Here is a 144179-nt window from a genome sequence, read left to right on the forward strand (position 1 = left end):
TTGTGACACATATTAGCAAATTCAGTAAATGTAGCTTAAGCTGGGAAGCTGAGATAAGCTGTACTGCAAGTGTCTAAGATCATATTTTATTTATTACACTTTCCAAAGTTAGAGTAAAATGCTTTCCTTTTGAAAACGTTATCTATAAAATCATTCAGGGTATATAGTTATGGAGTTATCAACTTGAGAACCCAATCCTGGGGCTCTAAATTTTCAGATACATATGTTAAAATATCGATATATTGAACCATCTCTGGAAGGAATAAGAGAGAGCAAAGAATTGTGTTTCTGTTCTCACCATAGTAGCCCTACAGCTGTGAATAATCTTTGGATCACAGTTTCTTCATTAATAAATTAAGTACTGGAACTCAATAATTTCTAATATCTCTTCTAGGTCTAAAAGATAATTGGATTGATGTTGTGAGTTTATCACTTTATTTTTCAGTTTCTATAGAAGATGTTTTTGTTGTAAAGAATTAAATGAATATTTCCCAATAAAATAAGATTGTAATTTTACCCATACTTTCATATAAAATATAAATAAAAGACCTAATGATAATTAAACACTATGGATAAATGAATAAATTAATTGTTTTGACTGAAATGGCAGTTTAAAAAAAAAATCACTTGGGGCTTCCCTGGTGGTGCAGTGGTTGAGAATCTGCCTGCCAATGCAGGGGACATGGGTTCGAGCCCTGGTCTGGGAGGATCCCACATGCCGCGGAGCAACTGGGCCCGTGAGCCACAACTACTGAGCCTGCGCGTCTGGAGCCTGTGCTCCGCAACAAGAGAGGCCGCGATAGTGAGAGGCCCGCGCACCGCGATGAAGAGTGGCCCCCGCTTGCCACAACTGGAGAAAGCCCTCGCACAGAAATGAAGACCCAACACAGCCATAAATAAATAAATACATAAATAAAAATTTTTTAAAAAATCACTTAAGGTGTTATTCTTTTGTCATAACTGTATTTACATAGAAATTTTGGCTGAACTTAGTTTGAAAAACAAGAAGAAGAATGGCAGTCAATGTGTAATACATAAGATATTTTAATTTGCCACTGGCCACTCATGGATATAACTGATTTCCTAACCAATGGAAAATTTCAAAAATTCTTTTTGAAATATCTTTTGTGCTTTGGCTTACAGCTAACATTTGGCCTTGACTGTGGTATATATGTTTATAGTATGCTCCATTTTGTGCCTTATTTGACATGATATGAAAACATGATATAGAAGATGAATGGGTACAACACTAGAAATTAAGAGACTAGTACTGTTTATGCCAACCATGGACTATATAACCTTAAGAAAGTTACTTGATTTTTCTGAACTCTAATTTGTAAAATGAAGAAATTGGACTAGATGGCTGAGATTATTTCTGGCTTTGTGAAGCAGTGAGTATCTATTTCTGTTTTAATGTGACCACTTGGTATTTTATGTTATTTGTTCTTTTTTCTCTTTACTTGAATTTGTTCCATGATAACCTCTGACGGAGAATAATTTGTGAGATATATTTGGCATCAAAGTATTCTGTAAATGTGTCAAGGTTCTACTTAGATTCCATTTGTAGTAAAGACTCTATTCTTGACTCCATGTTGGAATTCATCATTGTTTTCTAAGTTATTTGTAATCTCAAATTAGGTTCTTAGTTCATTTTAATAATAATTTGTGAATGATAGCTTTATGTCACACACTAGTAAATAAACACTAATGTTAGTATTAGTTTAGAGTCTATACATTCCCCTCAAAGTCAACTTCTTCCAAATACTGGAAGCAACTGTTTTTGCTTAACACTATATTTCTAACAAAGGCAAATTTAATAATGTTGATAACCAAAATTTAAACTTCATAATGCAATGTAAAAACAATCGATATCCGTATTATAATGTTTAAAATAGCTAGTTAGCTCTGATAGGTTTGATTTACTGAGAAATTCATCTTTTGTCTACAGAAGTTAATGATAATAAATACATTACTCTGCTAATACTATAAACACATGTTCTCCAGGCAATCCTATTAGGTAATGCTCAACATTTTTACATTTACAAATGGAAAGGTTTAAGAAGCTTGTATGAAGTCTGCAAAAGGATCCATGGACTTATAATGCACTACATTATAGCATGTTCAGATAAATAATCTATTAGAAAAGCTGAAGTGATTTGAATGTGTATTTCTGTAATACAAACTAGGTTACAGGTGATTGGCTAACAGGGAAATATTGTCAATTTAAAAATAGACAAGTGATTTTTCCTAGTGTGCAAACATGTTTGAAGCATGTCGAAACAAGCATTCACACAAAGAGAAAATTTTAGCAATATGCAGAGGTAGTGGCTTCCAGAAGCACCAAGTTTTTCTTCAAAATTAAGCTATTTGGTGCCGCCACTATGAGTGCAGATGAAGAAACTGCAAAGACATTTCCCTCTTGTTAAGAGGAACAGAGGGAGAGAGACAGAAAAATGGAAAAAAACAAAACAAAACACCTGAATCCTGAGACTCATTTTTACTTTTAATCAAACAAGACTCTTTTGAAAGCAAACACATTCAAAGATCTACATCTCCGGAAGGACTAAATGATCAAGATGCTGGATGCAAATTTCTGTGGCTATTTAACTATGCAAAGATTTTTTTGTGTGGTTATTGTTTTTGTTACTTTTTTCATTAAGCCTTGTTATTTTTTATGCACAAGGCAGAATGCAACCAGCACAGCAGAAACTTCCTCAGTCATCATCTCTCTGTTGCATTCATATTCATGGCCACTTAGCTCAGTTGATAAATGTCAGGTTAATGAGATTATCATCTACTTCAGGGCTTCACACTGTTCCATGGCTGTAGTCTGTACTTAAGATCCCTGATGAAATTAGAAGAAAAAAATAATGTAGATGAATTAGTCCAAATTAGTCTCTTTAATAGAAAACTACTTCAAAGAATTAATAGTTTTAAAGAAAAAGAACCTAAATTGTAAGAAACATTTAGATCAACTGGAATGCCTTTTTCTATTAAAACAAATAACAGAGGCATTAAAAAATGTTAAATCACCAATATTATCCCCATCATAACAAAACTATTATTATTTTGACATGTTATATCCAGACTTTGTTGTCTTTCTCATTAATAAATATATATTTTAAAATACTTGTAATTATACCAAGCATAATATTGACATCTGTGTTTTCACTTGTTCTCTCATTTATTTATTTGTTTATTTTTTGACTTACAAGTAGTTTCATAATCTATCAGCAACATGATTTATAAAACCTCTCCTACTGTTTGGTATTTGAATGATTTCCATTTTTTCCTATTATACTTAATGAAGAAAACATCTTGGTCAAGGGAGCTTTATTGTTAAATCATTTTCTTAGAAGTCATGATAAAAACAAAGATTACTGAATACATGAATATTTCTTTATAGATAAATAAAACTATTTACAACAGCTGATGTATTTTACAGTATTGTTTTCCATAGTGGCTGAAAAGTTTAGAATTCCATCAGCTGTGCTTGTATCACCACAGCCTTGTCAAAATTTATTTGATTTTTTTATGTTCAAAATTGATGAGAGGTACAAAACTATATTTCAATATTGCTTTTATTTGCATTTTTTATTTAATGTTGGACATTTTCCTATGGAAATTCTCTGTTGCCTATTTATTGGGCACATAATTTTTTAGACCTTTTAAAAAGAGATTATTGAGATATAATTGACATACAATAAACTGCATATATTTACAGTGTAAAATTTTATAAGTTTTGATATATGTATACACCTGTGAAACCATCACTGCAATCAAGAAAAAGAACATATTCTCTTCAATTTCTGGAAGAATTTGTGTAGAATTGGCATTATTTCTTTCTTAAATGTTTGGTAGAATTTGCCAATAAGCCATGTTGCTCTGGAGATTTCTTTGTGGAAAAGTTTTTTTAAACTACAAATTTAATTTTTGAAAACGGATATGAGTTTATTCAGACTCTTTCTCTTTTTTTTTTGGAATGAACTCTGGTAGCTTGTGCGTTTAAAAGATGTGCACATTTTATCTAAGTTGTCAAATTTATTGGCATAGTGTTGCTCATAGTATTCCTTCATTAACCTTTTAGTGCCTCTAAAATTTGTAGTTATGTTACTTCTCTCATTTCCGATGTTGGTAATTTATATCTTCTCTCTTTTCCATAATCAGTCAAGCTAGAGATTTTTCAATTTTATTAATCATCTACAAGAACCAGTTTGGGTTTAGTTGATATTTTTCCATATTTTTCCTAATTTTCCATTTTCTATTTCTTTGATTTCTGAGCTATCTTATTATTACTTTCTTCTGCATAATTTGGATTTAATTTTTGGTTTGATGCTAGACATTGTATATTTTATCTTATTGTGGATCACAGGTATTTTTTATTCTTACAGATATTCTTGAGTTTTGTTTTGGACACATTTACTTGGGAATAGTTTGATTCTGTGGAGATTTGCTCTGAAGTTTTGTTAGGTGGAATCAGAGCAGCCTTTAGTCTAGGACTAATTTTTCCCTTTACTGAGGCACTACATTCCGAGTCTTTTATCCAAAAACCTGTGAACTTCAAAGTTTTTCTCTTCTCTCTGGTAGGAACACAAACTAATCCCAGCCTTATATTATTTCCAAGCATTTTCCCTCTAATCCTTTCAGGTTGTTTTTCCTCTGGTCTCAGGTAATTTCCTCACACACATGTTTCGATCAGCACTCGGCTGAATTCTTAACAGGGGGCCCCTCTGCAGATCTTTGAATCTCTCTGTCTCTATTGGTCTCTGTCTCTGTTTCTGTCTCTCTCTCTCTCCAGCTCTTTCCTGTTTGGTACTCTACCCTACAAATATGCCTCTCCTTGCCTCTCCATTCTACCAACTCTGTCTCTCTGTGTCCTCAACTCAGGGGTCCTTTGTATGTGTTTCTATTGATGTTTCAGAAGTGGTTTTGCTTGCTTGTCATCTATGATTGGTTTTCTCATTTGTCTGTTGATTTTTGAGTAATGGATAGTATATAAGGAAAATTATTGATAGAAATAATAGAGAACTGGGGATGATTTATCTTTCTTTAAAATCTTTCTAAAGATTTTTATTGCTACTGCTGGTTTCTGGGATCACTATTAGTCTGTATAACTTAACACTGAGATTTGGGTTTGAAGTTTTCTGGTCTACTCAGATGACCTGGCTGCTGGCTGTGCAAGGGTGGTTCCTTCTTTCCTCTTAATCCTGGGATGTGGCTTTTAAAAGCCAACCCAAAGCAGACAGTGAAGCTTAGTAGGATTATACATGTCATGTGTCCTGAAGGTTGATTTTTGTCACCCAAGACTTGTGATGATGTTAAAAATGTATAAAATAAGAAGTAGCTCAGCTTTTGGTGGTGATCAATTTATAATTGGATAATGCCCCAGGCAAAAAATGTTCCCAATTGCCCTGTTAAAAATCTCTGGATTCACAGCCTTTCCAGTGTCTCGGCATTTTAATTCCTTACCACCCAACTATTTGATAACTTTTGGATGATAATTTTTTATGTTTCCTCCATCTTTTTTTAGCTATGATCATCAGAAGAGTTTTTCTGAAATATTTAGCTCACTGACTAATGATATTTTTCCCTTTAAATGTCAATAAGCAGTGTGTTACAGCTATAATGTCACTGTCTTAAAAGCTAAATGTAGTATTACTTAAACATCTTTACATGATCACAATACTATATCCAACATTAAAATAATTGTGACAGCTAAAAACTTTTCCTCATTTTGCCAAATGACCCCTAGGGAGCACAGTTGCTCCTGGTGGGGAGCTATGGCTACTGAAATCTGGACAAGTCTTCAGGCTTCACAGCCCATGCTCATAATCATCATACTCCCCTGTCTGCTTGGTAGGTTCTGCCCTAGGGTAGGTAGGGTTCTACCCTGGTTTCCACAAAACCTACATATCTCACTGCTTATTCCTCCCCTCACAGACACAAAGCTATAATTAAGTTGAATTATGTTTTTCTTCTTCTCTGTACTTCTCCTTCTCTGTACATAAGTCACTCTGTTCCCTTTCCCATCATTCATGTCTTTCCCTTCCTAGTACCTGCTTGTCCAGTTTAAATGACATTCCTTTCTGTATCTTTCTTCATCTTCTCCTGTGCATTTCTCCCTCCTCTGAATGCGATTTCTCCCTTGAGGGTGTGAGTTATCTGAGGATTAAATTATGAAACATATGTGGGCAGAATTTGTGTCTTATTCATCTATTGTCTTCTAAAAGACAAAACAACAGTTTCCTGCATCCAGGAGGCACTAAGTTGAATGAATTTATCACTTTTTTTTGAGAAAAGATAGTGATTGTCTTTCATACAGTAATTCTAGAAAGAAACTGCTTCCTTAGCTTCCATTTTGAATTCATTATAAATTTATCACCAAAGAATTTAACTAAATTATATGCTTGCTAAGTACCTGTTTCTTTGAATATATTAATTCTTGAATCAGTATGACACATAGATGGACTACTTGCTAGTTAACATTTTGCTTTCATTTATTTATCTGAAAATGAGTCGTTCTCTTTCTTTACAACTGATTTTTAAAAAAATAATTTTAGGAGTTTGGTTGTATGACACAATTCAATTTTGTCTACCCAGGTTGACATATTCATTAATCTTAGAATCAATAGGAAAAGAATTCTATAACAAATTGATATTAAACTGAAAATAAATACACTTAATTTTTGCTCAATTTTCCTTATGGTTCAATTGTTTCTTATGTATTATTTTATTAACCCAGAACAAAAATCAAGTTATAGCAACATTCTCCAAAGAATGTTCTACTAGTGTTTTTAGGTACTCCATGAAAATAAAAAAGTTGGTGGTTATATAAGCTTTGGAAACTTTATGGTATATCCTGCTGTGGAAAATTCATAATTCACAGTAACACATTAAGGTTAGTACGGAATTCTATAACAGAAATCAATCAATCATTGGTTCAACCTTATTTAACCCAGTGTTTCCAACAAGTAGAACTTAGTGGTTTATCATTGAGACCCTGGGTTAATTGCCTGGCCTCAAATTCCAACTCTACCTCTTTCAAATTGTGTAAACTTGGGTGTGTGTCCCAACTTTTTGGCTGAGAAAAATAAAGGTAATGGTGGAAGTGTAGAGTGTTGTAAAGATTAAATGAAATAGCATATGTGAAGTATTTAGAATATAGCCTGGCTTATTGAAAGCCCTTGATCTATATTTACTGTTATTATCATTTATATTTGACCACAGAATTTATTTTGGAGTAAGAACTACTGGGATCACTGTGGGATCTGTTACAGAGATTTTGGGAGGATTGTTACAGACATATTTGATATAGTAGCCATTCCTGGGAAGTGTGCCAAGATGGATTAGTTTTTATCTCTGAGTACTTACCTGGAAAAGGGATAGCTAACTTAAGTAAGAAATGGCCAGTTAATACCTATATGTGGTTGGATCCAAGTTGTAAACTGGACTGAGGAGTTTTCATTTCCCTCCAGGTATGCTGAGATGTACTACCATCCTATCTGCCCAGAGAGAAGAAAGAAACATGAAGCCAAGAGAAAGAAAAGAACCTGCCCTTCTCCCCACAAACAACAGAGGTATACACACATAAACATGAGCACACAAAACAGACCCACACATCGAGACACATATGCAGGCATCCAAACTCACATAAGACATACTCTCATTGTAGAGCACTGCTGAGGTTCATGTCATTTTCTGACTTGGTATTTGTAATGAATGTATAATCTGTAAGATGTATTTATTTAGTTTTAAAATTTTAATTCAATGTATACAGGGAATCTAGATTTTCATATAAGTGGAAAGGAATTTCCTCGAATGAATGATTTTGAACATAAGCATTATAAATAACCAGCAGTAAGTATTGCACATTTAAATTGAATTTTTTATTTTAAATATTCACAGTACAGGAATTTATTAGGCCTGAATAGAACATCATTATTTACACATCCAAGGGATAATTCCAGCGGTAAATCAGTGAAATACTTACACTGAATATAGGAAATATGATTGAAGAGATTTCTTCTTACAGATACAGGCTCAAATCTTTTATACATTATTTCTGCCTGGGGATCTTAGCACAGATTGAAGTCACTATTAGTTGCTGAACAAAATTTCACAAAATTATAACTATAGCAATCACATCATATATTTATAAGCCCAGAAAGACATCAGTGGCAAGGAACCCACATTATAATAGTATTTTTAAGGGAAGGAAACTTCAAATGACAACTCCAGTTTAATTTGTGGAAAACACAAGTTCTCCAGATAGCTGAATATACAGATCTTCAATGGCATTTTGCCTCTCATGGCTTATTAAAATATTTGCTTAGCTGCCATAATATGTTATGTTATTTGCAGGTTGAATCAATGAAGGGAACAGTATGGTAGCAAACTAAGAGCCCAGATTGATGTTTGCTGACTGTCATAAACATACAACATCCTGGTCTGGGAAGTTGGCCTTCACATTGCTGGGAATGTCTACTAATCATTTGGATCAATGCTTGACTGCAGGATGTAGCAAGACTCAGTTGCATGATTTTCACTTGGAATAATAGCTGAAGTCAGCTTTTCTTACCAATATACTAACTTCACTGAAGCTGTTAAAATAACCTGAATGAACCAAACTTCTGCAAATAAATAAATAAATAAATGTATAAATAGGATCCCCACTGTTTTAATAACATAGCAATGAAATTAGCTTCCAACAGTGTAAATGCTATACTGGTGTTCAAGTCACCAAGTGCTATGTTCTAGCCTCACTATATCATGGTGAATGACTAATTTCATTCGTGGGTGGGGTGGGGTGGTTATTGGTCCACATATATTATCTGTTTGGAATTAAGCCCTTCCAAAAACACAAGTATATTTTCTGAAAAAAGAATGCAAAGGCAAAAATAAAGACAGGACTTTGCTGAACGGAGTAATTTCTGCTCACGTGGACTGCAAATTTTCAGCATGTAGAGGCTTGGTCTTGCAGCCAAAATTCACATTTTCTGTGCAATCATCTTTTTGTTTTTAAATTACTCAAGTTACTGAGAAAAAGATTGGGTTTATTTCTTTTCCTCCTACCAATTATACTGATTGGCTGTCCATACTGCCTGGGGTTTCTAAACGTTACGGCCCAATTTAGTGTTGTGCAGACCTGGCCTCAAGTTTTTTTTTCTTTTAATTAATTATTTTTTTTAACCCCACTGGCAGTAGTACTGATTTTGGCAAAAAAAGACATACCATTCTTGATTGTAGAAAAATCTGCCAGAATATTGTATTCATAGTACGGAATGGATTGAGATGATTTTTTTTTTTCACATCTTCATGCTTCCTTATAGGAAATTGCTATACAGTAAATTGTATTATTTGCCAACAAATGATTTTATTTGTTGTATTTTATTGCCGACAAGAAACGCCAAGAAGAAAATTGGGAGGAGTGGAATTTACCACAATATGCTGCAAAGTTAGAAAATAAGCAAAGTAGCATTGTCTATGGGCTCATTCACACTGAGAGTAACATTTTCACTACTAAAGTTTAAAAAGGACTTCTGAAAGAACGTGAATCATGTACATGGGATGCGATGAAGCCTGTGGATGAGGGGTGAGTTGGCAGTGTGAATCCCCCCAAAGTTGCACGATTCACTAATGGCATGCAGTTTTTCACCTAATATAACACAACCGTAATATCGTCATATAATTTCTAGCACAACTTATTTCAAACATGCACCGGCTACTAAAATAAGATTTTAAAGAAAAGCTGATGTTTGATATAAAATAATCATGTTTTTTCAAGTGTGGAAAAATACTCTACAAAAAAATAAGTAGAAAAGTGATTTCTGATCAATGTGTGGTTTTATCTATAAAAATTCAGATGACTAGTTAGTGTGCTTACGACAACCCTATCAGGTCTGCATGGCAATAATACACATACAGAAAGTTAAGAGCATTAAACAACTATTAGCACAATGCAAGTATCCTTATCAGAAATAACATGAAACTATAAACTGTACATTTGGCATTTAGGTTTCAGGGTGTTTTTGAGTCTGTTTAAATATGACAATACAATAGTGCAAAATCACATTACATGAATAAAACATACAATTACCATCCAAAGAGTTTATGGATTACTGACCCTTACAAGTCACACATTGGCTAGAATTGGCACATATTGTTTCAGCATGATAGTTTTGACCTTCCTTACTTGAGTGTATGTCATTTTATTCAAAGTTACACTTGAACTACACAAAAAAAAGGATAGGCATGGGTGAGTCTATATGTGTGTTCTTGAGGAAATGAGATAAGAGGAAGCATATGGCATCCCTACTCTTCGTCTGTAAACCTCCCTTGCAGCTTTCTTCATTAGCAGTGCTTTAGTTAGAGCTCCTAAAGAAATTGCCTGTTAACTTCTTTTCCCTCTTTCTTGTGGCTCACAGAGCATCCACATGACCACATGGAAGGGAGCAGGAAGAAAAGAAGAAAAATTCTAGACGAATATATGACAGCTCATGCCCTGTGCCAGGCTAATTAAACCAGGATGTCTAATCAACAAATCAAAATTTGTAAGAGTTTCTCAGGTGACGATAATGTAAAGTTCACTGCACTCTGTTGACAGATGAGAAATCTATGGCCCAGAAAACTAGTGAATTATACAATAGATTATGTAAGCTAGAACTGGAGTTCTGATCCTTAATTTAATGCTCCTTTCCTTGTTTCTTGTCACCATTTTTCTCCTTTCTGCAGCTTTGTGAACTTGTATCTACCTGCAGACTTGTTAGCTCTTTACCTTTTCCCTTTAAAAACATCTATTATACACACATGTTGTTTTGGATTTAGAATAGACCACAGTATTCCAATGAAGATGATAAATCTCAATAATTTCATTCAAATAATTTTGACCAGCTGCATTTCCTCCAGCAAACATTACTTCTTATCTTCATCTGACACAGGATTTATGGAAATGTTGTTTTTTACATTGTCACAATTACTCCGCTAACCCTGACTCTTACCAAACCCAACCGTAAATAAAAAGAGAGAAAAAGGTAAAAGAGGTGGGAAAAAGGCAAATGAATAGATATATTGTTTGTGAAGGTTGCCATCATACTGATAGCTCTAGAGATTTAAATTTTTATTTTAAGAGTAAAAAAGGGTGATGCTATTTTCACAGCTTTGTTTTTTTTTTTTTTTCCTATTCCTATTTCCACTGCCACATAACCTGTTAATCTTCCGGGGCAAGAGCCTTCATTGATTTGAATGTAGAGCATCTACAAGCTAAAAGGGATTTTTTTGTTTTGTTTTGTTTTCCTTTTAAGTAAACTCCTGGCCACAAGTCTTTGTCTTTTGATTCATTATTTTAAAATAATATATAAAATATTTGAGGTAGGTCACCTGTTATCTAAAAAGTGTGCTGCTCCCAGTTTTACACAGGTAACCAGATATTCTCGATTTGCTCGAGGGCTTTTAAAATCAGTATGTGAAAGGCCTGATCTCATTACAGTCCCTAGAGACACGCATCCTACCCAACAAGATAGTGAGCTCTCTTCTGGCAATCTTGCCTTGGATGAAGATGGCATCTTCAGGATTGTCTCATCCGAGGGACCAAGGTGGCTAATGAGGTCCGTCTGAGATCAAGGGATGCGCGTTGTACCCTGGCACATATTTCTTGCATAATGAGTAGTACTGGGTTGTTAATTTAGTGTGGGTCCTCTTTCTGCCGAGCCCCTTTTCTCTCTCTTGCACTCTCATTAATCAAAATGGAATGCAGTCATGTGTAGAAAGCCACAACAGTTAACATACCTCTCTGTAGAAATTGCTCTTAATATTTTTCTGATAAAATTTACATTTTTCACAATGAAATTCCAGCAAGCTCTAATTTAACATACTTTACATATATAATTAATTCAACAGTTTGGTTGCCAGAGAACTCAGAAAAATGACTTAATTCAGTTTTTGAAGTTTTCTAAGGTTGTATCTGAAACAATAAATGTTTCTAAAATTTTTTAAAGCAACACAACTAGGAACTACTTAAAAATACTATTTTGAATATCATTCCTTTTTTACACATTAAAAATAAAAATTGTCCTTAAGTCTACCTTTTTGTTTTATTACAGTACAACTTAGAAAGTGTGCACATGAACAGTTGAGAATATTCATATCAAAACTCTTTTTATTATGCATTTAGTAATTAGAGTAGTCAATTGCACTCTGGCTAAGAATTATTTTATTTCTACACCAGTAAACAAATACATCCCAACTCATTGAATGTATACTCTAACATTTTAAAAGTAAATTTTAGCATTCTTTTTAAACTTTACAAAAAGTAGAGACTTGATTCTGTTTCCTAACTTTTATCATTAACTAGTTCTGTGGCTAAACTACTAGACAGTTGAAATGAGGGATTAAGTCAAGTTGTTGAATATTTATTTCTAAGCTTCTTTCCTTACCAGAAAACGATTTCTGGGAATCTTCCTGCTCTTCCGTCTGTGACTTGAGCTATACCAACTGATAATATGCTAAATTGACTATTAATTTACTGATTGCTCATAACATGGAGGTAAAATTAGGTCTGCTTTGGGTTCCATGATTTTAAGAAATGATGTATGTGTTTAGTAATGCAAATAATGCCTATGCACTATGACTGTCAGCTCCCCACACCCCTTGCATTACTTAGTGATTACAGAAGACGTGAATGCACGCTTCCACGCTATATTTGTTTTTCCTCTCCTGAAGATTATTCCTTTGGCTTATTTAAAATTGCAGTGATTCTTATAAACTGTCTGCTTAACGCTTTCAGAGCCTCAGAACTGAAACTGTGGAAATAATTTTGGATTCCTCACAATGATCTTTCATTATAGTAAACCATACTAATTGGACACATTGTCTAGTCACTTAAACGTCATTATATTTGTCCTCACAAAAAACACATCAGGAATATGTTACCTCCATGTTACCTCCACATGCATGTTACCCCCATATGCAAAATCTGAGGCTAAGAGAAGTCACATAACTTGCACACAGTGAATGGGCAGAGCTGGGATTCAACTCTAAATCTGTGGTCATCAAAAATCCATGTGCTGGGACTTCCCTGGCGGTCCAGTGGTTGGCACTCTGCGCTTCCAATGCAGGGGGCGCGGGTTCAATCCCTGGTCGGGGAACTAGGATCCCACATGCTGCACGGGGCAGCAAAAAAAAAAAAAAAAAAAATTAGAAAAAAAAAAAATCCATGTGCTGTACACTATAACCTTGTTGCTTCTTGTACAGCACAGGGAAATATAGCCATTGTTTTGTAATAACTTTAAATGGAGTACAGTCTATAAAGATATTGAACCACTATGTTGTACACCTAATATAATATTGTAAATCAATTTGCTATACTTCAATTTAAAAAAAATCCATGTGCTACAGCTTGCTGGTATATCCCAATTGCAAATTACTTTTCCATCCATCAAGCAAGGACTTTGGAATCTGGGAAAGAGTTTTCTTAAACACTTACAGCAGATAAGCAGATCACAGAAGCCTAAGATTTTATGGCTGTAAAGGATTTTAGTAATTGGACAGTCTAGTCCTTCCATTGCAAAATATAAACATGAAGTTAGAACCCAGAAAGAGAATGAGAGATATTTTTTTCAAGGTATATAACCTTTTCTTGTTCTACTAATTCCTCCAGGCCAAGAATTGTTCATGTCTTTTGTGTAGACTGGTGGTTCCCAGAGGTGGCCCCATGTTAGTATCAGCTGTGGAGCCTTTGCATGAAATAATTAGGCATAGACATTGTTTTGGACCTTGAAGTAGAGGAATGAATACTTTACTGACATATTTGAAAGATTCCAGGTTAACTCAAGAAAGGTGATAGCTCGTTTCAACTGAGCGATAGAACACTTCCCATTTAACAGGTGGCTAAGACTCAGACCTCAAAACTAACAGCACATCAGAACTATCTGGGGAGATTTTAAAAATACAGATTCCAGTTCCCATCTCAGATCCAGAGAATCAGAAGCTGTGTATTATTAACACTTTTTCAAATGATTCTTATGTAGCTGACCCAGCAAGTTCCAAAGGCATGTGTTTGAGAACAATTGGCTTAGGATTGTTCACAAACTATAGCATGAAACAGAATAACTTAGGACATGCATTAAAAGCATGTTGTTTTGGACTCATGTGAAGAGATTCCAACTGCATGAGCCGGGCCCAGGAATCAGTATTGTTCATAAACACCTCTGATGATTCTAGGTCAGGTGACCCAGGAACCAGGATTTTCACTAACATTGACAAAAGGCAGCTGATGTTGGAGGGGTTCTTTTTAAATTCTTTTTAAAAATATTTTTAATTTAAATCAAATGAATAAATATATATTAGCTGTGAGTTTAAAAAATAACTGAATTGTCCAGATGTGTTCAATCTGGCTTACTCAAATTAGCCTCCCCATTTTACTGTCATCTGGGGATTGACTATGCACCTCCACTACCTCCCTGAAATTTTTGCATAAATAAAAATTTTCAGATAATTGTAATAGGAATGTGGATGGTGTAGAAAAATTTAAAATATTTTAAAATAATGCTCAATATATGCTTATTTTTCTGCAGGCAATTAAGATCTCAGTGAGTAGGTGAGTACATGAATTGCAAAGGAAGTAGGTAGAGAACTAAGGGGTGGAAGGAGTTAAAGGAGGAGGGTTAGTTAATTGAGCATTTGCTATATTCACTGGGTTAGGCTCTTTCCAAATATTAGATTAATAATCAGTTTTATACTTTACTTGTCTATTCAGAGAAATAAGAGGGAAATCTGTTGGAATATTTACTTCCAAAATATTATTTTGTGATGGTCATTGGAACTGCATTTGCAAATATGCGCATATATCAGTTTAGATCTTAGATGAGAGAGTAACAGTGCTAAAAGGAACATACAAAAAACAAGGTCCAGAGAGGTTAAGTGGCTTTCTCAAAATTACAGTTTTTTGAATAAATAAGCCAGCCTAGCATTACTCATATTTCTGGTTTAGCAGGCCATCTCTCATTTATGTTGTAAACTGCTCTATATAATGCTTACGGATATGGATGCATTCAATATGAATTACTAAGAGGAAGAACACTTTTGGTAGTAGTGGAGCTTATCCATTTGCAAAATGCTACAAAATCTCCAGATGAGAGATGTCCAGAAAAAAAAAATACCATCTTAATTGACTGATGTTTGCAATACAAAGAAGTGTAGTTCGAGAGGAAAGAAAAGATATTTCTCCCCATGCATAGTTTGGTAATAAATATATGTGCCCCCTACGGTGCTTGCACTTTATATTCTTCTTAAATACTAATTGTTTTTTCTATTAGAAACAGTTGGTATGTTAATATTTGAAGAGAATGTTAACATGTTCCAAATTCTTTTTAATCTTTCTAGAAATGTTACTTCTTTGGGGTCTTAGAATGCAGTAAGACTGGAAAGACATAAAATGCCTTCCTTTTGCATCCAGGCAGCAAACTGACCAATGAAATAAATACATCATGTCTAACGGGTACCAAGAAGCTGGAACTGTTATCACACTTTAAAAAATATTTTGCATGATCTCTAATGCAATCTGTTTATTCATTCAACAAGTATTTGTTGAGATCCTCCTCTGGGTTAAGCACTGGATTTATCTTTTAGATTCTAAAATTTATTTTGTTTAACAGCTTGATTACAATTAATTTATTAAGAAGTTCCCTTAAATGAGATCAGAGTTTAAGGGCACTCAAAGATATGATTAAGCACAAAGTCATAATGTAAGGATCTAAACCTTGTTTTGGTAACATTAATTCATGCAGAGACATTTTCTGGGTGATTGCCTTTAAGACTCGCAGAATCTAGTCTGAAAATAGGCAGGCAAAAAGGTCTCAGTAGTATAGTTTCCTATTCTTTCCATATTTAACCTCCAACTGGAGGCAAGAATATAAAGTCTCAGCAAATAATTTCTAAATAGTTGGTCAATTTATACCTCAGATGCTCTGAGCTTTCTAAGCCCTCACAACAGAAGATATTTCTGCACATTCTGGGATTATCAGAATTTGTATAGTAAATATACAATTTTGAAGCTGATAGTGGATTGCTATTTAGATAACTTTTTCAGTTTCTATTTCATATTGTCATATTTATGGCTGTCATAAACTATGACTGTCATGTCTTTCTTTTTCAGATATGACATACTGCTGGATATGGAGAATTTAGTATAAGTTCTTATTAATAAGGTCTATAATAATTATATTTATATATTCTTACTAGTAAGGCCTACAATAAATAATATTTAAATATTCAGACCATTGAAGGTAAAAGATTTTTGATATTTTTAAATAAAACTTGTTAAGTGGTCTGTTCTTTTTTTATATTCACAATCTACCTCCTGGCAAAATTTGTTTGTTTTTGTAACCAGCAGCGAGCCAATCTTGTCAAATCTTTATCTTTCACCACGTGATATCCTTAAAAAATTGCAATCCACAGGATTTATTAAAGAAGTGGCAGAGAAACAGAACCATCTTGAGGGTTGCATTTCACTTCAAATGTAGTGAAAGCCCATTTCCTTCTACTAAAGCTCAACTCCTAAAATATTTAAACCAGAAAGAATGCTAACAAGTTTCATGTTTTATTTACCTTATGTATACTTTTTCAAAAGTCAAAGTGCTTCCACAGAGAGTGTAACATTCTACAGGCCCTAATAACACCAATAAGGCATTCACATTTTTAGAATTGAGATGTACTTCAATGATAAGGTGAGAATACAATGAAGAAGAAAACAGGATCAAGAGAGATAGTACCCTTTAATTCTAATCTTGGCTATGTCAATATAGGTGTGGGGTGTACGAGTGTGTCTGCCTGTGTGTGTGTGTGTGTGTGTGTGTGAACATATGTCTTAAATAAATATTATCTCTGAATCTAGTTGCTTCATAGGTAGAACGAAGAGATTGGTTTGTAAACATTGCTATAATTTCTTCCAGCCCTAAAACTCACTAATCAATGGACCCAGAATTGAAGCTGACTCATTCATTTTTGGCACTTCATATTAAGAAAACTTATTCTTCTGGGACTTGGTAATGGGTTTTTAATATACAGATGTGCTAGTTAGTCACTTAGTATTATTGCCTTAGCTTCAGTCATATTATCAGCATATAATTATAGTCTCACATTGAGAAAGAGACCCAATTCATAGTTGACAATAAAGGCAATGCCCACAGGTTTCTCAGTTCTTTGAAATCATGAGCATCCACCACAGCAAAGGGTTTTTACTGAATGCTTTTCTGCTTTTGAAGAAAGCAGGTATTTCTAAATTGGTTAGTAACGCATCCTCTTTAGATCCTTATACTTTTTGTTGGCCAAAAAGACAATAAAGTAAACATAAATGTATGAATTTGACTATTTGAACGTAATGAAATAAATGTGGTGGAGATCTCTCCTTATCTAGGAGGGCATCTACACAGACATATCATTTCTGGATGCAGTGTGGTTAGAAGAGATAATATGGAGGTAATCTTCCATTAGGTCAAATGAGTAAACAAACTTCGTGGCTCAGAAACAGGTCTGTTCATCTTTATCTCTGGTTAGGGCATTGCCTGACACAGGGAGCCTGTTCAGTCATGGGTAAAAGAGTGAACCTGAAGATCAATCAATCCTTCATCCAATGTAGGAATCTTCCTCTGCTCAAATCCTTCTGGTGGTCCCAAGAGCTCATTCCCTCACAAGGCAGTCTGGATTGTTGGACATAGCTCCTGCTTTCTGAATTTAAATTTGCCTCTCTCTCTAACTTCCATGTGATGTAGAAAATTGTGGAGTTGAGTTCTACTGATGTTAACATGTAGAGGATTATTAGACTAAGTCACAAATAGACACAAATGGATGTCATCAGAACGTTCTAACACTTTTGATGGGTTTAGAATAAAGTCATTAAAGATTCTTTTGGTAAGTGCTTTCTTTGAAGAATCCTTATCTTCCCATCTTTTCTCACCCACTGTTCTCTGCTTATATCCAGCCCTTAACGTTATGGAGGGGAAACACTGTACAGCAACTGCAAGTTCAGGGGTGAATTCTCTAAAAACGTAGTGTAGTGAAAGTTTGTTTTGGTTCTGTAAAACCCTGAGGGCCATGGTCATATGTGCCACATATGAATAATTACAAAAATGGAATATAAAACATCATCTGCAGTTAGTACCTCTAGGCTAGAACTGTCACTTTTTTGGAACAAACAAAAATTTTCTGATGACTTTCAATGTCATTCATTTATTAATTCAACAAATATGCATTGAGATATCACTCTGTGTTAGCATTATGTGTTCCCTACAGATTGCCATTTTATTATGTTTAACATCTTATACTTAACACCTTGATAATAATTTTATTTAGGTTCTTTTAAATGATAGGACAAACATCTCACATATTATGTTCATATGGTGAAATGAAACAGTTTTAGACATTGGACCTTTGGAAAAAATATCTTAAATTGATATGTTATTAAAAATTATATTGACACATAAATGTACCAATTATACATATGACTTGTATCTATACATAACCTTTTCCCTTGTCACTTGATAAGATTATTTGTTTTATTATAAAAAGGAGTGTTAAGATCAGGAAGAAAACTATCTTAGATTTTCTTAAGTGTTACTAGGATTATTTCCCAGGTACTAAAAATCCCAACAAATTGGATATTTAAAAATACTTAAATAATTTAACTTAAGATCATGAGAACAAGTGGCTGCATGTGCAAGTCAGCTTAATGAAAATAAATGGAAAGCCTAATAGCTTCCTGAATAGAATAGTTCTGTTCCGCTATCTGGCTTATTCACTAAGTGAATAATTCACAAATGTGGCATTCACAAATGTGGTAAACAGGTAAAAAATAGATCAAATAGAGACAGTTATACACTGTTCAGCTTCGAAGTCAAAGAGGTTAGAATTCAATTACAAATGCTTTTCCTTTGTTACATTATGCCAACGTGGAACTAGAAGATCTTCATTTACCAAATGGATTAAACAACTGATCAGTGTAGGAACAACAATCGAATCACAAAGTTACATTACAGACAACTACAAAAATATGAAAAAAATGATGTTTACAAATGATAGAGAAGAATAAATTATTTTTCAGTGCACATAATTAGGTATATATAAGATAATTTAAAACAACTGGAGTGATTGCTGAGGCTGCACTCTCAAAAATCTCCATCAAAATATATATGTCACCCAAGAGAGAGTGATACAAATAAATTAAGACACAAAAGCTGAATGATGTCTCTTCTCATCTTCAAAACCTCAATAATATCTCATCAAAATAATTTGCCAAGTGTGCAAATGATGGAAAACTTTAATTCCAAAACCATTTCTCTAAATTACCAACGGATTTATATTCTTGATGTCTTTTCACATGGTCACAAGCCAAGCATGCATGTGATTCCCAAAATCGTGGAAGATTTACTGTGAAATCTTTCCTCCAGTTAAAGTAACTAAGGTATAATTTATTGTTTTTATCTACTTCCTTCAGATACTTTGCTAGCTCACTGGGAGAGTTATAATCTTCCACATGAATGAATGAATCTGCTGGAATATAATTCTCATAGTTTTCCCTAGATGGCCCCAAAACAACAGGCACAGAGCCAGCCAGAAAAGCATTGTAGAGCTTTTCTGTGATGTAATCTTTGTGGATTGAGTTTTCAAAGGAAAGATAAAATTTGCAAGTAGATATGGTAGGAATCAAATTTTTATCATTCACATACTCTCCAAATGCTTGCCCATAGGTATGGATTTCAATGTTTTTGCTTAGCTCATTGTAATACTTGACCCTGGCATGCTCAGGGTTCCAGTTACTTACAACCCAGCACACTAACTTCTCTTTGCTTGGCACTTCAAACACGAAGGGGTTCGTGCTCACCGTCAAGAAGCCATAAGGCACTTGGATATCTGAGTCGCGGCGATAAGTCAGAGTCAGGTTGAACAGGTGCTCAATGCCGCTCTTCTGGGGTGTGTGAGTTGGTGATTCCAAATTCATCCAAATCCATTTCTGGAAGGGTGGCCTCGCCTGCTGAGGTAAATTAGTCAGATCCCAACTGATGTCTCGGTGATGGATCAGAACCGCGTGTGATTTGTTGTACAGGGACCGGTCCGTCGTGAGATGGCATCCTTGGATGTTGAACATTGCTTGGCAAGATGTAAGGTCAAAGGTCTGCCCGAATGGCCACACCCAAATCAGAATCGTAGTTTCGTTAAAATAATCAGTTTTGGTGGAGAAGAAATTTTTCATTTTCAGCACAGAGCTGGCTGACTCCATCGGATTGAAGATCCAGCTGTTGGTGGGCTTGATGTAAATGAGCAGACATGCCATGAAGCAGCCCAGGATAATGCAGACGATTAAAAATGGCCGGAGAATTCCTTTGGATGCCGAGGTCATAATTTTTCCTGTGAAACAGAAAAGGAAAGATAGAGGGGTAGGCAGAGGTAGGGATGAAGAGTTAGTCATAAATACATTTTGAGATAAACAGGTGATACATCCTAAAATACACTTAATCACAAAATCAACTGCATTTTCCTTTCTGGTCTTAGCAAAAACTAAATATAGGATGTCAGTTCAATAAAATCAAGTTGTAACTTTAACAGTACCCATCTCCTAAATGCTCACTCTCAGCTAGGCTTTGTGCCAAGCACTTTGCATACTTCATTTCCTTTGCTCCTCACAGAACCCCTATCAAGGAGGTCTTTTATCACCTCTTCTCTGCAGAATGAGGAAGTTGAGGGCCAGAGATATGAGTAACTAGCTTACCCATTGAGTTATGCTCTTTCTTGCCTTCTACAATCTTCTTTGAACAAATAATACAAACATCAATAATCCATTGAGGTGCATTTGGCACCTCAGGTTCTATTGTCTTGATTTCTCTAGTCTCTGCCCTTTATGTAAGTGAGGACTATTTACCCAGGAGTTAAATTCAGATCAGTTTCCCATAACAAGAACAATATCTGACACTTATCTGGTGCTCATTAGTGCCAAGCATTAATCTGAGGACTTACATGAACATATATATACATATGTGCGTGTGTTAATGTATATACATATGTGTGGTGTGTGTGTCTGCGCAAGCATATGTATTAACTCATTATATTCCCATCTTAATCATGAAGAAACTAGAGCGCAAAATGGTTAAGAAACTCGCCCAAGGTGATATAGTAAGTGGCAGAACACACTTTTAAACTCAGGCTCTGGCTCCAGAGTCTGGGCACTTGAGGACTACATTTTTATAATCATTGATTCCCCTGGTTGCAGTCAGAGGATACAATCATCTTGATGATAACAGTATGTAAGCTCCATGAGGGGCTTTGTTTCTCACTGCTGTATCCTCATCACCAGGTTACAGTAGATGCTTAATAGATGCTGTGTATGTTGCATGAATGAATGGGTGGATTGCTGAGTACCAACTATGCCCAAGGTAAAATGCTTGGTAACTAGATAAACAAAAGTGAACCAAGTGTGAATGAATGAAATTATACTTAGTTGCTTTCTTGGTGTATTTAACACATATCCCTCTACAGAATAACTACCATTAAAATTGACTTACAGGTATTCCTACCAGTAGATGAGCAAAATCTCCTAGTTTTTATTCTCTTTGTAGCATCTCAAAGTTGGCATATTGTACATTTTAGTCCCACAACACTTTTTTGGCCAAACGGGAAGAACTGGTTGCTAGGCAGAAACAACATTCTTTCCACTGTGTGCCTCTCAGTTTTCCTGCTTCCTGGACATTTTGAGTTTCTTGAGGTTCTTCTTGTTAACTCTCTGCACACCTTCCCCCTTCAACTTTCCACTGCTGTCGGGGTCAATTACTAAACAACAGGGGCAGTTACTCAGTAACCCCTGCTTTGTACAGAAACTGTCAGAAAATTTCGTCTCTTGGACCCAAATTGACATTCCCTTGACAGGAACTTTTTCACCTACTCCTCGTTACTAAAATTCAGTTAGATACCCAACATGTCTTGAATTGTTCGTACAACCTATTTTTGAAGGACCCGCAGCTGTGTCACTATAGCTCTCAAGAGAGACAGCAATACATTTATAGCATAAAGCAAATCATAACCATAAACAGGATAAAGTTTTCGATATCATTTTTTAATAGTTTCAAGTAATATGAAGGAATATAATTTAAAGACTTTAGCATTAAAAATAACAGTCTTAATAAAAGATTTGTAAGAATTTGAATGTGTATAATTGTGTTTTCCATTAAGAGACCTTCAGTCATACTTTAAGAATGCTCTAAGTGTTAAAGAATGGAGGAGCTTGGAATAGAAACGGTTCAGGTGTGATTCTCAAACCATAAGTACACTTCAAGGTATTATGTAGAGAAATGTGAAACCAAGAAGAACAGGAGGCTTCTTCAAGGTGTGGTAATTCTAAGTGTGTGTGTGTGTGTGTGTGTGTGTTTTGAATCCTTATTTTAAATTGAAAGAAACAGGCATATATCTGGAAAAGATGAAAACTCTGACAATCTCTGTGTGGTACACTTACTCTCTATATGTTGTCCGGGTTCATAATCAAACCACTCCTGATAAAGCAAGCCTTTTTAATCCTCAGTAAAAAAAGCATAAAAATCAGAAACCCTTGAACAGAACTTTGTATCTACTTGGGGATCTTGAGATCAACTCAGATCAACCCCAAAGACCTGAAATGAATCACTGACAAATTAATAGGTGGATTAAAATTAGAAATGGTTTTAAAAAACAGAAGGATTGCCATATATAGTCACATTGTGATTTCTTTCCTGTTAAACAAAATAAAATTTGTAAAGTGCTTCCTACAGTGTCTGGACAATAGAAAGCACTATGTGTTTGCTATTATGTTACTATTTCTTGTTAAACAGTCAAGAATCAGAGCTCTCATCATAGCTGAAAGTCTTTTGGACTAATAGATTCTGATTTTATGCAAATTATTACCATTTCTAACCACACACACACCTACAATCTCCTCTAAGTACAAAACATAACTCATTATTAATAATGTCTGGATAAAATACATAAGAAAACAAATTATAATGAATATAAGCAGGTCTTTCAACAAGTCATGGTATCAGTCTTTTAACAAAACGTTGCTCTATAAGGATATTATACTTAGAGGATTCTGTAGCAGATATTTGCTAGTTTTTACTGCCTGGCAATTGCTCTCCCTTTTTCTGAAAATAGTGCCCTAATTTCCTATCGAGGTACCTCTCCTCTCCTGCGTGCAATCTTTGGGACTGCAGAGAACAATATCTCCCTTTTTCTTAACCAGTGTTGAGCAGGGGAGCCAGATCATTCAAACTCTCTCTCTCTCTGGGTGTTTAAAACTTGAGCGTAAGGGCTAAGAGAGAAAAAATATTGGAGCTGATTAATCACAGTGGGGTTTCCTGAGAAGACAATTACATGAACTCTGCTATCTGGGTCCAAGGAGGTCCGCACGATGCCGCCTTCTTGGGCTTGGTTCTTCAGATATTCCTTCAGTTCTAAGAGCTACTGCATAAACTTGCAATAATTTCTCTTTTTGTTTACATTAGTTATAATTGGTTTTATTGCTTGAAACAAACAAATCCAAACAAACAACAAAAACAAACAACAAAACCCTAATCAAGCCAAAAAAAAAACCCCAAAATGAAAAAACAAAAACCCAATTGGTTATCTCTCCTTTTTTTTTTTTTCTTCCTGCAGTATGTGAAGTATATAACTTATATCTTCCAAAAAATTATCTGGATTAAAAAAAGCTATATATAAATTCTCAAAACAGCAAACAAATCTCTTCACTTTACATTAAGCCATAGACTGCACCCAGAGTTTAACTATTTGGTGGTGTCTAACTTAACAGTTAGTAATCTGTTTAGGCTGGCTCAGAGAACAATTTTTCCCCATATAATCATTATGGTGTTTAGCATCATGATATTAGTATCTGGAATTCTGCAAAAGTCTTCTGAATACTCCACTGATGTTTGTAATTTAAATTGCCCCTTTAAAAAAATTTGGCGGGGGGGATTGGTATTGTTTTGTTTTGCTTCTACTCTTTCCTACAACTTTTATGCTAAAATCCTTTACAAGAATAAAAACATAAGCCTTCTACTTTCTACACTGTACACCGAATTATATTCTGCCTCAAAGCACTGTAAGACAATATATTCATGGCTTTACTTTCAAAGACTCCCTTGACACCTCACATTCCACTAAACCTTTCTTGTGGGCATTCCTGCTCTGAGTTCCCACAATTCTCCCCATTAGCTCCTGAGCCAAATGCCTCCTGCCTTTGGGAGAAATGCCATTTACTTTTTGGCAAGAAGACACTGGTTGATCTCCGGAATGCTATCAAATTTGTGTTTGTGAACATTTCTCCAAGACCTTTGGATGCAATCTCTGATATTTCCAGGCATAAGCCTCTGTTTTACTTCCTCCAAACACCAGAGAAGCTGCCACCAAAATATGCCAGCTTTGGTCAGCAATGCTTTTCCTGAATATTCCTCAGAATACATTCTGGCATAACTAACAATTTCCTGACTTATGAATACAGTGGTTTCATCTTTAGGGTTATTACCTCTAAATGCTCAAAAACCTCTCTTTTTTTTTTTTTTTCTGCTTTCACTTTTGTCTCAGACATTTGTTTCCTTTGGTGTGCAAGTTGCTAACTGCCACTCCTCTTGCCCTGCACACTTCTTTATCTTGGACAGTTTCTACATTCAGTCTCTGAAATTTTTTCAATTCAGGGATTAACCTTTTTTAGTCTGATCTTTTATCTGCTCTCTTCTCTCTACTCATAATCAATAGTTCTTAATCACTGTCTCAATTCACTTTAGAAGCTCTATTTACCAGCTCTGGCTGTAGCTAGAACAATCAGATCTGACACTGAGCCCAAGTGTAACGTGGCCCATGTGCCACCTAAACACAGGAACACCCCAGACAGGACAGGGGGTAGTTTCTGTCATTTTCCCAGAACATGCTTTCTAGATTCCCTTGAGGCAGTCTTTCATAATTTCATAGTGCTTTCTATGATTATTGTCAGGTGTTAGACCATAGCAGCCAGGTAATGAAGGTCAAGGATGCCTTTACAAAAAAAAAAACCTCTCATTTTTGGGCCAAAATATTACTATGTGTTTCTGACTCTGAGAGTTTCTTTCTTTCCGATGACAAAGTAGAGCAATTAACCCATTGAAGGAGCCTCGACATTTCCCTTTCCTTCAAATCCGCACTCAACACAGCACGAGACCTGCCAATTTTGCCTCCTCAATATTTCTTGGATTAGTTGACTTCTCCCCATTTCCCTAGGTTAAAATGTGTATCATCTCTTGTATGGACTACTAACATTGCTTTTTAAGTGGTCCACCTGGCACTCACTTTTGATCCTTTCAGTTCATTCACACTGCAGTAGACCAGTGATTCTCAAAGTGTGTTCCCAAGACTGCCTCAGCATCAGCATCTCCTGGGATCTTGTTAGAAATGCAAATTCCCCCACCCAAATCTTGACATATGGAATCAGAAACTCTGAGGTGAGGTCGAGCAATCCATTTTAAAAAGTCCTCCAAGTGATTCCGACATACACTTTTCAAACCACAGATCACATGTTACCCTTCTGTTTAAGGGTATGAATTCCAGTTGCTTTTAAGATAAAGTAAAAAAGTCTTAATGTGGCTTAAACAGTTTTGGATGATGGGGACCTTGCCTCTGTCTCCAGCCTCAGTGCGTTGACAAACTCTCTTTTGCATTCTCTGCAATGCTGTGCTTGGCCGTCTTGCATGGGGTCACTGCACCAGTTCTTCCCTCTCCCTGAACAGTTTCCTGCTCTTTCTTGATTTACTCCTTTTCACTTTTCTGGTCTCAGCTCCACTGGTGGTTGCTTATGGAAGGATCCCTGACCCCTCCCACTGTCCAACACACACACAGTAAATCAAAGGTCCTAAGTACGTGTCTCATAGAACCATTTTTGCATAGCACTTAGCACAGTAGCAAATTTACCTATACTTGTGTGGGTATTTGATTAATGTTGTTGCCTCTGTTACACCATAACTAGGCTCATATGGTAGATATTGGGTGTTTTTCCTCAGTATTTAATCCCTAGTGCCTAGTCAGACCTGGCATATCTTTGCTCTCAACAAATGTTTTTGGAGTGACCACATAACTAACAATTATTGAGCATTTGCAGTGTTCCGGACACCAGGCTAAAACTTTTATGTAGATTTTATCATTTAATCCTCAGGAAAAATAGATTTCCTTTTGTTCATTTAACAAATAAGTATGCATCACTTTCTCTGTGACATCATGGTTCTAAGCACTTAACAAATTTTAATTCCTTTAGATCTCATAATGCCCAGATGAACTATACTCTACAATTATATTCATTTTTACAGATGAGGAAACTGATGTCTATCTATCTGTCTCATGTCTTACAGCAAGTGGTCAGTCAAGATGTGGACACTAGTGGTTTGACTCCAAAGTGTGTTGCTTTAAAAACATATGTTAAGTATTGAGGTTCCAGCTTATAACTGCAGAGAATGCTATGAATTATAGGAATAAAGTTTTATTTTATGACATATATTACTCTGGAGCCACTGTTCATAAGAACAAACTAGATTCATCAACACTTCTCTCCTGGCTCTTATTCTAGAAACCAATGGCCGGAACAGTGGGTCCAGAGTACTAGAATTTTAAGTAACTCTCCTCCTGCCCCCCAGAGAGCAAGAAAGTTTGGAGAGGTAAATCAGAGCAGGGAGGAGTCGAGTTTTTTTTTTTTTTTTAATTATTTTGGTGTTTATAAAGCAATTCAAGGAATACCAAGGATATTGACACCTTTGTAATTGCTAATCCAAGGCCTCTCTGATAGTTACATTCCTGCTAGTCACATTCTCTTTCAGATGAATTCTTTATATGCTGCTTTGTTGAGTCAATTTTGAAACTCAACTAACCTCAAAGAGCTAAATTGCCTAAAAACTATAAAGGTGGAGAAAAGGAATCATTTAAATAAAATTTTCAGTTATATCCCAGAGTTTGTCCCCATAATGTCATCAGTTAGTGTTTTTAAAGGATTTACAAGTATTTATTTTTACCATTCCTTAAAACTTAATATGGAATTCCTTCTCTATAAATTTTTGTATTCTTAATTCCCTGGATCTCACCAGACTACTATTGAATATATAAGGCCATATGCTTTATATGGCCACAGTGTGAATCACCACAGTTTGCTAGTTGGATTTCCATCAGTCTTACTACAAGGAATGTCTCTTCTTTAAGGTGTCCCTCAATTGTTTCTGTGAAAGACCATGCAAGTTTCATTTGGACCCCAACCAGTCTGGCAGCAACAGTCCCCATCCACTGTTTGTCCTTCTTCATCATGTGGTTCCACTAGTCTGAGAATCCACTGAATGCAGTTGTCCTTCTCCTCCTAACCATTCAATGTGTGGACCTAGAAACACAAATGCGGCTTTTCCCTGACCTTTAACCTTCAGGGTGCCAGAGTTTCTGAGTCCACGTCACAGTTGAAAGACCAGCTCTCTGATCAAACTTGGTCACTGATTCCAGCATCTCTGAATACGCTTGGACACCCACAACATCTCTCCCAGAACTTTTCCTTCAATATCTGGTCCTCTATCTGCTAACAGTACAGGCTTTATTCTCGTTTATAGGGCAAGTGAGTGAATCCACAGGAAATAAACTACTTTACCTTCTCTGGCTCTTTCCTCTACCCTTATCCCCAACATTAAATTCTTGCTCTTCCAGCTACAAAAGCAAAAATGAAAACAAAAAAAACAAAACACCATCATGCATATCAAAGCATGTTAGCAGATACTAAGAAGGAGGCTGCCTGAATGAAAGAATATCTACCTACAGAGAGAAATACATTGTATTAGATGGGGCATTGCCATGACAACAGTTTCTGCATCAGACCAAATTCTGAAGGCTGATCATCTTTTGAACTCATGTGAAGCTAATTAGCACCAGCTTTACTGGGATTAAATAAAAACTGATTACTGTAGTTAATGAGGAGCTTCTGAAACTTCAACTTAAATCTATGATAAAATTGTCCAGTAAGAACTAAAATAGAAAGGATGAGCCACAAGAAGTCAAGAGCCTGAGACAATATGATAGAAGTGTGGCTAAGAAGATTGTAGGGAAAAAAAAGAAGTTGCAACTTTAATCAACTTGCAACTGAGTAATCTGAAAATGAACTGATTGAGTAACATACTTAACAGAAGATAATATTATTAGAAGAAAGGTGGAAAGGGAGAAATTAGGAGTAAAAATTCCAAGAGTAAGAAACTTTTAATCTTTTTTTTTAAAAATTTATTTATTTAATTTATTTATTTTTGGCTGCATTGGGTCTTCGTTGCTGCGTGTGGGCTATCTCTAGTTGCGGTGTGCGGACCTCTCATTGCAGTGGCCTCTCTTGTTGCGGAGCACGGGCTCTGGGCACGCAGGCCTCAGCAGTTGTAGCACGCAGGCTCAGTAGTTGTGGTGCACGGGCTTAGCTACTCCATGGCATGTGGAATCTTCCCGGACCAGGGCTCAAACCCATGTCCCCTGCATTGGCAGGTGGATCCTTAACCACTGCGCCACCAGAGAAGCCCAAAAACTTTTAATCTTGGAGATACAAGTGCTACAGTCCTTGGAGGGGAGGATTTCTATCATATCTTGGTGGGAATTCAATTGGCCCCTTTGGCTTCTTTATCTGTAGCCTGAATGGAACATCCTCAAGGGTCACCTAAGTGTCTTATTCTGATACCATTCCTAATAAATAATCTTTTGAATATTTATTGTACCAAGCAGTTGAATACTCAGAAGAAAACACCATATTTGATGAACACTGTTCTCTTATCTTCTATTAAAGAAACTTCACCCTTCCCCAAACCGCTCCTCTGTTCTATCCTTGCAGATAGTCACATCATCCATACACCTGCCTAAGTCTCCAGTTGGAAATCATGATTTACTGCCTCCACTCCCTAACCTGACTTCCACAGATTACCACGATTAGTCAACTGAAATGCCATAACATTTGTTAAATCTCACTCTCTTTCCCCATCTTTTTGCCACTTCATTGTTTAGGTCTGCATCACTTATTTCCTGGATTGTTGTAATGAACCATTAACTGTTATCACTGATACTGGTCTTGCTTTCCTTCGATTCCTAGTAAACACTGTGACTTGAGTGTCCTGTTTTTTTTCCCCCTTTCATTCTCTCTCTTTCAAAAAAGTTTTATTATAGAACTTGTGTTGGGGAAGAAGGTGTTAAAGCAGCTGGCCTGATATCCCCCCTATTACCAGGGAGATGATCCTGGGGAGTGGGAGGGAAGAATGCAGGTGACCTGGTCTAATGTCCTTGAAAACATGATAACTTGACCTCCGGGCCAACAGACTAATATTTGCTGGAAGGGAGAATTCTTATCTATGAAATACTTTAAGGAAGATGTTCTTGGTTTAGAATTGCTTACTGTAAACAAACGCATACCTGTATGGATTTATGAGGCACGGCTCGCTGGAGAATGTTACATAAGCTATACAACTCTCTTGAGTATAAAATGGAGATGTTTTCCTTATATGATGTCTTGTTTACCAAAACACTTTCAGGTATATGTCTGAATTTATTTCAAGGTTATCTATTCTATTCTACTGATCTATCTGTTGATTATAGCATGCTTTAAATTGTTTATATAATTTTCCTCCTCACAATTATTTTCTTTAATTGTATATAACCTGCTTATTTTTCCAAATAACAACAGAATAATTTTCATCAAGCCCATCCTTGAAAAAAAATCTTGTTAGTATTTTAGAGAAATATTTCATTATGTCTGTTTAAATTATTTGAAAAAATAACATACCCAAAGTATTTGTTCTTCTCAATGAAAACATGCTATGCCATTCTTTTAAAATTGTTCATATCCTGGGTAAAGATTGATAGTGTCTTATGTATAGAATATTTATTTTTCTGAGGCATTTCATGTTTTTGCTGGCCTTGTCACTGTTAACATATTTTTCTTCCCTCATATCTCCTGATTATTTCTGAACTAGAGAAACACTAATGATTTTGCATTTTTATATTTTATTGTAACACTTTACAGAACTCCTATCAATTTTAAGAATTTTTTGTTGATTTTATTGAGTTATTAAGATATATTTGCATAGCCCTTTTAAATAATAATATTTTCTTTACAATTTCAGTAGGTAAAATACATTGTTCATGGCTTAGAATTTTTGAAAAGACATTAAATAATAAGAGTGATAGTTGGCTTCTTTGGCACTTTCTATTTGTAAGGACTGTGTCACTTCTGACCATTTTATAAGATAGAGATACTGTTCTCATGTTAAGGAAGTTTCTTTCTATACCTTTAAATCAATTACTGATTCTATTTTTTCATTTGCTTGTTTTAATTAAGTACTTTTTCTTCTACTAATAGTATCCTATGATTTTGTATTAGGTCTTTGATTTGTTATGATATTAATATATTTCCTTATTTAAATCTTCCCTAAATTATTGGCATGACACTATTTTTCTATACAAATTAGTGCTGATATTTATTTAGGTATTTTTGCATACATATCCAGAAGTGAGTATGTATTTTTTGTTATGGGGCCCTCTTAATTAAGTTTTGATATTAAGGCTAGACTATCTACATAGAGGATTAGATGAGATTGCACTGTTCCTAACATATTCTAAGTACAAAATAAATGCCAACTATTGTTATTAATATTTATTTTGGGCATTAGGTAGTATTACTGAGAAGCTTTTGTAGCATGAGGATTATTTTTCCTTGAGAATTTGAAACCAATTGGTCCTGATCCCTCTCTTTTTTAGTTATCTGATAATATTTCCAATTTCTTTTATTTATATATTTAATTTTTTTTCTATTACTTGAGTTAATTTTGATCATTTGCATTATCCCAGAATTGTCCATGGCAACAAGATTTATAAATATATTAACATCTCACTGCATGTAGTACTTTAAAAAAAAAACAACAGCAGAGCAACAACAACAATAACCACCTCTGATTTTGTTCTTACGTCATTTCCCTTGTGTCTAATTCTGTTTATTTATCCTTAAAGAAATCAGATGCAGCATTACTTTCTGTTATGGACTGAATGTTTATGTCCTCCCAAAATTGATATGTTTAAGTCTTAATTCCCAATGTGGCTGTATTTGGAGATGGGTCCTTTAAGGAAGAAATTACAATTAAATGAGGTTGCAAGGGTGGGACCCTGGACCAAAAGGATTAGTGTTCTTATAAGAAGAGACACCAGAGAGCTTTTGCTCTTCTCCCTGCTGTTGCAAACTCACCAACAGGAGGTCATGTGAGCACATAGCTAGAAGGTGGCCATCTGCAGACCAAGGGGAGAGCTCTCACCAGGCACCTTAATCTTGAACTGCTAGCCTCCAGAATTGTGAGAAAATAAATATCTGTTACTTAAGCCTCCCAGTCTGTGTTATTTTATTATGGCAGCCCTAGCAAACTAATGTACCTCCTCATCTAAGTCTTTTATATTTTGACAATCCTTTTATCATGAATGTGTGTCACAGCACTTACTTTATTGTATTGCTCAATCAATATTTCTTACATGGATGAAATCAACAAAAAGTTATATCCCTCCTTTTGAATGAACAAACTCACCATTCAGTTACCTGTGTGTATATGTTATGTTGATGTGACCGATTATCTCTAGGTACACTGACAAAATCTTTTTTTCTGAGCTGGGAAGGAGAGAAACAAATCCTGAATGTTTTCCCTTTGGTGCTTGAGGGCCAGTAGGTACCAATGTTATCTATTTGTCTCTAACTTTAAAAGTAATAGTCCAAATGTAGTAGATACAAAGGTAACAAATGATTCACTCACTTTATGTTCATCCATGACTCAAACTTGTTTCTTACTTTTATGCTATGTGAAATAAGTGTTAGATTATATCTTTAAACAAAAGTGAAAAGGAAGACCATCCACTGGCTGTGGACTGTGTGGGGCATATGGCATGTTGTTTTGTGACTGAGAACACCTGCTCTGCACACAATATGCCCGGTTTCCAATCCTGAATCTACGTCTGGCTCGCTGTGAAGCTTTCCAGCAATATCCTCAACCTTTCCATGTGTCAGTTATTCATCTAAAAAATAAGAATACCTACTTGCCAGATTTGTGCATGTTAAATGAATTGACACATGTAAATTACCTGGATCCGCCCCTGGTGCATAGCAAGCACTCAGTAATTATGAACTGTAATATTTGCCACATATACACGTGTAGGGCTTAAGATGTATGCTTTTTTATTTCTGAATATGAAATTGCCACATATAGTAGTAGCAATAAGACACTTTGCACTTCTCTGAAAGACAGGGTTGCAGATTTTTCATGGGATAACCTAGTCACTTAACCACTAAGCAATCGGTCACCTCTCACAAAAAAGAAAGTGGTATTTTGCAGCATGAATGTGTCACTGGCCACAATGCAAAAGGCAATTTGCTCCATTTTAATTTGATTTTGTTCCATCTTTTAGAGTAATTACTGGACAATTATTTTGTCATAAGCTGAATGTTCAATAGGCAGATCTGGCTCCATGTGATTAAGAAACTCATTTTCTCTGATGTGCTTTGCCCCTCTTTGACCTTCAATTTCTAAAAACATATTTTTCAGGTGTTCTCTTTAGAAGTGATTTTTCACCCTTTTTCATTTTCTTACTTATTGTTTTTCTGTACTGAAATTTCATTTTTTCTTACAGCCAGCAGATTAACTGACCCCAAGCTTTGCATATAGCAAATGCTCATTTATGTGGCACAGTGTCATAAATGGGTGGTACAATGAATATAAGTAAACTGACTTAAAGAACTCATAAGCCAAAAAAAAGAAGTGGTAAAGTAAGATACAAATCTTGTTGAATAATATATACTTTAAAAGATTTTATCTTAATGAGACTTTCCTCCTCTGAGCCTTCATAGTCTCTCTGCGTCTCTCCAACATGGCACCACCAACCTAAAAGGGTGGTTGTGAAGAAACAGAAGGTAACATAAAACAGAGTAATAGTTTGAAAGCTACATACACATTTTTCTTTTTGAACTTTCTCAGTGCATGACCTTAATCCTAGCTGACCTGTCTATCTAACCTATCTTGGGGGTGAAGTGGGGTAGGTAAGTTAGGATTTATTCGAGAAGAAATAAAAAGAGAAAGGAGAATGTAATTTTCAGCTTCTGACATTTAGTACCCGATGCATGCTCAGTTACTATTTTGAGAGGAGATTTTTCAAACGCATTTATTCTCTTTTTAACGTATCAAGGTCTAAGACTGAAGGAAGCTCTCTGGGCTTTGGCCTAAGTCGGGGGTGTCAGCTAATTAAGGTTGATATTAAAAACAGAGAGGAGTGGGGAGGCCTCTTGAAAACCACAGGAAGTGTCAAAGTCAACGTGGCCAGGGTGGTCAGACACCTGAGATCTTGAGGGACAGCTTTCGCAAGCATCCCTTGGTATGGGTGGATGAGATATGGCTGGGAAGCTTGTGGGAGGGGGGTGCCATGATGTGGTGAGGTGGCCCTTTAGGGCTGCAGAGCTGACTGCCTGGCCTGAGACTGGGTGGCAGGCACAGCCAGATCCCTGAAAGGTCTTAGCACTCAAGAAGCTGAAGGGAACCCATGGCAACCAGGCTCCACTGTGTGTCATCACGGGTGATGAAATAAAAATTCATATTTTAAGACAAGAAAAATTTAAACATTTTTCTCTGCCCGTTTGTGCATCCTCCCTCCCCTCCAGTGTACTATGTGCATCTGCACTATGCATTAACCGGACCAGCCCAACTGGCAGAAATACCTGCTCAACCATAAAGATCAATTTTTCTTTTTCTGGTGCCAGACATGTAACTCCTTAGCAGACAACTTTGGTGAACCTTATGTAAGATGACCCTGTAAGTGGTCATAATGACCATCTTACGTGCAGACATCTTTGGTGAACTTTATGTACAATGTCAATATATCATTTCCCTTAAAGACAGCAATTGGTGCAGAATAGACTGGTCAGACGATCTGGGGAGATACTGGGGTGCACCTAATGGAAGTTCTTAGCTTAAATACTAATTTATGACCTTATTAATGTTACTAGCTATATTGTATTATAACTATTTTACAACATTATTGTTTCTTGCGTTACCAAATGTGTGACTGATCCTCTGATAAAATTAATGATCATTAGGCTACTTGAAATGATTGACCAAATATATAATCCTATAATATTAATGACTGAAATACTGTAACTCTAGATATTGGAAGAAGCAACAAGAGGGAACCATTTCTAGGACCATAACAGACTAGTAAGACAGGTGGTCCAGAGACTTTTTGGCTACTGTTAACAGGGCCTAGTCCAGTAACAGCACATTGAGTGGCTTAACAACAGAATTCTTGCCTGACCTGGGAGTGAGCATTCCTAGGACTGTCGGACAAATTGGTCACAAAACACCTCCCAAACCTTCATTGAAATCAACACCGAAAAGGAAAAGAATTATAAAATAAAGAATGTTGCTCACAATCCAATTCTATAAGAATCAAGTCATTAGCCACTGCAGTCATTGACTACAGTATACGCTGAAAAGAATTCAAGGCAAAGATCAGGAGGCGGCACTTTGCAATGCTCTAGGAAAACTGGCAGAACTGGCCCTCAGATAGTTAGATGTTTTCAGGAGACAATTTTAAGAACCCAGCTTCTTATGTCTTCCCATACTTAGAAAAGCACTAAAATCATTAACTAAGATATCTGTTCCTCAAGAATAGCAGCAATCTCCTGCCAGGATGTGTGCGTGATTGCACGTATCCCTTTGTCAAAATCACATATACACTGCCCTCCCCTGCCCTTACCTCTGCAGAGCAGTTCTCAGAGCTTTCTGAAAGACTGCCTCCCAGCTTATAATCTTCAGGTTGGCCCAAATAAAATTTTCCATTTCTTTTTTAGGTGATTATTGATTAATTTTTTTGTCAACACTGGAAAGTCTCAGGTCACAATTATCCCAGCCTGAAACTTAAACCATCAGGGCAAGCCAGAAGCAGGTAGACAAGAAGCATGGTCCTGAGGTTGGAAGGTGTCAGACAGAAAGATGCTTCCCCGTTTTTCTCTTGCAAGAAGGTTTTATCTGAGGTTTTGAGAAAAGCAGGGGAAAGGAGAGAATATCTGAGAGAAAAAAAAAAATTTAAATGATCAAAATGAACTGTTTCAATTAAGGGGCAGCCAACTACATGCCTGGTGGCCAAACCTAGTCATTGCCTGTTTCGTAAATAAAGTTTTGCTGAAAGTAACCACACCCATCCATTTATGTACTGTCTATGGCCACTTTTGTGCTATAATGACAGAGCTGAATAGCTGCCGCAGGGATCCTATGGCTCACAAAGCCTGAAATATTTAATATCTACTATCAGGTAGAACTTACTTTAAAATGTAATGTGAGTTATTTATCTTGATATTTGATGGCTCAAGTGGAATGCTAGAGTTCAGCAGTGAACTCTGTATTTTCTCTTTACTGCTAGTAAAATATACATTAAACGAAGTGCCCATGACATCTGTATATAAGTAATTATCATTGCTAGCCACAGAGTAGGTACAATATTTGATGACTGAATTTATATTAATTTTTCTCTCCTTTTTCAAAGTAAATACGTTTCTTATATATTTCTTAGCAGATACTGTAGTGTTGGAGATGTACTTAGTTGAGACAGAAGTTGAGAGTGGGGCAGGGAGAAAATGAAAATAGAGTTCCTTGTCTTTACTCAGTGAAGGCAGAGCTGAGTGTGCTGGCTGGGAAGGAGATGGGGCCATGGCCTCCTAGAGGCACTGTAGTTTTTCTCTTTGATGAGCTCTAAGATTTATCTCTGAAACCATAGCCTCAGGGAAGTGGGAGCCAAAAGGGCATTCCTTTAGCTTTAAATAGTCCCTGTAAGAGTCTTGATACCTTGTTGATACATTTTCTCAGTCCAGCTTCAAGGAAGAAGTCCTGAAACCTAGCTAACTCCTAACTCTTAAGGCAAAAGTCATGATTGGCATAACAACATAATTAGTGCACGGCAAAGTTTTGTGTAAGATCCTGAAACATTTTGGAGTCAAAAACTCCTCTGGATAAATGAAAACTTTAGACGTTTATCATTAAAAAAAGGAAGGAAAAAACTATGTGTATGAAATGCTTTGCTTTCCATTTCAAGGGACTTTTTTGTGGGATGATTTTATTGTGGGTTAATTTGTTCAGAACTGGGCATGTATAGAAGTAGTCTTTGGTTTACCTTACTCACAGATCACTTTCTGTGAGTTCTACTTATCTTCCCCATTTATTTTCATCTTCTTCAACCTCTCTAACCTACTCACAATTCCTGTGTTCACTTTACCACTTTTTTCCTGGTTCCACATAAAAGTACAATGATAAAAGGAGAAAAATAAGATTATAACGTGTATATCTTGGTATTGTGGCATTGATCAGCTTTTTTTTATTTGGGGACCCTTGTGTCTATTTCTAGCCAGGAGAAAAACCCTGGCAGATGCTGTTTAATCCCTGTCTCTAAGTAATTCTATACTTAACTGGTGAAAGATAACTGTTCTATTTCAAAAGACTTCTGCAGTGGAGAAGGTTTTTTTAGGTATAATTTACATCTTTCTTATTGTCATTTGAAACCACTTAATTTCATTATTTCTCTATGTAGATGGAAAACATTTGAGCAATCTTTTTACAGAATTTCTTATATTCTTGAAAATATTGGGTTGGCCAAAAAGTTCATTCAGTTTTTTCTGTAAGATGTTATGGAAAAACCCAGATGAACTTTTTGGCCAACCCAATAGTTATTAACAACCCTCAGCTATCCTTTCTTCAATAGTAATCTAACTTTCTTTAACATCTCTTCATAATGATGGGCTGCTCCTTAAGTACAAAGCTGTGATTTTTAGGACATGAATTTCAGTTTTTTACCAACTAAAGAATATCACTTGCCATCTGGTTCTACAAGAATGAAATCATTAGCCACTGCAGTCTGCTGACCTTTAACACACCCTGAAAGGAGTTCAGGGTGGAGCTCAGGAATGAGGCACTCTGTGCTCCGGGAAAAACGGGCAGAACAGGCCTTCAGATAGTTAGATATTTTCTGGAGAAAATTTTATGAACCCAATTTCTTGCATCTTCTCATACCTAGAAAAGCACTAAAGTCATTAATGGAGACATCTGTTCCTTGTGACTTAATAGCAAGCTTCTCGTGCCTAGTAGCAACCCTCTACCAAGATGTGTGCCTTGGAGGAAGGCATACCCCCTTTGCCAAAGCCATATATATACTGACCTCCCCTGCCACCTCTTCAAAGCGGTTCCTCAGAGCTATCTGAGAGGCTGTCCCCCAGGCTATAGTCCTCAGTAAACCCCAAACAAAACTGAACTCACAGCTCTCACGTTGTACGTTTTTTTTTCCAGTCAACAGTTTTGGCAACCACAAAGCGAACCAGAGCAGACGTCTCTCCTTTGCCTGAACTCTGTGAGGATCTGAGCCTTGGTATCAGCAGAGGCCTCTTGTGCCCATTCACCTCCTCGGAGAGTCCAGAAGAATTTGGGTGAGTCTTTCTTGGTTCTCCGATCTTCCGATTATCGGTTGATGATCCTGAGTTTTATTTGGCCATGTATAACAGTATCTGGCCCCCCAGCTGAAAGATACTACAGAATGCCCCTCCAGTTGAAAGATACTGGGGGAGTCCAGCTGAAAGACGCTGGGAAAAAGTGCACCTTTGCTCAGTTGAGAGACACTGAACAGTCTAGACTGGGTGATAGGTGAGAGGCTGGCCTAACATCTTTCCTAAATGAGGGGGTATCAGAAAGCCAGCCTCCACCTAACAGCCGAGTCAGGTTTATGTATTTGCAAAATTTATACTTACAAATACTTACTTAATTAAGAATTAAAAGAATTAAAATCTTACATTGAAAATGGCCAAAATGGGGCTCTTTTACTGCATATGCAGTTAAGTTAGAGAAAGCTGGCATTATAAAATATCTTTTTGGAATTCTGGAACAAGCCCTTCTAGGGTAAGCTTGCATTTCTCTCCCTGTGCCTTGAGATGTAAATGTTCTAACAGGGGTCTCAGAACACTTATCTAGACCATTTCTAATTCCTGAGATTGAGGGAAAAAAAAGAGAGAAAAGAGGTCTTTTTAAACTTGGCTTATTCCAACAGTTACTATAAACTAGTGAGTTTTATATTATAATACCTGATTCATGACTAAGTTTAAAAAAATGAAGCTATGAGATTTCTGATTGTGTCTGTCTATATGTCTATGTGTGCATTGTAAATATATGTCTTTACCTCCAACAGGTATTACCAAAATTAATTTGTAAATGAGCACTATTTAATTGGCTTAAAGAAAATTAAGCAATTATATAAACTCTCAGAAATATAAAAGAAACTAACCCAAATGAATTTCAGTTTCAAGTGAACTGGGAAATATTTAGTATTAAATTAATATTTGGCATTGAAGTCAGTTTAAGTTTGTTGGTTTAATTAACACAGCTATGCCTTTAGAGTCATCAGTAGTAAATATAATAATTTTATTGTATCTAGGTTTACTAGAAGTCAAATAAAATCTTATTATATCTGTTGCAAATATAAAATAAATTGGTATGATGAAAATTTTTATAAGTATATTAAGTGTAAATGAGAAAAAAGTTTTTAGGTAAGGTCCTTAGGAATAATTATGTTTTAGGAATGTCTATTTAAAAATATTTTCTCCAGGGGCTTCCCTGGTGGCGCAGTGGTTGAGAATCTGCCTGCCAATGCAGGGGACACAGGTTCAAGCCCTGGTCTGGGAAGATCCCACATGCCGCGGAGCAACTAGGCCCGTGAGCCACAATTACTGAGCCTGCGCGTCTGGAGCCTGTGCTCCGCAGCAAGAGAGGCCACGATAGTGAGAGGCCCGGGCCCCGCGATGAAGAGTGGCCCCCACTTGCCACAACTAGAGAAAGCCCTCACGCAGAAACAAGGACCCAACACAGCCATAAATAAGTAAAATAAATAAATAAATTTAAAAAAACAAAAAGAAAAAAAAATTCTCTCCAGATATTTGGCGACTTGAAACTTTAGAGTTTTGCTAAATTAAGTTAAATGATTGAAGTTTATCAAGTATCTAGGTCATTCCCAAATAAAATAAGATACTGAAATATTAATCACTGAACACTAGCTTCCTTTTACAGAGAGACTAAAGATATTTAGGACTATTAATAAATATGTTTGGTGCCACACAGATATTTTCTGTAAGAAAACATATTTTTAGAAATTATTGATATTTATAAGTTTGCTAATATACAGAATGCTAATGTAAAATTGCTTCTTAGTTTTCACTAGAAATTAAGGTTTTTAAGAGTTGAAGATTCTAATTTAAATATGTAATTAAAGCTACCAGAAACAATAAGGGAGACATTTCAGTATACAAGGAGTGTAGGATGTGTGTTTTCAGTAAAAGAAAGTATGAGAAATGAAAAAGCACTTTGTTAAGGGAAAAGAAAGTAATTTGTCTTAAAGCTGGTTATTTCTAAATAGGAAAGAACATAAGGGACAAATTAATATGGATATAGAAAGTTGTAGAAGGTTTGTGAGAGGAAAAAAAATCTTTAGAATGGTATTCTATGTGTAGTCAGAACTGACTAAGATTAAAATAAATTTAATTGAGTTTTAATGTTAAAGGTAAAGTGGTACAAACCTGAATTTGGTTTCTCTCTCTATCAAGAGGACAAAGTTTTCTTAAAATATTGATCTGCTTTTGATAACAGACTGTAAAATTTCTTTACCTTTAACTGGTAATCTAACTTTCTGTATTTGCCTTTGAAATCTTTTATTGTCACTTTGGTTAAGTGAATAAGCATTGTTTCACAGTGACCTATGATACTATTTGACTAGTGTTTCAAACCATTTTGATGTTTTTTGATGAATTTCCCCAAATCAAATTCTAAAGAATTTCCTTTGACCTCTAGCTAACTTCGGGATGCTTCAAAAAGCCCCTAAGGCATTCCAAAGAGAGATGTTAAACTAATTAGTTCATTTGGCATGTTAAATTACATGGGAAGAATTGTCAAATGAGTAATAAATCGTCTTAGTAAATAAACATTATTTATCTAGATATTCTAGAAATTATATGGCTTTCCTAAAAATCTGCTTTGTCCTGGAAAAATGTTTTGAGTCATAATTCTAGTTATTATCTTAAAATGCTGTAGGTAACAGGAGTAACCAAGTTTCTTTGCCAATTGCATTGTAATCAGTTCTTTAACTGTGCCTTCTTAAGTCTTTTGTTATTCATAGACAGTTACTGTTTTACTCTGGTGCCTTTGCAAAAATCCTTCCTCTTCAAGAAGATTCATAGCAAGGACTATTTTTTTTAAGTCCACGTTTCTGATACCATTCAAATCATACCACTGAACTGGGTAAGAAATTAAAGAATTCCAGTGGGAAACTTGAAGTCTTCATTAAACTGTTAACTAAAAAGGATTAGTTATATAGGACTGAGTGAACTGGTAAATATGGTTATCATTTTTATAGTTTCTGTCTGAAACATTACTGGCTTTTAATCTATATTTTCCAGATATAAGGAAATACTCCACCTCAAGCTAATAATGACTTAAATAGCAATTTGGTAAATTCTACCTTTGTAAGCAGAATTGAAATATATATCTTTTCTCTCTACCCAATCCCTCCAGAGATTGGAAACTCTTAGGTTTCCAACAGCCTTATCAAGTGAATAAAGAAGGCCACCTCCTGACAGGTGCAGGAATCTCAAGAGACTTGGGGAATCTGGAGAAGAGAGGAATTCATCCAAATCTATAGCTATCACAGGTGGACTCTGATGACAAGCCCTTGGCCTGGCTTTCCTGGCCTTGAGAGGCCTTTTAAAAATTCAATCTGAGATTCTTTATTAAAAGTTTCTGCAAAGCCAATTTTAAAACAGCCTATATGATTAATTACACTTATGTAAATAATCAGGCCAAGTTTATTGAAATGGCTTATTTTGCAAACAAACTAGTCTTTTTTTTCAAAATTTTATTTTATTTATTTTTTTATACAGCAGGTTCTTAATAGTTACCTATTTTATATATATTAGTGTATATATGTCAATCCCAATCTCCCAATTCATCCCACCACCACCATCCCCCCCACCACTTTCCCCCCTTGGTGTCCATACGTTTGTTCTCTACATCTGTGTCTCTATTTCTGCCCTGCAAACTGGTTCATCTGTACCATTTTTCTAGGTTCCACATACATGCGTTAATATACAATATTTGTTTTTCTCTTTCTGACTTACTTCACTCTGTATGACAATCTCGAGATCCATCCACATCTCTACAAATGACCAGTTCCATTCCTTTTCATGGCTGAGTAATATTCCATTGTATATATGTACCACATCTTCATCTTTTTTTTTTTTTAAACATCTTTATTGGAGTATAATTGCTTTACAATGGTGTGTTAATTTCTGCTTTATAACAAAGTGAGTCAGTTATACATATACATATGTCCCCATATCTCTTCCCTCTTGCATCTCCCTCCCTCCCACCCTCCCTATCCCACCCCTCTAGGTGGTCACAAAGCACCGAGCTGATCTCCCTGTGCTATGTGGCTGCTTCCCACTAGCTATCTATTTTACATTTGGTAGTGTATATATGTCCATGACACTCTCTCACCCTGTCACATCTCATCCTTCCCCCTCCCCATATCCTCAAGTCCATTCTCTAGTAGGTCTGTGTCTTTATTCCCGTTTTGCCACTATGTTCTTCATGACCTTTTTTTTTTTTCCTTAGATGCCATATATATGTGTTAGCATACTGTATTTGTTTTTTCTCTTTCTGACTTACTTCACTCTGTATGACAGACTCTAACTCCATCCACCTCATTACAAATACTTCCATTTCATTTCTTTTTATGGCTGAGTAATATTCCATTGTATATATGTGCCACATCTTCTTTATCCATTCATCTGATGATGGACACTTAGGTTGCTTCCATGTCCTGGCTATTGTAAATAGAGCTGCAATGAACATTTTGGTACACGACTCTTTTTGAATTATGGTTTTCTCAGGGTATATGCCCAGTAGTGGGATTGCTGGGTCATATGGTAGTTCTATTTTTAGTTTTTTAAGGAACCTCCATACTGTTCTCCATAGTGGCTGTATCAATTTACATTCCCACCAACAGTGCAAGAGTGTTCCCTTTTCTCCACACCCTCTCCAGCATTTATTGTTTCTAGATTTTTTGTTGATGGCCATTCTGACCGGTGTGAGATGATACCTCATTGTAGTTTTGATTTGCATTTCTCTAATGATTAATGATGTCGAACATTCTTTCATGTGTCTGTTGGCCATCTGTATATCTTCTTTGGAGAAATGTCTATTTAGGTCTTCTGCCCATTTTTGGATTGGGTTGTTTGTTTTTTTGTTATTGAGCTGCATGAGCGGCTTGTAAATCTTGGAGATTAATCCTTTGTCAGTTGCTTCATTTGCAAATATTTTCTCCCATTCTGAGGGTTGTCTTTTGGTCTTGTTTATGGTTTCCTTTGCTTTGCAAAAGCTTTTAAGTTTCATTATGTCCCATTTGTTTATTTTTGTTTTTATTTCCATTACTCTAGGAGGTGGATCAAAAAAGATCTTCCTGTGATTTATGTCATAGAGTGTTCTGCCTATGTTTTCCTCTAAGAGTTTGATAGTGTCTGGCCTTACACTTAGGTCTTTAATCCATTTTGAGTTTATTTTTGTGTACGGTGTTAGGGAGTGTTCTAATTTCATTCTTTTCATGTAGATGTCCAGTTTTCCCAGCACCACTTATTGAAGAGATTGTCCTTTCTTCATTGTATATCCTTCCCTCCTTTGTCATAGATTAGTTGACCATAGGTGCATGGGTTTATCTCTGGGCTTTCTATCTTGTTCCATTGATCTATGTTTCTGTTTTTGTGCCAGTACCATATTGTCTTCATTACTGTAGCTTTGTAGTATAGTCTGAAGTCAGGGAGCCTGATTCCTCCAGCTCTGTTTTTTTCCCTCAAGACGGCTTTGGCTATATGGGGTCTTTTGTGTCTCCATACAAATTTTAAGATTTTTTGTTCTAGTTCTGTAAAAAATTGCCACTGGTAATTTGATAGGGATTGCATTGAATCTGTAGATTGCTTTGGGTAGTTTAGTCATTTTCACAATATTGATTCTTCCAATACAAGAACATGGCATATCTCTCCATCTGTTTATATCATCTTTGATTTCTTTCATCAGTGTCTTATAAGTTTCTGAGTACAGGTCTTTACCTCCTTAGGTAGGTTTATTCCTAGGTATTTTATTCTTTTTGTTGCAATGGAGAATGGGATTGTTTCCTTAATTTCCTTTCTGATCTTTCATTGTTAGTGTATAAGAATGCAAGAGATTTCTGTGCATTAATTTTGTATCCTGCAACTTTACCAAATTCATTGATTAGCTCTAGTAGGTTTCTGATAGCATCTTTAGGATTCTCTATGTATAGTATCATGTCATCTGCAAACAGTGACAGTTTTACTTTTTCTTTTCTAATTTGGATTCCTTTTATTTCTTTTTCTTCTTTGATTGTTGTGGCAAAACTTCCAAAACTATATTGAATAATAGTGGTGAGAGTGGGCAACCTTGTCTTGTTTCTGATCTTAGAGGAAATGGTTTCAGTTTTTCACCATTAAGAATGATGTTGGCTGTGGGTTTGTCATATATGGCCATTATTATGTTGAGGTAGATTCCCTCTATGCCCACTTTCTGGAGAGTTTTTATCACAAATGGGTGTTGAATCTTGTCAAAAGCTTTTTCTGCATTGCATCTACTGAGTTTATCATATGGTTTTTATTCTTCAATTTGTTAATATGGTGTATCACATTGATTGATTTGCATATATTGAAGAATCCTTGCATCACTGGGATAAATCCCACTTGATCATGGTGTATAATCCTTTTAATGTGTTGTTGGATTCTGTTTGCTAGTATTTTGTTGAGGATTTTTGCATCTATATTCATCAGTGATATTGGTCTGTAATTTTCTTTTTTTGTAGTATCTTTTTCTTGTTTTGGTACAGGGTGATGGTGGCCTCATAGAATGAGTTTGGGAGTGTTCCTTCCTCTGCAATTTTTTGGAAGAGTTTGAGAAGGATGGGTGTTAGCTCTTCTCTAAATGTTTCATAGAATTCACCTGTGAAGCCATCTGGTCCTGGACTTCTGTTTGTTGGAAGATTTTTAATCACAGTTTCAATTTCATTACTTGTGATTGGTCTGTTCATATTTTCTCTTTCTTCCTGGTTCATTCTTGGAAGGTTATACCTTTCTAAGAACTTGTCCATTTCTTCCAAGTTGTCCATTTTATTGGCATAAAGTTGCTTGTAGTAGTCTCTTAGGATGTTTTGTATTTCTGCAGTGTCCATTGTAACTTCTCCTTTTTTGTTTCTAATTTTATTGATTTGAGTCCTCTCCCTCTTTTTTCTTGATGAGTCTGGTTAATGGTTTATCAATTTTGTCTATCTTCTCAAAGAAGCAGCTTTTAGTTTTATTGATCTTTGTTACTGTTTTCTTTGTTTCTATTTCATTTATTTCTGCTCTGATCTTTATGATTTCTTTCCTTCTACTAACTTCCGGGTTTTGTTTGTTCTTCTTTCTCTAGTCCCTTTAGGTGTAAGTTTAGGTTGTTTATTTGAGATTTTTCTTGTTTCTTGAGGTAGGCTTGTATTGCTATAAACTTTCCTCTTAGAACTGCTTTTGTTTCATCCCATATGTTTTGGATCATCGTGTTTTCATTTTAATTTGTCTCTAGATACTTTTTTTCCCCTTTGATTTCTTCAGTGATCTCTTGGTTATTTAGTAACGTATTGTTTAGCCTCCATGTGTTTGTGTTTTTTACGTTTTTTTCTCCATAGTTGATATCTAATCTCATAGCGTTGTGGTCGGAAAAGACACTTGATATGATTTCAATTGTCTTAAATTTACCAAGGCTTGATTTGTGACCCAAGATGTGATCTATCCTGGAGAATGTTCCATGTGTGAAGAAAGTGTAATCTGCTGTTTTTTGGATGGAATGTCCTATACATATCAATTAAATATATCTGGTCTCTTGTGTCATTTAAAGCTTGTGTTTCCTTATTAATTTTCTGTCTGGATGATCTGTCCATTGGTGTAAGTGAGGTGTTAAAGTCCCCCAATATTATTGGGTTACTGTCAATTTCCTCTTTTATAGCTGTTAGTGGTTGCCTTATGTATAAAGGTGTTCCTATGTTGGGTGCATATATATTTATAATTGTTATATCTTCTTCTTGGATTGATCCCTTGATCATTATGTAGTGTCTTTCCTTGTCTCTTGTAATATTCTTTATTTCAAAATCTATTTTATCTGATATGAGTATTGCTAGTCAAGCTTTCTTTTGATTTCCATTTGCATGGAATATCTTTTTCCGTCCCCTCACTTTCAGTTTGTATGTGTCCCTAGGTCAGAAGTGGGTCTCTTGTAGACAGCATATATATGGGTCTTGTTTTTGTATCCACTCAGCGAGCCTGTGTCTTTTGGTTGGAGCATTTAATCCATTCATGTTTAAGGTATTTATCGATATGTATGTTCCTATTACCATTTTCTTAATTGCTATGAGTTTGTTTTTTTTAGGTCCTTTTCTTCTGTTCTGTTTCCCACTTAGAGAAGTTCCTTTAGCATTTGTTGTACAGCTGGTTTGGTGGTGCTGAATTCTCTTAACTTCTGCTTGTCTGTAAAACTTTTGATTTCTCTGTCGAATATGAATGAGATCCTTGCCGCGTAGAGTAATCTTGGTTGTAGGTTCTTGACTTTCATCACTTTAAATATATCATGTCACTCCCTTCTGGCTTGTAGCGTTTCTGCTGAGAAATCAGCTGTTAACCTTATGGGAGTTCCCTTGTATGTTATTTGTCATTTTTCCCTTGTTGCTTTCAAAAAGTTTTCTTTGTCTTTAATTTTTGTCAATTTGATTACTATGTGTCTCGGCATGTTTCTCCTTGGGTTTATCCTGTATGGGACTCTGAGCTTCCTGGACTTGGGTGGCTATTTCCTTTCCCGTGTTATGGAAGTTTTCAACTATAATCTCTTCAAATATTTTCTTTCTCTCTCTCTTCTCCTTCTGGCACCCCTATAATGCGAATGTTGTTGCATTTAATGTTGTCCCAGAGGTCTCTTAGGCTGTCTTCATTTCTTTTCATTCTTTTTTCTTTATTCTGTTCTGCGGCAGTGAATTCCACCATTTTGTCTTCCAAGTCACTTATCCGTTCTTCTGCCTCAGTTATTCCTGCTATTTATTCCTTGTAGTGTATTTTTCATTTCAGTTATTGTATTGTTCATCTCTGTTTGTTTGTTCTTTAATCTTCTAGGTGTTTGTTCTTTAATTCTCCTAGGTCTTTGTTAAATTTTTCTTCCATCTTCTCGATATTTGCCTCCATTCTGTTTCCAAGGTCCTGGATCATCTTCACTATCATTATCCTGAATTTTTCTGGAAGGTTGCCTATCTCCACTTCATTTAGTTGTTTTTCTGGGGTTTTATCTTGTTCCTTCATCTGGTACAAAGTCCTCTGCCTTTTCATTTTGACTGTTTTTCTGTGAATGTGGTTTTCCTTCCACAGGCTGCAGAATTGTAGTTCTTCTTGCTTCTGTTGTCTGCCCTCTGGTCCAAATTAGTCTTAGTTTGGCTATATTTGGTAGACATTACGGTAATTTTAGAGAGAAAAAGATCGTTTCAATAGATATTAAATTCTAGTTTTGTTAATTGAGGTCTGTATTTACTAAGATTCACTTCCCAGATAGCTCCTTATTGCTATGTTATATTACTGTAAAGTTTAATTGAATTATTAAAAGAGCTCTACATTTGTTTCTGAAGGTTATCTCAGTAATCTATATTTGGATGAAGATCAAATGCTGCATGACCTGCAATGAGAAGATTATGCATACTGGAAAAAAACATAATTTAAAGGACTATCTCCAACCTAGATGGAAGGACCCTTATCAGGTACTGCTAACTAGCTCATGCATAGTGAAACTGAAGGGAATTGACTCTTGGATTAGTATTTCCCACTTAGAAAGGGTCCCTGCACTGGACTGGTCTATAGAGATGACTGCTGACCTCAAAATCACCTTTAAACAACACTCAAACAGACTAGTAACTACACCTACACCAGGATGAGAGGATCACAACATCAGAAGTAGGCATCTATCCCAAGATGCCAGACTTGACCCATATGATTATTTATAGTGTTTTCTTAATTTCTTGGACTTTTGTATATGAATCAAATGTTTTTTTTCTATCATGAGCACAATCTTGTGCAGAATTTAAAAAAAATTAATCCAGTTGTTGGGTTTATGGTCAATTATCTATATCCAGTACTTCTGGGTTACCTTGGTGGATTTCTCCACTCCAAAGTTCTAATTGGATGGCTCTTGGGAAATTATTCTAGAAGAAAGAAGTTATAGTTTGCTTGGGCCACTATTGATATTACTAGATGGAACTCCCTCACTTGGCCAATCAATCATACTTGCTTTGACCGTGGCCACAAATATGAATTTTCTTTAAAGTTACTCAAGCTCAATAAGAGCAAAGAGCTAGATTTTGGCCAAAGAATATAACCTCTCTCAGTTGTGGGGTGGATTTATATGGCTAACACCAGGCTACAGTCTTTTAAGTTTAAGGGCCTCCCTTATGTTGGGACAGTTAAACCATACTAAGTATAATCAGTCTAATATACTAGGAAATTGGGCTGGGTGCCTTATGAAGAATGCCAATATATCATTTCCCTTAAAGATAATGATTGGTACGGAACAGACTAAGTCAGACAATCTGGGGATACTGGGCTGCATTGAATGGAAGTTGGTGGCTTAAATATTTAGTTATAATCTTATTAATGCTACTAGCTATAATACTTGTATTCTTCCTATTTTACAGGATTTTGGTTTCTTGCATTACCAGATGATTAGCTGAGCCTCTGATAAAATGATACTAGGCAGCTGGAAACAATTGACCAAATGTATAGTTCTATATAAGATCAAAGATTGTGATAGTGTAACTCTAGAGATAGGAAGAAGCAACAAGGGAGAATCTCATCCTGGACCATAACAGACTAGTAAGACAGGTGGTCCAGAGACCTTTGGCTACTGTTAACAGGGCAAGTCCAGTAATAGCACATTGAGTGGTCTATCAATGAAATCCTCCCCTGACCTGGGAATGAGCATTCCTAGCACTGTGGGACAAATTGGTCATGAAATGCCTCCCAAACCATGGTCAAACTTATGACCATGAAGTGGCACTGCCAACTAAAGAATGTCACTTGCCATCTCGTTCTTCAGTTGCTAACCTTTAACACACCCTGAAAGGAGTTCAGGGTGGTAATCAAGAATGAGGCACTCTGTGCTCTGGGAAATACTGGCAGAACAGTTTATTGTTTCTTTATAAAAAAGAAACAATGATCAACAAACAAATTATTAACTACTTGGTTATGAAAGTAGATTTAAAAAATTTTAATGACAACAGTGTGGCAATCGTATTTATTTAAAAACTTAGGGCTTCCCTGGTGGCGCTGTGGTTGAGAGTCTGCCTGCCAATGCAGGGGACACGGGTTCGAGCCCTGGTCTGGGAAGATACCACATGCCGCGGAGCAGCTGGGCCCGTGAGCCACAATTACTGAGCCTGTGCGTCTGGAGCCTGTGCTCCACAACAAGAGAGGCCGCGACAGTGAAAGGCCCGCGCACCGCGATGAAGAGTGGCCCCCGCTTGCCACAACTAGAGAAAGCCCTCGCACAGAAACGAAGACCCAACACAGCCATAAATAAACAAATACTTTAAAAACAAACAAACAAACAAACAAACAAAAACTTAAAACTCTTAGCAATACTATAAGATGACAGTAGATCTCATGAAGTAGACAGTCATAGAAAAAAAAATCTGTAGGACTTTTAAATGTTTGTTAAATTAAGTCAAATTATCATATTGTAAACATAAAAGACCAGTTGTTCCATCTTGTCAAATGCATACTTTTATGAGACAGATGCAAAAATATTTTTATCTCATAAAATATTCATCAATTTTTTTGTTTTGTTTTTAATGAATACTTTAAATGAAGCAAGAACATAGTCAAGTAAACCTCTAGTGAACACAAAGACTTTGAGTAAAGGACACGCTCCAGTCCCACCTACTACCAAGAAAGAGGTAAGGTCGTGTGGTTATATGTGGTAGATTCATCAGCTAATTCAATTCATATGATTTGTTACCAAGTTCATACTGAGCACTGTTCAAGTTGCTGTTGATACAGCAGGTAAAGAAGATAAACAAGTTCTCTTCTCTCATTCTGCTAACACTTTAGTGGGGGAATGGCAGACAACACAATAAAGACAGGTAAACAAGACAATATCAGTTAAGGCAAGTTATTTGGAGAAAATAAAATATACCACTAGAGAGCGACTGGTGCCTACATAAATAAGATGACATAGCAATATTTAAGGGGAGACTTATATGACAAGTGGGAGCCAGCCCTTCAATGAGCTGAAGAAAAAGCAGCAGAGACGAACTAAAGGAAATAGAAAAATGCCATTGCAACTGGACAGAATGCTGTGTACCTTTTGGAACTGTATTATTCTTCACAAGGAATATGTTTCTGGCTCCTCTCCACCAGAACAAATTCAAACCTCCCATTTTCTACAAATCCATCCCCAAATTCATAAAACCATCTAAATATTTTGCCTCTAGCCCTTTAAAATGTTTTCCCTTAAATTTTTTGAATATATTTCAGTGGTACTGGGAAACTTCACACCTAATTATATATTATGTAAACATTTCTGCACAGCTCTCTTATGTCCTCAGAGTATATAATTATCTCTTCAAGAATGAGAATCATGTCTCTTTACATATTTTGTCCTCCATAGTGATAATCCTTATGGACATATGATATAAACAAAATAAGAATCTTGAGGCTTGTTTAAGATCTACCAGGACTTGCCATTTAACCCTGGAATTCTGACTTACTCATTCGATTTTCTACCGCTAAAACAGTTTTTAAAAAAAGAAAAGAGGAAAGCCTCTGGGGGGTAATAGTCATAGTACCTTGCACAATAGTGACAAAAGTAAGTTAAATAAGAGTAAAGGAGTTGAAGCTACTCAGATTGGTCATATTTACCAGTGTACCCTAGAGACTTAATCCTTGGTTTAAGGACTTAAACTTGTCTCTTAACTGCTAGTTGTCAGTTCTCAGCCTTAAACTTTCAATGATTTTCCAGTGTTTTTCAATAACAATTTCCTTTCTTTATTGTCTTGCTTTTTGGCAGCAATCTCTAAACATTGGTAGTATTATACAGAAACTTATACTGTAGAGAATCTAATCTTTAAAAAAGGGGACAAAAGATTACAGGGGTTTCGTAGTTAATAAACTGAACATGTCTCAGTGATGTAATGTTGTTTTCCAAGTACAGAGACAAAACAATTATTTGAAATTGTATTCAGACCCATACACAATCATGAACAAGCATTATTGGCAGGAACAAAATGCATATAAAATGCATATAGTGGCAAATGGCAGTGTCCCTAAGAGAAACATTAAAGGAAAACTTTCATTCCCATTAGTTCCCACTGATGATTTGAGGAGACATTTTTTACCTTTAGAATCATCAAATGATAGTCAACGAAAAATGGTCTTAAGTATTAAAAAAATATTTATTCTGCTAGGTGTTTCAGGAGAGGATCTCAGGATGGTGTTTCAGGTCACTTGCCTAATTTATGGGTTGGGATGAATAGGGGAAAACCAAGAATGGGCATTCATTGAGTTGATGGGAGCCCTTGACTAAGGCAGAGGGATTCAAAATTTTGCTGCATGGACCCTCTTTAAAGCTTCTATTTAGGTTTTTAAAGTCTTTAATGTTAAAAATATCTCTACTTTGTTTTTATCTGATTCCAGAAAAATAAGGGTCATGCATCTGAGCTAAAATCACAGTGAGATACAGAGAATAACAAGAATGAATTGTTTGCGAGCCCTTGATGTGGAGCTTAAAAGAGTCTAGATTGCATGGGGAAGAAGATGTGTGTTGCAGACAACTCTTGTACCCCACTTCACCGTGCTCGGAGCCCGACCTGGCACTCCAACCTCTGCAACAGTGGGGTGACCATCTCCACGCAGCCCTCTATCGGCTGTGCTAGATGCAACCCAACAGTGCCTTTCCTTGGGTCACGTAACTACCAATTACTGCCCAGAGACTTCTTTAACACATTGAGTGTGGGACATTCTTGGGACCCTGCAAAGCATTCAGAAGTGCTGGGCACTTAATGTCTGAGGAGTCAGCCTGTCCATACAGGGATGGGAACTGAGAGTTAAATGCTTTTGTCTTTCATCCCCTAAGCAAACAGCTCTGACACATTTCATAAGGCTTCTCAGAATGTGTCATAGGCTTGAGTAACAGTCACCTGTTTGTTGGCCAAGTTGATATACACCCTGGAATCAGCTTTTGCATCTTTCCTCTTTTACCTGTCCTGTTCTGTGCTCCTGTTCCTTAGGCTCAAATGCTCCTCACAATTTTTGGCAATCAGGTCTTTGTGTCAGGCTCTTTCAGAAGGACTGAAACTAAAACAGTGGGGATATAGGGGAAGAAAGAAAGGAAAGAAGCAGGAAGAGTAAACCATGTATTGTTCCAAAACAGTAGACAATTGATTATGTCCCAATTAAGGCTATGAGTAACTTAGAGAAAGTGAGAGGGCTTTATAGGTAACTGGGATTTTCTTTGAGTTTCTAATTGACTCGGAGCACAAGCCCCAAATGCCCCATTCTACAGGGTTTCAAATGTGTTGCTTGAATGGAGAGCTAGAAAAATACATTTCCTTCTAATCCTAAGACTCTTTGTCATTATTACACACTTTATGAATTTTATTAATTTACAATAGAAACCATAGGGAAACCATTATCTTCAACCTATAAGGCAATGATTCTAAGTGACAGTAATATTATTTTCTTATTTTATTCCTATTCAACAGTATATATGTGTGTGTGTGTGATTGTGTGTGTGTGAGAGAGACAGAAAGAAAGATCTTGTTCTAGTTTAACTGTTTTTAACTAGTTCTTTGGCTATTTTTTTTTTTAAGAAATAAAAGGGACAGTTTGATTTTGATATAATGTAGTTCATGACCCTAACATAATAATGTGGTTTGTTTTCAGTTTATGGTTGGTATAAACCCCTGCTATTAACATTAAATCTTATTTATAACCTATTTTAAACTTATGCAAGATGCAATCTTAGATTTCTGCATTTATCAAATAAAGCATTTAACTCTCATGGATTACAACATTAGTTCGACCTACTGTGCACATTGCCAACTACTTATACTTGATTCCCCGGAAATTTAGCATCTCCATGAGATTTGGGTGTAAACTCAATTTTCCTGCATTATTCCATGTCATTGACTTATAAATAAGATAAATCTTAAAATGGCAAGGTGAATTTGAGCTTCTTAGGATACTATCTGTGCACCTATGTTCTTTGAAATATTTTATTTGTAATTTCATTAGACATTTCAAAACACATCAAAATGAAAACATTTTTCAGTATCTAATTTAGTTGGAACTGCAAATGAGTCCTATTTTTTTTCAGCGTTGGTTTTATTTCATTAAGTCAGAATTACTTGTTTTTATAATTACATGTGGAAATAAATAGCGTTTTCACAGGCTAATGAAAAAAAATACTCACTCAAGTTTATTCTGAATTTATTTGGCTGGCAGAAAGAAGTAATCTTTCACTTACCTTTACCATAAGAAATTCATTTCTCTTTCTCAACACAGTGAAAAACTTTAATATGAATTTCCTCAAATGAGACAAAATCATAAACAATTTTGAAGAGCAAAAGAGAAAAATGTGGTAAATATACAGCATTAAGAAATTTGAACATGAAAAGAAAGTTTTATTTATAATGCCTACTTATTTTGGAATAGTTCTTCATTAAAAAACCTAAAGAGAGAAATAAAATGTCTAAATTTAAAATGATTGTGTACTTCATCAATAGTTTCTTCCTGAGAAATAGAAGTCTAATTCTAGTCTTGAATAGAAAAAAACAAACCAAAGCAAAATAAACCAAAGCAAAACAAAACCATAACCAACAAGAAAACCAAATTTCTCTCTCTTACATACACACATGCATGCACTCTTAGCAATAATAGAAAAAAGAAACTATGACTTCCTAAGAGCTATAATTTTGTTCCATTTATTTAACATAACTTGCATTTATCAAGTACTTACTATGTGGCTATACTATGCTGAGTATTTTATTTAAACAGTTTCATTGAATCCTCAGAGGACTATATCCTCCATGAAAATGGCATTATTTTACTATCCTTAATTAGGGGTGAATATAAAATGCAACTGAAACCATCAGCACAGCTTAATTTGAAATTAGAATTGACATGATTATACTTGCTACACGTTCATCAGAATTTCCATGGGCAATAATACTAAATTGCCCCTCAGCAGATCAGTTATTCACTAGCATAATACAGCAGTTTAAAATATCTTTATTCACTACTTGGTGGGTCACTGTAGTGAACACTGTGGGGCACCACTCAGCTCCCTCCTCCAGTGACCTTGGCATTCACTCATTTCCCCCCTTGCTGGGCCTGTTGGCTACTGGCAGCTCACTGCTGAGTCCCTCCATAGCTGAGTGCTTCTCCCAAATTTGCTCCTATATCTACTGTCTTATCAAGGCAAGAGTATGATGGCCTGGCCCCCTTGCAAGTGCAGGCCCTCTTTGAAGGGCTATCTCATTCCCAGAGCTACAGCTTACCACCATGCCAACAGGACTACAGTATAAAATCAGTGGATTGCAGCTGAAAGAGTTGCAGGATGCAGAATCCATGTAGTAAGAGTTCTAAGGGAACGTTAAGAGAAAACATTCAAGATAAAACAGAGCACAAAGACAACAGTGGAGGCAAAACAAGGACATTGCAGAATGTAAAGTCTCTGGAACCTACAGCTATAGCAATCATTAAGCAGTCCAACTCCAAGCCAGACTGACATGAAACTTCAGACTACAGGCCTATTTACCTCAGTTCCTATTCACTGATGCACCATTTCTAGTATTCAACAAAAAACTATAAAGTATGTTAAAAGGCAACAAAAAACACATTCTGAAGAGGAAAAACAAGCAACAAAACCAGATTCAAATATAGTTCAGATTTTGGAATTATCAGACAGGGAATTTAAAATGACAATGATTAATATGTTCAGGGCTCTATGGAAAAAACAGATAACCTGAAAACACAGATGGTTAATTTCAGCAAAAAACCAAAAGCTCTAAGAAGGATCAAAAGGATCCAAAACCACTAAACATAAATGAAATATGCCTTTGATGGGCTCATCAGTAGACTAAACATAGCCAAAGAAAGAATCAGTGAGTTTGAAGATCTGTCAATAGAAACTTCTCAAACTGAAATACAAAGAGAAAAAATAATGAAAAAAAAAGGACAGAATATTCAAGTACTACAGGACAAGACAATCTCAAAAGGAGTGAAACACACATAATTAGCATGTCAGATGAAGAACTAAGAGAAAACAGAGCTGCAAAATTAACTGAAATATTAAAGGTCAAGAATTTTACAAAATTAATGACAGAAACCAAAACACAGATCATGGAAGTTTGGAGAACACTAAGTAGGATAAATAACAAAAATTTTACACCCGGCATATCGTTTTCAAACTGCAGAAAACCAAAGACAGAGATAAAAATCTTGAGAGAAGCCAGAGGGGGTAAAAAAATATTTTACCTATAAAGAAACAGAGATAATAATTATAGTGGACTTTTTACCAAAAACCATATAAGCATGAAGAGAGTGAAGTGAAATATTTACTATTAAAAAAAAACCCACCATTCTAGAATTCTAAATCCTGAGAAATTATTTTTTAAAGTGATGGAGAAATAAAGACTTTCTCAGACAAACTAAAACTAAGGGAATTCTTTGCCAGCAGAACTGCCCTTCAAGTTATGTGAATAGAGTGCTTTCAAGGTTATGAAAAATGACTATGTTAGAAACTCCTATCTGCATAAGGAAAGGAAGAGTGTCGAAGAAGGAATAAATGAAGGTAAAATACAATCTTTTATTTTTATTATTCTTAAGCTAAAAGATAACTGTTTAAAGTAATAATAGTCTCCTGCTACTCAAAAAGTGGTCTTTGGACCAGCAGCATTGCTTTGCTTTGGGGCTTGTTAGATATCCAAAATCTCCAGACCTACTGAATCAGAATTTTCAACTTTTGCAAAACACCCAGGTGATTTGTATGCAGGTTAAAGTTTTAGAAGCACTGATTATGAGAAAACTGAAACATTCTCCAGGATTAGATGAGGACATCTATTACTATGTATCATTCTGATGATTATCGCTATCTACTGGTAAATATCATTGAATCATATTTAGAGATAACAAATAGTGACAACATGGCAGCATTGGCATCTTCTGGAAGTTTGAAGCAATACATCTTTATTTCTAAGGGCAATCATTTTTGCAAGCTTCTAAAAATACTTTCTACCCAAAACTGCCTATAGCTGTGCCTATAGTAGATTATGCACAAACATTATATACATTCTTCCTGCTCAAATCGTATTTTATACGTGGTAATACTTCAGATATATGGAGTGCATCTTCTGAATAATCACACATACGCAGAGTGGCATCAGAGTCAGAGGGAGAGTCACGTGGGTGGGGGAGTGATAAAAAACATTATAAATCACGAAATGTAGAAGAGCAGATGACCTACATAATACTCACAATATAATATCAGTGAACAATTTCCCAAATAAAAAGAAAAGGGATATTTTTAGTGAGTGGTTGTGACTGAAACGCCAAGCCACTCAGTGAACTAAGAGAGAATGGAGTCATAAGATAATAAGGAACAGGGAAAAATAAAGAAATTGCGGCATTTGGCCCTCACTAACAGGTACAACTACAAGAAAGAACTGGCAGCACACACTCTGAAGAGCTGGGAGGAGGCATGAGAAAAGTTGAAAACTTATGCAGTAGAGCAAACTGCCCTGAAAACCCCAGCATCGTCAGGGGAATTGCAGAATCTGAGACTCAAAGTTCTGCAGTACCTAAGTGATCCTGAAAATATTTGGTGAAGTAAGCAAACTACGTCCTAACACTTGACTTGCCTCAGAGAACATCACTGCCTTTGGAAGGGCATGCTGAAGGCGGCTCTGGTGACTGATTCTCAGGCTAAGTGAACCAGAGACACTGCCATTTATCAAGCACCCAGCCTGTTCCCCTGACACCCGGGAGCCTACACTGGCAGCAAAGCCCAGCCAACCCTCCAGAGATGCCACAGGTTTACAGCCCTTCTTTCCCGCTGAGCAGATCAAAAGGTACCCTCATTTTTGTATACTGTCACAATTTTTGCCCAAGATTTTAATAACCAAGTAACTCTGAGCCTATTCTGCTGGGTCTTAATGGCTTTTGTATTTTACATTGAGACTTCCTTTAGATTGTTGGGTGTACTTGCAAAGAAACCATCAGCAAATCATGATACTACAGAATGATATTAGGGCTTCTTAGATAGAATTCATTTCTAAATAGTGTCCCTGAAGAGTAGTATAATGCCAGATAATCCAGTCTGGAAAAAAAAAAATCTTTAAACATTCTACCCAGCAAAGATTTGCAAATCAGTTGTTGTAAGGTTAAGCAGAAGGACTTGGTTGATTTCTTGAACATGCTAATATTTTTATTTCCCTTCAAAAGATCCATTTATTGATTGAAAATATTTCCTCATCCTGGATTTTTGGCATATTTTACCAGAGGTGTAGTGGATACAAGCAAATGCTTTGAAAGATAAAGACATTGTTTTCTAATTGGTATTGCCGGCTATTTGTGTTCCAAATAAAAGATTCTGTCAGTAGAATGCTCTTACTATTTCAATCTGGCAAGTCCACTCTTGCTGCATCAACTGGTGAGCTTGCTTGGAGGAAACAGTGCTAGTACTTTGTGATATTTCCCTGTCTTGCTGTATGACCTCATTGTTCAGCCTGTAGATCTGGATGTTACTGAGAATATACAATTTTATTATAAAAGAGACTCAATGAGAAATGTAACACATTATGCAGACAACATATAAAAATATAGAACATTAAAGTGACAGTCTTCAAATGTTGCTTGTACCTGGGATTCTGTTTAAATTAAAGTGTTAAGAAAAGCTTGGCGAATCTCATTGTCTTCTTGGGTGTCAAAGGGATGGTCATTTTTATGGTTTAAAATGGACAAACTGGATTAAAAGATGCAGAATTTCAACAGTTGGAAGAAAACTAAATGAACATTCTAAAACTGAATACACACTGTCTGAAATTAAAAACTCATTTGATATGTTAAAGGGTACACTTTATTTGGAGAAAAGAACTAAAAAAAAACTGCTAGCACAAATTCTTGGAATGGTGAACACCTCTCCTTCATTTCCCATGATAAAAGGCATGGATGAGTAGAGGCACTTTCTTAGAGATATCTGGCATTCACTGTAATACAGAAGTTACAGGTACTGCTCTTGCTTTTTTTTTGTCTACACAATGTGGTTTTTATTTAACAGAAAATGTGAATTCATTGTATAGCTAAGGATGTGAAGTTGTCTCTAGATCCTACAAATACTTGTATGGTCCACAGTATTCATGTCCACATTAACGTACTCACCTCCAGTACTGAAACTATTTACTACTCTTTCCAAATAAGTTAAATCCAATCTGTCCATGTGTGTATCTATATCTTCTATATCTGTATCTATATCTGTATATTCATATCCATATCTATCTATATCTATATAGCTATAGCTATAAAACCTCTTCCTTGAGCTTGATCTTTCTCGTGCCAATTATGGTTTCTATTCTGGTGTCACAAAATTAAACTGATCCAGATTTTCCTTTACTGAAGGAATATATACATCTTAATTTACTCTGTAGAAGTAGATGGAAGTTATCCAGTGATTACAATTTCTACAAACCTAATTTGGAAACATTAATATTCAGTTTTTCTTTACTTCCTTTTCTTTCTTTCTTTTCCTTGCTTCCTCCCTTCCCTTTCCTTCCCTTTCTTTCTTCCCGTCCTTCCTTCCTTCCTTCCTTCCTTCCTTCCTTCCTTCCTTCCCTCTCTTTCTGTCCCTTTCTCACACACATACACACACACACACGATCATCATCACCTTATTATTATTATTTCTATCACATTAAGTAAATAATAAGCAATACTAGAGAAAAATCCAAATGTAGTCATTTTTGCCATGGAAAAGGATGATATTTGTAATACAAATGTATTTATAGATAGATCTGCATTTTCATTTTCCCATGCTACCACCAAAACCCATTTCCATAAATAATTAAGAGCTAACTATCTATGATGATAAAATTATTAAAAATCATCAACATACATTATTAGGTTGTCTTTCCCACATTTTTGACTGATTTGGGACAATTCAGTGAATCATCAAGTTGGACAAATTTTTACCATTACATATGAGTGATCTAATAAATAATGCCTTAAAAGTTTATAGCATTTTATACATTTTGAAAGCTTTCATATACATTATTCCAACTACAGTGACCAATTATTTCACTGGGTTGATCCAGTGACTATTACCCGAATCAGTGAACAACGTTTTTGTTATTCAACTAGAAAGTCAGTGATAGAAATTAAAGCTATTTATTCTGCACACCCAGATAGCATTACTGTATATCTTTCATTAGACAAATAATTAGCTGCTGCAAGGATTGCACAATCCATAATCTTATTCAAAGTTCCTTCCCCACTCCCAACACTTCGTAGAGACACAATCTCATCATCGACACAAATTTCAGAATTTCCAATTTTAATCCAATGTGCCAAAAACTAAATTAATGCTACCTGCATCATTTTAAGCTTGAACCATCTTTTAAGTTGGAAACACAGTATGCCATTATTTTTAAAAGATAAGTCAGAAAGCCTGTATGGATAAAAAACTAAACAGATCTTTTATCTCTGGGTAACTAAGAGTATCCCTATGATTCTTCTACCCTTCTCTAATGTTATATGATTTTCACCTAATTCAATTTTGTCTTTTTTAAAATCATATAAATTTAAACCAGTGAAAATATATATCCAAGGAATAATCAGTAATATCAAGTAGAACTGTAAAATGTAGCGAAGGCAGTAACAAAAAGTATACGTTTAACTTTATCATCAAGAAAGCATGAGTTAGTGATGCAATTCACCAAGACTATCCATTACTTCTAAAGCCAATAATAGATGTGTTTGGAATCCTGTTGATGCAAGACTCATTTATGAAATTGTAATGCTTGATTCACCCAGTCATTCATTCAACAGATAGTGGCCTCCTATTAAGCCCTAAATTAAAGTACTATGCTTGGGGACTGAGATGACAGAAAGATGACTGGAACTTGAATTCTGGTCCTGGTAGAAGACAGTTTAAAGCACAGAGTAATTTGAAATGTCACGGGAAGATTTTATATGAGTGAAAAAGAACAAGTCAAAAAGATTTAGTCAGTGTATTTAGCCTAGTTATAAAAGCCAATCTGGGGAGACATTTCTACAAATTATATATGTTTAAAACATCTTACAGACAAATAGTTCTACCAATGTATTAGGTCTGATAGAACCCATCTTAATAACTTATACCCTAATTGCTCATGTCCTATTCCATTCTATGATTTTTCGAAGGGGATTCTAGAGAAGAGTTGCTTTTATTTTTTTTTCCTTTTGGCTCAACTTAATGGTTAGTACATCATCACTCAGAGTGCAAAGCCAAGGATGCAGCAGATATTCTATGAACAAGTGCTTAAAAATAAATTTAACAAATGATGCTAAAGTACAAAGGATTCAAGCCTATGTAGGAAAAAGGAGTGAGAACCTGAAGTTTAGTTGTTAGTGGTAGAATAAAGTCAGGGACACTTAGGGTGATGAGCCAGCAAATATTGTCGTGGAAACACCAGACCTGGTTAGAGATACTTTAAATCTCCCCAGAATATTTGATAATCAAAGAACAGAGCAAATTCCTTGTCTGAGGGCCAGTTAATGCGTTTCTGGTCCTTAGAGTCACAGAAGGAGTCATTAAGGAATTTGAGAGCAATCTCTTTTGCCTTGTTGCAAATGGTTTCCACCTGAGAGATGTTAATAACTCTCTTGTCAGGTCATAAATTGATAATTAAAGACTGGATAGTATAATTGATATAAATGAAGTTTCAGATTTAGAGAGAAAAATAAATATCTGTGGAAATCATATTTGCTATAAATACAATCCCTTCATCTGCATCATACCATTATGGAAAAATCTCTATATTTCTTTAATGAGCTTGTCTCTAAAGAGAAGACAGTAGTAAATTTGAAGACAAGCAATCTTTGGATTATCAAAAGAGAAAAAATGCAAGGCAAGGCTGCTGTATATTAATATGGTATTGATTCAAGTTATAATTACAGGACTGAGTAGTTCTCACTAACAAGTGGATTCATTTCCTGTTTAGGAAAATATGTATATAAAAATAGTTTATGTAATATTTTGAAATCATTAGTTGAATTGGCTCTACAGTCATCATTGGCATTTATGAAGTCTAAATGTTTAAATCCTTCTACATCATTTTTGTTTCACTTAAAGAGTTATTAAAATCTTGAATGATTTTTAAATGTCATCATTTGTCTAGAACAAATTCTAAACTAGAATTTTTAAAAAACAACTAACATAAACCCACCCAAATCTAAGAATATTGTTCTGTCTGATTCAGGGCACAGTCCCCAAGTAGTTATTAAGTTATCCCTTCCAAGAAAAAAACACAAAAAGAAATTCATCAGAATAATAGAAAAATTATAAAAAAACCCAAACATCTTTTCATTTTACCTTATTTAACATCTATTTAACAAATTTTGAGGAGCTCAAGGCCCTCCTCTGAGATATTTTCAGTGATTTTGGTAATAGACTACTGAGTTACTATAGGCAGAAGAACTGTCACACACATTTCACAATTCCATAAGGAAATTAAGGTGAAGGTAATTGGTAATATTATATAGAATCAGAGAATGAATAGAAATAACCAGATCTTGCTTAGCCTTCATAGCTAGTCATGTTTTCTCTAGGGCTAGGTATAGTTACATCAGTTCCTTTGGGGACAAGGTTCTAGGCGGAAGCTTTGCCTTTAATTTTTCTCTCTCTTTTCTTTAACAACAAGCCAACCCAACTTAATGGAAACTGAAGGAAAAAAGAACATTTCAAACTAGCATTTCCTGCCCATAATTTTATGGAAACATATTATACTTCAGTTCTTTAGATATAGTCAGTCACAATTTAAGATCCAAATCGCAGTGCACTGTAAAAAGGAGATATTTCATTTCTATTGTATAAGAACTGAGCTTATGGTGAGATGAAATGAAAAGATATAGTACTTAAAAAAAAAACACAAAAAACAAAAATGTTTCTAAGGTTCCATGGAGAAAAGGTGAGCTAATAACAACAAAATTAGAAAGAGATCATAGTGGTAGGTATGCTAACTCATAGATCTGATTCTCAAAGTATTTGCAGGTTGGAAGGAAAATTACCAGTCCTGGACCAAGGCAAAACCTTAAAAACTTTCTGGCAGCATTATATACTCCATTGGTGAAGAGAAATACATCCACCTCACCAAGGATGAGAAGTATCTCTTGAACAGCAGCAAAGTAATTACTTCCTTCCGTGAAATTAGCTCCCCTGACTGCAACCACAAAACACTAAATTAAAAGGAGGGAAGAGACAGCTTGGTTTTATAGTCTCCAGCTGTATAAAAAAGGATAGCTAGCTTCAGGAGAAAGTCCTAGACCAGAAATGGTTAGACTGAACCTAACAAAGGCATATTAAGCAACAAAACTGGAAATTAATTGCTTTAACAATCAGATACGGAAAGCAAACAGCCCTCCTATATTAGTTTGCTAGAGTTGCCACAACAAAATGCCATAGACTTGGTGGCTTAACCAACAGAGTTTAATTTTCTCACAATTCTAGAGACTGGAAGTCCAAGAATAAGTGCCAGGAGGGTTGGGTTCTTCTGAGGCCCCTCTCCTTAGCTTGCAGACGTCCACCCTCTGCTGCCTCTTCACATGGTTGTTCCTTTGTGTGTGCCCCTGATGTTTCCTCCTATAAGGACACTAATCATATTGGATTAGAGCCCCACCCTAATGACCTCACTTTAACTTAATACCTCTTTAAAGACTTTAATTCCAAATAAGGTTCTATGTGAGGTACTGGGGGTTGGGACTTCAACATATGAATTTGGGGTGGACACAATACAGCCAGTAACACCTTCTCCCCCAGAAGAAAGAAAAACCTTTTACAGTAAATCATGTGATCCTAAGTCTTTTTCTCCCTCCTAACTTCTAATTAGTAACTTTCTAGATTTCAAAGAAATCTAGAAATAAGGTTTTAAAATCCTTTTAAGCTTGCTAAGAACATTCAAAAAAAGGCAGGTGCTATAGGAAAGTGAACCTCAACTGCTATAGAATTGAGAGATCCTTTGCTCTGCTGATTGTGGGCAATTTTTCTATACAATAGAGAGGACACTTTTGTGATTAAAAAAGAGCCTATAGGCATGTTAAGCAAGTGTGGGTAAGTACTGAGACTGTCATGGACTCCTCATTGCATTGCAGGCAAGCATTTTGGAGGACTGACCCCACCCCATGGGACAATTTCCATGAAGTCTAAACTAATGCCAACTCCTATTTTCTAAGCTGTGTACACATAACTAGTTCAGTTACAGTGATTGATTCAGAAATGGACACATGAACTAATTTGGTCCAAGCAGGATGAAGCCCAGCATTTTTGGCTACTGGGAAAAGAGACATTCTCTTTCTTTCTGAACAATATGGTGGGTGGAAGTAATGTTTGCAACTGCAGTATTCATTTTGCTACCATGAGAAAAGTTAGTCTAAGAATGAAGCTTATGGTAGAAGAAAAAAGAGCTGATAGAATTGTAAAAAAAAACTGTTAGACTTAATCAGATTGTACCCAAAGCCCCCCACCTCTTGATTCTTAAATTATGTAAACTAATACTTTTACTTTTTAAGAGAGCTTAAGATGCGCATTCTGTGATTTGCAACCAAAACCGTCTTTACTAATATACCTTATAATTTCCAACTAACAACCTAAGTGTTGTTCATTTTCTTTTTTATCCCTGTTGCAATCCAAGAAAAACTATAGTTTTTAAAAATAAAACTTGGCTAGATAATTGTGGCTATATGCACCAGTAAGAGAACCAGAACTAAAAATTCAGGATTAACAGTGGGTCATTATTTGGGAAAATTATTTCACTACTCTGTGCCCTTGTACTTCTTTTATTTTTGCCAATATCCAACTCCAGGATGGATGACTTGTAAAGTACTTTAAGCTATTTATAATTATGACTTACAGAGTAATATAAAGTACCTATTAGTATATGGAAGTAAATATCGTGTCAAACAAGATTAACCATTGGATTGAAAGCCTTTATTCCCCTTTCTCCCACTATTCATATTGACAACAAGTCCTGAAATAAGGTTAATGAGGTAGAAATATAGAGTTTGATAATCAAAGCCAGAAATGAAAGACAAATGTAGGAACTTCCCCTCCAGGAAAATTAAGAATTCAATCATTCCCTTTCCAGATAGAGCTTGGCTCCTGGTCATTACTAGCAAAAGGAAGTTTTCTAAAACGGGGAGGAAATAAATTCTATGGCACATAGACATAAAGACAGTATACATAATTTTAAAACGACAGCAGTGATTCTAGCATTCATAACTGAAAACTATAAAGAAACTGGAAAAATGAAATTCAAGACATGGCAATAAGTGAGAGACCTCAGGAGGCAGGCAGCATTTCCCATACTCTCATTTACAAGTTACTATTTTTGTCTTGTCTGAGTGAAGACCTTTGTAGAGACCTGCAATGTGCTGGTCATTATCAGGATAAGGACAACTTTCTAGTGAAAATCATATGACTCTGTATTTTCTTAGCTTAATTCAGTCTGACTTCTCTGACTTTTCAGGATATTTCTCAATTTCATACTTAGGAAGGTATTTGAAAAGTATTCATCACTCTCTCTCACATTATCTACTTATAGGGAATCCTACACACTTATAAAAAATAATACTACACCAGTTTTTTCTAGTATCCCCCAAATATGGATTAATGCAAGGCATCAGTCAACATTCAATGTCCTTTTGTGATTTTAGGGGGCAGGCAGGGAGAAATGAAGCAGTGGGCTCTGAGAGGGCACAAAGGACATGCCGGGTGAGTTGAGAGGAATCGAGATGGTCTGATTTGATGCTCTTCAAAAATTATTTACATGTATTTCTTTACAGAATTTGGATTCTTAAAAATTTATCCTACCAATTACTTGCCACAATTAAATACGTTCCCCCCAGCTTTACTGAGATTTAATTGACATATAACACTGTATACATTTAAGGTGTACAATGTAACGATTTGATATATACATGTATATTACAAAATGATTGCCAAATAAAGTTAGTTAACACATCCATCACCTCATATAGTTGCAATTCTTTTTGTATGGTGAGAACTTTTAAGATCTACTTTCTTAGCAACTTTTAAATATATAATATAGTTAAATACTTTTGTGAGTGCCCCCGTTGGATAACCAAGTAATAGATGGGAAAGAAATGATGGGCTTGTTTTAAGGCACTCTACTTTCTTTATAAATGAGAAGAATTAATGCCCTCTCTATTATATACAGATTTCTGTGTTCATTTAGCATTCTCCCTAACTAGATTTCTACAGTTTACCCAGAAGGTACCCACCTGCACTTTGCCTGTCCTCTGTGAGGCAAAGTTCAGCTTTCACTGAACCACACATGTGGGAATGAAAACACTTTTTATACTATTCTCTTCAGGTATGGCTTTGAATGCATTTTTAGCAACATTCTTCTGAAAGGCAATAATTCCCCATTTACAACTCTATCAACTGAATGGGCAGTAATATTAAATTATTCGTACTTGGCAGAATATTCATAGACAAAGTCACACAGCAAATCATAGTCTAAGAAGACCACACAGAGTGACTCACGGTGCTGTGACCTTAAGTAGACAGGCACATAGATAAGTCCTAATGCAGCCCCTGCATCTTCAATGGCAGTGGCTGGAGATCATATTGTCTCAGGACATTTAAAGATAAAAAATGAGATGTAGCTCCAGCCCTCCTAGGGCTCTGGTCCAGTGAGAGAGACGGGCAGTGAAATAAGCACTTAGAAATTAATGTGAGGAGTACCAGGAGTGGAGATGGAGTGTGTGGAAGACAAGGACATCCATGTGCATATCTAGGTCACTACTGTCGACTGAAAAAAATGCACAACCTAAAAGTTGAGAGTTATGTTTTATTCGGTGGACAAATCTGAGGACTCAAGCCCGGGACACAGCATCTCACATAATGCTGAGAAACTGTTCTGAAGAGGCAAGCGGGGGAGCCAGGATATATAGGAGTATTTGCAACAAAAGACCAGGTAGTTGGAACATCAAAAGATTATTGTTCACAAAAGAAAACCAGATATCTCAAGTTAAGGAATTTAGTGCTTTTCTATGTATGGGAAGATGCAAGAGTCTGGGCTCACTGAAATCATTCCTTTGATATGCACCTCAACTATCTGGGGACAGTATCCTGTGTTTTCCCATCCTGAGTCTCCTCAGGGTGCACCGTCAGGAGTGGCTGCAGCGCTGATTGCTAGATGGGTTTGGCAGTGGGCAGCCTGTTAGTCTAGTCTCCATCCCAAGTTCCCTCAGGGCTCACCCTCCAGGCAGCTGTAATGTGATGGCTTGACGGCTGCACCATCCTTTGGTTACTGATGTGGCAGGCAAATTTTTTAGTTCTCACTATTCAAATCTGAACTTCAGGGATCAGACCTGAGCTGAATGTATAGACTTGGGTGTCACCCGCATACACGGTGTGTAATTGTTAAAACCATGACAGAGGAAGAGGATGACCCATTGAAGGGCCAGTATCCAAACAGAGAATCCTGGGTGGCACCAGGCTTTAAAATACAGGCTCTTTCCCTGTGGTTTCTCAAAACATTATACTGATCTCACCGTAAGTCAAGATGGGAACGGTTTCAATGTCAATAAATATATCTAATAATTTTTCAACAGGCTTTGGCATAATGTGGACCTGTGAATAAGAGTGCCCTTTGATCTCTTTTTGAATGCTTCTCAACTTCCTCTCTCTAATTCGTTGCTTGTATTTTTCAAGATTGTCATTGTTTTCTATCTCCAATTATGAAGCTTGAGCAATCCTTTCCTTTTTTTTTTTTTATAAGAAGCTGGCTCTGGTGATTAAAAATAGTTTCAAAGCTCACAGTTATGTCTCAATTATGTAACTCCTTTTATATCTTTGGTTGCTTCCTGGAGAAAGCAAAAGGATAAATTACTCCCTAGGTCCAAAATCTCCTGGTTGGAACTCAAAGCTCATGATTGATGAAGATAGTGAATCTGTATATAACAAGACTCTGTTCATTGCTTTGTATAACAGGTCTCTTGAGAATTTAGGGGAGTTTTGTTCTGCATAACTTTGACAAGAGAACTAGCATATAGATGTGCTCTGAGGCCATTTTCAGTGCCCTGAAGCAAACAGGAAGGCAAGATTGATGCCTTTACCTGATAAAGTCTTTCAGAAGACTAGTCCCCTTAAAGTTTGTCTACATTTGATCTGATAACAGGCAAACAATTTCACTTCGCCTTAGGAAGCAAAGACAAGAAAGAAAAGTATAATTTCTCTCATTCTCTTTGATAGATTTTCTTTTCTCTCTGTTAAAATGAGATTATCTCCTTCAGACAGGGTAATATATTTGGGGGAAAAAGTCCCAAATTTCTATTATATCTACTCTATGACGAGACCCATGGAATGAGGCTCATCTGAAGTAGAAGTTACCCCAAGGATAACTATCAAGTTTATTCAAAGCAGTTAAGTCTCAAGGAAGCAGGGCTCTCCTCACTTTCCTTTAGAGTCTAAATTTAACAACAATTTCAGCCTTCAAATGACTTTAGGTTAAAACATTTTCTTGTTGTTACCAAGTCTGCTGACTTTGAAAGTCATATATCCAAAATATCAATTCGTGTTCTACGTGATATCTGCAAATCTAAATTATGGAATCAAACTTTTCCTTTCTGTAGCCACATTGATAAAGATAAGGTCATTAGAAAGCTGGTATCAGTGGCACAGGTCAAATCTCAAGATGAATTAAGTACCTTACTATTATAAAACTTCAAAATTTCAAACAGGAACAAAGTGGGAGCTGTTCAAGTGTTATCTTGCCTTTTACCCCAATCCTAGGGAATTACATGCTCCAACGTAATACAGAAAGTTATATTCTCAAGTACAGAAAGGTTTTAACTGATCATGTATCTGGAGTATTCTGGAAAGAGGTAGGTGGTCCTTCTTTTGTGTGCTGCAGGTGGAGTACAGGTCAATTTTCAGTGGCTCATGGATTAGGTGCTACTCTGAGCTGTTGAGCTAGTACCAACCCCTTCAATCCATCCTAGACACGGCTGCCAGAATAAATCCCCAAAGAACAGCTCTTGTGCTGTCATTCCCCTTCTCAAAATCCTCCATGCCTGTCCAAGGCCAATGATCACAGGCTATGACAGGTATCCAAAGAGCTCCATCATCTGGTGCATTATTGCCCACTGTTCTCTTTGATACACTTGGGTGAAACAAGCACTCTTCTCAGTAAGTGCCTCACACCTCCCCCACCCCAGGCTTTTCCTCACATTGCTGTCTCTACTTGGAATGCTGGATTCAACTCCCCACCCCCCAGTTCTCACACTTTGATAGTCCAGCCTATCAAAAATGCTACTTTCTATACAATGACTTCTTTTAATAAAGAACTGCAACATCTTTAATTCAGATTTTGTTTGGCATAAGGAAATACAGATTTTAATATATAACAATGAATATGCCCTCTAACAATGTATACATAAGTATATTAGGTGCATCGCTCTTTACTTGATTCAATGGTTTTTGTTTTTGCTTTTACAATGACTTCTTGATCCCTGATCACTTCTTTTGAATTCTCATGGTGCTTTATCTGAAAGTCTCTAGTTTACACCATTTTTTCTCCTATGTTGAGGTTATTACTGGATTATTTCTTATCCCTCCTAAAAGAATCAAGGTCTAGGTTGGCAGAGATTATCTTTTGCTCTAGAAATATAATTATCAAAAATTCAGGCAAAGAAAGGTTTGCTTTCTATGGAACTTACAGCTGCATTTTTGTCTAGCAATGTCTATATTTCAATAAGGTTTATTCTTGGCTCTGCTGAGGATTGTGAATAGTTGAGTTATGCTTGATGTTGATAACATAGACCTGATTTGAGGCAATCAAATTTCAGCAACTTAGTAAAATAAGAGTACTTTTTCAAGAAGGGTTATACTGAGAAGACATTTGTTTTAGGCATTAAAAAAATTTGCCCATTTTGGGTTGTAAGGCATGGTGGGATAAATTTTAAGTCAATATTTCCATTTTATACCCAAAATGTTCCACTGTGGTTTCCAATAGAGTCTTTTTTGTCTATCTTGAACTCGGTTGCATGTCATCTAAATTAGTAATCATGTTGCTCATTAAAACAAATGCACTCTGTCGGCGGTAGAAGAATTAAATTCAATTTAGCAAAAATGCATGGAGTACTGACTGTGTAAGATGATGTTAGGGAATTACATAATGAAAGCAGTCTATTCATTCAAGTGGTTCAAAATCTAACAGCCCAAGTTTTAAGCCAGTCACACAAAAGCAGTTGGAGAACATTTTGTCAGGATTTGTGGGATGTGTTGAGTTAGAATAAAGACATTTGATTTGTTTAAATTTTCATTTATTTATACCACTGTAGGAGTACTTATTTGACTTTTTTTCATATTTAAACGTCTTTTCAACCCTATTGCAAAATATGTACCTAGAGCAATCTAGATCTTAAGCAATACAAAATTGTTACAACCTGAGCTTCCCCAAGGCTACTCTGAGCTTTGAAATATTTCACTGTTCTCATAGGGTCAATGAAGGTATCAGGAACCCAGGAATAAATAGCCTTCATAGCACATTGCCATAGCTCAACTGATTATGCCATGTAATTTTTACTAAAGGCAAAATGGTAAAATTTGAAAAAGCTAGCATTCTGAGTCTGCTTTTTTATTTTATTTTTTCTGAGTCTGCTTTTGATGCACTACAGAGAACTCATACTTCATCCACCTCAATGATGGGACTTGTTTGATGATGGTTTATTTGTGTTTTGATTATTTGGATTTGGTGGGAGTTGTTGATTAGCGTCTATCCTACAAACTCCCAAGAATTCTATGGAGCTCTTAGAAGGAAATAATTTTGGAAATAGGAGGGAGTGGGTGCTCTATCTAGCCCGAATTTCTCTTTCTTCAGGTAAGATTCTGAGACCTACAGTGGTGAATTGCTCAAGGTCATTTGTAATTGTGACTAGAACTTACCTTCTCACATTTCTAGCTCAGTGATCGATTAGTCCACTAGGAGAAGCGGTTAGAAAGAATTCTAGTTATCATTAGCTTCGTGAGGTATGTGGTAGATTAAAAATGGTTTTTAATGAAGGACCGGCCTTCAGTTAATTTCACACGTGCTGCCCAGCTTCAACACTTTTTTTCCCAACATAAATGTTTCTTTTGAAGGCTTCTCTTTGTAGTTGTCTCTAAAACTAATTTTTCCTTCAGTGCTCTTTATCCCATGTTCAATGCTTCTTTTACCTTTATCTCATGTAAAACCATATCAAATGTACTTTTTTTTCCCCTAAAATATTAACTATATCTCAGCCACAGAATATCTGTTATCTAGCACGGCTGTGATATCTTCAAAGCATTCCTGCAGATGAGTTATGCAAGCCTGGATCCATCGTGACTAGCCATCTTCAAGTGATGCTTTAGCACTTTGTATGAGATGATTGTTTGACTAACACCCTGGTGTCTTCCATCATTTCAATTAGTACAGGAAGGCTGGAGAGAGAAGAAATCTTCACCTGGGGTACTACTAGTTGTAAATTTTCATATTGCTTTCAGATATAAGACGTCTTCTGTCTTTAGGTTTAAGATCTATAATTATATGCTTCCTGAAACTTAGTTTTTCTCAGAAGACACATCAATATCTTTAGTGTTTCTACATCCAAAGGTTGCTTATCCTCTTGTTTTGCTTTAGCATAAAGATAAGAATTGTAGGTACTTGAAAAAGTTTGGAGAAAAGATTGTGCTGCTCTGATATTGGATAAGAAGAAAAAAGGAGAGTTGATTTATCTCCTATGTGAGAAGGTAATTGTGTTTGTACTGATTGTTACTCTTTGGCCTGTGAATTCTTTCCTCTCTTCAATTTCTGGAAGAGAGGTGTTTGCTTGTAAGATATTTTATATTTCATTATGAAATAATAAGAGCGCTAAAGCAAGTTTGATTAAATTATAGCTATCCAAAGACAGAGAATTTTCAGTTCCAAATTCAGTGTTGTACAATAGGGCCTGTCAATTAACAGTAATAACACCATGGTTGGAGCAGACCCATGAGCATATTTAGCTGGCTCCTGGATGCATCCTTTGAAATAAATTTAAAATTCATTTTATCATTTTATAATAAAATAAAACTTTCATCAAGTAGTATTGCTGTTCTATGGTGACATGGAAAAGTATGAGAAGGTACATAAAATAGACATTTAGAGATATTCCTTTGGCTTCTTTCTGCAGCAAAGTGGCTCCAGAATTGATTTATTCCTCTTTAATGTAGATCCAAAGGAGAAAAAGCAAAGGATATTTACCATATTCATGCTGCATCAAGATAATTTTTGTTTTACTATCATCAAGTTAGTGTATTCTTAAGAAATATAGGCATTTAAACTGGATTATAAAGATAGGATCCCTCGTGTTTTCCTTTGCAGTTTCCAAATTTGTCATTTTGTGTTTAAATTAGAGCCACATTTTAGATTTGTTGTGTAAAAGTTAACCACCATCATTCATTAATAAATACTTTCCAGTGTTGATTGCATGCTAAATAATAAAGTAGATAAAAAAGCTCTTGAGTTGTCTAAACCAGTAGAGTGATGGGATACAAACAAAAAAGGAAATTGGAATTGTCTTTGGAACTATGATTTACTTAAAACATATTTCTGGATCCTAGGTAAGAGGGACCATATTAAGCTACTCAGAAAAAGGTACAAGCTGCATGGTCCACAGTAGCCCCTGCCATTTAGAAGCTCACATCTAATGAAATAGGCAGATCATTTCTCTTCTGCTCAAAATCAGCCAGTTTCGCATGTCACTATGATTAGAAATCAAATCCTTACTGTGACCTTCAGACCTACCAGGCTTAATAGAATAGGCACCCCTCCCTTACGCCCCACCCCATCCTTGCCATCTCTCTGATGTGCTCTTTCAGCATAAGCTTTCTCCCTGTACTGCAACCAGCCAGGGACATGCCTGCCTTAGGGCCTTTGCACGTTGCCTAAGGGCTTTCTTCAGATAGCCACAAGGGCAGCTCCTTCACTTTATTCAAATCTTCACTCAAAGCTCTCCTCAGTGAGGTCTTTTTTGCCCATTATCTTTAAAATAAAAACGCAACCCCACACTTCACATTTTCTACATATTTACCTTCCCTAGCATTTATTAACATACAACACACTATATATTGTACTTTATTACTTACATTGCCCTTTTTCAAATAGATTGCAAGATCCTTGATGGAAACTTTGCCTTTCACATTCTTTACTGTGTCCCCAGTGCCTGAAACACTGCCTGCCACACAGTAGGTGCTCAGTAAATATCTGTTTAATGGATGAATAGTAAGACAAAAAAAGTGTGTTCACTAATAGCTATGACAAAATAAAGAAATTATAAATGTATAAGCAGAGGATGGATTAGTCTGCAAGTTATGGGACTCTACAGATCTGTGTTTGGGGATGGCCTTCAGCAAGCGGAATCCTTTCAATCTCTGTTGCATTTTCTATGAAATGGGCTTATGTGGTTAATAAACTGCCTTCTCTCTCCCGTAAATACCAATGGCAGAGTGCTATTATTTCTTTAGATCTTTTTTTCATTTTAAAGAGAAGCTACGAATATATCTATTCTTTTCTGAGAGTAATTATGAAAATGCATATTCAATTGTTATAAATAATTCCACTTAAAAAATATGCAGTGTTTGATAATAGATCTTAAATATGAAATTAATTTCTTCTTTTCTTTTCTAATCCGTCTCCTCCTATTTGGAGTCTTAATAGCTGAAATAACAGATCCATCGTGTTTTTAATCAAATTAGCAAGCAGATTTCCTCCTTTATGGCTCTTCCATAAAAATCTATTTAGCATAAAATAAGGATGCTGTAACATTTCCAGGCAATATTTGATTATGTACAGACTTAAATGCTTCCAATTCTAACCAATTATTGGAGGGTGCATCTAATTATATCTTCACTTGTAATTCAGCGATCTGTTTTTCCAGTTGTTTCAATCTGGCATATCACTCTTTTCTCCTCTCAGCAGAAAAAACTTACAATAGCCCTGCATAGCATTGATCAAGCAATTTCCCTAAATGAATAACTGGTGTTCTTTATAGGCAACACTGGAAGCTGCAAACAAATATCATCATTCGTTCAACTAATTTGAAAAACAATCACTGAGGAAGAAAGAGGATTAGAAATTAACTTCCCACAAAAGTACAAGTCACAGATGATGTAATAAACAAGTTCCATTACTGTGTGTGTGTGTGTAGGTGGGCACACATGCATGTATGGCTAAAGGTCCCATGTTGTGAAAACATAGCCAGGTGAGGGTATGGAAGGAGAGAGGGGTAAACAGGAGACCCAGTTTGGAGGGGAAGAGCACACTGATTAAGAGGTACGTTTCACTGTTTATCTGGAAAGCCTCACCTCATCACTGGCTAAATCAAGGCTTTCTGAGACAGGTGCACAACCAGAGTTAGCTATCTCCAAGTGGCAAAAAGCAAAGCAGAGAAGGTGGGGAGGTGGAGAAGGAATCCGCTTAAGTTATTTAAATGATGTCCCTTCACTATCCTCTGTCATAAGGCTCCTTCCTGGCTTCTAACAGGGCAGTACGCTTCCCACTTACCTTCTTTGTTCAAAAAGACCCATGACTAGGCTAACCTGTCTACAGTTTCAATCCACCCACCAGGTTTATATCTTTATAGTTTAAAATAATCTTGTTAAAAAAATACTGGTGGTACAACAGCTGCTAATGGCCCTGTACTCAGCACTGACAAAGACTAAGGCTATGACATGCCTGAGGACTAAAAGTTGAGGCAAGGGAAAGAAAAGAGTGTACTAAAATGCAAGAAAGAATATAGGCAGAAAGCAAGGGCAAGAGGGAGAAAAAGATGGATGGAGAGGGAAGATGGGATGAATGAAAGAAAGGAATGAAGAAAGGGAGGGAGGGAGGAAGAAAAGAAGGGAAGAAGGAGCTACACGACTTACCTGCTTTTAAGAAATTATCTCCTTGTGTAACCATTAATTTCTATCTTATTGGGGCACTTTTCATCCTTGCACTCTAGCCATACTGAAATGCTTCGCGTTTTCTAAGCACATGGAAGCTGTTGCAGTTCCATTGCCTCTGCTCACTTTCCTCTCTCTGTCTGGAATGCCACGTTCCAGTGAACACTTCCTAAATCTCCAGCCCTTTCCTGCCCACTCCGTGCTTGATGCCTACACCATCCCCACTCCACGTCTCTATCTTAATGATTGAAATAAATTTGGCAAGTGTTAGTTTGCCTGTGTTCTTTCCTTCCTTAGGCAAGAACCCACTTGAGGCAAGAGGCTTATCTTTCTGTTCTTGATTCTCCAGTACCTAGCGCAGTGCCTGGCACATAATATACACTCAGTGAATGCTTATTGAATCACTGCCTGTGAAGGAATCCTTGACTTTTCTGTTTTATAGGTTAAATAATAGCATAGGTAGCATTTGTGAGGGCTCCTGTGCTCCTTGGCACTGAGCTGAGCAGTTACATTCAACACATCATTTCATCCTCATAACCAATTTACAAGGAAATGTCATTTAGGACCTGCATTTTCCAGGTAGGGACCTCAGGTTTAGAGACGTGAAGTAATTTGTCCAAGGTCATGCAACTACAAACAATGCATGAAATTAAGTCAGGAGGCAATGTAGCATGTAAGAGCACATTCTATGGGGTTAAACTGGTCTTGGCATCATTACTAGCTGTGACATTGACTACTTATGCCAATGCCAACTAAAAATTGGCACTTGCCATCTGCTTCTACAAGAATGAAGTCACTAGTAGCCACTGCAGACGCTGACCTTCAACGCACCCTGAAAGGAGTTCAGGGTGGAGATCAGAAATGAGGCACTCTGTGCTCTGGGGAGAACTGGCTGAACAGGCTTTCGGACAGACATTTTCAGGAGGAGATTTTACAAGCCCAAATTCTTGAGTCTTCTCATAAGAGAGAAGATAAGAGAGTGGTGATATTTACATGCTATTCCCTACACATGATATGTGTATTTTAATACGTTTTTTGAGGATTCATATACAAAATAATTTATCATGATCCTTCTGGAAGCTAGTCCTTTCTGTAAAATTTTCTGAATAACCTGCAATATTTATCCCATAATAGACACAGATACAGAGAAAATAAACCACTCAAGTGGGGGTGGGACAAACACAAAGGAGTAAAAGGACAAACAGCCTCTGATCTTGGATAAGATTCATTTAATTGTGCTATGCTTATTAATGATGAACCTTTAAGTAGCTCCTAATCCAAGTCTGTTTTGAGTCTGATCATTTTTCCTCCCTTGCAGATCTTCTGGAATTTGATCTCTTGTTCACTTTTGGCAAAGTGCAGCCAGATTTTTCTCTCAGATTCTGACTTTGGATAGGACACTGACATAGCTCAGCCCTTTTCTGGTTGTTGACCTTATTTACAACATCATTTTTTTTTCCTATTTATGGTGGGAAAGAAGATAATTTGATTACTTTTACAAGCACAGATCAGTATTGCCTTTAGTATCATTTTTTAATATAAGAGGAAGCTGTACAGATGAATTCAGGAACTAGAAATTTGCCTTAGAAATAGAAAATTCTAATGGGATTGATTATCTTTGCCATCTTCCAACACCTGGCTCCATCCCTGAAATTTCTAGTTTTTAAAAGGATTGTACAGCTTTGTAGGCAAGTTTATGAGCTATTTGTACAAACTGTTGGCCTTACCCCGACACTGCCATTAAAATATCCTTTCTCAGATATACATATATTGTTTAGATATGTTTGGACTACTCAATCCCTACAGAAGAGTTGGGATGTAAAGTGGAGGAGGGATAAGATTAGAACTTGGAGAGGGGAAGCTAGCAGACAGGGAGAGGGATGTTATGAATTGTAATAAACAAAAGTAGTCAAATCATAACCAGCTAGATCTTAGAGAGGACAATGGGGATCTGGAGAAGTAATATTGATAGTATGCCATGAGTTGGATTCCAGCAAGAACTGGTCTACCACTGTCAAATTCCCCAGATTTCCTGGGTTCTCAGCTTGTCACATAGTCCTAGAGCTCTCTCTGAAATTTGGGGTGAGTTAATTCACCATGCTTCCTATCCCTGCCATCTGCATTGCCACATAAAATGCAAGCCCCTGTGAAAATCCACCCTTTCTTTTCCTTTTACCCTTGCACTGCTCTGCTACTCCCTTCCTGTCTTTTGACCCAAACCCCTACTTCTCTTCTGTGCCCTCTGGAACCCTTGCCTTAAGTTCCAGGTTTGTACTTTAGGCTCCTCATTTTCCTATACCCTACCAGCCTTAGAATCCTTTCTCCTTAATACCCCTCTACTTTTTATCCTCTATCTTTGGGTAAAATTTTATGTATTTGATGCTCTGGCTATCCAGGTAGATAACTTTCTATTTTTTCCCCTCTACCATCTACTTTCCCACTTCCTGCTTTTTTTTTCTAACAACCTCTGAATTCTTTGGCATGTGACTCTCAGCTCTGATTAATTATGTAATTATTGAAGTATAGTTGATTTACAATACAGTGTTAGTTTCAGGTGTACAGCAAAGTAATTCAGTTATATATATATATATAATATATATATATGTATGTTTTCCAGATTATTTTCCATTATAGTTTATTACAAGATATTTAATATAGTTCCCTGTGCTATACAGCACTATTTACAATAGCCAAGACATAGAAACAACCCAAGTGCCCATCAACAGATGACTGGTTTAAGAAGATATGGTATATATATGTATATATATAATGGAATATTACTCAGCCATAAAAAAGAATGAAATATTACTATTTGCAGCAACATGGATGGACCTAGAGAATATTATACTAAGTGAAGTAAGTCAGACAGAGAAAGATAAATGTCATTTGATATCACTTATATGTGGAATCTAAGAAATAATACAAATGAATCTATATGCAAAACAGAAACAGACTCACAGACATAGAAAACAAACTTATGGTTACCAAAGGGGAAAGGAAGGGGGAGGGATAAATTAGGAGTATAGGATTAACAGATACACACTACTACACATAAAATAGATAAGCATCAGGTTTCCTTGTTTAAACTAATCCTGCCCTAATTGAGGGCAACCACAGTGTTCATACAGATAACACATCCAACCTGATGGCCAATTGGTTGCTTAACCATGTCACCTCCAATGACCTCCATCTGCAAGCTCCTTCAAGCATCATCCTTATGGCCAGTTACCATGACCTACAGCTTTACTTCTGAAATCTTAACACTCAAATATCCTATAACTTCTTAGACTCCCACTTTTCTCACTTCCTTGCTTCCACTGCATGTGCTATTGAATTTGCTTGAGCTGTAAACCTTCTGATTTCTTTGTCATCCTCTTCTTATCTATTCCATTCCTTACTTAGACATTATCTCACCAAAACTCTCAACTCCTTGGCACCTTGATCCTGGGTCAATCCAACTGTTTTCTCATTTTCTGCACTCAGACCGCTGATCACTTATAGAGAAAATCATGCAACCAAATAGTGTGGTGTCAATACAGATCCATTGTTCCTAACTCAACTGGGTCCTCAATAGTCTGACAAAAAAGTCCCTAGTCACTCATCCATTCCTCAGAACGGCTCCTTCATAATCCTCAGAACTTTCCTAAAGCCTCTGTGGTTTAAACTTCTTTTCATTCTAAGCAGAAGAAATTGCCTTCTACTCCAAAGAGAATATAAAATCTGACAAATGGGAAATCCCTCAATATTATGCATTTAAACTTAACAAGTTACCTGCATGTGTATTTATCATTACCATTTTTCCTTTAGTCATTGTGAAAGACAGATCCCTCTAGATCCCGTCCCTCCCTGCTTCTTCATGAATCTGAGTTAATCAAAGATCACTTTACCTGTATTTTCTGTGTTTTTCCTCTTTACTGGCCCTCTCCCACCTTAAATATAAAATAAAGGAGGAACAAAATCATATTCTCTACCTAAGTATCTGTTATTTACTATCTTGTTGGCACTGTCCTTCCTAAGTAAAAAATTGCTCGCATTTGTTATCTCCACTTCTGCATCTCCCACCTAATCTTTTATCTGGTTTTTGCCTCGAGGGCACCTGTAGTGTTCATACAGGTAACACAGCTATGATCACTAACAAGTGATTCATTACTAAATCCAATGGATATTTTTTATATATCTCCTACTGAACCTTTCTGTCCTATTGATAATTACTCCCTCTTTCTCGATACTCTCTCTACACTTGGGTTCTATGACTCTGCTCACTTATGTTTTTCCACCTGAAGAGTCTGCTTAGTTATCTAATACTAACTTGTTGCTGTTGTGTTCCCTATAGTTCACATTCTGACTGCTGTCTCTGAGTGTCTTCATCCATTCCCATCATTTTACCATCCATTTGCTAGTATATATCTGTAGCTTAGGTCTTTTTCTGGAATTCCATGGTTCTATATCCAACTACACACTGTGAATATTTTTCTTGATTTTCTGCAGGTAACTCAAACTCAACACACATGAAAACAGATTTTCCATTTTATTCTGTCTGTTTCTGATGCTCCTTTTTATGTGCCTGGTCTTAGTAAGTGGCTCCAATATCCACTAAGTACCAAAACCGTAAACTTGACTCAGTCTTGAATTTTAATCCCTAACATTCAGCCAGGCTTCAAATCCTGTCACTCCTTTCTAATATACTTTTAATCTTTCTGTATCTTTTCAGTATGATTAAAACTACTTTTGCTCAGTTTTTTTCTTTTCTTTTGATTACTGAAAAAATTCCCTGAGTAGGTCTTGAATCCATCCTTCACATTGCTGCCAAAGCGGTCATTCTAAAAAGAAATTTTGGAAAAGTTCCAAACTTTTCAGAGAAGCATAAAAGGACCCTTCATAATTTGGATGCTGTTTGCTTCTGCAGTCTTACTCCTACTGCTCTCATAACATTTTTGGCAGACATTCTTTCTATAGAATTTACTAGAACTTTTCATATGCTAATGGAAAGAAACTTAGAGGAGACTATGGTGGGCAACGTTTCTGAAATTTATTTGATCATGGAACACTTTTTATTTTTTTCCATAGAAATGTAATTAAAAATCTCTTATAACTAGTAGTTTTCCAATATTTGGTAAAATGATCCACTAGCCTATATATTTTGTCTAGACTTTATCATCAGTATAAAGATTGTTAAAACATGGAAACAAATAAGAAAAAACACATTTCAGAAGAAATTGATTAAAGAATTTCTTCCATATTGTGTTATAGATAACCTGTCATAAATATAGTAACTTTGGGATACTTAGAAAGTCTCTTTAATTCTAATTAAATAAACAAACAAAAAAATCTGTGTTTGTCTAGATTTAACAAAAAAAAGGTATATTCCAGAAAAACTCTTTATTGCTCAGAGATTGAAGTTTTGATTTAATTATTACCTGATAGGACATAAAACATATTTCTTTAATCATTCAAATGTAACTGCATTTCTGTCAAGATTTTAGGTATATAATGCATAGCATACCTTAGATATTTGAGCAGTAAAATGAAGAATGTGAACATTCTCAGTGGTGAAGGTAACTCGTAAGGCAAAGTCTTGCTGTCTAGCATGTATAATGTTAATTTCTAGACACTGGACAATTTTTTTTAAACATGGAGATTAAATTGAGATTTGCATTTTCCACACTGAAGGCAATCAATAACTGATGGATGAATTTTTCTGACAGGATGCCCTCTGCTTTAATGGTGTCTAATTTATGCTACACTTTTTCTCTGAAATTTTATCTGAATGCTTCAAACTAAGATTAAATATTCCTGAAAGAGAAACTTCCACTTCAAAGGAGATAACACATGTTGCATAAAGGACAGGCTTTCTTGATTAGTAGAATTCATTTGCAGATACCTAAAAATGTCTATATATTACAGGGATAAGTGATATAAGAGGTAGACAGAAAGGAAGTGAAAGGATAACTTATTAATGAAGCCAACTCAGTCTTGACTGCTGTTGCCAGAGCTTCTGTATTGCTGAGATACTATACACTGACATAATTTCAGCCTGTTAATTGTGTCCTCAACCTTGTTGCTAACCATCTGTGCTAACAGTTTCTCTCTCTCTCTCTCTCTCTCTCTCTTTGCCTTAGGAAATGCCATTTCAATTTCACTTTTTTTTTTTTTTTTGGTAACATTAAAGTGTTAAAAAAGAACACGTAGGTGCTTGGACTCTGTTACCCAAGAATATTCCTTCACATATCTTTCTTTGGAAGCTATCATTTTTCATTGTCAGCATTGAGATCTATTTTTATAATGCAATGAAGGGAAAAAATAGAAGTGCATAAATGAAAGAGGAAAGAATAAAAATCAAGCAAAACTCTACCTTTGCTAAGATTATCCTGCCTCTTTTATCTAAAGACTTTAAATACCTCTTTCCTTCTCTGCAAAGTCATTTTCCCCAAAGATACAGTAATACCCAGTTCTGTATTGGAAAACTATTGCTGCCCTATTGTTTAATCAAGAGAGGGCTGAACTAATTCAAAATTGGTAAGGTCTGTGTCTTTTAGTAGCTTATCACTGAAAGAGACAATAAGAATGTAGACAACTATGTAGAATCTCCATTAACAGAATGAAGTGAGAGAACAGTCCAGCAGTTATAAGCACACAGAGACACATTTTCCTTCTTTTAGTTGTCTCTGGGATACTCCATAGATCTTAGATTATAGCTTCCGTTAGCCCATTATGTATAACTTTTTAAATAAACTTTTAAATTCAGGATGGTTTTACATTTACAGAAACGTTGCAAAGATAGTACAGAGAACTTTTGTATACTCCAAATCCAGTTTCCCCCATTACTATGGTTCATTTGTCACAATTATTGAACCAATACTGATACATTGTTATTCACTAAATTCTATATTTTATTCAGATTTCCTTAGTTTTTACCTAATGTTCTTTTTCTGTTCCAAGATCCCATCCAGGATACCACATTACATTTAATCATCATTTTACTTTAGGCAATTCTTTACTGTGACAATTTCTTCAAACTTTCCTTATTTTTAATGATCTTGAAAGTATTGAGGAGTACTGGTCAGATTAGAAGGACTCTCAATTTGGATTGTTTGATATTATTCTCCTGGTTAGACTGAGGTTATGGGGTTTGGGGAGGACGACCAAAGAGGTAAAGTGCCATTCTTATCACATCGTTCCAAGGATACAGTCTATCAACTTGACTTACCACTATTTTTGTTAACCTTTATCAGCTGGAAGTAGGGCTTACCAGGTTTCAACACTGTTAAGTTCCTTTTCCCCATCTCCATACTGTACTGCTTGGGAGGAAGTCATTACATGCAGCTCACACTTGAGGAGTTGGGAGTTATGCATTCCCTCCTTGAGGGTGAAGCATCTACATAAATTATTTGGAATTCTTCTGAACAGGAGATGTCTTTTTTCTCCCATTTATTTAATCATTTATTCATATAAGTATATACTCATGGGTATTCATTTTATACATTGGGTTATACTGTGGTACTACAGTATTTCTTTTATTGATAAAATTGCTCCATTATATGCTACTCAGAATTGGCCATGAGGAGGTCTTTCGGTTGGCTCCTTTGTACCCTTGATAGGTCCCTCAATCTTTTTTTTTTTTTTTTAAACATGTCCTTGCTTTTATTGGAGAATGATATTAGAATGTCTTTACATTTTGAATGAAGAGGCTTTTTTTTTTAATTTATTTTATTTTTGGCTGTGTTGGGTCTTCATTGAGATGTGTGGGCTTCTCACTGTGGGTGGCTTCTCTTGTTGCAGAGCATGGGCTCTAGAGCGCAGGCTCAGTAGTTGTGGCGCACGGGCTTAGTTGCTCCGCGGCATGTGGGATCTTCCCGGACCAGGGCTCGAACCCGTGTCCCCTGCATTGGCAGGAGGATTCTTAACCACTGTGCCACCAGGGAAGTCCCTTTTTTTTTTTGGCTGTGCTGGGCCTTCATTGCGGCGTGCGGGCTTCTCTCTAGTTGCGGCGCGCGGGCCCCAGAGCATGCGGGCTCAGTAGTTGTGGTGTGTAGGCTTAGTTGCCCCACAGCATGTGGGATCTTAGTTCCCCGACCAGGGATCGAACCCGCATCCCCTGCATTGGAAGGTGGATTCTTAACCACTGGACCATCAGGGAAGCCCCTGAACAGGCATTTGATAAGATGTTTCAGTATGAAAAGGAAGCTGGGATTGATAATTGATAATTGACAAAAAAACACGTCCCTTGACAAATGATCTGTTTGTCAGGGAAACAGACTACCATGGGACACTTTAAGATAACTGTACTCTCCCAAATGAAAACTTATGTGAAAGGAGGACTATAGGACACAAATAAAAGGCAAATAAAACTACCAAGGCTTTGAGGAAAGAAGTCACGTCTCATGGTTTCTATTTCTACAGAGCCTCAGAATGTGCCTTGAATTAATAAGTTTTTGGTAGATATTCGCTGATCGATCTAAGAGGACCATGAATCTAAATATTGTCTTGATGCATATAGAAAACAAGAAAAGGTAAATGTCAAGGATTTATAAACTGTCTTAAATTTCCATGTTCCTGTACTCTCTTCTATTTTTTTATTATGTAGTCTGTATGCTGTAAAGATCAAATCTGGTTCATAAGTCATATGAAAAGTTTATACTCATGAGTCATATGAAAAGTCATACTAAATTTTTTACATTGATTGATTGTAAACTGATTATTTGTGAAATGTGAGAATAGCTTTTGGTTTGAGGGTCATAATCATCATAATTATTTCTTTTCTCCTATAGCTTTAAAACCCCCAAATGTTCCCAAACTCCTATACACAACTTTGCCACATTTAAGTGATTCTTTACACTTCTTTGGAATAAAATTTGCTCTCTTCTGAATGTAAAAAGCATTGGGATAGCATCCGAGGGCTGTGAAGAAGATATTTCTAAGCATGACATCAATCTTTCAGCATCTGCAGACCACTTAATGGATACTTAGCAAGCAAAAAATATTGCCAATTTTAGATACATTAAAATGCTTATCACAGTTAAAATACAAAGATAAAATATAATAAAACATAATACAATTATAACTGCAATAATAGCGATACTATAATAGGTGATACTGTTTATTTCTGACTCAATGATAAATAGGCTCTAATACATTTCATTTCTTAGTATTAAATCTAAACTTTCAATTATATGTATTAAGATTTACAACAAGCATTCAGAGGCTCTCTTAGATTGTTCTGAATACTGAGATCCAGCCTCCTGTGCTTCATCAGATATTAAGTCAACATATCATGCTCAAAGCTAAAAGGTTAAATGATTCAACTCACTCAGCTATTAGGAAGTCAAGGGTAAATTACTTTCTAATTTACTCTTTGATGGTACTTTACTCTGAAATAATTTCTTTATGATCTAATGCAGCATATGGATGTGGTTTTTAAATATGCCCAGTGATATACCATCAATATATTTCTCAGGTGATACAGAGATAAAGAAAAAAGATAGGAGACAAAATCATCAAGTTTTGGGAAAAAGTCGATCTATAAGTGATCAGGTCTTTCTCATGATTTTCTTTTGGTCTTATTAAGGGATCCTATTATCTTCATCTCAGAAAAGTCATTTTTCTGGCAATGAGTCATTTATCTGGCTATGCTAGATACTGAATATATCGTTAAGATATGTTGCGTGAGGAAGTCACCTGAAATCATAGAAATGGCAATACTGGTCTTGGGAAGAAATGTTTGTTTCCTCTCCTTCATTTCAAAAGTACTTTTCCTTTCAACAATGAGTATACTGCAGAAGAGAAAGCCAGGGTTTTATATTTGCTGCACATATCTTTAGACAGTACACTTAGTGTTCATAATCTTATTATATTCCCAATGCTCAATATTGTTATTATTATTGATGTTGAACCATAGTCAATATTAATTAGATTGGCTGGTCAACTGGTCTCTGGCCCAAAGCAGTTTAAGTATTGGCATTAAAGTGCAACCTCTGATATTTGCTTATTAATACCATTGCCTGGGGCACAATAACTGGCACATATTCATTTCTAATCCCAGTAGAATACTGTCTGAGGCTACAATGTTTTTCAAAAGAATAATAAACAGTAACTAAAGAAATATCTCTTCTCTTTTAGCACACACTTTCAGTGAACAAAATGTCCCACATGTATATCAACCATACATCTGCTTACAATTGATTATACTACCCACATCTGAGCTTTCATGTAACTGCAAAGAAAACTATCAGCTAGTAAACTCAGACAATAATAGTTTTTCTTCAACATTGTCTGCCATTCATGTTATGTGATATTCAATAAAGTCATTTGATAAAGTAATTTCCAATAACTTGTCCTGCTTTCTTTCCAAGCAACATATAAGTTCTTAACTTTGCAACTAGTTTTATAAACTCCTCAGCAACTGTGTGATTTGTCATTTTTTGCAAATGCCATGAAATGTGGATGTGTCACGTTGCTATTTGATGAGGTTCCATAATAGACCATGCACTAGGGACTAGGGGCAAAATGAATTGCAGTTGTCCTACAAAACAGAATTTAGATTATTCATCAAAAATCAATTAAATTTTCTGGAAACGTTAATAAACATTATAAAAAATTAAGATGTACATGTTATAAGAGAGCGGTACTATATGTAATAGTTATATACATTGTTTTTTTAAAAAAATCAGCCTGTGCTGGTTATAATTCTAGTTTTGTGTGAACTTTTATCAAATTATTCAACTGTATGAATCCTCAGTTACTCTATTTGGTAAAATGGAGTTAATGCTGGTACGTGTCTTGCATGGTTATTGTAATTAAAACAAAATGCTCTTAACACTGTGATTATCACATAGTTGCCATACAATAATTGGTGGCCACATTTGGGAACTAGAGGAGAAATATTTGAAGGACACAGAGAGTTTTGTACAAGGATAGAAGCATTGTTTACAATCTCTAAATATTAGATATAAGGTAAATGCTCTTGAATAAGTAATTGATTAAAATTATAATCCAAAGAATAGAATACCATCAGCTCTTAAAACAATACTATTGACTTATGTGTTGATACAGAAAACATCCAAGATGTAGTAACAAGACAAAAGAAATGTATAAAACTCTATGTATGGTATAATCCCAGTAAAATAGTCTATTAGCTGTATATATGCACAAAAATACCTTTAAAACCCATGCACGAAGATATTAACATTGTTCTTTTTATTTTTTGTATTAACTGCATTTTTATAATGAACATATGTTAATTTATAATCAGAAAAATACTGTATTTTAAACATGTATTTTTTATCTGTTCACATCTCTTTATTTTTCTCTTGCAGCTCTCTCCAAAACTCATGTGTCTGATACAATTTTTAAAAATTTGCCAGTCTCATATTTTGTGGCCTTCTCTATTTAGAAGTCATGAAAAAGGAAGAACTTCATATCAGTCTGAAATCTTTTTAAAAATCACTCCTATTTAGTTCAACTATCAAGTTTTTAGAGTAAAAAATTAAGTGAAACTATCGCTATCCACATTGGACCATAGAGAACTTACAAAAAATAATATTTCTTCAAAGATCAAAGAGCAAAATTTACTTTTCACTTAAGAGACTACTAATTTTGCAAATAATTTTAAGAGTGTATAAACTATACAAGCATACAAAACCAGATAAAACAAAACAAAACAATCTTAGGTCAGTCTGTCTATAAATTAGTGCTTTGTAATCCCTCCTGTAGAGATGTAGAAATATCAGTTAATAGTTGTTGAAAATTTATTACCTGTGAGGCACTAAGTTCAATATATGAATTATACACCTTAATTCTGTTAACTGTCTAAAGATACAGAGGTAATTTAACCATCATATCATAAGTGAGGATGTATAGCTTCATGTGGTTGAATAACTGTCCAGGGTTCCTCAAACAGCAAGTTGTAGGGTTGAGGTCTGAGCCCTACTAATCTGCTTTCACCATTTATTACTGAATTTTAAGATATGTTCGTATTATTAAAAAGATCAACTGACTACTCAAGTGTTTGCAATGATTTCATTACTTTTCCTTTTCTTAGTTTTACTTCATCCTGTACTCTTCTTCTAGCTACTTTCATGGCTATTTAAGTAAAGCATCGCAAGAATGAAGATTGTATTTAAAGCAAAGGATTGGGTTTCTAGATTTGGGAAAAGTTTCTTAAGAGTTCTACTTCTTCAGTGTTATTCTTTGGGGGTGAAATGACATTTAAAGTTTTTGACTATGACCCACAATAAGATATACATTTTATATCATTACCCAGCATATGCACATACACACACCCCTGACACACACCACACACACAAATGGCCCATACTGTCCATGAATGTGCAAGGATACTAATAAAAAGAAAAATGCTCTGAACCAAACAGAATTATATGCTTTTTTTGCATATCTGCTTTTGATTTTTAGAATAAGACTCTGAAAATAGAGCTTCGCTCAGGGTGATTATGTTTCACAAAATTTTTAAGAGAGCTTATAGGGACTGATATGTCCTTCATACATTTTAGCACATATTCTATTACAGTATCTCAAAACGCATTACGAAGTATTTTCTCACGTCAAAAGCGAACGTGTCCAAATCACTAAAAACAGAAAATAACAAAACAAAATTGACTAAGCATAAATGACCAGCAAAAGTATCTAGCAGAGTGTTGATAAGCCCCCAAACTGTCACCCCTCCCCATTCACAAGTCCAGGGATAATTTTCAGCTTTTTTGAGAAGATACTGAAGACATTCTCCCATATTATGTATCTTCTACAATTTAATTCATCTTCCTCTATTATGTGAACGATGGTTCTGCTGTGGAATGCACACCTACACATAACAAATACACTGCAACATGCAGCTGAAACCAGAGAAGGACACATTCTATTTGGGGCAGAAAAACTGACACTTTGCTCATTTTCAGAAACGGCTTATAAATGTTTGTTAGGAAAAGAATAGTAGATACGGAAGTTCTCGAAACCTTTTTTTTTTTGCTTAATTTCTTTGAATGATGTTGAGTATTTAAATGAAGAGGGAAAGAACTCCCACCCCAAGTAAACTATTAAAGCTTGTAGAAAAAAAAGTTACAAAAACTGTAACATAAAAAACAAAAGACTTTCATATTTCTTCCAACATCAAGTGATGCAAATGATAGAGAGGAAGAACACAGTGTATTACAGGGAATTTGGGGATTTTGTAGGGAGGCAGGAGGGAAATACAAACAATTGATAAATGGCATCATTTGCCTTTGCTCCATTTCATGTTGGGACTTAGGCAAATCTCTAATGACTTGGAGGCTTGTTCAGATAAGAAATGGAGACTATAATAACCTCTTCGTAAGACTATGGTGATACTCAAAAATAATTATTGTAATTTACTGACATGTTTTAGGCAATTAGTAAATTTTAGATCACCTCCCCTTTCCTAATTCCTCTCCATACATTAGAGAAATGGTTTACTTGTTTGGGAACAGGAGAGAAAATTTCTGTGTTATAAGGTAAAGGAGAAAGATAACTTCTTTTGGTTTCTGTGCTATCTGCAAAGTAATAGGAAATCTTTTCTCAATCTTGATTTCTTCAAGGGATTTGCGGGAGGGACTCCTAGAGGACTCAGGGAATGCATGTGTGGAAGCTGGGAATCCCTGCAGTATCCCCAGGTTATGAAACAACCACATACCTCCTCTGAAGGTCAAGAAGCAGTAGAATGAGAGGTAAGCTGTCTTGATAGAGCTTTTTCCTCAGAGATGGGAATTTGAAACAAATGCCTGATTTCTTCTTTTGGTTAAAGAATTATGATTAAGCTCAACAATGATCCAAAACAAAGGTGTGCATGTGTGTGTGTGTGTGTGTGTGTGTGTGTGTGTGTATTTGGGGGAGTGTAATATCACCACACCCGAAGTCTGCACAACTTTACTGGTTAGTGTTAGCAGCCATTTCAAACATAAATAGGGAAGAGGAAGGAAAGGGAAAAACAAGTTGGAAAATGAGGAAAATCAAACCACCTTTTCAAGTATTATCTGTACAATTCTCGATAGCTGAATTTTGGGAAATAGTCATTCATGGTATGTTCTACTCATTTTTTTTTCATTTTTCTTCATACAGGTGTTTGGTAGGCAACTGAAGCAACACAAAATTTAAAATGGAAGAGGAGCAAAATATAGCAGTTTGTAGTGACATTTTCGAACAGAAGGTATCTAGGAACTCATGGAAAGAAAATAACGCTAGCAGCTCATATTTATTAATGATTTCATGTAAGTTAGGCACTGGGCCTTGTATTAATATATGTCATCTCATATAATTCTCAAATCAACACAATGAGGTCGGTACTATTATTGACTCAGTTTTACAAGCAAGGATAACCACTCTGATGTACTGATTCCCTGAATAGAGTCAGAGTACAAAAAGATTAAATTTTGAAGAACTTCTAAAATAGTGAGTCTAGAAATGGCCAGATAGTAACACGCGACAGGTTGTATTATCAAGGAAGAAAAAAGACAAAGTTCCAAGGGCTTCCTCTGACACTGCACAAGAGACAGCTTCAGAATGAGTCAGAAAGACAATGAACACCTGTTCTATCCTCGCACTAAGTTTGAAAACTTGTATATGTAGTTCAATTAAAATTGTATAGAAGAAAAAATATTTAGTGCATTACCCCTAAGGGAAAAAAGAATGATTTCTGTATCCTCTAAGGAGGAATATTTAAAGGCAGGTTGAATATTAATAATTGTAGCAACAATTGAAGTATCTGAAAATTTCAGGCTCATTACTTGCAGTGAATCTACAGCATGTTTTAATGTCCAAGAACCAGGACATCTGCATTTCTGCCTTTTCAAGAGGTACTTTCACAAAAGAATAGAAGGCTATTAAGTTTTTCAAGGCACGGAGACTCAGAAATTGTGTTACTGAGCCATTCAAGATGGATGGTGGGGAGGACATATAATTAATGGTGTCTTGGCACCATTTATAATTAATGGTGTCTTGGCACAGTCTTCTAATGAGACATTGCATTCACACCAGGTTTCATTCTTCTTCTTTCTTATTTAATACAAGTGCTGTAACCAGGTGGATACAGGTGAAGTCTTGTAATATTTTACAAATTTACACAACAAGAATTTCTCTCACAGCAGAGAAAATAAAATTTTATTTTTTCACTTCTTTTTCAAATAAAAATGATTTTTCAAATCAAAGAAATTAGCCTTCCAACAAACATACTGATTGAGATTCTCACCACCTCTTCCAACCCTCAGTGTGGTATTACTGAGGAGGGCCTGATTTTTTTCTTCCAATTGATATCTAATTTACTCATAAGATTTGATTCCAGCCCAAGCTAAGCCCTATCAGTATGATTTTCATAAATACATAATAACAAAGGCTTAATTATTTAACTAAAGGTTCAAAAATTCTAACCAATTATTAACAGATAATTAATCAATAAATTTCTCTGAAAACTTTTAACTATGTAGTATCTATATTTGCCTGACTTGTAATAAAAAGTATACAAGTAATATATTTTTTATTATTAAAATTGAAACAATTCAAGAATACATGGAATAAACAGCTAATGCCCAATTTTATTTTTCCACTTTTTCAACCCACTTTCCTCCCCAATAGATAATCATCTTTGTCTCAGTTTAGCATATATCCTTCTAGAATTTTTTCATTAACTTTATACTGGTATGTGTCCAGATATATTGATATATACATACATATGCTAGATAATTGAGCCCATTATTCTGAGACTTGCTTTTTGCACTGAATAATTTGACTTTGATACTCTATTCTGTCATTATATATTCACCAAATTATTTTCAATGGTTGCTTAGTATTAATTAGTAAGAATATGCCATTATGTATTTTGGTCTTCCCATATTAATTTGATTGTTTTTGATCCTTTGTCATTCTAAATTTGCAATAAACATTTTTGGGCTGGTTTCCTGGTGGTGTGTACAAATGGTTTTGATGCATAAACTACTAGAAGTAGAATTACTGGGTCAAATGATATATGTTCTTTAAATTTTATAAATGCCAACATCATGATGTCCAGAAAGGCTCACCTCATTTCCACCTAGAATTAATTTTCCACCAACCCTTGATAACAATGGATGTTATGAACCATTTAAAATTATGTTAATTAAAAAATATCCCATGAAACCACAAAATTGCATTTTCCTGTTTATTAAATATTTAGTAAGGTTGGGCATTATTTCCTTTTCTTGTGGGTCATTTTTATTTCCCCTTTTATGAAATGACTATTCAGACTTTATTTGCCCCTTTTATTGTATTGTCTCTTTTTGTAACTAATTTGTAGACACTCTTTTCATTTTATAAAATTAAGCCCTTGTCTAATATAATTTTTGTAAATATAATCTCCCAAGTTTTCAAATTAAAAAAACATTTTACTTGTTTATAGTATTCTGTTATCCTGAAGTTTTTGATAATTATGTAGTTGAGTCTGTTACTTTTAAAATATATTGATTTAAATTTGTCTCAAGAAGTCCTTTACAATTATTAAAGAAAAAGTAGTTTCCAAAAAGAGAAATTATTAATTCTCAGGCTAAATAATAATTTGAAACTTCATAAAAACAGTTTTTTAATGAATTATTATTTAGGTCAATAAGCCTTGACCCTTAGATTTAAATTCCCTACTCAGTTGTTTAATATTATTACAGATGGTTGTTCATTTCCCTTTTAATAATCAATTTATGTTTCTCATTGTCTGTCTGGACATGCTCTAAGCCCTACAAGAAAATTAAAGAATGCAGAGTTGGCATTGCCTCTGCTCCATAGAATTTATTTAGATCAAATAAGTACATTTATAATAGCAAATGACATGAGTTCAAGGCGTAGTTTGAAATTATGAACACATGTAAATATGTTCAATCTCCTAGTTGAAAGCAGAGGCAGAGAACATTTTGATTTCAGATGCCTCAAAGACTGATAACTCATTGCATGTAATTGATAATTTTCAATGTCTTACATCTACAGAAGAGTGTAAGGGGTGGCATAAATATTTTTCTGCTTGACTGAGTGAGCATTTTTCAAGCTTCAAAACTTCAGCAGTCCTCTCTGCTCTGAGAGCCTCTGCCCCACCGATATATTTCCCCCTTCCTTAAGTTAGCAATCAATTCAGCTTTGTCGTTTTTTGTTTAAGGTTTTGAAGACTGGTTTTCATCTTTTTGGCAGCTGAATACTCTGGAAGTTAACAACTTGTCTAACAGTTTTGGAAAGAATATATATAGTCATATTCTTTACCTCGATAGTTTAATTTCTAGGAATTTGCCCAAATAGACGCTCTGCATAATCTTATACATTTTTGCAATTAATCCTCTTAACAATTCTACAATAGAAATCCTATTTTTATTTTCATTTGTCATCTGATGAAAGCAAGACTAGGAAAATTTAGAACCTTTTCCATAGCTACATACCTAGTATACTCTGAGTATCTAGAGAATGACTCTTAAGCCAGAATTCTACTTCCTCTGCAAGAGAAAAAGATCCAAAATAAGGACAAAAATGTTTGATAAATACAGGTATTTAAAATGAAGTGTTTACATATATATATATATATATCCACCAACACCCAAATATCTAAGATAAGAAAAGAGCTAAGTAAACAGTCATTATAAGGACACATAAAATAATGAATATGTTAAAGTGTTCATGATTTGGCATTGAGCACAAAATCAAAACACACAACTATAATTATGCTATGTAAAATTGTGTATACACATGGATTAGAAATGAAAGGAAACAGACGAAAAGCTATGTGAATTTCTGGAGTGGTTGGTTTCTGAGTATAATACATTTTTATGAGTTTTTAAATATTGCTTTAATGTTTGTGTAATAACAAAAGTAACATAGGTGTAAATAGCAGTCTCTGCATTTGAGGTTTCTAAGCAATTATTCCATGCTCCATAAAAATTTCAATGTCCCAAAAGATTTCTGAGATTTCTAGGGGTTTTATAAACTCCTGATTATTTAGTGCTCTGAATTTCTACACTGGAGATTTTCCAATTCCACTCATGTCTTATCTACCATAAATGTTTCTTTCCATCTGATTGCTTTGACCTGGATGTGGGATTAGGTCACTTAATTTCCCCTGAAACTTTCAAACAAGACATAGTTGGCAGGTATTTCTGAAGTTTTAGATGGAGAGGTGTTTTATCACAGCAAAGTAAACAAGTTAATGTTGAATACAGATCGCTACTTTCCTAAAATTCTTCTGGCTATCCAGCACATCACTTATTTTCTGCTCCTTGAAGATTTACTGATAAGTTCCCCTCACTTTATCATGTAAGACAGTTTTCCATCTTCAACCTCGACTCGAACATAATGAATATGTGATATTGTGCATCCATAAAACCAAAGGGGCATATGCCAGATTTCACGCTTTAGCAATATAGAGATTTACTTTGAGGGAGATTATGACATTCCAAACATAAGAAGAATGGAGACGTCACTGTATTCGTTTTGGGGGGGTTTAAGTGACATTAATTTAAAGTCACAAATTTTAAATTAACATCCCACTGTGCTTTGAGTACAAGTGTGCTCGATGGCGTTTTTTTTTTAGAAATTCAATACTGCAAGTGTTTTTAAGTACCTATTACTTACCAGGCAGTATAGTAGGAAGGCTTAGTACAAACAAGACAGGTCTTATACAAAGAAACTCTTCTGAATAACCTCTTGAACAGCAACAACAACTAAACAAAAATGAAATAAGGCTTTCACTATGGTAGAAGGAATTTAGATTAGAAGAAAGAAAATAGTGAGAGCTCTAAGCATTCAAATATGGTAGAGAGAGAGATTTGGGGATCTTTTCAGTGCATCTTTATGCATTGTAACAGATATCAAATGAGATTGTAACAGATATCAAATGCTCTAAGTGTTCAAATACGGCAGAGACAGAGATTTGGGGATCTTCTTTTCAATGCATCTTTTTGCATTGTAACAGATATCAAATGAGATTTAGGCATAGGATGAACTAGATTGATTTTGCATTTGTCTTCTGTACCTACTATACTATTATTTGAAGGTATAAAACATGTTTTCTATTGGTGTATCTTCTTTTATTATTTATCATCCTCTCATATTCAAGAAGCTTTTCAACTAGCCTAATAAAGTATTTTCAAATTACCTAATAAAATAGTTCTGCTAGAAGTCTGCATTGTGATTGGAAAGCAATAGGGAGAAAGCCTGATTTATTGATAAGTGAGAGTATGCTATAAATTTTTTCCATTTTAAAACTGCCTATAGATTATGAGATCACTCTTACTTAGAGAAATTGCAGCAGACAGGCATAGTGATGCAAGTACCAAAGAAAAGAATCACAATGTCCAAGGGTATATGCTTTGCTTTATAAAATGAATCTATTTTTTCTTAAATACTATGTATAACTAATGAAATTGTCATGTCTTTCTTCTTATCGAAGAAAAGACATGATACATGTTTTTGTGAGACATTTTAAAATTTAAAAAAATCACTTCTCAGTTTATGTATTTTGTGATTTTTTTTGATTCTCATATATTAGATTTCTTTAAAGTGAAAGCATACTGTATCTAACACAACATAAGTAATATAACAACAGTGATTTCCAGTCTAGTAGCCTAGGTCAGATTTTGAAGTTCAACAGAAAGATATTTCAGGTGAGATCTTTGGCTTTACACATGACTAATATTTTTTTTAATGAAATAAATTTTGTTATAATTTCATTTAAATTAAGGAAAAGAGCTTGGTCATCTCTGGAAGTTAAAAAAACAAAAACAAAAAACAACGACATACTCTAGCCAATAAGAATATTTCCATATGGAGTGGACTTTATGAAGTGCTACAAAAGCCAAAGGATTAATTTAAGCAAGGTGTGTTCTGTGTAGATGTTCAATCCTTACAATCTGCCTGTCTCTAGGCAAATCACTTAACCTCTCAGAGACTTCTTTCCTTATTTATAAACAAGAAATGTGATTTGAATTTCCTACTTTACACGCTTACTGAAGGTTGATGTGTATAAAGAAACCTTTAAACTCTTAAAAAAGTGTAAGAGAATTTGGGCCTTATAATATAATATAATTATTGTGTTGGATAAAGTACACGAGTCCTTAATTATCCTAATTTTAAAATGGCATTAGAGTTATTTTGGCCACTTATTGGTTTATCTGGTATCTGAACACACAGCCATTTATGTAATAAAAACTAATGCCTATATAACCAGCAAGACAGTATTGCCAAGAATATGGAACCAAATGGTCACAAAAGAATTAAAATCGAATCATAACTTTGAATGGTTCAAATGGTATGAGTTGTTAAATATGCAAATGTATGTGAAGAGCTCTTATAATTCTCAAATTTTAAGTCATGATTGAAAATTTTATGGCAAATAAAGAACAGAGGTTCTTAATGACTTAAATAGGTAAAAATGGCAAAATATACTTTACTGGGGTAGAAACTATGAGATTATATATGAGAGGACTCTTCCTAAAGTAGATTTATTGCTGAGCAAGTATTAAAAATTTGTAATTCATCTTAAAGATTTCTTTATTTTATGATAAGTTGCTATTTTCAGAAAAGTTTCAAGGATGTATAGATAGCTTCCTTCACCCAGCTTGCCCCACTGTTAACATAACCATGGTTCCTTTGTCAAAACAAGGAAAGCTAGTACAATATTACCTAAACTACAGGCTTTTTTGGATTTCACCAGTTTTCCCACTAATGCCCTTTTTGTGTTTCAAGATCAGATCTAGGATACCATACTGCATTAAGTCATAATATCTCTTTCATCTCCTCAGCTGTGTTTCTCAGTCTTTCCTTTCATGATCTTGAAACTTTTGAAGAGTACTGTGAGGCATTTTGTAGCATGTCCCTCAACTTGGCTTTATTTCATATTTTTCTCAAGACTAGGATACGGCTATGGGTTTGGGGGAAAAATATCACAGAAGTAAAATATCCTCATCACATCATACCAAGGTACTTGGTATCAACATGACTTATCTTGGAGATGATAACATTGATCACTCAATGAAGGTGGCCATGTTTTGCCACAGAAAAGTTACCTTTTTCCTCTATTTCCATACTTTCTGAGTAGTGAAGTTTAGCCCACACTCAAGGGGAGAGGAATTAAGCTTCAACACGGGAGGTGAGTGAATTGGAATTTTTGTGTAAGAAAGATTTTTTTCTTCTCTGTCATTTATCTATTCAACCATTTATTTATATCAGTGTGGATCATTAACATATATTTTATCCTTTAGGTTATCATCTAATATGATTTTTATTTTCTTGCTTAAAGTGTTTCAGCTTTGGTCATTGGTAACTCTTTCTGGTTGGCTCCTGTATCATTCTGACATGCCTCAATAACTTTTTGCCTCTATTTCACTTTCTGCCACTACAAAGTGCTTCAGGTTCATCTTGCATTTTTCCAGCCCTAGCTCTAGAATCAGCCATTTTTCCTGAGGGCACTGGTTCCATTTTTATTGCAGAATGGTATTTAAACTAAAATCTGGGCATGAAGTGTGTTCATTGCTACTGTGGCATTACTGCTTCTAGGACCTTCAGTAGGTAGAGCTAGTAAATGCTATGTATATATACCCATGTATGCACACATATCTATATTTGTTTTTGTATCTATTTGTATGTAAATGAAAATAAAAATGACTTCATATTGATATCACTACCTCTATCACTGCAAGGTTAGTTTTAGCTATCTCCCTTTGTTTATGTGACAATGAGAAACCCAGCTTTCATTTTCAACAATTTATTTTCTTGTATGTTTCACCCCAGTATACATGCAAAGTGATTTCAGAATTCACCTGTACTCCTGTGAGAAAAAAAAAAAAGATCAAATAGAGTATGTCTATGTTTGGTTATTTTTCTCTATAGCATTATACTTTTCAATCTTTATCCTGCCAAAGTATTGTTTCTCAGAGTTACTCAGGGTAGATTTGTTTCTCCCATGGCCTTCAGTTACGGCTTATGTTTGTAATTTGGCTAGTTTCATTTGACACAGTCCCTACTCCATCTTGGAATATTCCAGGATCCCATTTGTTTCCCTATTTTTAATTAGCATACTATATAGCTCACTCTTTGTGTTGTGTGGTTCTGTGGGTTTTGATGAGCACACAGTCACTTGTCAATCACCACAGTACCATGCAGTACAGTTCCATCACCCCCAAAATATCCTCACGCTATCACTTTCTAGTCAATCCTCCTGTATCTCGAAACGCTGGCCACCACTGATCTGCTTCCTATCTCTATGTTTTGCCTTTTCTAGAATTTCTTACATATGCAATCATATAATATTTAGTCATTTGGGTCTCCCCCCTTTCACTTACAAAATGAACTAAAGATTCATCCATGATAGTGCCTGAATCAATAATTCTTTCTTTTTTATAGGTTAGTAGTATTCTATTGTATAGGTATACTAAGTTTGTTCATTCAATCACCAGTTGAAATATATTTTAGTTATTTTGGCATTTTGACAATTATAAATAAAGTTGCTGTGAATATTTACATATAGGTTTTTGTGTAAAACTAAGTTTTAAATTCACTTGGGTAAATACCTAAGAGTGAGAATGCTGAATCATATTGTAAGTGCATGTTTAATTTTAAAAGAAACTGACAATGAGGTTTCCAAAGTGCAGTACCATTTTGAATTTCCTTCAACAATAAATTAAAATTTCTGTGATCATCAGCATTTTGTATTGTCAGATTTAAAAAAAAATGTATCCCTTTTAAAAGTTGTTTAGTGGTATCTCATCGTGGTTTTAATTTGTAGCTTCCTAACGACTAATGATGTTAAACATCTTCCCGTATGCTTATTGGTCTTTCATATATCTTCTTTGATAAAGTTCAAGTAGTTTACCAATTTTTAAATTTTTTTAAATTAATTTTTAAGAGTTCTTTATATATTTTTATCAATATGTGATTAACAAGTCTGAAGCTTATATTTTCATTCCTTTAACAGTGTCTTTCACAGAGCCATTTTAAAAAATTTTATTTTATTTTTTGCTTTTGATTCACTCATTGCAATAGAAAGGGTTGTGATCAGCTAATTCCTTTAGTGACAAAAGAGCACGTACATTGAAGCAAGTAAGAAAAAAACAAATTCCAATATATCACAGATTGAAGGTTTAGACCCTGTATATTTTCTTATTCATAATTTCTCATAAATAGCTGGTTCTATAGAATTTATTTTAAGTCAGAGGTATAGGATTTGACATTTTTTCTCATTAAAATTTTAAAGTTATATGCTCCTTTGGTGTCCTGAGATTGGCCTACAAAATCCATTAGGTAGCAGAATTATAGCATTATATCAATAGCTCTTTGGAAAAGAGTGGTGCAATATGGTAGCTACTAGCCACATAGGACTGTCGAGTACTTAAAATGTGGCCAGTGTGACTGAGGCTGTGGCTTTTAATTTTGATTAGTTACGTTTAAAATCTGATACTCAATTTAGTTACTGAAAAACTTTCAAGTATATATGGGACAACTTGGTTTTGTGAATCTTTTTTTTTCATATGTAAATTTTATGAAATCTAAATACAGATCAAGTATATCCAGTAAGAATTTAGTATCAAAATTGAGATGTACTATAAGTACACACTGGGTTTTAAAGACTTAATATGAAAAAGAAGATGTTAAAAGGCCCATTAATATTTTTTACATTGATCACATGTTAAAATGACTGTATTTTGAATATATAAAATATATTTTAAAATATATTTAATATTTAATATATTTAATATATTATTAAATATATTTTAAATAAATAAAATATATTATTAAAACCCATGTTACTAGCTTTTCACTTTTTTAAATGTGGCCCCAAGAAAGATGAAATTGCATATGTGTCTCACATTATGTTTTCTTTAGACAGCACTGCTTTAGAACCACATATTATGTATTAAAATATTTCATGTCAGAAGGCATTCAGTGTTCTGAAATGGCATGCTAATAACCTGACCACAGCTAACTCCAACTCCCACAATATAATCAGGCACCCTTGTTCTCCTGCCTTCCTGAAGAAGGATCAAGGGTCACTAAGTTCCAAGTCACCTTTGATGGATTTTATATCCTCAGGGGCTCCAGCAAGGAAGGGCTTGGAAGAATGGAGAGTAAGGCTCAAGATGGATATTGTATTGTAGGTCTGACAGTATCTCCTGATGCCCTAAACATGCCGTAAAGTGGGCAACACTTCTGATTACTGAAGGGCTCCAGTTCATGGCTTATTTTCTTCTGAGGAAAAAGGGGTTGGGCTGCCTCCTTTCCTTCCCACTGCCACAAGTTAGTACTTTCTCTTAGTACTTCTTAACTCAAAAACAAAGCATAGAACCCCAGCCTTTCACCTTTCTCCTTACTTTTCAGCAGTGTGAAATTAATAATAAGAGGTTTCCTTACTTAGCAAAGATGATTTTCCTTCTTTTTATTTAGCTTATTAATGAAATTGTGTGTGTACATATACGCACATATATATGTGTATGCATGCATACACACACACACAAACACCACGAGTATGAAAGATTTAGTGATATAGGTATTATCTTACCAAAACTGAAACTAGTTTTCAAAAAGATAACTAATATAGAGAGAAGTTGCCCTGACTTTGAAGTGATATTACACATTATATTTTTTAAAAGATATTTCAAGAAATTTTAATATCTTAGCATAAAATTTCACAGGTACAATATTTAAAGTTTTTTTTAGAAAAATAAAGAATTGTATAGAAATCTTAAGGACGTTAAGTATAATATTTAAAAAAATACAACTAAATGTCATGGGTGTATTATTCTACCTACCATGACATACTATATTAAGTTTTAACTTTGATACAATGTTAAACCGAAATTCACAGAACATCTCTTCATATAAGATAAATTTCTAAAACTATTCTTTACTTTGGATGAATTTTAGCTTGTAATCTTCTTAAACAATCAAAGTTACCTATAAGTTCTAATTGAACACATTTCTCTCAAAATCCAGCCAGCTTGGGAAAGTAAGTATATACTTACAATTTAGAGAACATATCATGGGAAGCACATAGACAGTTGTTAAGCTACTCCACTGTATGATAAAATTCTTGAATTATTACATTATAAACCTGTTAGGATAGAGAGAGAAAAAAAAGTATGTTAGTTAAATGTGCTGGGTGTAATATATATGAAGCTAAATAACCAAAAGAAAACAAAAAGAAATAATATATCTTACAAACATAGATCTTTATGTATTATTGTGTCCTTTTCTTATATTAATTTATGAATACTTTTAATTTTGGGGAAAATGTTATTGAATTACATAAGTCATTTCAAAATACAGGCAGACCTCAGAGAAATTGCAGGTTAGGTTCCAGACCACTGCAATAAAGTGGATGTTGCAATAGAGCGAATCACACAAATTTTTTGGTATATCAGGGCATATAAAAGTTATGTTTACACTATACTGTAGCCTATTGTGTAATAGCATTACATCTAAAAAACAATGTACATGCCTTAATTTAAAATACTTTATTGCTAAAAAATGCTAACCATTATCTGAGCCTTCGAGTCAATATTTTTGCTATAGTAACATCAAAGATCACTGATGACAGACCATCCTAACAAGTATAATAATAATGAAAAAGTTTGAAATATTGGGAGAATTACCAAAATGTGACACAGACAAATGAAGGGAGCAAATACTGTTGGAAGAAAACAGCGCTGACAGACTTGCTTGATGCAGGGTTGCTACAAACCTTCAATTTGTAAAAAAACTCAGCATTTGCAAAGCAAAATAAAGTGAAGCACAATAAAATGAGCTATGTCTGTACAATAAAAGAGATATTATTAAAAAGAATAAATGGTGTTTTTAAAACTCTAAGGAAATGAGTATATCTTGTTAACTAAATATATTTCATGGTCTCTATTTTTCATGTTTTCCACTTAAAGAATAAGTTGTGTCTATAGCACAAAAAAACAAAAACCAAAATAAAACTTTACTAAATCATCTGGATGTTTATTATTATCTGGATGCTTAACAGAATAAAGACCATGTTGATGTATGCCAGCTCCTATGGTCTGAATGTCTGTATCCCTCCTCTCCCCCTCTAAATTCATATGTTGAAATCTTAATGCTCAAGGTAGTGGTATTGGGAGGTGATTAGGTCATGAGGGTAAAGCTCTTATGAATGGGATTAGTGCCTTTATAAAGGAGAATCCAGAGAGCTCCCTTGCCCTTCCACCATGTGAGAACACAGTGAAAAGACAGCATCTATGAACCAGGAAGCTCTCACCAAACACCCAATCTGCCAGCCTCCAGAACTGTGAGAAATAAATATCCATTGTTGATAAGCTACCCAGGCTGTGTTACTTCGTTATAGCAGCTCAAATGGACTAAGACACTTGCCCACATACATGATTGGGTATAAATGGAGCAAGTGCTTTCAAACCTAATTGAATTACTTATTCAGTAATGAATGAAGATTAGATCTAATACAAAGTGGGAAACCAACGCACTGACATTCATCACCCCAATCAAGGGCAAATATCTTCAAACTATGGAATAATTTAAAGTAAAATAAAAAGTGGATTTATTTTTCTCTTTAAGATAGTGCCTCCTAAAACTGTTATGGGAATTTATTACCTGTCAATTTTTTTTTTTTTTTTTTGCTGTAAAGCATACCCAAAGAAGCCTCTCATACTTATAGGTTACTAAAAATGGTGGTTAGGTATCTTGTACTCAGTACACACACACACACACACACACACACACACACACACACACACACCCCTCATATCTCTTGTTCCCACTGTATACCCCCCAAACACCTAACTTTTTTTTTTCTTCCTGAATTCAGTAGATTTTAAAGCAAAATTCAGCCAGATTTCTTTCTGGATTTACACATAGCCTAGGCTTGTGCTTAATAGAAAAAGAGTTTAATTTTTGCCTTAATTTAGTACATTTCTCCCTTTATTTACACTTCAATATTGGATGCAAACATAGTTAAACAAAATGTGGAGGATAGATGTGGCATTTCTGCTTATTTTTAACATCAAATCTTACCAAATTATTATCTTTTCAAAGGTATGAGAAAGGAGATGAAAAACTTGTCTATATTTTGTAATAGAGGTTGAATGATCTTTTTGGGTGTGTGTAATTCTCATTTAATCATCACAACAATAGTGTAAGGTGGGTTTTATTTTCCTCATCTTATAGGGTTCAGATAATTCAAACAACTTGTCCACATTAAGGAGCTGGAGGGCATTATAGCTGGGAGTCAAATACAGCCCTAACTTCAACTTGTCTACTCAAAAGAGTCTTCCTTGCACATGGCTCCCTAAATACTGTTTATAATTCTGCCTTGATATTTACTTTCAGTACTATTTGAGTCCCCAGTTTGAAACAAAAATTGAGATTTTTTTAAGGTAGATTAAGCTTCTCTGTTGAAACTGTATGTATCTTGTGCTTAGAGTTGTTAAATGAGTAGGACCACAAATAAAATCATTGCATATAACATATGTAATGTTTTGGTTATAAATCTTGACATAAAGGAGCAATATATCGAATAAATTAAGAAAAATAGAGAAGGGGGATTTACACCTATGTTAACTGGTTCCAGACTCTTATGATATTTGAGCATCTGTGAATTTTGTTTTATGGTTTTCTATCTCGGCATTAAATGCCATTCTTGCTCTGTTTTTACCACCCAATATATCATCTGATGCGCTTGAAATGAACTTGGCTGGAAAGTCAGAAAAATCAAACATTTAGAATCCTATCTAGATTGAGAGCAAGTAATGAAAGCCAACAAGTACATGCGTGCATGTGTGTATTTCCCATATCACGGCTACGATTTAATAATGACTCAGCATGCTGAATAAATAACACTCAAGTTATGGAGTTACTCTTATACTGCTATTATTTTTTGTTGATAAAGTTTTATCTGAATAAAGTTATTATCTCTGTTCTTCTTGCATTACATGCAAGGAAACTATTATTCTCTTAAATTTCCTTCATTTATGTCTAACCCAGTCAAACGATGACAATATATTTTTCTCTTTTGCATTCCTACATACTTGTGTTTTTCTTCCTAGAACAGTCAAGGCATCTGCCTGACTTGGGGTAAAGGTGGGGACAGACACTCAGTTTCTGTCATTTAAAGCATTATTTTGATGTACAGCTTAAAGTCAGGCAGTCTTGAGAAGGATTTCTAAATTCCTTTAGTTCTCTTTTACATTTAAAGTTTATTTGGATGTTTTGCCGAGATCCAGAGGCTTAGTGAGGATGAAACACTAAGATGAAACTTTAAGATGATTCACTGATTTTTACTGTTCATCTTGATGTTTGTTTGACAAAGTCTGCATGAAATTTTATATAGAGCAGTTTCAATCCTGTAGAAAGAGCACTAGGAAGAAAGCCTTCTTTGCCCCTTCTTATGAGAAATGCCAGAAGAGGGGGAGTGAAGAAGACCACAGCAGAAGGAGAAAGTGGCTACCACAGCTCTTGTTTTTTCCTCCCAGTTTTTTGAGTCCAAACCTCCCAGGGAAGAAGCTTTAGAAACTCCTAGTTAAGGTGAGGGAATTCTAAGGTTTTTTGCTTATGGATTTGGGAAGAGACTGCTGTGCTGTGTAATCCCATGCCAACACTCGATGGTGACCCAGTAGAGTCATGAGAGTCCCAGGGCATGAACAGGCACAGTTTACAATCCCAAGTCTCCCTAGGCTATTGTGTGGCATGGACAATGAATTGAGAAAAGTTGGGCCTAAACGGGAGCAAAATGACAGCCACAAAGGTTTGTGAGGTTTTCAGCTTTAAGCAGGTGTCAGAAGTGGGAAGTAGCAATGTATGTAACAGCAGAGACTCTGATGGGCCTGGAAGCCAAGATCCAGGGCAGACCGAATAGCAGGGCCATCAGGCAGGGATAGAGTTGCAAAAGAACTGACTGTGAGAGGCGTCGGCAGAGAGTGGCCACAACAACAGGATTGGGTGTCTCCCTGAGCAGAGACAGTCAGGGAAGGCAGGCCTCCTGGAGGAGGTCACATTTAAACTGAAGGTAAGCAGAGGGGACACTAGGTCAAAGGGCCAGGGAAGAAACAAGCACAGCATATTCAAGTAGGGGGTGGGAAACAACAACGGTGTGCCTGTAGTGTAGTGACCCAGGGCCCAGTGGTAGGGGAGGGGTGGTGGGGCTGGGGGTTGATAGGTAGATGGTGACCAGGTGACACTAGGCCTCAGAGACCACTGTAAGGAGTTCAGACTTTGTTTGTGATACAATGGAGACAGGAGGGTTTTGACCAGGGGACTAGCACAATCTGATTAAAATTTTAAAAGATCACTTCGAATAGTCTGTGAATAGTAGAAAAAGCAAGTCCAGAAGCAGTAGCCTCCAAAGAATATTGCAGTAGTTGAGTTGAGATATGATGGTGGTTGTAAATTTGGGGGCAGTGACAATGAAGAGAAGTATTTGGATTTCGGATATATTTGAGTAAAGTATAAAATCCTACTCATTAATTTCACCATTTCACAAACTCAAATGCATTTTGGAGCTACCATTATAGAGCAATTTTTTTTTTCTTTAGCAAAGGGTGAATAGAAAAATTAAAATTACTTAGATATATTATGTAGGGTACTTTAGTCAATTAGGGTAAAATTCACCAAAGGGGAAATAATATGGACACATACTCATTTTATATAATATTTTAAAATAATTGTTGAGCCAATTGATTAAAGATATTATAAATGATTAAGAAAAGCACTATATGATTCTTATAAATGAAAGAATAGGAAAATAGCCAAATGGAGCATTACTTTTCTTATGAAGAAAAAATTTGAAAGGACTCTGAGTGATGCTCTTAGAAACATCTCAGTTATATTCAAAATTGAACTCCCTTAATAAGAGTAAGTACCTTAATTTGATTCCCAAGATGTGATTAAAGGACATTGAATTTTGAACAAATGAAGACAATTACTTTATGCAGTTTATAGTAATAAATGAAATTTGCTGCCAGAAGAGGTCGTTGAGCCAATTCCTATGGTTGTACTTTAAATAGAATTTTTTGACTTCAGAATTACTAGACTGGGTCTTTAGGTCTTTTTTAATTCAACATACATTTTTCTATGTAACAGCTGCTAGGTTCTATGGCTAAAAGGCTGACTAAAACATTCTCCTGCCCTTGAAGGGTTCATAGTCAAGAGGAGGAAGTGAAGAAAGAAATGAAGAAATTTGCACAAAATGTCTGGCTAGGGTCACAAATGTTCCAGCATTCAATTTCACTTGGCTGAAGCTTAATGGAAAATAGGTTGTGTAAAGTGAATGTTGAATGATAACTAGGCAGTGCAGCATGAGCAAAGATAAGGAGGACAGAGATAATACAGTTCACAGTTCAGGACTAAAAATTTTTATTCCAAAATAGAGATATATCATAAATATAATGTAGAATGTACACACGTTTAAAAATATTTATTTATTTAACCAAACATTTATTTATTTTTTAATAGATTTTTATTGGAGTATAATTGCTTCACAATACTGTGTTAGTTTCTGTTGTACAACAAAGTGAATCAGCCATATGCATACATATATCCCCACCAAACATTTATTGAATACCTACTATGACAGGCGCTGTTCTGTTATTGGGATTGGAGAAGTTATTCCCACATATTTATGGTGATCTTATGCTGGTTAGTGAGAAAAGACATAGATTGTTTCAATGTGTGTATGGGGAACCTTTTTTCCAGTTTTTGAGAAATAATTGACATACATTACTGTATAAGTTTAAGGCATACGTCACGATGGTTTTATTTACATATATTGTGAAACGATTACCACAATAGGTTTAACTAACATCCATCATTTCATAAAGACACAATAAAAAGAAAAGAAAGAAGAAAAGAAAAAAGAAAAAAATTTCCCCTTGTGATGAGAACTTTTATGATATACTCTCTTAACAGCTTTCCTATATATCATACAGCAGTGTTAGCTATCGTCATCATGTTGTACATTACATCCCTAGTACTATCTATCTTATAACTGGAAGTTTGTACCATATGACTAAGTTCCTCCAATTCTCCCTCCCCCTACCTTCCACTTCTGGTAACCACAAGTCTGACCTCTGTTTCTATGAAGTTTCTTTTTTTAGATCCCACATATAAGTGAGATCATATAGTATTTGTCTTTGTCTGGCATATTTCACTTAGCATAATGCCTTCAAGTTCCATCCATGTTGTTGAAAACGGTAAGATTTCTTGATTTTTTATGGTTTAATAATATTCCATTATATATCTTTATCTATATCTATATCTATACACACCACAACTTCTTTATTCATTCATCCATCAGTGAACACTTAGTTTCCATGTCTTCAATATTGTAAATAATGCTGCTATAAATATGGAGATGCAGATATGTTTTCAAGTTGGCATTTTCATTTAATCCATTTCGAGTTAATTTTTTTGAGTGGTGTAATACAGGGGTCCAGTTTCATTATTTTACATGTGAATGTCCAATCATCCCAGCACCATTTATTGAAGACGCTGTCTTTTCTCCATTGAGTATTCTTGGATAGCTTGTCAAATATTAGTTGACCATACGTATAAGCTTTGGTTTATTTCTGGGCTCTCAATACTGTTCCATTGATCTATGTGTCTATTTTTATGCCAGTACCATACTGTTTTGACAACTATAGCTTTATAGTATAGCTTGAAACCCAGAAGTGTGATGCCTCCTACTTTGTTCTTCTTTCTCAGGATTTCTTTGTTATTTGGGGTTCTTTGTGGTTTCACATAAATTTTAGAAGTGTTTTTTCTATTTCTGTAAGAAATGCCATTGAAATCTTGATAGAGACTGCATTGAACCTATAGATAGTTTTTGGTGGTATTGTCATTTAACAATATTATTTCTTCTAATCCATGAACACAAGATGCATTTCCATTTAGCTGTGTCTCCTTTGACTTCTTTCATTAACATCTTGTAGTAGAGATCTTTCACCTCCTTTTTTACATTTGTTTTTTAGTATTGTATTGATTTTGATGCTACTGTAAATGGAATCAATTTCCTTATTTTTTTCAGAAAATTTGTTGTTAGTGTATAGAAATGCATGTTAATTTTGTATCCTGCAACTTTACTGAATTCGTTGATTAGATCTAACAGTTTTTTGGTGTGGTCTTTAGAATTTTCTGTATATAAAATCGTGTTACCTGCAAATAGAGATAATTTTAGTTCTTTCTTTTCAATTCTGATGCCTTTTATATCTTTTTCTTGCCTGATTGTTCTAGCTAGGACTTCCAGTTCTATGATTAATAGAAGTGGTGAGAGTGGCCTTTTGTCTTTTTCCTGATCTTAGAGGAATATCTTTCAACCTTTCACCATTGAGTTTGATATCTGCTGTGGGCTTGTCATATATGGCTTTTATTACATTGAGTTATGTTCCTTCTATGTCTAATTTGTTAAGAGGTTTTTTCATGTAGGATGTTGACTTTTGTCAGATGCTTTTTTTGTGTGTCTATTGAGATGATCATAATTATTTTCCTTCATTCTGTTAATGTGGTGTATCACAGTGGTTAATTTGTATACGTTAAACAATCCTTGCATCCCAGGAATAAATCCCACTTGATCATAATGAACAATTCTTTTAATGTACTGCTGAATTTTGTTTGCTAGTATTTTACTGAGAATTTTTGCATCTATATTCATCAGGGATATTGGCCTATAGTTTTCTTTTCTAGTAGTATCATTTTCTGGTTTGGGTATTAGGATAATGTTGGCCTCGTAAAATGACTCTGGGAGTGTTCCCCTCTCTCTGATCTTTGAGAAGAATTGGTTTTAATTATTCTTTAAATGTTTGGTAAAATTCAGTGAGGCCATCTGGTCTTGGACTTTTCTTCATTGGGAGATTTTTGATTACTGATTCTATCTCTTTACTAATAATTGGTTTATTCATATTTTCTATTTCTATGGGGAATTTTTTGTGGAATTCAATTTATGAATATTTTGCCTTCAGAAGCTGTAGAAAATAAATCATGAACATTTTGATTTAGACCGAGGACTAGTAAACTGTGCACTAAAGAGCCAGATAGTAAATATTTCAGGCATTACAGGCCAAGAGGTAAAGTCAAGGATGTTCTATAGCTACTCATCTATTATACAGTTCCTGTCACAACTCCTCAACTCTGCTGTTACCGTGTGAAAACAGACAAACAATACACAAACTCATGTCTGTGGCTGTATTCCCTCATTTGTGAAAGCTAGCAGCAGGTCAGATTCAGCCCATGACCATAGTTTGCCACCTTCTGGTTTAGACCATAATAAATCTTTTTTTGTTTGTTTTTTTAATTTCACTGAGACTGGGTCTAAAATGGTTTGATTTTTCCTATCTTTAAATTCAATAGATAAAGTTTAAGCACTCCATCTCCTCATTTCTCTAGCTCTGGGAGGGGTCTGGGATAATTAATACAATGAATGAGAAGCCCTGACTTGTGATGTGACAGACTTGGGAGAGGCAGGTCAGCTAGTAGCCCTGGGACTTCTGATGGACAGGATGAGCATTGGGCTGAGCTCCAGTGATTGCTCCCAAGAAGCAAGTACACTTCTTGCTTGTTCAGATGATGTTTTGATTTCTGATCCTACTTGTTAAAACCTTCCCTGGAAGAGGGATCTAAAAATGGGAGATAGGAAGTAAAGTCATGATAAAGATTGTATGATATTTATATCCATCCTCAGTCACACTCATCCAGAGGGAGATTGATGTCTCGCTGGGACCAAAGATGGGAGACAGGCCAGGGACAGATGGTTGATGACACTACTTTTTTTCTTTTTTGTCTATGACAATAACAACAACAAAAATGGATACTTTCCTTTGTAAGAACTTGTTTTGAGAGGGTTCAATGAGATTGAGCCAGGTAGATGTGATAAGAGAGGGTTTTTGTTGTTGCCTTCTGGAAACCCCATCACCCCCCCTCACACATACAGACCATTTTTCTGACAATAACAGAGAAGGCATTGACAAGAAAGAAGGAAGCAGGAAAGGGAGGGAAGGAGGACGGTATGGAGGGAGGGAGGAATGGAAGAGAAGTCTATGACTCTAAACACGCTGCCTGCTATCTTTGGCCAGGCCCCCAGAACTCTGGGGGCATTGGGAGGTGGCTAGGCTTTCTCTCTTCTTCTGCCCCTTGGATGACTTCCTCTGGAAGAAGCTGACAGTCACTGAATAGGTTCTCCCAGTGTACAGCAGAGCCTAGAGATCACCAGTGTTGAAAAGGTTAAGATCCACTTATCTGTCCCCTTTAATCCTGGATTCTCAAACATTAATAAGCATAAGAATCATCTAGATGGCTTATTAAATGCAGACCCATGAACTATACATTTCCAGAGATGTTGATAAGTGGGTGGGGTTAGGGTTCAGAATTTCCATATGTAACAGGCCCTCTACATCTCAGTGGAATTTGTGGTAGATGTTTGGGGTCAGTTCCAGACTGTTCAAAACAGTTGAATAAAAGGGACAATAGAAACTCATGATTATTTAAATAACCATTACATTTTTTTCTTGAGTGTAAATTAATTGCATGAAAAATAAATGTTTTGCTATACATTTTAATGATAAGACTTAAGCTGCAGCTTTTTAATTCAGACTAAAGTCTCTTGGGAAATAAATAATCAAAATAATAATATTTAGAATAATATTTTTTATAATCAACAAAGAAAAAGAAAAAAAGCTAATCCTAACAAAAATGTAAATGGATATTTTATACCATGGTAACTTAATTTAGAAAAATGTATTTTCTCTTTCTAAAGTTTAAATGATGAAAGATTTTTAAAAATCAGAGTTTCTTATTAAACTCTCAATTCTCAAATATATAATGTTCTGGGAAAGAAAAAGAATTTATTCCAATTTTAGCTGTAAATGCTACATTAAATACAATGATTTGAGCTGTGTATTGATAGCATGTAATTTACAAATAAACCAAGTTATTAAAAAAAATGAAATACATTATATTGTTCAGAATGTGGGATGATTTTACCATAAAGCTGTACTGACTCACTGAGTACGAGAAAAAGCATTTTTTAAAAAAATACATTCATCACATTTTGAATCATTTTAAAACCTGAATTGCAGGATTTTAATGGCCTAAATAAAGGTACCACCTCCCTCTGTCCTTACCCTATCTGGGGTGAGTGCTCCATGATTGCGAGTGAACATTGACTTTACTAAGCACAGAAGAACCCAGATTACCTGATTTAAACTTTGTAAAGACTTTTACTTTGTTCCTATTCATTCTTCCTACTCACACTTGGGAAGCATTTTGGAAGAAAAGAAATCCATGCCTACCAAAACCATTTCCATTTGTGTAGTTTTCTGTTGCCAACATTTTTGCATGAATGTCCTTCATATTTTTTATATATATCCTTTATATATAGACCATATATGGGAAATATGCAGATCTAAATCCACATTCATATGGCAAAATTAAAATGAAGTATAAAGCCATTATTCATATAATCTGATCCAAGGAAAATATTTAAATATTTATCATGAGTGAAAACATAACTCAAGGTAAAGGAAAATAAGATACACAACCTAAATTTTCTACATAAGTATCTCCTCTTCATCATGTAGCTGATCCACTGTGATGAGTGGGTAGGGAGGTGTACACTTGGCCTTGGGTTTGCTGAAGGTGAAGAGCTGGACGCTCTGGACAGAAAGCAGGTACCAGGAATGCTCTGATCACTACCAGTCTATTCATTATGGAAACATCTGTGTTACAGAGTCCTTGTTAAAAATGCAAAGGAAGCACAAAGTTATTGTGACTTTGGTATAAATTGATTTACTCGATGGAGCTGGTAGTCCTTTTAAACACCTAGCCACCTAGCTGAGATTAGCCACCCACACCGCCCCCTGCTCCCATGGTAGACTGAATTATGTTCCCCAAAAGATCTGTTGGTCTTAACTCCCAGAGGAAACAGAGCCTTTGCAGATGTAATGAAATTAAGAAAAGGTCATCCTGGATCAGGATGAACCTAAATCCAGTGATTGGTGTTCTTATGAGGAGAGAAAAATTTGGAGACACAGGGACACATAAGAAAGAAGGCCATCTGAAGCCAGAGACAGAGATTGGAGTTAGACAGCCACAAACCAAGGAACATCAGGATTGATGGAAAGCACCAGAAGCAAGGAAGGATTCTTCCTGGAGTCTTTGGAGGGAACCTGGCCCTGGCAACACTTTGATTTTGGATTTCTAACTTCCAGAATTATGAGAAAATAAAGTTCTCTTGCTTTAAGCTACTCAGTTTGTGGTAATTTGTTATGACAGCCTTATGAAATTTACACATTCCTCATAGATTTAATTCGGATTTGGATAAGGAGGGTATTTGGGGCAATGTTGTAGTGATGAGTTCTTGAATAACAAGAAGGCAGCATAAGAATCTGTTCACCTGGGAAATGGAAACTGAGAGCAGAGAGGAAGAAAGGAAGTCTCATTGAATCCTCTGTGTTACCACAGCATTATTTCATATTGATATCAGAGTATTTCCCTTACTTTACCCTTTATTATAAGTGAGTTCTCAATATTCTATTTTCCTATTAGATTCCGATTTTTTTAGGGCATTGACTAAATTATTTATGATATACTCTTGGAACCTATAAAAGCACCTTAAACATAGTTTCTGTGCAATATAAATATGTATTAGTTTCTAATTCAAAATCGTAATTTCCTTCTGGACATGTTATAAGATGTTAAAAAATGGAAAACATGCTCAACCTCCAATGTACCATTGCTATTAAAACAGTCCTCTGATTTTCCTTGGAAATGTTATTTTCCATGTAAATATAAATGGATAAGATGGTAAAAAGAAAATCACTTTTCCCTCTTTAATATTGGATTACAAATGAATGGAATCAATGTTCACCCAGCTTTTGCATTTGAAGAATGAACTAACAAATACAACAGGATTTATTGGTATTTCATTGACCTTTCTGTTGCAGATTGCATAAAAATCTCAAGGGCTAGCTTAGAGTTCAATTAATAAAGATAGCACATCAGGTACAAGGTCACTTTGCTCTCCTTTCATTGAGTTTTTCAGTCTATAATAGATATTAATTACTCAAGCTGTGTGCAGGAACACTGGGTATTTCATCAGTGAGTATTTTCTTTTACAAGTTGGCTTTGGGAAAAAAATGTATCTATATTTGGCCATCAAAAGGCAGGTATGAGATAATGGCATTTTATTCTCCAAATACATGAAAAAGTTTATTAGGATCAGGCAAGGAACAGAAAAGTTCAATGTAAATTATATACACTGGAGTGCATAAATATTCAGGAACATTATGATTTTGTTGCATTTTATCATTTTCATATTATTTTGAAGGAGGCATTCCAAGTATTAGCTCTATGAATGGAAACATTGGCAACGGTTCTCTGAAGAGCGTTAATGAGATACTGTTTCTGACATTTAAAAAAATACAAAAGGTGCAATATAAAAGAATGAAAAGAGAAATAACCATGATAGCATGGACAATTTTAGCTTAAAAGGATGAAATTATCTTTTTGTAATAAAAACAAGTTACACATTCCATATGTGCGTGATTTTAAAATAGTAAGAATGTTTTAAGTGAGGCACACAAAGAGATGAACTGGCTTGTCTATTCCCACGAATTATTGTGAGTTATTTTTAATGATTTACGTCTTAGAGTAAGTCCAGAGAAAACTGCACACTTTATACAGGACTCCACATCTTAAGGTGGCATATGAGAATTTATTATTTACTCATCATTTTGAGAAATATTTATTGAATAACTATTGTGCACAAGGTTCTGAGAATGTAAAGGTAAAGAAAGCACAGACTCATTCTCCAAAGACTTTACAATATTTAGGGAAACATACAAGAGCAACTTTAGTATATTGTGGTAAGGACTATGATAGGGGCTCGCACAAAATTTCATGGGAACACAAAGGAGGTACGTACATTTGAGTCTCAGGGAAAAATTTCACAGATGATGTGATGCCTCATCTGAATCACCTGGATTTCAACAAAGCATTGGAAATAATTCCTAAGATACCCTTGTGGTTAAGATGAATATATATGGGTAAGATTGCTGGGCAGTTTGTTGAATCTTTAGCTGATAAACCTTTCCTACCAAACAACACTGGTTAATTAATGGATCAAGGTCAAACTGCAGGAGGCCTCTGGTTTACATGACTGGACCTTCCTTTATATCATTTTTTAACCAACTATTTGATGACATGATGTTATTTAAGGCGTATTTAATAAATTTAGGGATGACTCTAAATGGGGAGCTCAAGCTACTACTATGCTATATAATTTACAAAGAATTTCATAGACTGGAAAGTGGGTTGAAACTGACAATGGAATTAAATAGGAAAAATGTAGAGTTAGGTTTAAAACTCCACTGAGGAAACAGAAGAATGGAATGCCTAGCTTAATAGTCTTTCAGGTGGAAAAGATCTAGCTTTTTAGCTAAATGAAATATCACTGTGGATCATGGGTGATAATAAAGTTGCCTGGAAAGTTAATGGAATCTTGAACTGAAAGAACTACATATTCCAGGTGAAAAAAAGGCAATATAGCTTGATGTTCTTTATCATCAATCAAGAACATTGAGTTTGGGGTTATAAATGGTAAAAAGTGGAGAATTATGAAAAGAGGATAATTTGAAAATTACAGGTTTTGGAAACTACATATATAAATAGTTGACAAAATGGAAAGTGTTTTGAAGAAAAGATCTAAGGGGCAGTAATAGGCATCTGAAGTGACTAATTGTTCATTCCACCCATTTACTCAATCTACAAGTCTTTTTTTCCCTTTGTTTTCTTTTTCTTAAGTGTCAGTGTGCCAGACACTTGCTGGAAATTGGAAATGAATTAGGCAAACTTAGCTCTTAGGATTCTCTCATTCTAGCACAATATTCCTATTCTTTAACTTGAGGCTTATGGAGGGTACTTTGAAGGTTTATGCTCCTCTGGAAATTGTATGCACAATTTTATACATCTTTGGATTTTCATCTGAAGGTGATTCTCTTAAAAGAAATGGTGGTTTAAAATGTTTAGGAAGCACTTATCTAATGGGAGAGTCAGATATATTCACAGACATATAATGATAAAATACAAAATGAGAATACATTATGTGGGATACTATACTTGTAAAGAAATATGAATCTATTTTTTTTTTTTTTATCCTGGAAAGAAATAGAGCTCTACCTGATTTCCTTGGATTCCCTCTCATTGGAAGATTTTATTTTGGTAATTTCTGGATATCTCCTTTAAAGGATTCTTTATATAAAATTCCCTCATAAAGTAGGAAATTGAACTATGTTCTATCACAAGGATTTTATTATTTAATGTGATTGTTTTTTTATGTTCATTGAAAGTTATTGATCACCAGCCTCCACCTTCTTTTCACATTCTCTGCATCACCAGTGCACTAAAAGACTGGTGATGACTAAAAGACTAGAAGACTAAAAGACTTGGCATATAACTATTCCCTATACATTTCATTCACCAGTACATTCACTCATGCGCCAAACATTTTTAAAAGTATCTTTTATGTAATTGTATGCATTTATGCAAGTAAATATTTAACAACCAGCTCTCTGGGGAAAACGTCTTGAGTTGTAGTGTTTGGTGATTTCCATGGCCCTTAGGCCCATTCCAAGCTACCAATGTATCAATATATCACTGAAAGCAGAGTTGGAAGAGAGGCACACAGGAGACTCTCTCAAGCTGGGGTAGCTGCTCCAGCACATCACTATTTCTATGATCCCAATTCTGTATTAGGCACCAAGGCTATAAAGATGACTAAAACTGTTCCTGGTCTCAAGGAAGTCAGCTTCTAGTGAGGAAAGGGAGTATGTACATGACTACTCAAATAATATTCTCTGTAAATCACATATTGGTTGAGCATGTGCACCCTAGATGCTGATCTGCATCTTTTAATTCTGGGTTTGACCTTGGATGCCGTAGGCAAATTTTGGATGCTCTGAGCAAATTACTTATTTCTGTGAGTCACACTTTCTTCATCCATCATGTGCGGGGGAGTCACTTATTCTATAACTATTTCTCAAGCGCCGATTTTGTGCCATATACTCTGCTAAGCACTGTGGATATGCAGTGAACAAATGAAATAAAAACTCAACTCTTCATTGAGCTTAGAAGCTAGAGGGGGAAGTTGAACAATAAATAAACAAATGAGTAAAAGCTATCATGTGCCAGCTTGTCTTAAATTCTATGGAGAAAAATTAAGCAGAGAAAGAGAGCTGGGGTAGAGTGGAGTTGCAATTTTCAATAAGGTAGTCAAAGAAGGCTTTGGGAAGGTGGACTTCGAGAAAATAACTGAAGGAGTGAGGGAGAGAGGCATGTAGGTCCCTGAGAAAGGAATATTCCAAGTAGAAGGAATAGCAAGGGCAAAGACCCTGAGAGAAAATCATGTCTGTTGCTGGAGCAGCTGGGAGGAAGCAGGAGCAGTAAGGGTGGAATTAAAGAAGGGAAGATAGTAGATGAGATTAGACAGTTTCAGGGAGTCGGTGGGGCAGATTAGGAAAATTGTTATAAACCTTTGTAAGGACTGCAGCTTTTAATCAGTAAGGTAGGAAGTCACAGAAGTTTATGAGCAGAGGAGTGATATTATCTGATTGACATTTTAAAAATAGCCATTCTTCTATTTGAATATGGTCCACAGGAAAGCAAGGGCAGAAGCTGAGAGATAAATTAGGAAGCTAGTACAAAACTTCAGATGAGGGATCCTGGGGCCTTGGGCCAATGGTTAGGATGGGTGCAGCAAGAAGTGGTAAGAGTCTAGATAACTTAAAGGCAGAGCAATCTTAATTTGATGTATGGATGGATGACCTAAGAGAAAGAGAAAACTCAAGGACGCCTGCAAGGATGCCTCAGTGGCCTGCCTTTGCCACTGGATGTAGTTGCCATTTACTGAGTTCACCCTGGCTAAAGGGTGATAAGATTTTCTATTTTATACATAATAAATTTGAGATGTATCTTAGATTTCCAATTGCAGACACTGTGCAGGTAGTTGGATGTATGAGTCACAGATTCATGGCAGAAGTCCAGACTAGATACAATTTATAAGTCATTAGAGTATAAATAATAATATCAGCAAACACATATAGTGCCAGGCATTTTTGCAGATATTAATTCATTTAATGCTCCAACAATTCTATGGTGTAGGTACTGTTAAGATCCCAGTTTTTAACAGATGAGCTCCCTGAGGTGAGAAACGAAAGATTATTAGCTCAAGGTTGCACATCTAACAAAGTAGTTGAGCTGTGATTCAAAGTCAGACAGTTTAGCTCAAAGGTCTGTGCTCTTAGCCACGATATTCAACATGAAATGTGATGAAATAACCAATGGTGTGACTGCAAAAGGCTAGGGTAGGCCAACATTTAGACACTGTGGAAATGAAAAGAACCAACAAAGTAGACCGTGAAGGAGTTGTCAGTGACGTACAAGGAAGACGGGGGGATCAGAGAAATGATATGTGAGATACAGGGAAATTAAAGGGATAATAAATAATAATTGTGAGCATTAAATTAAATTTGTGATGTGGTAAGTCAAATCTTAACATAGTAAATGCTTATGAAAGTTAGAAGTCTTTAATATTATTACTTTTTAACTTTTAGTGCTTATTTTGTGTGTGTGCGCGTGCACACACGTTTATACGTATGTAGGTAAAGGGTTAACAGAAGACTTCACATTTGATCTGACATTTGAACTAATGTATAAATAAGAATGCATCAGGTATCACAAAAAAGGGCATGGGTGTTTCGGGCAAAGAGCAAAGGCAGGGGGTGAGAAAGGGTATTGAGCTCTACAAAAGTGTGTTTCTGAAACCCAGATCTACATTAGAAGAAAAAATACCACCAAAAAAGATTTTATAGCTCCTTCTTGCCTGCAACAGTTTCCCAGGATACATTACATTTAAAAAATTCCCTGTTTAAGTACCTTTTAGGAAGTGCTGAGTTAAACAATGAAAAACCTGCTTCTTTACTAAAAACTTTCTCAGAGCTCTTTAAGTATATGACAAGCTAATTTCCCAAGCTAATTTGACCTTGGTATCTTTCCCAGAACAGCATCACATTTGAGGAAACACTGGCTTAGAGGAGAAAGATGTACACTTTTCCAGGCTTACTAGGTTCACCCAAAACTTTTACATACTTGGCCTGTAGTGCACAAAACTAGGGCTTAGGAGTCATACGAATATGGATTTTAATTCTAGCTCTGTCACTGTTTGTTACTTATTTATCAACGTGCTTCACAGCACAAGTTCCATGTCTTACGCATACATGATGCTCAATAAATAGTTGTTAAATTGAAAGGATGGAAATGCTGAAAAGAACTGTCATTATCTTTTTACTTAATAACTTTGAAGCCATTTTTATTCTTTCCTCAGGAAGAGTGATGATTATACATTCTTAAATAATGTAGACATGAAGAAAAGCATATTTCAATTCTAATTTTTATTTCAGAATATCTTTTCTGTTATATATCCTAATTCCTAAACAGCTTAATTATTTGCTCTGCCATGCAATTTCATATAAATATAGGCAAGATTAGCATATCCCTTCCATTTTCTGGGAAATGCTCCATTCAATCATGGTTCTAGATGTTGTTGTCAATCATGGTATCCATTCCCTCTCGTCCAGGGAGAGACACCCAAACCATATCCTACTGCATTAGTCTCATGCGAAAGATAAATGAGAACATAGAGAAATCCACAGAAAGAAAAACATTTTAGAGGGATTACAATCAAAATAAAGGAATCCTATGAAAGAAAGCAACTTTGCCAATTCATTCACCAACTTAATAAATATTTGGTAAGCACCTTTAATGTGTAAGAACTGTACTGGATGCTAGGGATACACTGGTTAGCAAACAGATGTGGTCTCTGATTTTAGGTGGGGGAAGTACAAACCTAATGGGAAGACAAATACTAATCATACAACCTCATCAATAAATGAGAAATAACAACTGATATATAGCCCCAGAGGGAAAGAATAGTATGGAATGTTATAAGAGTAAAATGGGGGAATCTGACTGTGTATCTCCTGAATAAGTGAGAAATGAGATGAGAGTTGAAAAATAAATAGAAATTATGTAGGAGGAGTAAGACTAGACTATTTCATAAAGAGGAAATGACATGAGCAAAGGGGCCTTAGTGAGCTGTGCTATGACACATTCAAGTCTGTGAATGAAATCAGGCAAGGCTGGAACACACAGAGCTAGGAGAAATGTAATATCTGACAATTCTAGAAATGCTGGCTGATATCAGATCAGGTAGAGCCTTAGAGTCCATAGTAAAGATTTTGTTATTCATCTTAGGAGTTATGAGAAGCCATTGGAATATCATAAGGAGGAGATATACTCTCAACATTCATGTTCTTATACTTTTACTTTGAATATATGTAGCCACAAACTTGATGTACTATTTTGGTTCTTTTTTAAAAAATCAATTAATTAATTAATTTATTTTTGGCTGTATGGGTCTTCTTGGCTGCACATGGGCTTTCTCTAGTTGTGGCGAGCAGGGGCTACTCTTTGCTGCGGTGCCTGGGCTTCTCATGGCGGTGGCTTCTCTTGTTGCGGAGCATGGGCTCTAGGTGTGCAGGCTTCAGTAGTTGTGGCACGCAGGCTCAGTAGTTGTGGCGCGTGGGCTTAGTTGCTCCACGGCATGTGGGATCTTCCCAGACCAGGGCTCGAAGCCATGTCCCCTACCTTGGCAGGTGTATTCTTAACCACTGTGCCAGCAGGGAAGTCCCTTGGTTCATTTTTTAATTTCATACTTGTGGTATCAAATGCAACCTACTGATGCATTCAAACTTATGTTTTCAGAGACATTTCCATGAAGATGCATGCAGATCTAGTTCATTCATTTTCTCTGCTGTTTAGTCCTATATATTGTGGAATATTTTGGAACCTATTAGATGATTGCAGGGTTTTTCTTTAACTCATTAATTTGGTAAATTTTACTGTTAAAATATCATTGTATTTTTAGGATAAACCCTACTTGGCCATAATGTATTATTTGTTATTAAACTTCTAGTTACAATTTGATATTTTATCAAATTTTATTTCTGTTTTCATGTTTATAGAAGTATATTAAAATTTGCATTTTTCAAACTGTTCTCATGTGACTTAGTTTCAAGGTTATTCTCACATTACGAAATTAGTATGGATACCTTATTTCTCAAAATAATTTCTAACTCAAAAATGATTAAAGATTTAATGAAACTTCCTTGTAAAACCATCTGGTCTTGGTTTTGCCCCTACTTACCAACTTTTTATTTGAAAAATCCTCAAACTGATAGATTGAGGCATTATTAAAAAGAACAGCTGCACACTCTTCACCTAGCTTTATTGATTGCTAAGATTTTGTCATATTTGCTTTCTCTCTCTTTCACTTGTTCTCTCTCATTCTCTCTCACTCTCTCTCAGTCTCTTTCTCTCTGCTTAACTATATGAAAGCATATTTCAGATATCCCACTTCTTAGCTAAATACTTCAGAAAATATTAAGAAAAACAGCACTCCCCTGTATGACCACAATGCCATTATCGTACTTCAAGAAGACAATAATAATGGCATATCATATAATATGAATCTCATATATAATTTTTTTCAATTGTGTACTAAATGTTTTTGAAACTGATTTCTTTTTTGATACAATCAAGATTCATGCATTGCTACTGGCTGTTATGACTCTTTAGTCTTCTTTATATAAATGATACCACTGACTTTTGGGTCCTTTATGTATTTGCTTTTCACAAAATTGATTTTTTTAAAGATAATACTGTAACTTATTTCTTAAAATATCCCAAATTCTGTATTTGAATTTCCCATGGTTAAATTGAGGTTAAACATTTATGACAAGACTACATAGATAATGCTCTTATTGCATCATATTAAGTCAATAACATTCATAGATACACAAAAATATTAGGCATTCAACAAAGTAAAAATTTACAATACGTGACATCCAATAGAAAATAACCAAGTGTTCAAGGAAGCAAGAAAACAAGATGTTCCATATGTTTGAGCATGTTAGAAATATGGAAGATATTTTTAAAAGATTCATATTTAACTTCTAGATATAAAACTACAACTTCTGAGATAAAAATACACTAAACGGAATTAGCCACAGATTCTGCAGAAGACAGGTTAGTGAAATTGAAGATATAGCAATAGAAACTATCTAATATGGAGCACAAAGAGAAAAAAAATGAATAGGGCATCAGATAGCTCTTGGAAAATTTCAAGTCACCTAATATGCAGATAATAGGAGTCCTAAAGGAGGGGTAGATAGAAAAAATATTTGGAGAAATATGGTTGGAAACTTTCAAATTTGATGAAAGCTATAAATATATAGACCCAAGAAGTCTTGTGCTACAAGCAGAAGAAACTTGAAGGAAACTATACCAAGGCATATCAGAATGAAATTGCTTAAAAATGAAGTGAGAAAATCTTAAAAGTAGTCAAAGGAAAAAGACATATCATTTACTGAGAGTAAAGATTAGAATAGAATACAGATTTCTTATCAGAAACAATGGAAGACGAAAAACAGTGGGGAAACATCATTAACATACTAAAATCAGCATTCTATATCCAGGGAAAATATCTTTCAAATATAAAGACAAAATGAAGACTTTCTCAAACATACAGAAGCTAAAAACTTCAGGACAAGTGTATCTTTATTACAAGGTATGTTAAAGGAAGTCCTTCAACAGAAGAACATGATCCCAGATGAAAATTTGAATTTATACCAAAGTACAAAGAGCACCAGAAATGGTAAATATGCAGGTAGATCAAAAATAATTTTCCATTAAACTTAGTCTCTATAAAAGAAAATTTACTGTTTAAAGCAAAAATAAAAACAACGGATTGTACAGTTTATAGCATATGGAGAAGTAAAATGCATAACAACAATAGCACAAAGTTTGGGGGGCAAACAGAAGTTAACCACTGCAATGTCTCCAACTATAAGTAAAGTGATATAATATTACTTGAAGGTAGACTATGATAAGTTAAAAGTGTATACTATAAATCCTAAAGCAACAGCAAAGAATTTTGTCTAATAAGCCAATATAAAATAGATGACAAAAACTATTCAAATAATCCAAAAGAAGGTAAACACAAACCTTCAACTTCACTTTCTGGATCTGTGTGTATAACACTTTTCTCCATCTAAAAATGAGAGGTAGATTTTCAAAAACGGGCATTACAGGAAGAAAAAAAAAGCTAAGAATTGATGTTCACCCAAAAGAATAATTGTTTGGCTCCTTTCTGGTACCCATGTGTTAAGATGGCATGTGTCCCTCTGCAAGTTATACTGGAGGCACAGGTGCTAACCCAAAATTGGCAGGTTGCACACTCCTGAATTGCAGGAAACCTATACTCAGTGACAGCAGGGTCCCGCTGCCACCATGTGCCTTTAAATACCTGCGTGTAGATAGTTCTTTTAGTGTGAGGGCTAAAAACAGAGGCCAAGTGGAGAAAAATATTAGCTAGCTGAGAAAATACAAGGGTGTTTGGTAGATAAAAATTGCTTCGTTGAGAGTAAGGGTTAAAAATAAAGTCAAGACTTCTGTAGTCAAAATTGGGCTTTTCATATAGAGAAAAAATAAAATCAGGTCCCTAGTTTAAGTTAATTATAAATTAACGTCCTAGTTATGAAAGGCAAAACCATATAACCAATGGAAGTAAATATAGAAGAAAATCTTTAGATGGAGAAATACTACTTAAACAATTACATATAGCACACTAAAAGCTAAAAAACTGATTCACTATATCAAACTTAAGGACTTGTTATCCAAAATTAAGGGTAAAGTTAATGGACAGGTGACAAATTGAGGGAATATAATATCTAGCTCAAAATCTGACATCCAATGTGTATTTAAAGTAGAAAAAAAAGCTGTGAATTTGAAATTAAAAGAAAGAGAAGACTATAGCTAACACATACGTGAAGATAAATGTAGATGAAAGGAACATTGAACGTGTCAAATTAGAAATTTGAAAATACTAAATGTTGACAAGGAAGGGTGAAGACAGGTATCTTTATGCTACCTGGAGAACAGGTTGGTATATTAAGTGTATGCATGCACCTATGATTCAGAGGACTATATACTTTAGTTTGCCAGGTTCTGGTTCATACAGTTGTTCCAGTATAATTATTAATAATGCCCTCTTCCAGTCTGAACATTATTTTAGTGTGGATGACAAGTTAAATGATTACCCTACTGATGATCTAGCAATTCTACACCTGAGATTGCCAGGAAAACTCACACAGGTCTACAAGAAAATAGGTATGAAATGTACATCACCGTGCTGTTTGTGCTAGCTGGAAACTGGAGGCAACCTGATGTCCATCTCCAGGGGGAATGATTAAATAGTACTTAAAGATAACACTTAAAGCCATGAAATACTATCGAGCAATTAGAAACAATACACTAAATATGCATTGTGGAGGTAGAGTTGATTTATAACTGTATTGAGGAACTCTATCTTTATTTCAGGGCCAAGTGGAGGTCTGGTTTTTATTCTTGGCCAAGATAAGAGACAGTAGAATTTATGATGCGTTGGGGACTCACTGGGCCAGTTTCTTAAGAATGGTTGAAACTAGTCTACTGGTGTCTGATAAGCCTGCCTTGCTTATGTGACCAAAGGGACATAAAATGGCTTCCCTGGGAACTTTTCCTTTGAGTTTGCCTAATAAAGACTCCTTGCAAATGAGATGTCTCTTGGACCTCTAATTCTCTCTTGCACTCTCTTTGGTTGTGCTGGTATATTTTACATTTAAATGCAAGCCTAAGTCAGGATGCTCTGTGGAGTCTGGTGGGTCCTTCCGAACTGGGGAAATCTTTACATACATTTAGCTACCTGGATAGATCTTGTTTAGTAAAACAAGAAACTGAACAAGACACAATGCTATGCATCATAATATACTCTGTGTAAATTAATAAAAAATCTGCACACACACAAAACTGTATATTTTGCAAAGATATATATAACCAAGGATATATAGTATATATCGAACATTAGAGTGAATGTCTACCGCGAGTGGGAGGAAACAAATGGGCGTCAATGATCAGAACCTTGGAGAGACTGGGGACTATAGTGTGCTGATGAGTTAGAGTCTCGCACCTCTCAGTATCTGGGGCTTCAAGACAGTCTATGGTTTACAGGATACAATATCTTTTTCCACTGGGTATATGATTGAAAGTTTTAAGATTCTTGTACTGCTAGTCAGCTCAGTCCAATGTCAATGGGACATGGGTTTGCATATATTAAGTCTAATTTGCTAATAGCTGAACATTAGAGCAGGCAGTCCCAAATGGCTATGCGATGAAATTCCCTGAAAAATATTATTCAACTTTAAAATCAGCTAGGGTCAAGCTTTGATAAGTTTAGTGATGAACTCTGGAAATTTAGATAAGTATTTTCAGTTGACAAGGATGATTGGGGGCAAAATTGAAGACTGAAATGTGGCATAGTTTTTGGTTTTAGTTCTTTACCCAAAGAACTAAACTTCTTAGTCAGAGGGCTAAGTCTATATACCTTTAAAAAGAATACATAACACTTACGAAATACCAGATGGTCTTTCCTGGAAATTTAGGATTTTTTTGACAGAATTCTTTGGAGAAGCAACCCAAAATTATATTGAATATTGACAGGAAATGGAAATATGTGATCTTCTATACAGCCTGATTTTTGGTGTGATTAAACAATTTAGTCTCTCTTTTAAAATTTGTTTAAGGTTCCTATGTACTTTTTTTTGTAAAAACAGTTCCATCTTTGTAACTAGGATTAAGTAAAAGCCCTAAGTGTCTATTAAATATCTATTAGGTTGACAAGTACATCCTGAAAGGTTAAAGCTTAGTTTTGGGAGTTGTCATATAATGAGATGTGAGAAGAAATATTTTCTCAAATTACTATTGCTCATCTCTGCTATGCTTAGCATGTGGTAGACACTCAAGAAACAGTCGCTGAAAGAATGCAAGTATGAAAGTAAAGATGTTTAGGATTATAAGAAAAAATTAGTATAACTAATAGCCTACTTAAGATATTTGAAGTGCTATCAAGCTGAAAGAGGTGAAATTTGTTTTTTGAGGATCTGGTAGTCAGAGCTCAGATCAATGATGGTGATTCAAGAGAAGCAGAATTTCATTAGGTATAAAGAACTCTAATATAATAAGGCTATTTGAAAATGGAATGGCAACTTGGGGAGAGAGTGTGTTGCCTGTCGCTGAAAGAGTTCAAGTGGAAGTCTTGTGGCTACTCGACAAAGATGCAGTAGAGGGCTTGGAACACTGGATGACAGGTAGAACTAGGTGACCTGTGATCAACAGTATAGTCTACCCTGTGTTCAAAGATACATTGCAAGTGAATGTATCCAGAAAACAGAAGAGAATAGACAAATGGTCATCAGTTCCTTCTATATTACCTGCTACCCATAAATATTATTCTTTGGTTTGAAATTCCATGATCTTAGCCCATGCTGGTTAATTAATAGCCAAGACAATTTATTTATTTACAAGAAGGCAAAGCCTTTGTGTGGACTTATGCAATCTGAAATATTAACAATATATGTGACTCACCTACTCATTTACTCAACAATTTTTTAAAGTGATCACTTTATTTTAGACACTGGTGATATAGTATTGATAAGGAAAGTTTCTACTTTCAGAAAGCTGAGTTCTGGTGAGAGAAGACATGTAACAAACACATCAAACAATAAGTTAATAGAAAAATTTCAGAATGTGTTAAGTGAGGAGAATAGACTCTTAAGTAGACAAAAGTGGAAGCAGAGGACCAGTTAAGAGTCTACTGCAATATTCCAATTAAGAAATTTTGAAAAAACTTTTATTTCTAGCACATTGGGAGACTAGATAACCAGGAAAAAAAACCTCTCCTAGTTAATGCAACCAAAAACATAAGGTATATGTAAACAAGCAAACAAATAAATAAGTAGGTTAATAAAATATGTAAAAACACTTTTGGGGAAAATTATAAAGCTTTATTAAAAGACAAGGAAAAAACCCTAAACAAGTGGAGAGGTATATCCTGTTCTTGGTTTACCAAAAGGCTGAGTATGTTAAAGATTGAAATTTCCCCAAACTGCCTTATAGGTTCAATGCAACTAAAAAAAGAAACTTAAAGGATCTTTAAAGAAAATTGAAAACTATTTAAAATTTATACAGAAACAACAATAGCCAAGACTCTCTAGAAGAAGCATCAGGTGAAGAAACTTGCTATATAAAACATCAAGATGTATTATTATAAAGTTATAGCTATATAATTAAGATAACATGGTGTTTGAGATAGGAAATAGTGGAAGAAAACATTCTAAAAATAGACCCACACACAAAAACTTAAAAAATAAAAATAGACCCACACAGGTATGGAGACTTGATTTGTTACACTACCAGTTACTGGAAAAGAGTTGACTACTTCAGGAACTGTGCTGGAATTTAGACATTTGTTCAAAAATGAAAAATGAAATGAAATCCCTACAGGTGCCATTCACAAAACTTGCTTTAAGGAATGTAAAATATTTAAATGTAAAAGGCACAACTTTAAAAGCTTTAGAGGAAAATATAGGAAAATATCCTTGGAATTCAATGTTTGGAAAGGTTATCTCAAAGAAGATTCAAAAAGTCCAAACACAAAAGAAAATATACATAAATTTGACTCAATTAAAATACATATTTTTATTATCATAAGATACCATAAAAGTAATAGAGGAACAAGACCTGAACTGAAATAAAATATTTACAAAATCATATTGGATAGAAGATCATAATTTTGAAAATATAAAATTTCTACAAATCAATAATTATAAGACAATTAATAAAAAATGCTTAAATGATCACAGACACAAGAGGGAGGAGATATGGGGATATATGTATATGTATAGCTGATTCACTTTGTTATACAGCAGAAACTAACACACCATTGTAAAGCAATTATACTCCAATAAAGATGTTAAAAAAAACACAGGGAAAAAAAAGATTAAAGAGTAAGTAAGATAACTAGAACTCCCCCCCCCAAAAAAAATACTTAAATGACCAAATATGCATTTCAGAGAACAGGGAACATGAATGGACATAAATATAAGGAAAGATGCTAAACCACATTAGTAACCAGGAAAATGTAAATTTTATATCACAAAAAGATGCCTCCTTATACTCTTCAGAAGGGCAATAATTAAAAAATTAGAGATTATAATTAGTATTGGTGAGGTAGTGAAACTATAGTAACTCTCATTTACTGTTAGTAGTAGTGTAAAGCAGCACAAACATTTAATAGTTTGGCATAATTCATTGCATTTGAACATATGAAAACCCCAGGACTTCATTCTTATACTCTATATATGTACTTTGGAGAAACTCTAACATATATTCACAACAGACTTATTCCAAGAATGGTTCATAGCAGTATTGTGTTTAATTCAAGATGAGAACAATAAAACATCAAGAAAAATTGGGAAATCATCCAAATCTTTATACAAATTATAATTAATATGTAAATTGTAAAACACTAAAACAATTGCCTAGTATAAAGCAGTAAAAGTGAATGAACTACAAATTCACACAGTAACACAGACAAACCTCACAAACAAGATATTGAGACCTGCGTGCCTACAACAAGAGAAGCCACTGCAATGAGAAGCCCACGCACCACAACAAAGAGCAGGCCCTGCTCTTCGCAACTAGAGAAAGCCGGCGCACAGCAACGAAGACTCAGTGCAGCCAAAAATAAATAAATTAATTAATTTAAAAAAAGAAAAAAACCAGACAAACTGGACTTCATCCAAATGAAAACCTTTTGTGCATCAGAGGACACTATCAAGAGAATAAAAAGACAACTCACAGAATGGGAGAGAATATTTGCAAATCATGTATCTAAGAGCTTAATATCCAGAATATATAAAGAACTCCTTCAATTCAACAACAGCAAAAAATCAAACAACCCAATTCAAAAATGGGCAGAGAACTTGGACAGTTCTCCAAAGATACACAAATGGCCTGCAAAAGCACATGAAAAGAGGCTCAACATCACTAATCATTAAGGAAACACAAATCAAAACACAGTGAGATACCACTTCAAACCCATTTGGATGGCTATTATCAAAAAAATGGAAAATACGTGTTAGTGAGGATGTGAAGAAACTGGAACCCTCATACATTGCTGGTGCGAATGTAAAACAGTGTACCCACTGTGGAAAACGGTGTGTGGGTGCCTCAAAAAGTTGAACATAGAATTACTATATGACCCATCAATTCCACTTCTAGGTATGCAGTCAGAACAAGTGAAAGCAGGGACTGAAACAGATGTTTGTACATCCATGTTTATAGCAGCATTATTAAAAATAGCCAAAATGTGGAAGCAACCCAATTGTCCATCAATGTATGAATGGATAAACAAAACGTAGTATATCCATACAATGAAATATCATTCAGCCTGAAAAAGGAAAGAAATTGTGACACATGCTGCAACATGGATGGACATTATACTAAGTGAAATAAGCCAGACAGAAAAGGTCAAATACTGTTTGATTCCATTTACATAGGAATCCCTGGAATAGTTGGATCCATAGAAACAGAAAGTAGAAGGGTGGGTGCCAGGGCTGGGGACTTTTGGGGGATGAGGACTGAATGTTTAATGGTCAGAGCTGGAGAAGATGAGAAAGTCCTGGAAATAGCGGTAACGGTTATACAACAATGTGAACGTTGAACCATAGGCTTGAAAGTTATTAAAATGGTGTATTTCATGTTACATATATTTTGCCACAATAAAAGAAAAGTAAAAAGGGAAAAAAAGGATATTGAGAGAAAGAAGCAGATTTCAGAAGAATATATACCGTACAACTCCATTTATGAAAAGTTCAAAACCAATCAAAACTAAATAATGTATTAACTAGGATACACATAGAGAAAGAAAAACTTTTCAAATAGCAAGAGATCATAAGCCTATGATTTAGGATGTTGGTTACCTCTTGGAGAAGCAGAGGGCAATCTGATCAGCAATGGCATTCAAGGTATTCAAAGGATGTTGTTCAATTTCTGAAGTTGGATGTCAGTTGAAAAATATTTCTTAAGCTTTACATATACATTTTATACATTTATTTTATGAAATATTCCACTGATATTAAAACAAATGACTATAGTTTGATGATGATGTTAGCAATGGGGATGGAGAGAATGGGCAGATTTGATGTATGTTGTTACAGTAGATAAGACTTTATGAATGGGTTGCATGTGCAAAATGAGTTAAAAAGTGATATTAAGAACGAATCCCAGATTTTTGACTTGAGAAAACAGGGGACATGTTGCCATTGATTATTCAAATGAGCATGTTTACCAGAAACAAGATTTGTGACCCGTACATGCCATTTTTTAGGTGTGTAATAGACATACCCACGATGTTAAGTTGGCAGTTGGGTACATGCATTTTGAGATAAGGAGATATATCAAGGTTGGTGATACAAATTTAGGAGTCAAGGGCAGATAGATGGCATTCATATTAAACCATGGAACTAGATGTGATCACTTCAGGAAAGTATAGATTGAAAGGGAAGAAGGTCCATGGTCAAGATGTGGTTCTCCACCTATTCAAGGCTGAATATCTGAGATGTGTTCATTTTAGTAGTCATTGGAAGATTTCAATACCTTATTTTGGTCAATCATAATTTTCTCAGTATGTGATATATTTGAAATAATCTACTTTAAATTAGTTTTTGGAATAGGCAGCCTGTACACACATTTAATAAATAGGCAAATAGGTTTTGTTTGTTTTTACCTCACTTTCGTCCTTTATTCCGTCACTAAATTGCCTTAGGCATGAAAAAATGTACCTTAGAATTTATTTTACTGATCTCTTCACTGCTCTTATGGAAGATCTACTATAATGAGTCCTAGATTCTAGGTAAGTATTAAAGAAGTTATCCATAACTACACCTATATATCCTCTTACAAATAACAATTTTTCAAAAATTATTATGTCATTCTTTCTGGCTTTTTAGAAGCACAATTAAACTTTATTAGTGAGAACTACTTAGAAATAGATCACAGCAACCAGCATAAATACAATGCTAAATATTTGTTCAATTAATATTTTATTCATTGTTTAACTACAATTCTGAAAACAATTCAATACATGCAAATTGGTGTTTGTTTTGGTATTTACGGCTTTGCTTTACTCTACTTCCTAAAATATACCAATAACGTTGAGAGATACATTTTTGTAAAGGTAAGGGCTTTCTTTTGGTGAGGACCATTATTGTTTCTCCATTTTTAAAAAAACTGGATTTATTTTTGTTTCCCCACAATGGCCTTTCATTTTCTCAGAGTTCATTAACTTTAGCAGCTTGTTTTTGCTAAAATATTCAAATGCACCACTGTCATTCTCTTTATGCCAATGGACTTCCACAATAACTTCTTATTGTACAGTTCTTAGTTCTTTCACACAAGTTATGGACTGAACTTCCAGTTCTGGTTTTCTTCCTTTTTCTGACTAAGGTCATATGTTTTCACGAGAAATAGACTGTAGAATGATAGGATTTGTCTTTCTAAATGTCCTCAGCAACATTTGTCTATATATTAGAAGGTAAACTGATGGTGCTAATATCTGGAAAATTAACAAACTAATATTCTATTAAAATTTGGATTGACCTCATGCACTTACTTTCCCTCCTTCCAATAACCTCACCAAAATGACTACAAAGGAATAAAAAGTTTTTAAACACTCAAAGAGAAGGAGAAACAGAGAAATATCAGCAGCTGAGGTTCAGCGGGACCAATCTCAGGAGGAATCAGAAGGCAAATGGAAGAGTAGTAACTGAACTAGACTTCAGGAAGGGAACCTCCACCTAAATACCTGGGCAGAGGGAGAACAAGAAGCTAGTCAATACAGCCATGGGATCCTGGAAAGCTCAGCATCTGGAGATACCAAGTATCACGGAAATGACAAGCTATTGAAAATGGAGGGTTGCTTAAAAGGATGCATATGGGATCTGGTGTTTCCTAGTCTCCCTTCCCCACCTTTAAAAACAAGGTGACTACCAGCATGGAAAACAAACCACATGTATATTTTCAAGAAAAAATAAACCACAGTGGCTCTAAACATGAGGACACTAAGAACAGTGAAGAGATGAGGTGAGGATCAGAGCTAAATACAAGGATGCAGTGAGGGTATGAAAATGTAATGATGGGACCCTTTGATCCCAGACCTCCAGCCACAGGAGGGAAGGAGACTGAGCAGTCTTCTTTTCAGAAACTGAATGGCTGAGTGGGGGGAGCAGGAATCTAAACATCGATGTCTCCCAAGGAAAAGATCAACTCACTGATTAATCACTGTAAATGAAGCACATCAAACAAATCCTATCTATACACGAAGAGTTTGAATTATCTTTGGATGGCTTTACCTTCAAATATGAGTGCATAATTAAGGATCGTGGGACACTTGTTAGCCTCTAATATGAAAGAGAGATCAAAGCAAGCACACTGGGAAAAGGATCATGAGAGAAAAAGTATAGTGAGTATCTCCAAATTATAAAAGTAGATGTGGCGTCCATGGAACAAAAACAGAAGGCAATGAAGTTAGAGCAGTTAGAGAACAAGAAAAAGATCTTGGAAATATTACCAAAATTAAAACTCCAATAGAAAATTTGGAAAACAAGGTTGAGGGTATCTCCCAGATTTAAGAATAAAAATGAAAGGGAAAAAAAGTTGGAATGGAAGAAAGAAAACAATTAGAGTCAATTCTGATGGTCCAACATCTAATTCAATAGCATTCCAGAATAGAACAAAGAGGAAATAATTTAAAAATTATTTTTAAAAACAACAGGAAAATAACAGAAAAAACAAGAAACTAACGGCATGATTGCAAATGCTCATTGAATACCTAGGACAATCAATCATTTTTTAAAAGAAATGCACACCAAAGTGCATCGTCTTGAAATTTTAGAACTCCAGAGGCAAACAGTAAATAATCAAGATTCCAAAAGGGTGTAGGGGCAGATGACATAAAAGGGAGCAGAAAAAAGGAACAGCTTCTGAATTATCAGCAGAAAACACTAGATATCAATAGACGCTAAAATCGAAGGAGAAATGATTGTCACCAGGGAATTCTACAACCAATCAAATTAGTTGAGTGTGAGGAAAAATAAAAGGTAGAGTGCTCCAGGAGGAAAGTTTGCAAGGGGGAAAAAAGAAGCTGATAGATTATATGATAATTTTTAATTTTTATATTTAAAATTTATAATTTTATCAGTTTAAAAATTATATTAAAGGGTTTTGATAGGTTTGATAAGCTGGAAATGTTAGGAACAGTTACATTAAAAACCATGCATGTAAATAAAAAAGAAATTATTAACTCCAAGAATAATAAAAAATTATATAAGAAGAGATAGTAGAGAATTAGATCAGTAATGTATATCTACATAATCACATTGTAATAATATAAAAACTGACTACTGATTAAAGTTTGTAATATTCGTAGTTTAGGAGGTTGGGTAAAAGGGAATTTGTGTGTGTGTGTGTGTGTGTGTGGGGTGGGGTTGTAAGTATCATGATCTCATTTACCATAAAACAAAGTCAAAAATAAACTTAATCCTTGATTAATTAATTCATAGCAACATATGAAACTTGTACCAGAACTATGTCTGGTATTACATATTTGTCAGTGCTGTGTCTCTGGGGTGCCAATCTGGAGGAAGAGACCTGGGGAGGGATTGCAGGTATTTTAAAATTGTACTATTGAGGCTGGCCCAAAAGTTCGTTCGGGTTTGCCTGGAACATAAAAACCCGAACGAACTTTTTGGCCAACCCAATATTTAATGGTTTTTTAAAGCTATGTTAGTATATTGCTTGGATCAAAATTTTACAAATTAATAAAATAAAGAATGAAGAGAGCTATTAGTGAACTAATAATCAAGGTTTCCTTATTATGGTCTACGTGTTCATATGACTATAAACCTGCAAGAGTGTTCCAGTTTGTGAAGCAGCATCGACAGACAGTATTTGCTGCTGAGCCCGTCATGTGGCAGATTTGAGAACTAAAGAACTCTCAGTACTATTAGAAGTACTTCAACTGCCCCAGGGAAAATAATAACAGAAACACTAGACAATGTTATGCCCATTCTAAATTTTGATTTTATTGGGGATTAAGTATTTATATTTTTATATATCAAATAGTATCCTGCATTGTCAATAACGTGTTTTTCTTTATTCTTATGAAGACAATGCCAAGTATAATAAATCCATCTCAGCAGCTCAGTTTTCGAATGAAAAAAAAAAAAAAGGCTCACTTTGCCAGTTATATCCTGTACAGTGAAATGCTAAATACATCCTTCTAGAGGCGCTAACTAAAAAACAAATTTTAGGTGAAAACTCAAAAAATATGTCCATATTTGTCTCCTTGGATGAAGAAAGACTGTAATTTATATTCACAGGTTAGGATAAATTAATTCAACAGCCACTTGAAAGCCCTCAGGTAATTTCCAGATTATCAGTAAGATTCTTTATGAAGTGAACCTGCCATCCTTGACATTTTGTAAAGATATTTTAATAATCCTTATTAACTTTTCCTCCTTTGGACCCTCCCCTCCAAATTAGTCTTCCTATATTTCCTGAAATTTCAACATCAATTTTAAAAATACCATTTGGAGTACAAAATGCAAGCTTTCTTTATTTCGTATCTGCTCCTAATGAAATGTACTGAAAATCTGAGCTATTTTGAATCCCATGGAAGTATTATGCACCAAGAAACTGCCCTGGGTCACAGCTCACTTCAGACACTCACCCAGTCATTTCATTATTTATAGTAAATAATAGGGCAGAGACACCATGTGAATAGCATAGCTTGTGTAAGTATCCTTTTTTGGTATGTTTTAAGAGGTAGAAGAACAAAGGCTGCTCTAACAACAGGCTATTTGGGGCTATAAATATTTAATACCTACTGCAAAACATATAAAAGGAGAAATGTCATTTTCTTAATTAACTTAATGTGCATATTAAATTTTAGAATCCTATAGGGCTCTTTTATTGAATTACTGTCAAATCAGTGGACTTAAGTTGAAATGAAATTCAAAGAAGCAGCTGATATTAATATTCAACTGATGAAGCAACAGACTGAATAAGATTGGCAGTTTGAAAAGTTTAAAGGTTTAAAATGTGTTTTAATTTCCATTAGGTTCACTTACACATTTATATTACAAGAATATCCTGGTCTATAAAATATTTAATCCATTAATTCTCCTTTCAAAATATAATGAAATGAATGAATTACTAAAAGTTAAGAAAATGAAAATTATATGTGACTTGAGTTTTTGTATTTGGCAGACCAGTGTCTGCAAGAAAGAAAACTAACACATTTATTTGTCAGACAAGTGGGATTCATTTCTGGAGCACAGGATTTCTGTCATTTTCCTCTAGATCCTAAGTCTGAAATGGTAAAAAGTTAAAATTTGGGGATTCCAAACTTTCTCAAGTTTTCTTGGCATCAATTTCTGGTCAGTAACTATGTTACTGTGTATCCAAAGAGAACATGAAGCCTCCGTTGTTTCCCTACTGTTTAAAATTTTCACCATCATTAGTTTCAAACTTGGCTCTCAACACCACCAACTTTTTGATGTGTTTCTGATTTATGTTACGCAGTAGCTTTCTGATAGTAACTGAATCTTCTTAATGAGGCAGAAATACATATTTATTTATATATGCAATGTCTAAAATTAAAATTTATATTATATTATATATAAAATATATATATATAAGTGCACTGTCTAAAACTGAAATATACTGGTTATATACTACACAGTTACAATATTTGATATTTTTACAAGAGCAAATTTTTCGTGGTGAAAATAATTTTCTTCTAATAAATATGGCTATGTCGGTGATGACATTATTTTTAAGTGATCTTGGTTTTGAACTCTAATATTCGAAAGAGCAAAGAGACTGTTTTCAAAATGCTCTTTAGGAAATCTTCGTGAAATATTAGATGAGAGCAATTATATGATCCCATCCTTTTTACAAAGAAGAAAGTAACATGCCAGAAGGCTAATTTTAGTTTCTTCTAAGACTCTTATAATTAAATGAAAATCTGACTCCTAACTAGGTATCAATAAACTAGGCTTCTTCAGGAAATTCATGTTCCCAACTAAGTCTTTCTTTCATTATGCCATTTGCCTTCCTTTCAAGAAATTACTCTGATTTTAAATCCTGCATTTCATATTTTAACAAACCAAAGAAAACAGATTTCATTGTGTTTTATGTAAACTGCAGTGCTAATGGCCCATGGGCAGCTGCCAAGCAGGCTACATTCTCAGGGCTGGGGACAGTGTGAATATTGTTTGGTGCAGTATAAATTTTATGTAGAAAAACCAACTATTGCAAGTATTCACTGAGATGTTAGAATAATAAGTTTTCAGAGCTGGAAGGGACTCTAGTAACCATCTGGGCTACTGGTTTGCAATGTTTTCACCAATGACAATTATTTTAATTGCAGATCCTAGAGATTTTAAAGGATTTAAAATGAGTGGGCAAGTTGCAATGTATACTGTTATTTGTAATTTTGAAAACCGTATAGGGTTTTAATTTATGAAGAACTCTGTCACTGCATTTGGGGACTCAGGTTGGGAATTAATGAATTAGTCTCATTCCCTAACTCCATAGATGACAAAAGTTGTGCCAGTGTCATATGAGGGTTGTTCAAGGTTGCACAGCTAAAGAGAGGTCACATTGGAGAGAGAACAAATATAAAAGGGGAATTGATTTGAGAAAGCACAGTCGACCTGTCATTAGCACTTTTTCCTCAGCATTCCCCCTTTAATGTTTGTGGTCACCATTGTCCCTTCCAACCTCAGTTCTTCCAGGCTCCTTGTGGTGTGCAAAGATTTTAATGAATAGCTAGATATTGATGATGTTCAACCTATTTCTCTAACCCACTCTCACTCTTGATATTCAGACCTACTTTTCCTATTTTCTATTGACTACTACACACTCATAGACCTTTAGGCCTTTAGTTGACCTTCATGTTTATCAGTAATACCATCCTCCCTCTTTTCAATGTTTCTTCAAGGAGCAATACAAAGTTCAGCTTCTGTGAAGCATCTCCTGATTTCCATCCCCTGCCATGTTCAGGTAGAAATAATGTGCTGTTCCCTGTGCTTATGTTACAAGTTATAGCATTTGTCTTCTGTTCTGATTGATTGTTCATGAGTGTCTGTCCAACTAGACTGGAAGACTCCCAAGGAAGAGTCTCTAGTTACTCTTTGTAATTCCACTGCCTGCATAGGTCTGACCTCAACCTGACTGCCACGTAAGGCTTTGTATGTGGTGTATAATCATGATCTGCTCAAAATACTAAAAGTATCTGTTATCCAATTGTATTCATAGTCAGAGTAATCATAAACTTTACTTAGCTACATTTGTGCATTGCTTACGGCAAAATTGGTTAAGTAAAATACAGTGCAAAATGGTAGCTTCAGAAAATCTTGTATTTTCCTAATAAATTGACTAGTGAACTTCTTTATTCAGACAGAAAAAATTATGGTCCCTTTATGAAAAATTGTAGCAAAGACATTATTAAAGTAACTATGTTAATACCATGTTGAAGTATGTGCTTATAGAAAATTGTGTATATCAACTATTATTGACTACTAATTTTTAACATGATCCTCCCTACTACCTTTTTTAAAGATCCCATCCTAGTGGGTACAAGGAGAAAAAAATTGCTGTCTTTCAGTGTATGCAACAAAGACATATCTGTAAGACAATCTACGAGATGCTGCAGAGAATACAGGAATAAGACACAACTTTCTATACTGTCAAGTGAATTTAATGAACATCTTACACACTTGCAACAAGTTGTTAAAACACTCTCGTTGCTTAGAAATGAGATATTGGTAGAGACACAGAGGAAGTACAGTGCATTGGTTCTGAGTTTGGGATTTGCTGTCAGTTGTTTGAATCATTACTCTGCCAGTTGCAGCTAGGTGACCTTGGGCAAGTTAATTAACCTCTTTAAACTCCAGTTTTCTCATTAAAAATAAAGCTAATAATAGAACCTATTTTATAAAGTCATTACAACAGTTAAATAGAATAATGCATAGAACGTATTTTGCACCACACTTAGCTAAATAGTAACAATAAATGAAATTAACTGTTATTGCTATTCAGTATTATTGTGGAGTGGTTGTTATTGGAATTACGGGCATACAAATTTAAGAACAGAAGGGACCTCAGTGAGAATTTTAAAACAAATCCTTTATTTTACAGGTAAGGAAACTGACGTTTAGAACAACTGTGAGTCTTGCTCAAGTTTGGTTATGTAGTAATGGTTAAACTTACTTCTGCACAGCTTCCAAGTGTCCACAGAATAGCAGGCCAGCACTCTTTATATTCTTCACTAAAATGACTATTAAAATTCATTTTCTACATAATTGATTTGCCATAAACAAAACCATTTCTTACTTCCAGAATTATTTGCTTTGTGATGGTTTACTTGAGTGAAAAAAAGTGGCAGATAACGAATGATCATGATATTTGGGCAAACTGTGAAAATTGTTTTAAGTTCTTCAGTTCACATCATGTTTTTCATCCTCATCCTCCCCATCATACCCAGCTCCCAGAACACATTATCTCTTGCCAAACAAGTAGAAAAAAATCCCATCTGAGATAATTTGCACCCAGAGATAGGTCCACATACATATTTACTTAAGGATGCTGTTCTTGTACCTGTCCCTCTAGACCAGTCCCTAACCTGCAGTCAGTTTCTGCTGTAGACACATCAGCTTTCAGAATTTGACCACTTGCTCTAATTCTGGAAACTCCTCTACTACCTTTCAAATTTCTTATTTGCTTTTAATTGATTCATAAAATGCAAAATTAGATTTCAAAGAATTTATATATATATATATATATTTTTTGATGTGGACCATTTTTAAAGTCTTTATTGAACAATACAATATTGTTTCTGTTTTATGTTTCTGTTTTTTGGCCACAAGGCATGTGGGATCTTAGCTCCCCGACCAGGGATTGAACCCACACCCCCTGAGCTGGAAGGCGAAGTCTTAACCACTGGACTGCCAGGGAAATCTGAGAATTTTTTGCTGTATACATTAGCTACTTTAATTGACCAACATTGTTTTAATATCACTTTTGGTCAATTAATTTTGGAAAGTGCTCATAGTTATTTTAGTCTGGGCAGTAATCTTAAACATATGCACTGAATTTAAATGTGCAGATGAATAGCTATCTGATAATCCTTTAATTATATACACTTCAATTTTTCTATTGAGATTACAGTATTCTTAGCGAAGCAATGTATAATTCAGATCCCAAGAGAAAAATGGTTTAAAGAATATCTAGGAGATATTACAAATATTCTGGTTGAAATCAAATTGCATAAATATTTCTGCATCTAGCTTTTAACTCAAACTTTTATAAACATGATTTCCTATGTAATTATAATTTTAATGCCTGCATAATATTACATAATATGGATTCCATAATTAACATTTCTTGTTTTATAGGAAATTGAGGTTGCTTCCAATATTTTGATGTTATAAATAATGTTTTAATAAGTATATTTAAATAAATGTCTTTTTTATATTTCAATTTTTTTAAAATAGCAGCATAGAAATATAATTACTAGGACAAAGAACATAAACATTTAAAGAATATTATTTTTGTCAAATAGGATAAGTGCCCCTCATACATCAGCTAATCAAAAATGTAAGATGATATTTCTCATTGTGCTTTTTACTTGCATATCTTTCATTATTAATAGTTAAATATTCTTTATTTCATGAGTGACTATGTTTCTAAATTAATGAATACTTTATAATTTATTCATGAACTATGCCTATTGAGATTCTTTATTTCTCTTTAATTGATTTCTAAGTTTTAATTATTTTGTTTTAAAAAAATATGCTTTAGTAATTTGTTCTGTGCATTTATTTACTCATCTCTCTCCAAATTACCTTATCAAAAGTTGTTTGTTGTGGTCATCCATTTACAATGCTTAGTGTCAGTTTATTTATCTCTTGTAAAAATAAAATACAGTGTGTGTGTGTGAAAAAAAAAAAAAGTTGTTTGTTTATGTGAATTTTAGGATTGATTTTTAAATTTCCTAAAGGTATTCAATTGGGATTTTGTTTGATATTAAATTAAATATATAAACAAATCTGGAAGTAAATATTTTTTTCCAATCTGCCCATTCAAAAAGCTGTTTATTTATTGCATTAAGCCAAGTAAAATATTGTAGGTCTTATTAATTTTTTGTTAAGGTGATTCTTAGTGATGTTTCACAATTGTTCCTATAAATAAAGTCATTTTCCCACTGTAATTTCTGATTGGTTATTACTTGTGTAAGGAAATCTTTGGATTTTGACTTGTATCTAGACAGTATACTTGATTCAAAAATTTTACTTCTTTTTGTCTCCAGTTAATTTCTTAGGTTTTCCATATACAAGGGTTTACTTTCCTCAGCCCATGGACAAAATTCACTATCTCATCTGCTCTTACAATGGTGCAAATAATAGCATGGGAGCAAATTTAGATGGAATATAATTCACTTTAATAGAAAAATATGTCTACAATAATATTTTTACCAAAGCATAGCTTTCCTCACTTCTCTATTAATAACTTAGTCTTCTGAAATCTGAACTGCATACTACCTAACATTGCTTAAACTACTTTTTTTAGTCTAATATTTACTTTCAATATATTCACATGCTAATCAATGTGATAGGAACAGGATGAAAATAGCTTGCTATGTCACCAGTGATTTTCCAATTATCAAATTAGTTAATTACTTAATTTATAATAATCACTTGTTGAATTCCAATGAGCACTCTTTAGGCTATATCATATTTTTAGAACTTGACAATGCAGTTTTTTTCATCTTCATTACTGGGTTCTATCTCATTGGTTATCTCCCCCATCTTTCCACATTCTTCCATTATATCTCTGAGTGATCGTCAGGCTACTGTGATGGTTCATCTTCTACCCATTGTTTAAATATTGGTATTTCCATGAGGGTTTATTTGTTTCTCATTATTCCTCCCTTTCCCCCCTTTTCCTGTACTTCCCTCTTGAGCAATCCAAACTGTTTCACGGCCTCAAATGTGACCTGTACATGACTGACTCCTTAATTTATATATTAGCTATCATCTCTTTCTAGAACTGCATTGCTAATTATGTACTTGTCACTTCTACCTAGACGTTTGACAAAAATGTTTGATCAGTCCAAAATGGAGTTCATTATCTTTTCCTCAAAATCATCTTCTTTGTTGGAATTCTTTATTTTGGGTAATGGCATCATGGCCACACTAGATAATAATGATGTTCTATGATAATAACAGTGATATAATAGTAACAACAACAAGAAATATTTTATTCAACACTTACTATATTCCAGGCACCATTTTAAGAGCATTGCATATATTAATTCATGAATCCTCTGAAAAATCCTATGAGGTAGAAATAGTTATTATACTAATTTACAAGTAAGAAAATTTAGGCCCAAAGAATTTGAGCAATTGCCCACTGATACATCAAAAGTGGTGAAAACAGTTTTGGAGTCTCATCTCACTACAAACTCTTTTGTTCGGTGTTTTTTCCTTTTTTTGAACCACAATTCTATACTTCCAAGCTAAAAACATCAGAGGCATCCCTGAGTCATTCTTTCTTCTTATATCCCTAAATAGTTTACCAAGGCGTGTCACTTTGGTCTCTCACATATCCTTAGGCAATGTCCTTCTCATCACCTCTACTGCCCCTTTGATTTTTCAAGCAACCTCCAACTCTTAAAATGTGACAAAGATTTACCATCTCCAATATTTGATTGCCTCCGTGATGCCTTTAACATAGTCAGGCATGATTCAATCATTCTTATGTTTGAAATCTTTCCATGACTTTTGTTCTCTACAGGATAGAATTTAAACTGCTTGGCAAAATACACAAGATGTTTTATATTCTAAAGTTGTTGTATGTTTCCAGACATTTCCCACTTGCTCCTCAACCTTACCCCTAATATATGCTCCTAGTCATACTGAACTACTTGTCCTTACTTAAACATATATATACACTTGTGTGTATATATATGTATATATGTATTCAATACACATTCATTAGGTGTGTGTGTATATATAGGTTGTGTACATATATGTATATGTGTATTTATACAACCTCATGAATATATACATATATATATATATATTCATTGGGCTAGGATTGTGTCTTATTCATCTATATATATTTTTTTGATTTTAACAAAATACAATACCCCACACATGGCAGCTATTGAGTAAGTTATGGTTGAAAACATGAATAAATCAAGAAAGCAATGAAGGAAAGAAGGAAGGAAGGAAAAGTTTTTAGGTAACCATCTTTTATGGTCCATGATATTCATTAATTTGTTTCAAACTCTCTCACAACTGAGAGAGGAGGAGTGTGCAAGATTCAGGAATTAGGGAAAATTCTGGAAGGGGTACACCATACTCAGCTCCTTGAATATTTAGGGAGTAGAATGAGGAAAATCTTTGCCATGTATATACTCCAAGTAACACCATTCTCAAGTGGATCTGGAAACACAGTATATATACTTATATCAGTTATACAATGGTTTCCCCATACTTTCTCAGCTTACCAGTTACTGGTGGCTTGCTCTCCACTTCAGGAAGCTTGCATATGGGGGTCCCATTCTTTTAAGATGTTAAATGGATTCCAAATTCACCATCATGGTCAGAATGTAGAAGAATATGTTAAATTAGGAGAATGGTGGCCTCTTTTAGCAGTAATCTAGGAGTGGTGATGGGTATAAATAACTATGGATGACAATAGAGCTGTCAGTATCAAATGATAATATTAGACCCATGGTTCAATAGGTGACACATATCAGGGAGCAAAAGGTGAAGAACCAATCAGTATACTTGTTAGAATCGTTTCACCAATATTAAAATAATTTTGAGTATAATTCTCCTTAGTTCTAGTTTTTTATTTGAATTTCTAGCCTACTGATCTATTGAATATGCATTTTAATGTGAACCTTACTAAAGCACATTTAGGAAATAAATGAAGGCATATAAAAATTCTAAGTACAAAGAAAAAAGACACTAAAAGTAAGACAAATCAATTAACTTTCTTAATTATTTTCTTACTATAAGATCTTTTTGGACTAAACAAAATATCGCTCAAAAAATCAAGGTTATATAACTCTAAATAATGCAGCAGTGACCCAAGTCATTTAGCTGCTCAAACATCTGGCAGGTAAAATGACAGCATCTAAATCATAGATCAGTTAGGATGAGAAAAATAAAATTTTTTGGACTAGAACAGTGCTTGATAAATGTATCCTCCTTTTCTTCAGTGTTTATGTTTGATAAATGGCCAGACTTTGCCATGACTTTGCCTTGACATTTATTTCACAGTCAATGGCCATTATCTTGTGACAACAATCTATTTCTTTCTAGTATCTTGCAGTTCATAATTGTTAAGTCTTCTTATTGAAGACTTCCTATAAATTTTGTCATTTATGACATATAGGCCAAAAATTTCAAATGAAGTATTTTAGGCATATGGCTTATAACTGAAATAAAAAAAAATAGACCTAGAACAGTTTTGTGACTTTTTATGCACATAACCTCTATAGGGGAAATGGTACAGAAAGCAAAGCAAATGCTGACAGTTTTAAAAATTCAAACTTCTTTAAACTGCATATGAATTCCTCAGCAAGTTCATAGTCTGGCAGCTCAAAGAGACACAGCAATATTTAGCTTATTACCATACTGATCACACCCCATTGTATTAGATGGAGTAGCCACTTTGCCAATTCCTTAGAAAACGGAGCCAGTTGCCAAGAATTTGTAACCATTGGCATTCCCCTCACTAAACATATTTTTTTCTTCCCTAAGTACTGTTGTTCTTGTGTCTATAGGAGGCTTACCAGAGCACACTAGAAACAGCAGAATTGCAGGGCAAATCCTCTAAGAGAGTATTGTTCGTTTGGATCATTCCTTTTAAAACATTTAAACTAGAACAACTAGACAATGAATTATACTGATCAAACCTGCACTAGGCTCCATGACCATCCAATTTAACTGTTCTGTTTTATTGAGGAGGAAGCTAAAGTCCAGAACATTTTTATAACATGTTTAAGGCTACTTAGATAGAAAGAAAGGAAAAGCCTTCATGCGAAACTAATGACTCTTCCAGAAACATTTAATTCAGTGTTCTTTCTACTAATCATTATTCTTAGAAGTCACATGGACCACTTGCTAAAAATATGGATTTCTTGATCCCTACTCCAAATTTGGGGTGAGGCCAAGGAATTTACATTTTTACAGTCTAAGAGATTCTAATGTCTAGAGGATTCTGATGTAACCGGTCTAATAATGTATTTTGAGAAATACTGTTCTAATATCACGTCTCTTCATAAATATAAGATCATCTTCCTCACTGCTTTGGCCGCCACGCTAGATTTATCAGTAGTGGGACTTCCTAACTGTTCAGCTTTAGAAATATCTAATGCAGACTGAAGTGGGGAGGGGATGGAGTGCTGTGTGTGGGGGGGGTGGTGAAAGTTAAAGATGAAGAATGGTTTTGGTAGGACCTTGGTCTCAAACAAGCCAAGACCATCATAGAGAAAAAAAAGTCAAATTAATTCAAGACCCCGACATTGTTATACAGTTGATCCTCCCTATCCACAGGTTTTGTGTCTTTGGATTCAACCAACCATCAACCCAAATTCTGCAGATGCAGAACCTGGGGATATGGGGGCTCCCAGTATATAAGGGACTTGAGCATCCATGAATTTTGGTACCCTCCAGGGGTTCTGGCCCCAATTCCCTGAAAATAATGAGGAACAACTTCGTATTAGAACTACTTTTATATGTATTTTTTAGAATGTAGATAAGCATGTGTGTTGGGAGCCAAAGAAAGATTACTTAAAGTTGAGGTCAGTGCCAACTTCTACCATAGGGAATGAGAAGAATCCATTAAGAGTGCCTTATTCTAATGATGCCATCAGCCCTTGTTTTTTCATTGCTGTCCTTACCATGCACTTACATGTTAGTCACATCCTATTTGTGCATTGCCTTTGTGGTATGATCACAACATCACTTTCCACATGATCCTGTACTATGCTCCCTGTGACCTCCATTCAGCACTCATCCCCATTAGACAGGTCCTGTTGCAGTAGTCAGTTCATAGATAACTTGTTTCACAGGGAGCTATGAGACTATAGGTCAAATGCCATGATAATCATATTAAGAGGCAGGATGAGTTTCCTATTATAGACAGCTGGTATGGACAAGCAACTTCTCCACCAGTGGTTAACCTGAGCTAACAAAAATATAAGATAATTATTCCTCTTTGATGCCAGTATTTCTGGATGTCGAACCCCAAATCTCCTATGCATGGTGGCAGCAATTGTGCCATTATAAGTTGAAAATGGATCCACATAGGTGGCAACCCTGAAAATGTAACCAAGAGTTTGCTGGTTCAAACAGTCAAGTCATCCCGTTGTCTCAGTTTCAGTCTTTTCCAGTGAGTCTACATAACAGAAAGAATTACTTAATTTTTTTGGTTTAATTATATAGAATTTTTCCTATGAGTTACTTGCCAGCCTGAATGTACACTGATGAAATTGGCTGAGATGCTTTGATGCATCTGCCATGTGCACAGAGCATTGATGGCATCTACAGGATCCTTGCCTAAATTCTCTCTCCAAAGGTAAAACTGATTGCTCCCGACTTTGTATACCCACTGTAGCCATAACATTGTCCATCTGCCACCCTCTAATGCTTCATTGCTTTTACTTGTCTCACACAGCAGTAGGGCATTTAGGACACGAAATATCTAAATTTGTTACTCTGGATGGTCAGCAAACTTCCGTATTTCTCCTGCTCCATAAATCCATACATTCTGAGTTTATTTACACTAAGCAATCCTAAACCAAGTATATCTCGCTAAAAGCATTCCACAGATAAAGTCTCTTTTTCCTGAAAATAGTATTAGTTCATTTACCAAGAGGGCCAGTTTTCAGCTTTTTTCCAAGGATATTATAATAAATTACCTGCTCTTGGCCCCTCCTTACAACATTCTTATTTCTTCTCCTTTACCATGTGTGTGAATGGATCATAGGTCAGCTACTTTAACTCCTTCCTCCCAGTACTAAGAGCTAATTTAACTGAAGGCACTTTGAACACTATCATAACGCTATCATAACTGTGGCACAGTTCGAAATTAAGTTATTAAATTAAATCAGCCACTCCTTGGAAACGAATAAAATCAACTTGACATCCAGAGTATAGACCAAGCAAGAGAATAACATCTCTGCCTACTAGATAATCCACAGTGCTTCTCGTTTCTGTAACTCAACAGTGGCATTGGTTCACATTTTCTTTTCAGTTTCCTGGAAAGAAATATTCTGAGAGAGTGCTTCTTATAAAACAGAGGAGGCCAAGAACTTTCTGAGTCTGTTGATGATTAAATATGGTTAGAACATCAGCTTCTGAGAAGAGAGGATTACAAATAAATAACATTCACCGAGGGCTTCCCTGGTGGCGCAGTGGTTGAGAATCTGCCTGCCAATGCAGGGCACACGGGTTTGACCCCTGGTCTGGGAAGATCCCACATGCCGCGGAGCAACTGGGCCCATGCGCCACAACTACTGAGGCTGCGCGTCTGGAGCCTGTGCTCCGCAACAAGAGAGGCCGCGATAGTGAGAGGCCCGCGCACCGCGATGAAGAGTGGCCCCCACTTGCCGCAACTAGAGAAAGCCCTCGCACAGAAACGAAGACCCAACACAGCCATAAATAAATAAATAAATAAATAAATTAAAATAATAATAACATTCACCGTGTAAGAATAGCTGGACCCCATTAGAATGAGGAACAGGAACACAGGGTGTACGTAGGCAGCCACATAGCATGAGAGAAAAAGATCTCAGTATCACAGTGCAAGCCAGTTTCACAAAATAAAACGAGGAAAAGAGAATAATATACAAAAAGCATAAAAAAATTCCATGTGACTTTGCCTAATTCACCTAATTCTAAGGTGATTAGAAGTGGTGATTCTAAGCAGATAAGCAGCAGATGCTTCTCTGGTAAAGGCGAATATGAAATGAAGAGTCATACAAAGAGTAGAAAAGTTCGTAAAACGAGATCCATGAGAAACTAGGAATGCCAAAAATATCTAGAAAGGAAAGCCTTAATGATTTCTAAGATAATAATATATGGTATGATTATTAGAATTTACCCATCTCCAGAGAGAATGGAGCTTAAGAAGTGTCATGAGACGTTTAAAGAACAACTAGTGATAAATTCATTCTTGACAGGAAATATGGTTAAATACTAGAATGATCTATAGGCATACCTTGAAGATATTGTGGGCTAGGTTCCAGACCACTGCAGTAAAGCAAATATCACAATAAAGCAGGTCATGCAAAATTTCTGGTTTCCCAGTGCATTCAAAAGTTATGTTTATACAACACTATAGTCAATTTAGCGAGCAATAGTATTATGTCTAAAAAAACCGATGTACATACCTTAGTTAAAAAATACTTTATTACTAAAAATTGCTAGCCATTATCTGAGCCTTCAGCAAGTTGTAATCTTTGTGCAATAGTAACATCAAAGATCACTGATCACAGAGCACCATAATATAATAATAATGAAAAAGTTTGAAACATTGCAAGAATTACCAAAATGTGACACAGAGAAACAAAGTGAGCAAATGTTGTTGGAAAAATGGCACCAATAGATTTGCTGGACTAACAGTTGCCACAAACCTTCAATTTGTGAAAAATTCAAGATCTGTGAAGCACAATAA

At 35.1% G+C, this 144179-nt stretch overlaps 1 protein-coding gene across 1 annotated transcript; it reads right to left on the minus strand.

Annotated features, from left to right (window-relative positions):
• Positions 1 to 19296: 19296 nt before the first annotated feature.
• On the minus strand, positions 19297 to 98413 carry FUT9 (fucosyltransferase 9). Its single transcript, XM_036871974.1, has 2 exons — positions 98369 to 98413; positions 19297 to 20397 (listed from the first exon to the last, which is right to left on the minus strand). Exon 2 carries the CDS (start codon positions 20387 to 20389, stop codon positions 19310 to 19312), a length of 1080 nt encoding a protein of 359 aa, XP_036727869.1. The 5' UTR covers positions 20390 to 20397; positions 98369 to 98413; the 3' UTR covers positions 19297 to 19309.
• Positions 98414 to 144179: the final 45766 nt, after the last annotated feature.

This window comes from Balaenoptera musculus, chromosome 12, assembly GCF_009873245.2.
Source record: "Balaenoptera musculus isolate JJ_BM4_2016_0621 chromosome 12, mBalMus1.pri.v3, whole genome shotgun sequence".
NCBI lineage: Eukaryota > Metazoa > Chordata > Mammalia > Artiodactyla > Balaenopteridae > Balaenoptera > Balaenoptera musculus.

Coding starts and splice junctions, on each gene's coding strand:
- FUT9 (XM_036871974.1), bottom strand. CDS start 20,389: ATGACCTCGGCATCCAAAGGAATTCTCCGGCCATTTTTAATCGTCTGC.